The sequence below is a fragment of the Schistocerca serialis genome, chromosome 5, assembly GCF_023864345.2.
Source record: "Schistocerca serialis cubense isolate TAMUIC-IGC-003099 chromosome 5, iqSchSeri2.2, whole genome shotgun sequence".
NCBI classification, from domain to species: domain Eukaryota; kingdom Metazoa; phylum Arthropoda; class Insecta; order Orthoptera; family Acrididae; genus Schistocerca; species Schistocerca serialis.
This window is the reverse complement of record NC_064642.1, coordinates 569,415,882-569,560,060: the sequence shown is the minus strand read 5'-3', so window position 1 is coordinate 569,560,060 and position 144,179 is coordinate 569,415,882. Positions and strand designations below refer to the sequence as shown.

Below are 144,179 nucleotides of genomic sequence, written 5' to 3'. Positions count from 1 at the left end.
GCTATGCCGTCCGGAGAGGCCGAGCGGTTCTAGGCGCTACAGTCTGGAACCGCGCTGCTGATACGGTCGCAGGTTCGAATATTGCCTCGGGTATGGATGTGTGTGATGTCCTTTGGTTAGTTAGGTTTAAGTAGTTCTAAGTTCTAGGGGACTGATGACCTCAGAAGTTAAGTCCCATAGTGCTCAGAGCCATTTGAACCAATATTATGCTATGGCTAAGCACCGACGAGTCACAATTGGAATCGTTAAGCTCACATACACTCCTGGAAATGGAAAAAAGAACACATTGACACCGGTGTGTCAGACCCACCATACTTGCTCCGGACACTGCGAGAGGGCTGTACAAGCAATGATCACACGCACGGCACAGCGGACACACCAGGAACCGCGGTGTTGGCCGTCGAATGGCGCTAGCTGCGCAGCATTTGTGCACCGCCGCCGTCAGTGTCAGCCAGTTTGCCGTGGCATACGGAGCTCCATCGCAGTCTTTAACACTGGTAGCATGCCGCGACAGCGTGGACGTGAACCGTATGTGCAGTTGACGGACTTTGAGCGAGGGCGTAGAGTGGACATGCGGGAGACCGGGTGGACGTACCGCCGAATTGCTCAACACGTGGGGCGTGAGGTCTCCACAGTACATCGATGTTGTCACCAGTGGTCGGCGGAAGGTGCACGTGCCCGTCGACCTGGGACCGGACCGCAGCGTCGCACGGATGCACGCCAAGACCGTAGGATCCTACGCTGTGCCGTAGGGGACCGCACCGCCACTTCCCAGCAAATTAGGGACACTGTTGCTCCTGGGGTATCGGCGAGGACCATTCGCAACCGTCTCCATGAAGCTGGGCTACGGTCCCGCACACCGTTAGGCCGTCTTCCGCTCACGCCCCAACATCATGCAGCCCGCCTCCAGTGGTGTCGCGACAGGCGTGAATGGAGGGACGAATGGAGACGTGTCGTCTTCAGAGATGAGAGTCGCTTCTGCCTTGGTGCCAATGATGGTCGTATGCGTGTTTGGCGCCGTGCAGGTGAGCGCCACAATCAGGACTGCATACGACCGAGGCACACAGGGCCAACACCCGGCATCATGGTGTGGGGAGCGATCTCCTACACTGGCCGTACACCACTGGTGATCGTCGAGGGGACACTGAATAGTGCACGGTACATCCAAACCGTCATCGAACCCATCGTTCTACCATTCCTAGACCGGCAAGGGAACTTGCTGTTCCAACAGGACAATGCACGTCCGCATGTATTCCGTGCCACCCAACGTGCTCTAGAAGGTGTAAGTCAACTACCCTGGACAGCAAGATCTCCGGATCTGTCCCCCATTGAGCATGTTTGGGACTGGATGAAGCGTCGTCTCACGCGGTCTGCACGTCCAGCACGAACGCTGGTCCAACTGAGGCGCCAGGTGGAAATGGCATGGCAAGCCGTTCCACAGGACTACATCCAGCATCTCTACGATCGTCTCCATGGGAGAATAGCAGCCTGCATTGCTGCGAAAGGTGGATATACACTGTACTAGTGCCGACATTGTGAATGCTCTGTTGCCTGTGTCTATGTGCCTGTGGTTCTGTCAGTGTGATCATGTGATGTATCTGACACCAGGAATGTGTCAATAAAGTTTCCCCTTCCTGGGACAATGAATTCACGGTGTTCTTATTTCAATTTCCAGGAGTGTATATCTCGGTGTAACAACGTGTGGGGATATGAAGTAGAAGGATCACATGGCTCAGTCGTAAGAAAAGCAGGTGTCACGCTTCGGTTCATTGGTATAATGCTAAGGAAATGCAATCAAAGGGGATTGATTAAAAAATGCTCGTCAATTACTGAAGTGTGGTAACCTACGCTAAATATAACTAAAAGAGGATATGGGAGGCATACGAAGAGTACAACATGAATGATCACAGGTTTGTTTGACCCGTAAGAGAGTGTCACAGAGACCCTAAAAAAAAAAAAAAAAAAAAAAAAAAAAAAAAAAAAAAAAAAAAAATATTTGGCATAACATGGACACAAACCATTCTGAGAAAGCCTACTTACAGAGTTTCAAGAATCAGCTTTAAATGGAAGAGTAACTCTTGGAATATGTTGCAACCCTTTACGTATCTATCCGGCAAGGATTGTGAAGATAAGATTAGATTAATTACAGTGCTCACCGGTGCACTTAAACATTCTTCCCGCGATGCACACGTGAATGGAACGAGAAGAAGACCAAATAACTGATATAAAGCGAAGTGCCCTCTGCCATCTCAATGGTTTGCAAAGTATGGATGCAGATGTAGCTGCGGCTGCCTCCGTCGGAGGTTCGAGTCCTACCTCGGGCTTGGGTGTGTGTGTTGTCCTTAGCGTGAGTTAGTTTAAGTTAGATTAAATAGTGTGTAAGCCTAGGGACCGATGACCTCAGCAGTTTGGTCCCACAGATGTAGCTGTAAATATAGGTTTGGGGTGGCACAGCCGACTGTGTGGTACTTTATTGTCGCCGCGCGGGATTAGCTAAGCGATATCAGGCGCTGCAGTCATGGACTGTGTGGCTGACACCGGCGGAGGTTCGAGTCCTCCCTCAGGCATGGGTGTGTGTATTTGTCCTTAGGATAATTTAGGTTAAGTAGTGTGTAAGCTTAGGGACTGACAACCTTAGCAATTAATTCCCATAATATTTCACACACATTTGAACATTTAGTACTTGGTTGTCATCTAGTAGCTGTCCCATAAGTTAACGACATTCCAAAATAAGTTCACCGTCAGAGCTTCCTTATATGTCTCTGGTGCAGAGAAATATGTTAACATTTGAGGGGTTGGGAGGAAAGGGAAGGTGAAAGAATAGCCCTGTGATGATCCTGCCTTCATATACTTGTGGGGAAGATGACACCAACTACACTTTCATAGTGGTTATTCTGCAAATAACTAACAACGATATCAGCTAAAATTGCACTGTCCTCTGACGACTGCTATAAAATCGTTACGGACTCTTTTACGCGATTTTAGACAACGTGGAGGGGTGATCCTATACACTGTAGTGTGAAGTTTGTAAGAGCTGTGAACCAACAATTTTAATTTACCAACTAACTAAAGTGCTTATTTTATGGAGGTGGTGTTGAAAAGCTTTAATGAATGTTAAGAACTGAATTATGCAATACACAGCTGCATCAGTATAATTTTTTTTAGAGACGATCGTTTTTTTTCTAGGATCACACCATCGTCGAATCTCAGCCATGATTTGCCTAACTAGAATTACAGTTATCAGATGGACATTGTTCTCTCACTAATGGCAATGCATAGCTGAGGTGATTTTTGGGTCCGATGACGATCTAATCCTAGATCGAAATTGATCGTCTAATAAAATATACTGATACAGTTATGTTTTGCATAATGCAGTTCTTAACATAAACGAAGCGCCACGGGACTCACTGATAACTCCTGATGATGATGACAGAGTAAATCGTTGAAATCTCGAGATTACGTACGAACCTGACGCGGCAATAAATCCGTGAATCGTTCACCTAAGAACATCGCCGCGAGAAACTATATTCTTACATTAATTAACGTCTTAATAAATTGTAACTTCTATATCATGCGACGGACTGCCTCTCACTCTTATTCTCCTTTTTGAAGGCACCGCATAATGAGGACAGAATGTCGCAGTGCCACTTCAGTAGAAATTAGTGCATCTGTGCTATTCTTTACCTTTTTTTACCTCCAGTAATCTAGAAGTATTTTATCTGCCGTCCGCTTCCGTAGTTAAGTGGTCAGTGCGTCAGAGGGCTAAGCGCAGTACCCTTGTTCAGCCTTCACTACCGCTGGTGATTTTTCGTTGTTGATAGGACTCGAATGGATGCGGTCAGCCTCTTAATGCCAACTGAGAAACTACCTGAGTGAGGCGTAGACGCTCCAAGGTCTGGAAAACTGACAGTAATCGGGACAGAGGTATACTGAATCTCCCATACCGCATCCTAACGACGCCATCTGAAGAGAGTGATACGATGGCCAGTCGGTACTGAATGGGCCAGTAGAGGGAGCTGGTGTTGCATTTGCCGCTCGTTGCGATGACATGTGGTTGTGATCTGTTATCAGGTAAAACGTGTAGCAAAGTAAGAAAAAAAAGGTGTAGTTATAATCTGTTACCAGATTACGTTAAAACGCCAATATATGAGTTAAAGAGTTACTAAGTGTTAATTTGAGTGAATTCTGTTATTAGTCATCAATAAAAGAGCACTGGCCATAAGGGACCTTCTCAAATGATAATTTAAAAATATACATATATTCTTCCAATGAGCTGATTAATATGAAAGCAGACGTAGATACTTCAGTTTCCTAACGTTCCCAACAAGAACAGCGTCTTGGGCATTGTAAAACTACATTTGTTTTTGTTATCAGAAATTGTGAAAAACTGTGTACGTGTGGTCTGTATTACTGGACGGATATTAAAACTATAAAAGCTTACCTGCGTTTGGGATGGTTGCTTGCTGCAGCGATGTTTTTGCCCGATGCTGTTCTTGGGCTGCGTATGTCCCATCGTCGAATATTGTGTTTAGTAATTGACACGGACAGTGTGTGTGAGAGCAGATGAAGGCAGTAAAACCTCTCTCACGATATCTTGGCACGTACTGAATGGACGACTCGTATACTATATGCTTTCCAATGTACCCAATTACTTTACAGAAGGCATGGATTAAATCTTTTTCGCTTTATGGAAATCAATGAACATCCGTTAGTCAGCTCTTTCGGCTTTATTCATCAAAATTCATGCAGTATTTTCTCATTTCCTCTGACCCTTGTCGTATGTCTTTTAGAAATTTGACTGGCTTACCTAAACTAACTTTCTGTAACTTCCAGGGAATACGTTTACTGTAAAAGTGCTTCTTTTTAATGAGCTTCCCTGCTATTATCTTCAGTAGAAGAGCTTTAAAATTACTTCGCTGGAAAATCCGAAATGGTTATGTCTTTTAACTTTTCTGTACCCTACTTTTGTCTTATGTGTACCTTAGTTTCATTAGTCATAACATGTAAATAATTGTTAATTTCGAAACTGAAAACTTTTGTTTTTGATCCAGCCTGTCATTCAACACGTACTACTCAGAAGTAGAAATTAAACGCTGTTTCGTTTATCTTTCTTTACCATAGAAAGTTTTAAGGACACTTACCTGAAGATGATAGGATTATTGCAGGATAGATGGTGGTGGTGGTGGGGGGGGGGGGGGGGGGGAAGGGTGATATCATGCTAATCTAGAGACTGACGACTAAGAAAAGCACTGTGTATTAGTGCGTGTAGCACTGAAACAGTGTCATTTCCGATTCAGTGGTATTTTTTTTACTGTGTTATAACTGAGAAGTTTACTAAATCTATACCCCTAGTTTATACTATGTCGTAAAGACTGTTGGTTGTTACTTGCGGATGAGTTTGTAGAAAAACTCATAATATAAATCAGTCGAGCTAGTATTTTCGTAGTGTACACTGTACAAAAACAGTTTATTTTGGAAGATGATATGTATGGTTTAATGTTGTTGTTGTGTTCTTCAGTCCGAAGTTTGGTTTCAGACACCTCTCCACGCTTGTCTGTATTGTGCAAAGCCTCTTCGTCTCCGTTTAACCTTTGTATCCTAAATGCATGTAAGCCTGCTTGCCTAAGTGAAGCCTCAACAATTTTTACTCTCCCCCCACGCTTCCTACCGTTACCAAGCTCACGATTCACTTATGTCTCAGGATTTGTTCTGTTAACCGATCCCTTCTTTTACTCTAGTTCTGCCACAAATTTCTTTTCCCCCTGTTTGATTCGGCTATATTACACTTTTTAATATCAATGTTTATTTTGGCACGAAGCGAATTTTTCAGCATGTTGCCATCATGAGGTGCCCATCTAATAATTATGCGTTATTTTGTCTTATCACATTTGCCACACCTGCGATGTTTATCTTTTTGTTGGGTGTGGCAGTAGGATTAGGTTGCGAAATGTCGTTGCTTGCCTGGTAAGAACATAAATTTCATTCCTGGGTGCCTAATGCCGAAAGCGTCCTGTAGAAACTAAATATTGATATTAATACGTCACTTAATAAGAAAAGTGTGTTTTTCATGCTACGTCTTGCAGGTCTATATATGATGGTTGGATTTTCGTTTGTGTTACACATTCATATTTTATTTTGTTTGGTAATTTGATTATGTGTAATAGAAAGTGACTATAACAAGTCACACTGCAGCAGAGTAACATTAAAGTGTGTAAAATGTGTGCCGGATTGCATCTTGAACACCAACCGTTGCCTTTTGTTTAGCTTGCTTTTAACCAATTGGAATAGCCAACCACAGCCCTGGACTCGATACGTGCTTCAATATAACATGTTACCTCTTACGCTTCCAAACACCACATAGGGTCTCTGCTATAACGCAGATAATGGCTTAACCATAATCTATGAGCCGACTGCTAGTATAACAAGAAAGCCCACGAATAAGATCCCAAACAAGATTTAAGTCATGACAGAAAGCATAACAGCGTCGTTCGTAATGTCATCTGTCTTTTTTATGACGCTGCAAGCCTGGATTTCAACTGACAGTGCATCTATAATCAGTGCTGTCCTTCTTCCTGTTCTAGATTACATCGTAGTCGTAGGGCACCATCATGGTATCGAACATGATGAAGATTTAAGCCAGCAGGTTTCATTACTTACCACTCTACTGAAGAACGAAATTTTTACTTTGGAAACAGTTCTCAGCCTGTGACACGCCTAGCAAACCTTAAGTTAGACTTTGGAAAGTATAAGAGAAATTGTATGTTATTGAAATTTTGGTTCCGCTGTGAGATGTACTAGGGTAGCTTCGTTCATAAAGAGTAGTGTGTAGGGTGGGTTCAAGTACCAGTTTGACAAATTATATCATCTGCCAGGACGTTTCAGCAGTAGATTAAATACGTAACATTAGTGTTCCGACAGATGAAGCTGCGTTTTCAGAATAAAGATTAAATGTAAAATACATTGGAAGAACATTCTTTATTTGTTTCAAATTCACTTACATTGATTGTTGCTCAAGATCACAATCTTGTCACAGAAACACATATTTACATTTAATATTTTATTCATTTTACACATATTGACATTTAATTACACATATATCCAGAAATGCAGCCCTCATAAAGTGAAAAATATTACAGTACAGTTATTTACAGACAACGAGTATGTAACTTTATGTGAGCCAATTTGACATCAACAAGAGCATAACTACGCAGTAACAAGGGCGTCATTTTCAGACGACGAGAAACAATTCACTCAGAAAAAAGTACAGGAGTTCGGTCAACTACAATTATTTCCTATTAGACTAGAAAATTAAGCTTAGCCTGCTTATAACTACTGACTAACCCACAGACAGAGATCAGACTAGGTGAGGAAGACCCTTTCATCAGGTTCGACTGGTGCAACTGACGGTCAGTTTGGCACTGGACTAGCTTCAGCTCTGAGATGAGCCACCTCGTGCACGTCTGTGGTTCACTACGGTTTGACTAGAGGACACTCGTTCGCGCCGATCGCGGCTGCTTAAGGAATGGCTCACGCACTCAGTCACACTCAGTTACGCACTCATCCACACCGATGCGACACCTTCCCTAAACGCAACACTGCAGCTGCCAGTCTCAACTAGGACTTCATTCGCCATTTATCGGCATTAGCTGGTGCAGTTCACACGTAGAAAACGCGTTATAGCAATTAATCATCAACAGCTGTCAGAGTGCTGGTTACTTATCATATTGCGCATTGACTTTACCCATGTGAATATGATTAAATTTTTGCCTCAATGTTGGTCAATTACCTGTGTGTCGTTGAAAACTTATTAACGACAAGATATAAAAATAAGGGACTCAAAATTTAACAAGAACGTAACTTTGCCTGCCACCACCTACTTTATTATACTGTTCTAAATATTACGCTGATTACTACTATTTTTATTACAACATCAACGACTTAGGCTAGGAAGCAGACCTGAAGTACAACCACAATTGAAAGGGAAAACAGCTCGCAGTACGGGAAGAGGTTTTCTTTGATATGGTATTGATACACTTTTTCCTCGAATTACATACCGCATAACATCAATCAATATTCGCTATGTTAACATGAAGTTTTTGTTTAATTATGCCAGAAACATTAAGTCAATGAAGCGTAACAAATTACGAGGCTTTTATTGTCTCCTAACAATGCCTAGGCTTCAGAATTTGGATATTTAGCTTTGCTATAGTGAAGAAGAGTCAGAAGGACTGATGATGTGCAAGCTACAAGAAATCTTCACAGTTGAAAATATTGCGTCATAGGTCTAACATTATTCTAAACGTATCACGCTTGAAGAAAATGACCCGTTGTGCGGCTATATAAGAACATAACCTGTTAGTGTTAACACAGATGTCGTCAGTTTAACTCATATTATGCAATGTTTAACGGAATTTACAGCACTCGTTTCTTCGCGAAGTGTGCAGTAACTGTCCCACACAAAGAGAATGGTTATAGTTGAAGAAAAGACTGACCATAGCCATGTAACTGATCTTGTGACAGCAGGACGGGCGTGGAAGAGAAATACAAGTGAAACTACATTATCACGGACGTTTTATCTGTGTAACGAGATGAAACTCTTTGGTCGTAATAAAGAAAACGAAGCAAATAATCTGTAATGGGTTTCCTCTTAACTGCGTTACTGACAGCAGCAAATGTTGAAGATGGCTGTTGAATCCAAGGTATTCAGTTTTTTTATACTTCCATATTTTTTATAGAGATGTGGTATATTCAATTGCTTCTGGGAGAGTTGGGTTTGTATTTTAAATTTTATGAAGGGAAAGAGAGTCAGTGAAATCCGACGCAATCAATTGTTCTCCAGCAAGAATGTTAATATAAATTTCTTGGAATGAGACACTGGTAAGAGATCGTAAAGAATAAGATACAAATTTTTCAGTATCATGTACGGATATTAATCGTAGAAACATCGTTCAGCAAAAATAACTCTAATTAGTGTTCGCTTTCCATGAAGTATGATCTTTAGTTAAAGAGAAGAGAACACCCCACCCCTCATTCGTTCCGCTGTACAAATAAAATGGTATCAAAAAGTAAAGGACAAAGTAAAAAGGAAGCAGCCCATAATTGTAAAGGTAAAAGTCATTAGCGCGATATGATTTTCGAGAAAAATTTGTGGGGTATGTTTTGTAAAACTAAAATGAGTGGTTGCCTATTTACGAAGAGATGGCACTGTAACTGTCTTTTAGGTGCTGCGTGTGTTGTTTAAACAGATTTTCTGACAGACTCAAACGCGAAAACACGCGGGCTGGTTGCTAAACGCCCTGTGGAGAACGATGCGCGATTTTCACTAGCTGGAATCGAAGAAAAACACAACATTACGTCTTTTTTTTTTTTTTTTTTTTGAAAGAATACACCATAATTTGACTGTATATTACCATATTTTTCTTCTGTGCAGTCTAGATTTCAGTTTTTACGCCATTGTCAAATACAATGTTATTGGACCATTAAGACGTCATATCTGGTAAAGTCAGCCCAAAGACGGTAAACATAAGACTTGTATTTACGCGCATGGGCTGATTTTACCAGATATGACTTGTTAATGATCTAAGAACATTGTACTTGAAAATGGCGTAAAAGCCGAAAACTAGATCGTGCAGAAGAAAAATACAGTAATATACAGTGTAATTGCGGTGTATTCTTTCAAAACATACTGTATGTCTATGGTTCAGCACTATAGAAATCTTTTATCAAGGCAGTATTTTTTTTCGTTGTCAGACGGTATGTCGAGTCTTTCTGCGCGATTCTAAGAAAATGTATGCGCACCTGGGAATACTTTTCGAATTTCAGTACTTCACGTTTCGTATTTGCAAAAGCAACCTTTAAAAATGCCGAGCGAAGTAAAGTAGTGCCTGTATTGAACGCTCGGCTATATGAGAATTCCAACAACGCACGAAGCAGGGTTTATTTGTGTGTGCGGCGGACTTTTGTTGCGTATGTGTGTGTGTGGGGAGGGGGGGGGGGGGGGTCGCGCTGGCAGAGATTCTGCGAAGCCTGCGGGGGTCGTGGGAACCGGCGCCTGGCCGCCGCTCAAAGCCGCTTACCGCCGCATTCCGCGCTGCGCCCTGTGGCCGCTAACCTCCTCGTTCTCCTCAAGAACGCCGAGGCGCCGCGCCGCGCCAATCTTGCTGCGAAGGCGGCTTACCCGGTAATTTCTGAGCGGCTCTCGACGTAATTCCTTCGGAAGGACGAAGCAGAGCCTGCCGCCAAAGGTTGCCGACGAAATTCCCGACTGGCAGGTTCTAACTGGTCTACTGCAGCAGTCTGCTCTTCCCGGGTAATAGCGTTGGCACGCTGAAATTTGTGGCGGCAGACTCGTTATTTCATGCAGAAGATGGGCTTACCAGTCTCAGGCGAGGTGGTAGGGTCGGAAACCCGGCAGGTTCTGGAGATTAAATGGTTCTCGGTGCCTCCTAGACTTTCGAGAATGATTATATCCTACGAGCAGCAAGATAAGATGTTAAGTTAAAACGACAAAGGTTTTCACTGTCGTTGTTTACTTCTGCCAAAACTTATGGGGCTGAGAAGCCGTTGCCAAGGCATGAAAACATTCACTTAAGTTTCGAACACGCCTCTGGAAGATATCTTCAGAGGTTGAACATTACCAACTGCATATAAGCTCAGAGGGAATTTGTACGGAATTTCCTCTCCATGAGCTTTCCTTATTACATGCAGTTTCCAGTATTTCATCTCTGAAGGTGTCCCCCGCAGACAGAAACAAAACGTTTGTGAATAGTTTTATGCCGTGATGACGACTTACTGGCAGGGAAATTTTAACAGAAGATGCCAAGCTGTCTGGTTCGCTTATTGTTCGTAATAGTCCCTCAGTCTAGAGCGCTAATAACCATGGACAAAGGGGGTTGGGGTGGGGCTCGCTCTCAGGAAAAGGAAAAAAGCGTAGGCTCTGGATGAAGCGAAGCTTTATAATTCTAGCTTATGCTGCGATTCTACCACCCGCCAGTGCAATTTTAATATTCGATTCACTCAAAGGCGTCTAGTTTTGAACCGTAACTTAGGGAACATACCGGCCTCGTTCCGTCTCTGATATTGGTATTGCTCGTTGTCCTTATCAATTAGTCAAGGAACTGAAATAAATGTCACAAATTAGTGGGAAAGTCAGCTGTTCTGTACAGTGGGAACGCGCGAAGCTCAGGCTGCGATAGAAGCAGGCGGCATTGGCATGGGCATCGGCACGCCCACTTAACACTCGGCGCGGGTGCGTCCGGCGTGCGTCCCGAGTGCTTGATCGATCAGCGGGTCGCTATCTGGCCCACATTTCGGCCGAGGCCTCGGCACACACCGCGTTAGGCCCGGTCTCATGTCGAGGATTAGCTGCGTCCGGGCCACCTACGACCATCTGGTTTGGCCCTAAATATTTGCGAATAAAATGTGCGAAGTCCCCGAAATAACTCGCTAAATGTCCCTGCACAGGCCGTAGGTTACTTGCCGACGACGCGGTGTAGCGTAAGTCATTTGTGGCTTGTAAACGGACTTTGGAGCGATCCATAGTGTAGGCTTCGTACATGTTATTCGCAGTGTAGAGTATGTCGTACAACGGGAGAACGCTGGAGATTAGAAGGGTAGATCGTACTCTTATTAACGAGGAACTACTGAAACGAATTGGAAAAAAATGAATTTACGGCACAACGTGACTAAAACCAGAGATCGGTTGGTACGACACATCCGGAGACATCAAGTAAAAGTTAATTTGATAATGGAGAGAAGTATGCCGGGTAGAAACTGTACAGGAAGACCAACGATCGAGTACAGCAAGCGGCTCACATCGATTTAAGTATCAGTAGTTATGCAGAGATGAATAAGACTGCACAGGATAGACTAGAGTGGAGAGCTGTATCGGACTGAAGACCAAAACAACAGCAGAGTAAGTTGTGCATGGATATCTCTCTTCTGCGCTCATGACATGGATCAGCATGGCAAAGTTATAATGATTTTTTGGAAACAGCCTTTCTAACCTGGGAACAGTGCGGACTCGTCAGCTTCGAGCCTTTGTCAACGCAGATAAACAGCTGTCTCATTGCTGTGTAATGTTATGTAGAACACAAACTGCATAAAATTGCTTTCCACGTCCTAAGGAACGACAACTTGCTGCATCTGGAGTGTTTACCTAATTTATTTATTTCACATTTGCGATTACGGCGGGTGTGCCATTTGCAAGTGTTAACACGAAGTGAGTCAGTACATGCTCATTAGGTAGAGTGTCGAACACATTTCACATTATCTTCATTGTTGTACTGAAGAAGTGAAATATGTAAATGTGGTTGTACGTGAGGACGAAGTCCTCTTAGTAGCTCAGGACATATACTGACGAACTACTGTTGAATAATCACTCGAAAATAAACATAATAAAAGAGCAGGTGGATTATGTTGTTGTTTTTTAAATAATGAACGTCTATAGACCCAAGTAAACAGCAAAGAAACACATCAAAAGATGATCATTTCGGCATATTGTGGGTTTAGCGAAGGTAAATTTTGGAATGGGCTCAATGGGGTCAATCTAAAAGCATTTTTTTCAGACTGCAGTTTGAGGAAGGCCAGCGGCCATTAGAAAGGTCTGCTCTTCATTGGATGTGATCACTTACCATTTAGCGGCAGTATACACAACATAAGGCCATCTATAACAACCGGTTTATGCCCAGTGCATGTGGTTCGTAATTATGCAGTGCATATTGGAACTACTCTGGTACCACACTCGCGTGTCTACGTCTTGGTAGTTCAAATGCGATGGGGTGTACTGGTGGTACAGGTATTTAAGTGGCACGAAACTGATCAAAAGGTCTGTTACTTCTGAAGTTTTCTTGGCGTTTAACGTGGCTCTTTCCCTTTGAGTGGCATGGTGCAGGAGAAAAGTGCCAGGTCTAGAAGAAAGTCTGTAACTAAAAGACTGAATAACGTACTTCACTGATTGGAGGAAAGGCAGGATATAGGCCTACTATCTCCAGTATTTTTCAGTACGGAAAATCAGCACAATTTATTCCCTTTTTTATTAATTATTACGCCTAAATAGCTGTAATCATTGTTTTACGCTAATACAATCGATATGAAAGCTACGTGGATTCATTCTCAGCCACATGACGATGGATCGGTGTTTATACTTCCGCAAGTATATTACATGAATATTAGGCAGAAACTGTCCGTCAACGACTATGGTACACCTGGACTGATGAAACACTTCCATATCGGCATTGCGAGTTCGAGGAGGAATCTCTGAAGCTTTGAGACGATTACAATTAGAGAACAACAATAAATACTGCATTATGGAGATAAGAAACATAATAGGAAACAGCAGCGCCTGTGTACGATGCAGTGTTTCTTCGGACATTCAGGCATGTCCGAGGGAACGTTGCATCATATTTCTTAATAACGTAGGCACTGCTGTTTCGTATTTATTCACCAATACCAGGCCCTGGCAGCCCAATAAATATGTACTCCCTGTTCGGAAATATACGTAACGTACCAGTGCAGGCTGTGACACATGGACGACATACAGAAGTTTCGGTATGGCCGTGATTCATGCACGGATAGCAGAAGCCAACATGTTTCCATCTGGAACGCCAATGAAAATATTTACCTACAATGGCGATTTCAGCTACTGTGCCACTCCCTTGCAATACGAAATAGCAGTGGCTGTGTTGTACGGAATTTTGGGTCTGGCCGTGATTCGTGCAGGGATAGCAGAAGTGGTTAAGACGACAGCTCGCGTAAAGCGGGAGCCCCGGTCCGGCACAAATTTTCATTGTCGTCATTCAAATACACAGCAGATTGTGGTTCACATTCGCAATTACGAATACGTTTCCTGAAAGTATTTATTTTCCTCGGTGTAAAGTGCAGCAGCTCACGACTCCGTCTCTTTCATTGCTGTGGAAGCGAAAAGACTATTACGTACGTCCATGCCTATCGAAAGTTTATGACTGATTGTCATGGTCTCGAACGAAGAACCTTGAGTTCCACACACGATTTTTTAGCGTCTAAGGGATAAGAAAATGTCGGGACTTAAAAGTTCTATCTTGCCAGTGTTTCTATCATATTTTCCAGTGGGCTGGTTAGGGATGAGAGGTGCGTTCACACTCTTTGTACGGTAAGATGTAGCCCAAGGGAGGCAAAGGTCCGGGTTCTTTTCCCTGCCCAGCACTCAGCTTTAAGCGACAGAGACGTTCTATTCCAGTGAGCAAACGGCTGCGAACCGTAAATTTCGATGTGGAGGCGCTGAGGTGATCAGAACAAGTTGCTCTTCGCTGCCTGCTTTATTTATACCCTCGCACGAATAAGTCGCTGTAGCGCGTGCAGCCGAATATCTCCTTCGCGCCTCGCTTCGCAGTATCACTTGTTGAACCCAGCAAAGAATACTCAACAAGGCGCGAGCGGGCGAGTCGGAAGCGCGCGGGGTTCGCAGTTCCCGCACACCCCACCGTTGTGATTTAGCGGTGCGGGAGGGGAGACTCAATTTGGCGGTCAGCGTGGCACGCGGCCGCGAGGGCGGCGGCGGCGGCGGTGGCAGGAGCGGGGGCGGCGGGGGCGGAGGCAGGCGCCGCACGCGAACCGGCGCCCGCCGTCGCGGCGCCGCCGACGCCGACGCCGCCGGCGATCCGCACAGAGCGCGGGACGTCCACTGATTCACGCGCCGCTGCCGGCCGCCTCCGAATTACTCCGCTCAGCTCTTCACGGCGTCACGCACGTCGGCCGGAGTGGGGCAGTGAGTGCTGTGACCCCTCCACGAATCTTTCTCTGCGCCGTTGGTCTATTCAGCACTCACTGTATATTTAGAAACGCCAACATGCTTCCATCTGGAATGCTACTGAACTTATTCATTACGATCGCGATTTCAGCTATTGTACCACTGCTAATCAATACGAAATTCCTGGGTTAATAAGAAGTACCATGCAGTGTTGCTTTGGAATACATGCATGTCCTAGGGAACATTGCGGCTTACTTTTTAATAAAACTACCACTGCTATTTCGTATTTATTCGCCAATACCAGGTTGTAATACATGGCCGACTACATATGGAAGTTCGGTTCTGACCGTGATTCGTGCACGGGAAGCCAAAGCGGTTAAGGCGACCGTTCGCGTAAAGCAGGAAATCCGGGTTCGAGTCCCGGTCAGGTACAAGTTTTCATTGTCGTTATTCCTGTATACAGCCGACGGTGGTTCATGTTGGAAGTTGTGAATACATTTCCTGTATTCTAACAGCTCACTTTCAGGTGTCCATGCATATTCATTACTGTTAACAGCTGATCGTCTTCACGTCATATACATAAGAAAACAGAATTCCTTGTCATCAATATAAAATGACGTAGCCCTTGCTGTAATAACAGTTATCGCATTCCTGTAAATACCACACTCCTTTTATCACTGCGTATGAAGCATTTGGATCAAATTTATGTGAATTCGATAAGAATTATTATATAAAGTGCTACATCATTTTCTGCAGATGACGAGATTTTTTCGCACACGACTGTAAGATGATCATTGACGAAAGTAAAACAACGGTAATGGATTGTAGTCCAATTCAAGCGATGCTGAGGGAATTACATGATGAAATGAGACACTAAAAGTAGTTGACAGTTTCGCTATTTGGGCAGCGAAATAATTTATCTTGGCCGAAACACATAGGACATAAAATACAGGCTGTTAGTACCAAGAAAAGCGCTCTGAAATGGAGAAATTTCTTGAAATAACATATAAATGTGCCAGGAAATCTTTCTCAAGGTATTTGTATGGAGTACAGCCGTGTACAGAAGTGAAACGTGGATGGTTAGCAGTTCAGTCAAGAAGAGAACAAACGGTTTTGTAATGTAGTCCTGCAGAAGAAATTAGATGGCTAGATCTAATAGCCAATGAGGAGGTACACAAGTGAATTGGGGAAAATAAAAAAAGTTAAGGTACAACTTGACTAAAAGCTTGGATCTGTTGATAGAACAGATGCTAAGGCATCAAGGAATCACGAATTTGGTATTGGATGGAAGTACGGGTGGGGGGTTACAAATTGTAGAGAGAGACCAAGGAATGAATGCAGTTGCTAGGCTGCACTAGCTATGCGTAGATGCAGAGGCTTGCAGAGGATAAATCAGCGCGCAGAGCTGCATCATAGGCCCTACCAGTCTTCAAACTGAAGACCACAAAACACCAACGTGATATCAAGTATGTACACACGGTTGACACTAGGGCAGTGTTCTGTTAACAGTAATTCATTGAAGCACTTTGCAGTGAGCTGTTACTTCAACATGGCAAAATAACAAAAATTGTGATCAGGAAAAAAGTTAATTCAGTAACAGTCATGACGAGAAAAGCTGTCTGTAAAATGCTTCTGAGCCGCGGCGACGAGTAACCCGAAAGTGAACAAATATATTCATTGCTTCTGCTACGTCTGCCGTATCCCAGAAGTAAACTATTTTGAAGGAGCAGAATACGCGTTTTCGGCTTACATCGGCTTCAATTATTCACGTAGCGTTAAACGACAAGAGACGGCTGTTAACACAACAACGATGACGTTTCGGACGTTATTGATGTAAGAATAACCGTAACTTTGAACTTACTGTGTTTTTATTTCCTCTGCTACTGAATGTTCGTCGTGTCCCTCGGTGAAAATTCAGTGTATCTGCACTCACACTTTAACACAACACGAAACCTATTTTTATCAACTGGTTAAAATGTCGATGCAAGAAACAAGTATTCAGTAACAGGAGAAAGTTAAACATCACAAATTTATATTCGCAATTATTCCTACGCTGAACTGCATCCGAGGTGTTATTCTCTCAAAATTAACAGCCATCTCGTTTTATTTGCTGTCACGTTAGAAGCTGATGATGGAAACAGAAAACACGAAATGTTCTGGAGGACATAAGAGTAGTGTTTGAGTAGCATAGAGCCGTCCGTGGTGCCACAGATAGCAGCTGGACGTGATAACTCACAATAATTAGTCACCAGGAAACAATGACGCGAAGTCATTGCGAAACTGTCTAACCTCAGTTTCGCCTCTGTTCTTACTTCTGCCCTTTTGGAAAGGTTCATTCCCGTCCCACTAGGACTGACTTTCAGTAGCCCTGTCGTGAAACGGGTCTGTAAGACGTGGAACTCTGTACACCTTAATTAACTCTTATCGTATGAAACCAATAGTGAACCAATTTCTACGTTGTTTCATGTGTTTCTTGACACGTTTCTTACAGGAGCAGCGACTCACATAGTAGAGTGTGTGTCGATTTTGCTACAGCGCCCAATTACTATTGGGATCGTATGACTCATCTGTGAAAAAGAAAATACTCCGTTATGGACTCTTGTTGGAATTAGCGAGTCTTCATCCACTAAACCTTTGCTCAACGATATGCCCAAGCCGACCACTACAGCTCCATATTTTTTACACGTAGTCTATATCTTACAGCGTCATAATATTCAACTATTTCATCTAGTAACAAACTGATTAGAGACAAACTTATTACAAGAATGTGCAATTCAATCGGTAATTACGATCACGTACGCTTGTCTTTAATTTCATATCTTAAAAGTAGCTTCCTATTTCTATAATGCGTGAATATTTGTTCACGGCTCAGAGAATTTTCCTCAGCTTAATAATACTTCCTAAGTACAAGAATTATGAAGAACGAAGTTCAGCTTACTAGTACAATGGTTTCCGATTATCGAAGGAAAAATGTGCTCTTGCTACCTTGAGAAACTGTTTTGAATCGTTTGTTGCCACGAATGATGACTATCCTGGTAGTGTCACTTCGATTCAGCCCTTTTAATTTCATTGGTTTAGAATAGAAACAAATCTCTGCTGTAGAGCGAATATTTAACTTCGCGTTGTACGACAATCGAGGTGAGTCGGTACACTGTTGTCGAGCGCAAAAAGGGCACGAAAGACAGATTCCAATGCACATTTTTCTAGGAGCAGGCAGAACAGTAAATAGGGGTATCTGTGGTAACATTTAATGGCTCATACCACCTCAGAGGACAGGAGTTAATTCCAGAAACAAAAAAACCGTTGGCTTAATTACTGTTTTCGGCTCTGTTATAATATAAGATCCTAATTCTGTTTAATTATTTCCAACACCCACCCACGTTTGTCAGTTACGTAAAACAAATACATGGAAAGCGGGGGTTAGAACGAGGGATTCCAAACTAAATAACGACACGAGTGTGCGAAAGAGTATAAATGCGTGTCTTAGAAGACTGTTACGATCGATGAGACGTGAAACGCCCAACAAAGTGTGCTGTAAGACTTCAAAAGTGTGAATGAATAAAAACGGTATGGCTCGGTGCGATTTTCTTCTCAATGATGGTGGGGAACGTGGAAATAAATAACAAGTTAAAATGCGCGAAGTAATTTCAAGTTGTATTCTTAGAAAAGAATTTGATGTTGACTGTTTCCGTAAACTTAATGAAAATAGTCAAAAGGTAACGAGTCCACAGGTCTTTCAAAATACCAGGAAAATATGAGTCGAGGAACAGCTGATTTTGCGGGACGGCTGAGAAGAAATATTAGAGACATGCCAAAAATATCGCATATAAATTGCTGAAGTATGAAAACTGGCGCGCTGGGTACTAAAACAACCGTTGGGCGCATCAAAGCTTCTGAAAGAAGTATTGCTGTACTGCCAGAAAGAACATGGTTCATTCCAGCAGTAGCTCACAGTTTTTTAGACAACCTCTTCTATTCCAGATTCATTAAAAATAACTTACAGATAATTTGTACATTAAATGGAAGCTAAAACTGTCTTATTTACAAAAGATACGAGATGAGGTCTACACTGTGAGCAGAATACGATTAGGGCTGAGATCATCGTAAATTTGCCAGTGTTAGAGATTTGAGAGAGGCGAAACGACAATATGCTTAAGATTTGTGAGGTATGTAAAGATAAGGATATGTATAGACAGAGTATGAAACATGCAATTTATGTAACATACATGAAACTCTAAGGAGCGATCAGAACGATATAAAACATCACACCTTTAAATAATACTATGGTGGAAGAGATAGAAGTCTATATTATTAACTACCTTTATATGTTCTTTCTGAAGCCATTCGAATTTCTAGGTTCATATTTTTAAATTGTCGATTTGCTTTTCTTTAGAGGGTGTGTGAATGATCCCTTATTATCCGGAATCTGTCAGATGGCAATCGAAAAGTGTATCAGGAAATCGGTGCAGTGTCAAACAATTTAGCCTCTTGGATTAGTGGCAGAGTAAACAGACATTTCCCTTTCGTGAAAGTGCGTGCAGTGAAGTACGCAGCCCCTGTAGGCTGACTACGCTGTAATAAGCGCGAGTTTTGACGCGCGCCTGCGGGACTACGCCCAAACGACACCACTGTCGTGCCGTGCAGCCGCTCTGCAGGCGCCAGCCGCAAGTGACACACCGCTGACGTCACGCACCGCGAAAATAAACAGCCGCCAGCGCCAGGCAGAAGGGGTCGCTTCGCATTCACTCAGCCACTCACTCACTCACACCGCTACGGGGCGCCCTGCGGCGGCTATATCTATATCTATACCAGCGGCTACTCACTAACAGCGTCCGTTTCGGACGCACGTGTCAATTACCCTGTCGTTCGGCTTAACAGTTTATTACACCGTCGCGTCCAACAAGTATAATACTCGTCAGACACGCGCTAAATTCAGAATCAACATTCATATATTGTTCTTTAAGTTAATCTAATAATTACATACACATATAATAGTTTTCTATTTTAACAATTCCCCGACGGAGAATGTCACATATAAAATTTTATGGAATGGAATAATCGTTTCGATAAATTAACACCGTGTCCACATACTGCTCAAAAGTTCACATAACGATATTCCTTATAGTTCACTTTTGGAAATGGACTGTTGCACTATATATATAATTATCTATTCAAGACAGTAAACGAAAAATATAATATTGCTCTTCTAAATACTATGTAGTTAACTGAGATAAAAATACGATAAATACACACTGATTCGAAGCAGATATGTTTCATAAGGTATCCTGTTCAAGCAAATAACTATTGGAATAAATGGAGGGCAAAAACTTACAAGAAACATGAAATCATTATTCATGCAGAACTTCAAGACAATTACACAACATTATTATACTGAATTATCTAAACCAAAGTTACTCCGAATGGAGTTGGCTAATATTACATCTTACTTACGCAATTTATTTAAAACAAAACTTAACAGTAATTTGTACGTTATAACGTCGCAGAAAGTGCTCGGAGCCTTATCACGGTAAAGGACAAGGGGCGGGCGGTCTCTGTTATGAGCAGAACGCGATTGGAGCTGAGATCGCAACGGAATCGGGGAGTATTTCTCTGCTGTCTAGACACATTCCCACTGGCCAGTTAAACTATGGAAATACGCTCCTGCTATTCCAAGTGAGAACACAAAATATCGCTTCACTCGAGCTAGGAGTGTAAGATAACAGTCACCTCACTGTACAGCATGGAAACACTCTGTTTTCTATCCGCGCACCCACTCACGCTGCAAGTAGCGCTGCACTTGGTAAGACTGCATCATTTGTATTACCGACACGTAACAGTACTTAAGTTTTGTGCGTAACTGAACTCGAAAAATATGCAGGCAGTTTCATCAAAAAATTTGTCACAATTGTCCCAACGATTGTACAGGGGAAAAAATAATTTCTTCTATTGCTTACCACTACGTTGTGCATTTGTGTTACTCCGTCGCACTGTGGCAGAGTGTATTCCTATTTAGATAAATTTTCCAATTAGCATCAATGAAACTTTTAGTTTTATTCGTGCGTATATTGCAATGCTTCCCCAGTGATTTGTAGGCGCTTTTATGATACGCAAATTCTAAGATCCAAATGATTACTCAAATAACTGTAAGAGTTCTGGAGTAGTGGAGCTGGAAAGAATGTGCTGATCTCAAAAACATATCAATTCCTCATTCCTGGAAATTATGCTTCTGTAAATGAACTCGAAATCGAGATTCTAGCGAACTTAATTGAGTGTTTCCATTGATAATGTCGTGTTGTCCGAGCGACCATCAAATGACTGAAATGCGATTTTCTGTCAGGCTTGCCGAAAAAAGAATGACCAACTGCGCTGGGTTAAAATGACAGTGGATACATCTTCCCATTCCCGTGACATAAGCAAAAGCTGCGTTCCAGATATCTACCGAACGTACCGGAACCAGTTTCTTCGAAAACTGCAGATGGCGTCGGTTGAACGGTGTTCGAATGCTGAATAAGACGAGATTGTCATACTTGTTGCTTCTACACAAAAGACTTTTCCGCGTTTTATGAGGGTTCTAAGGTACATAATTGAAGGAATGCCTTGGAAGCATAATCGAAATCGTATGTTTCGTGAACGGCAGAAGACAAAGACATCAAGAGCAAATGGCTAAGCGAAATGAGAACGTCCGGGATGTCTGACAACAGTCCACCAAAGACAGTGAAGACAGAAGACAGAGATGCGTAACTTACGCTGATGCTTTCAGAAACTCTATCAAGCTGTGCTGGTACCTGCAGTGAGCGCCTAAGCTCGCCAAAAACACGATTCTCGTGCGTATTGTAGTGAAAACGGAAAACAAGCTATTGAAATAAAACTTAGCTCTTCTGCTTGTGCTGGTTGCTTCAGCGTCTCAGACAAATATTCACAGAATGCTGTGCTGGTGCAAGCGACGTTGCCACACCGTTACTAGCAAACAGAAACTTCAAGAGAAGTGAGAGCCATGGTTATCATGAACGAAAGAAGAAATTTTGTGAAAAGAATATTTGATTTCACCCTAAGGTAACATTTGCTTTCCTCAAGTACTTTGACTCGCAGTCACTAATGGTAGGCTCAAGCTTTACAATACCGAAGTGGAAAATACGACAAAAGGTCGGTTAGTGTTGATTGTTTTGAAGATAACGAAAGGCGGACAGCGAAAACAAACAGATTTAGAACATTATTAATTTTAGGGTAGAATTTTTGACTTGGCTGAATGGTGTGTGACGATGAGGACATGGCAGCTCAAGATGAAGAAGTTGTACAATATCATCCGACCCAACTGTCCTCGAATAGGGACTTCGTTAGCTTCACGTTTGCACATAGTGCAAAATATTTGCTGACTGTTATTAGAGGTATTTTACGGAAGACAGATTAGCAGGATCATCGGTTCCAATAGTGACCACTTACTCGGGGGACTAACTGTTTGCTGTTAACTGCGTCGTGATATTTCTGCTGGATCAGTCTCTGACTGGAAGGACTGCTTGGTAGTTTCTATCCTGTTCCATTCTCGGATGGGATTTGCGCCTTCAGGACGTAATTCTGGGGACGCATCTTGAGCAAAGTGGCCGTTTGTGGAAGCTCTTGAATGGCTCTACGATACATCTTTGCAGTGTATTTGCCTTGGCTGTTCTATATTCTATGCTACTTATTTGAGCGGATTAGGTAGCGCTCAACAGAAAGCGGAAGGGTTTTATGAAGAGTATCTCTCAAAGAGGGATCTACGAATTTCTCTGCGCTGACGAAGGAGGTAGCAGCACGAGAGTATGGCGTAGAACATGGAAAAAGTTTCTGAGAATGCATGGCTGGAGTACAGCATTGTATGGAATTGAATCACGGACTGCGGAATCAGAGGAAAAAACTAATCGAAGCGTTTGAGATGTGGTGTTACGGAAGGTTGCTGAAAATTCGGTGGACTAGTAAGATAAGAAACGAGGTTGTCCGTAGATTTAGCGGGGAAAGTCGTATTTCGAAAACAGTGAGCAGAAGAAGGAATAAGACGATAACAATTCAGTTAAGGGATCAGGGAATAGATTCCGTGGTACTAGAGGGAGTTGTGAAGGGTAAAAACTAGCGGAAGACAGTGATTGGAATATATCTAACAAATAAGCGAGGACTTTAGGCGTAGGTATCACTCTGAGATGTAGAGGTTAGTAGAGGAGAAGTCATGGTGAACCGCATCGAACCAGTCAGAAGACTGATGACCAGGAAAGAAAGTGGCCAAAAATCTAAAATCTTTCGACATTTATCGCTGATTATGCGCTGTACGCGTACAGATGACAATGACTGAACGTGTTGAAGGTGAATGACGTCAGTCGCTTAAGACTGCAAAGGTGATTGTCACGACGATGACGTAAGTGTCCGTCCGTCTATGGCCAGCAACAAACTAGTACATAAAACTGATAAAAAAAAGGTGAAAAAGGGTGTCTCACGCCATCTCAACAGTCGGGGGATGTTCTGCAGATTTTTCGGAGTATTTTGCATGAAATCGTGACCAAACAACTACCAAGCAAGTTCTACGCTCGGCATATTCCAAATTGTAAGGCAGATGAGTACTACGCAGAGGGCAGTGATCAGCTCGTGACGAGATGGCGATAAATGTTTAAACCTCAATGGTGATTTTGTAGGTACGTAATACAGTTGCGGCATTTTAAGATGTTTCCATTTGCTTCCACTACTCCAGAATTTTATTACCAATCCTTGCATGTCTGTAGGGGAGACGGAACAATGATCCCCGGTATGTCGCCAACACTCGACACAGGTGACTGTCGATAGCGAGGACGTTTTTAATGGGAGAGTAATTGAGGCTAGCGGTTCGCGTGTATCGCGGGAATTGGTTCTGTGCGCGGCAGTGTGTCAGTGGGGAGGGACCCCTGCACCCTTCATCCCTGCCACCACCTGGCCACGCACCCTGACTCACGCTCGCAGCAACCCCCCTGCCGCACCCCCGTCGCGTGTCGCACTAATTTCCATCCTGACAGCAGAGACCGCCACCCGTCCTCACCACAGGCCCGCCGTACCGCACTCGGCGCTCGCGAAAATATTTACAATAGAAGCTCTGCGCTCTACTGGCCGACGTCCCTTTCGGAAAGCGCACGCGTGGGCGGCTCTTTCCTCGCGCCGCTGACAAACGACGCGGCAGCCCGAATCCATCGCGTTCAAGATTTCCGGGAGATGATTCCGTACTCGCGGCTAAAAATATACGTCCACGGACACGCGTTCTATTTACAAACACTTACGTCCCGCCCTTGGAGAAAGTTTCTTCGACGTCCGGTCGAAGCAAAAGGAAGCGAGATCGGACCCCTGCACCCTGCCTCGCGTTGCCAATCAAAATTTTGACAGCAGTTTTACTGATAATTAGGACGATGTGATTACTGACTGTTTGTGGAGATTTAACTATACATGTCACATCAAGTCTCGAGTTACTGATCTCGTGAAACACGTCTTTATAGGCAATGACAAAGTCTCCATATTGGATACCTCTATTTGGAAAACTCAAGATATGACCTGATTTATTCGTGGCCTTATCTTTCTATACTACGTAGTTCATTGCCCGAAACTCCCACTGCTATAAAACTGAAGCTCTCTGGTAATGACTTATTCGGTTTCACTAGAATAACATGAGAGCTGACTATGAAACAATCAGGAATTAACGCAGATCGAAAATAATGTATTGTAAGTTTACTCTTAGCTGCTGTTTCCTGACCTGCCCGTTACACAACGCTCCTGTCATTCCATTCATAGCCCCTATTTCTTCCGAAATTTACTGTAGACATAATTCGTTACCGATGCTGTTTGTTCAGTAGTTTTCTACGCAAAAATTAATGACACTTTTATGTTTTATAAGCAAAAAAAAAAAAATGAGACTTCAACAGAAATTGCACTGTCCCCGGTCTATCGTACGAAAAATAAACGTCAAGCGAATTTATAAAACTATAAATAAACTGAACAAAATGACCTAACAACTGCAAAATTATAAAAATAATTCTGATCTGTCTATGGCAATTGTAATCGACCCTGCCGTGCCTAAAGTCGATTCCATCATGCATATAATCTGAAATGATAATGGTATAACAACTTATAAAAGAGTCAAAACAATGATAACATAATATAAGAAAAATAAAACAGCTATAAAGTAACGAAAACGCGTCACATTATAAATAAAACTGGTCTGCATCGACTCTAACGTAATTCGACTTAAGTACTTAGGACCGAGAGACTATTGCACACTTTGAATTTCGTTTTCGCCACCGTGTTCTACAACTGACGAAGAAAAATACTGATTAATTAACAAGTTCTGTATTTTCAGAGACAGATAGAGCAGCGATAACACCGTCAATTTTCGTTCAGGGTACCTATGGAATTTACACTGGCGGAGATATGTGATGCACTTTTTGACGGCACGCAGAAAATATTACAGATATTTTCATCGACCGGTTGGAAATGGATACGTCTAATATTTCGTGCTAATAGGAGAAGGAACTGCAAGACAACGTATTAACGGTGTTTTCACCTGAACGAACAGCGTAGTTTTCTCTGAAATACTAGTTGCAAACTATCCCTAATAATCAATATTGCACTTAGCGATGAATGAACAGCTAATAGTAACGAAGTTATGCGCAGTGACTTCCGGATAGGTTACATTTTACGTATTAATTTCCTCCACCATTAGCTTTAAAATAATAAATACTGATGTTTTACTTCTAACACAAACAGAAAAACCTTTGTACCGAGATGAGATCAGCGTTATGGGTCAAAATAGACGGTAGCGCGACTAGATAACCACACAGATTGCACGACACGACTAGATACTGAAACCAAACATTGACTGCTTAGTGTGGAACTTCGTAAATGACTAGAACTGAAGGACAGATAACATAGTTTTGCTTCACAGTGGATTACGGTTGTAAAGAGACTTTTAGAGCTAACCTATTTGGATCGTGTGAGGCATTCTAATTTTATGACGATTCGGGAGCATCGATACGTTGCTTCCGGAATCAGAATGCTTAGTTTAAGACTACGTTAAGATTACCAATGGATAACATTAGGTACAATAAATTTGTTACTGAAGCTGAGACATATACTTATTTCTATTGTGAAAGACATTTGGCAAAGTAGCAGTTTTAGAGCATGGATGGAGCTCTGTGTTTCCTAAAATAACAAGCAAAAAATGACTAGAATGAAAGTAATGCACATTATAAAGTTCACCTAGAAAAATATGCGTTTTTAGTAGAGTAACATTTGCAGTTTTTTTATCATATATAGATATACACATTTAACGGGTGTTATGCTTCTAAATGACTAGAAGGGACTAGAAACTATTCGACCAAACAGAATGGACAGGTGTCAAGACAGATGTTCCACTGATTCACACTGAGATCATTATACAGTTCCTGAGTAACTGACGTTACTGCTGGTATTACTGACTAGAAAGAAATACACTGAATGACTAGAACAAAGGACAGTAAAAACTAAGAGAAAGACAGGGTTGGAAATATTTCCTGCATTCTTGACCCTTCGTCAATGACACGAGTAACAATATTATTATGGTACTGACTAGATCGAAATATGTAATACGACTATGTAGTTAAATACAGCGGAAAGTGAGAACTGATGGGAAATGACTCGAGCAGGTCTTGAAGTTGGTCTCACTGACTAGAAGTAAAACATGACAGTTTTCACTAGTGGCTGTTCTGATTACATTATGGAAGATGGCTAACGTCCAGCGCAAATTATAATGAGACAAGAAGCATTTTCGGCAGCCCTGGAGCTAACCTTACTGACTAGATATAAAAGTGGCTACAATGACTAGAATGAAGTTCGTAAAGTGACTAGATTAATACAAAACATAGGCTAGGTTTGGAAGCTCCATGATACTAAGTTTGTTGACTAGAGACAAAGTTACTATATTAGCAAATTCTGCGTGACTGGACACAAAATGTGGATGTTCTAGAGTTTGTGAAACAGTGATTGGTTTTCAGAGTAATTTCAATAATAATTATCGTCATGAAAGGCGATAGGAAGCTGGTGAACGAGATTATGATGGTATTACATACAGGTTTCGTACATCCACAGTTTGCGCTTTTATTGACCATAGTAATGTTAATAATTAAACATTGGGCCTACTGACTAAAATAATAGGCATCTAATGACTAGAATATAATATAGCAAGTATGAGCCGTAGGAACAAAGTTCGCAGGATATATTCTATTAGTACATAAGACCATATGGATAAGACTAGAACATGCGTGACTAGACCGGTTACGAATGTCGCTGAGTTTGTTGACTAGAGAAAAAATTATTACCTTAACAGATTCTGCTTGGCAGAAAACAAAATGTGGATGTTCTGGATTTGTGAAGCAGTTTCGGTTTACAGAGACATTGCAACAATGACTATCGTCATGAAGGGTGACAGAAAGTTGGTGAACGACTTTGTAAGGGTGTTAGAAACGAATTTCGTACATCCACAGTTTGCGTATAAATGGTTACCTTTCGCGTATTCAATTTTATGCATACAATGGAATCAACAACTTGACTGAACACCGGAAAGGACACCATGAATCTGTCAAGTCTAGGAAACATGAGATATCAAACAGTTAATGTTTTCAGTGCGCTTACTAACGTAAAAGGTATCTAATGACTAGAAGAAACACAGCTGAGGATAAGTTATAGAAATAAAGATTTCGGGATAAATTCTTTTCGCGTAAAAGACTATGAGATAAGACTAGAAGGTGCATGACTAGATCGGTTGCGAGCAAGGCAGAGTTCGGGGTCATCTCAAGCAGAGTTCGTTGCGACACGGCCGCATGAGGAAGACGCGGTGGCTCACCTACATCATGTGCAGCCTCCAGAAGGGCGGCGGCGGCGGCAGCGGCACGGGTCGCGGGGGCGGCGGGTGCTGGCGGTACGGCCAGGCGGCCGCCAGCAACAGCGGCTGTCAGTTGACCGCGAACGGGGGAGGCTGCGGAGGCGGAGGCAGCGGCAGCGGCGGCGGCGGCGGCAGCAGGAAGCCCGCCCCCGAGGCCGCCGGGGGCGAGGCGGCCGCCGCCGGCGGCGGAGGCGGCGGGGGCGGCAGGGGCGACGTGGCGGGCTCGCCGAAGGCCGAAGCGGCCTGCGGCGGGGGCGGAGGTGGCGCGGGGGCGGACGCCGTCTGCTCGTGCGTGGCGAGGTGTTTGCGCAGGTAGGCCTGGCGGCGGAAGCGCTTCTGGCAGGCGGGGCACGGGAAGACGTCGCCTCCGTCCTCACCGGCGTCCTCCGAGGAGGCGGGGCCGGGCGCCGGCTTCTTGACCACCAGGTCGAGGGCGCCGCCCGCCGGCCGCGGCTTGTGCCAGCGGCGGTGCGACGCCAGGTTGGCGGGGCAATTGAACACCTTGTCGCACTCGGGGCAGCGGTACTCGACGTGCACGATGCGCGAGCAGCGGTGCTGTGCCAGCCCGAACGCGTCTTCGTACATCTCGCGGCACAGCCGGCAGATGTAGTCGCCGATGCGGTTCTCGATCTTGGCCAGCTCCGCCTTGGCCTCCTCGGTGATCTCGACCACGTTGAAGGCGGGGTCGATGTCGCCCTTGCGCACCACCAACGGCGCCTCGTCGTCGCGCAGCTCGCGGATGATGGTGCCCGACACGGGCGACGTCTTGTCCTCGTCGAAGGTGAGCCGGCGCACCGCCTTGGTCTTCTTCGGCGTGGCCGGCGCGGTCTTGGCCTTGCTCGGCGTCGACTGCTGCTGCTGCTGTTTCGGCGCGTCGTCCGAGTGTAGCCTCTTGCGCACTGGCGAGCTAGGCGACGGAGTGGATGGCGGCGTGATTGGCGTCAGCGCCGGCTTGAGCGAGAGGTCGAGCGGCGTCGGCGTCACGACCAGCGGCTCCGAGTAGGCCGCCAGGTAGTAGGGCGGCGGCCGGTGCTCGAAGCCGAGCCGCTCCACCAACGAACTGAGCGGTGAGAAGCCGTACACGGCGACGTCATCCATGGCCGACGGCCTGTGCGGCTGCAGCTGGCCGTGGTCGTGCCTGCGTACCAGGAAGCCGCGCGGCATGCCCGCGGACGCTGAGCGGCGACTCAGTGCCTCGGGCACCATCCGCTCACGCCGCGGCTCCGACGGCGTCTGACCGGCTATAGCTCGTCGGCAGTCGGGTACTAGGCCGCGGGGGGCGTGGCTTGCCACCAGCCAATTGGCGCGCCCGTGGCGTGCGCGCGCAGTCGGCGGTAGGGCATCGCGTGCGGCTATTGGTGGGCGGAACTCGGGCCCTCGCCTCATTGGGTCGGTCGGCGGCCGCCTCGCGAGGACGCGTGCCGCCGCCGCCGCCGCCGTTCCTCCCGGATGAGACCTGCGGAGCGAGGGCTTTGCCGGACGCTGCTAAATCATGCCGCGCCGTTACGCTCAACGGTCCGCGTTTCGTGTGATTCGAACGCTACGCGTGGTACGAGAGAACACTTCCAACGGACGCTAAATTGACGCATAACGAGCACCCCTCCCCTTTATCCGCAGCAGCTGCCGCTCTAATGGGCGGTCCGACAGTTACCGGTAGGCATGCTGGTACACCCGGCTTCTTATCGTCATCACGGTGGAACCACATTTATCTGTCCTCCGTGGTATCGTAGGCCGCCCGCATCTTCGAAAATCCTAAAATTCATTAAGAAATTGGAATGACACTGGTTAAAAAGCTTGAATAACAGTTTGAATTACTGAAAGCCCGAATAACTAAAATATTTCTCTGATGCTATAATCGACACATATTATAAAAATGTGTGTATGCCTATGTGTAAGTTCCACACCTCCTGCTAAACCACTGGACCGGTTTCAGCCGAACTTGGTATCCATATGCCACATAGCTCAAGAGATTGGCATCATGAACACCGAGATACGTGTAAATATGCCACATCATGTATGAAGTTTTAATACATTTATTCTTTACTGGCAACACTCGTACAGTCGAGTCAAACCAAGGAAATCTCTGACACGTGGCAGCGCTTTTGACAGCTTTTCACTTGCGAAGTGCCAACGAAAGCTATATTTATATAGAGCTACGAAAATATGTAGCCACAGAGAAGTATGTAAAATTGCGTTGTAGAGACGCGAAGCAGCTGAGCCCAGCGTTCAGAAACTGTTCTGGATCATGTTTCTTAATTTGGATACTGTACTGGTACATTTGTAGATTATGTATATTTCTTTGTACGACTGTTTCATAATTTAAAAAGTGTTTTCAGGAATACATGGAAATGGATTTTTTATAGACTATAGAGTTTGTTTTTTGTTTTCGGTTCTAATAGAAAATTCGCAGAATTAACACCTGCGTAATGCCGGGTTTGTCAGTCAGTTACGAGTGTAGCCTCCGGCATATCTATAGCTTAAAAACTACACGAACTCTAACATTATGCATTAGCACAGAAAAGATCAGTGATTCGTTTCTTACTCACCTTACGTCCAGATTTTGAACTAACTTTTCCTGTTAGCCTCTGCGTTGCTAGGTTGATCTTCTGAAACAAGCAAGTTTCATCTGTATTTTATATCTGTGCCGAAGACAAATTTGCCTCTTGTATAACAGTCTTTAATTCTTTACAAAAGTATCCACACTTGCAACGTCCCAAATTAAACGTTCCCCACACACTTTTCTGTTAAAGATAGTCTGCACAGTCATCCAATACTAGCCATAAACCCTGTTCAGCATCATTTAACTACAAATCTTTCCACTGCAGTCTCTAGTTCGACACCTCTTTCAGAAACTCCGACAGGCCATTGTTGTTTCTGCCAGGTGTACGTACACAATAACATTAACGACGGTCTGTTTTGTTTCAGTTGTATCCATCTTCCACCTAATTCGACTTGTTTTATTACCAAGGCCGAAGTTTTATTGCGTTTTTTCCCAAATGTAAAAAGTCGACTTGGGAATCCCTAACTCGGTCGTAATAAGCAGAAGCACCGGCTTCGATTGTAGCCAGGTTTGCACGTCATCTTCCAAACGTAACGATTTGTCAGTTGTTGTTATTTTTTCCGTCTTGAGCTTCCTGTAATTTAACTAACCAGAATTTTACAGCAGATGCGTTTCGCTTTTATTTACAAAACATCTCCTGTAGTTATTCCGCAAACTGGAAATGTTCTTACATTTTTGGTTGTTTTACATAAAAAACAACATTTTGTTTGTAAACTTGGAGTGCAAGTTACTTACGGTGTTTCTCCACATATTCTCGAAACCACTGCTTCTTCCCTCCCTGCTAGCAGCGGTTGATGACGAAAGACTTGGTTTCACATATACACTTGGCAGTTTTTGTCATTCTGCAGTATTTTTTGCGCTGCATTTTGGTTTTTTACACTTCACCTTTGTAAATATAATTGAAATTATGTGTGTTTCTCACTTTGCGCAGTATTTCAGTGTTCGTTCGTTTTCGTGCAGGTTTAGAGCGTTCTCAACGTGTGAAACTACATTTTTTTCATTAATTCGTGTGTGTGTGTGTGTGTGTGTGTGTGTGTGTGTGTGTGTGTATGTGTATGCGTGTGTGTGTACGTTAGCACGGGCGAAGTGAATGGCAAGGGTAGGGATGCGTTCTACACTTTGCATTAGATAATCTCGGCGCGCATTGTGTCAGATAGCGTACGGCAGCGTTCCACTATGCGATAAAAAACCGGTCCGATTTACCGCGAATTCTGAATTAGTGACGATTTTCGGTAACCAGTAAGTTTCTTTAAAGTCATTTTCGTATGCACAATTACGCAGGCGTTTCACCAACAATAATGGTTCGGCTGGTGTATCTTCCGCTTAGCTTTCCGAATAAACTATTATTTTGCACCAGAACCAAATACAGCTAAAATGTTTTTGAAAAGTTTCCTTTATCCAAACTTAAAAACGCTTTGGCTACCATTACAATTACAACAGCATAAAGCTGTCCTCTATCGAAGTGTCGATTTAGTTGCACAGGAGTATTCTGCGTAATCATCATTACTCTCTGGCAGCAGATGTATTTTTCGACTGCAGTCCCAGCTTTAGTGATTCATTTTCTGTACCGGAAACTCTTCCAACGCATAACAGCATATATGTTACAGTAATTATTGGGCTGCCATACAATCTGCTTTGTAGGGTAGACTACATGTCAGGATCAAGAAACAGGTTTCCAGGCTCTGACATGTAGGTTACCTTGCATGACAGACATACGGTACTGGAGTAGAACTGGCCTGATTCATAAACCTGCTTTGCATGGCGGTCTAAACGTCAGGACCAAATAAATAATTTTCAAGCCCGTTATTTGTAGCCTGCATTGCATGACAGGCATGTCGTGGGAGTGGTATCAGCCTTTTTTAGTGAACTGTATTGCAGAAGCTACAAGTGCTGACGAGCATGGCTGGGGACAGGTCAAGATGAATAGAGGAGGAGCAAGAGAGAGGGGGAGGAGGAATGGCCAGAGAAAGGGGAGGAGGGAGAAATTTGTGTGGCAGATGGGAGGTAGAGAGCAGCAGTGTACTGGTTGGAGAGGATGAGGGGGAGGTGGGAAGAGTGAGGTCTAGGAGGATATGCTCAGAGGAGGGGGAGGAAGATGTAAAGATAGGGGATAGGGGAAATGGACAAAGAGAGACGGAGGAGGAGATGAAGAGGCAGAGACAGTCAGGAGGAGGAGGTAGGCAGAGGTGGGAGGATGAGACACAGACAGAAGGAGGTTCAAATGGTTCAAATGGCTCTGAGCACTGTGGGACTTAACATCTGAGGACATCAGTCCCCTAGAACTTAGAACTACTTAAACCTAACTAACCTAAGGACATCACACACATCCATACCCGAGGCAGGATTCGAACCTGCGACCGTAGCAGTCGCGCGGCTCCGGGCCGAAGCGCCTAGAACCGCTCGGCCACAAAGACCGGCACAGAAGGAGGAAGAGGTGGACACAGAGAGGGGCAGGAGGAGGTATGTTTGATATGTGCATTGACTAGCCTACATATGTGGGTGAAACTGCAAAGAAAATGCTAGTTAATATACACTAATAGCCGTTAAAATTGCTACACCAAGAAGAAATGTAGATGATAAACGGGTATTCATTGGACAAATATATTATACTAGAACTGACATGTGATTACATTTTCACGCAATTTGAGTGTATAGATCCTGAGATATCAGTACCCAAAACAACCACCTCTGGCCTTAATAACGGCCTTGATACGCCTGGGCATTGAGTCAAACAGAGCTCGGATGGCGTGTAGAGGTACAGCTGCCGATGCAGCTTCAACAAGATACCACAGTTAATCAAGAGTAGTGACTGGCGTATTGTGACGACCCAGTTGCTCGGCCACCATTGACCAGACGTTTTCAATTGGTGAGATATCTGGAGAATGTGGTGGCCAGGACAGCTGTCGAACATTTTCTGTATCCAGAAAGGCCCTTACAGGACCTGCAACATGCGGTCGTGCATTATCCTGCTGAAATGTAGGGTTTCACAGGGATCGAATGCAGGGTAGAACCACGGGTCGTAACACATCTGAAATGTAACGTCCACTGTTCAAAGTGCCGTCAATGCGAACAAGAGGTGACCGAGACGTGTAACCAATGGCACCCCATACCATCACGCCGGGTGATACGCCAGTATGGCGATGACGGAAACATGCTTCCAATGTGCGTTCAACGCGATGTCACCAAATACGGATGCGACCATCATGATGCTGTAAGCAGAACCTGGATTCATCCGAAAAAATGACGATTTGCCATTGGTGCACCCAGGTTCGTCGTACACCATCGCAGGCGCTCCTGTCTGTGATGCAGCGTCAAGGGTAATCGCAGCCATGGTCCCGGAGCTGATAGTCCATGCTGCTGCAAACGTCGTCGAACTGTTCGTGCAGATGGTTGTTGTCTTGCAAGTGTCCCCATCTGTTGACTCAGAGATCGAGACGTGACTGCACGATCCGTTACAGCCATGCGGGTAAGATGCCTGTCATCTCGACTGCTACTGATACGAGATCGTTGGGATCCAGCACTGTCGCGATACGATAAATCGCAATCGCGATAGGCTACAGTCCGACCTTTATCGAAGTCGGAAACGTGATGGTACGCATTTTTCCTCCTTACACGAGGCATTACAACAACGTTTCACCAGGCAACGCCGGTCAACTGCTGTTTGTGTATGAGATATCGGTTGGAAACTTTCCTCATGTCAGCACGTTGTAGGTGTCGCCACTGGCGCCAACCTTGTGTGAATGCTCTGAAAAGCTAATAATTTGCATATCACAGCATCTTTTTCCTGGCCAGCAGTGTACATACTCTGCAAACAGGTGTGTTATGTGAGAATAGAATTAACCTGCTTTAATGCCCTTCTTGCAGGGCAGCCTACATCTCAGGATCAAGAAACGGTTCTTCAGCCCTCGATATTTATGCTGCCCTGCACGACAGGTGTGTTGTGTGGGGAAAGTATCAAACAGTATTTTCGACCTTCTATGCAGGGCAGGCTGCATGTTAGGTCCCTTTGGGCCGTATGTGGTTGTATTATACAATATGTCATCAAAAGTGTCCAGACAGCCCCAAAAACACACGTTTTTCATATTAGGTGCATTGTGCTGCCACCTACTGCCAGGTGCTCGATATCGGCGACCTCAGTAGGCCTAGTCATTAGACATCGTGAGAGAGCAGAATGGGTCACTCCACGGAACTCACAGACTTCGCATACGGTCAGGTGATTGGGTGCCAGTTGCCATACGTCTGTACGCGAGACTGCCATACTCATAAACGTCCCTAGATCCACTGTCTCCAATGTGATAGTGAAGTGGAAACGTCGAGGAACACATACAGCAGAAAAACGTACAGGCCAACTTTTTCTGTTGACTACCAGAGACTGCCGACAGTTGAAGTGGGTCGTAATGCGTAATAGGCAGAAATCTATCCGCAGGAATTCCAAACTGCGTCCACTGCAAGTACTGTGACAGGTAGGAGGTGAGAAAACTTGGCTTTCATTGTCGAGCGGCTGTTCATAAGCCACACATCACGCCAGTAAATGCCAAATGACGCCTCGCTTGGTGTAAGGAGCGTAAACATTGGACGATTGAACAGTGGAAAAACATTGTGTGTAGTGACGAATCACAGTACACAATGTGGCGATCCAGTGGCAGGGTGTAGGTATGGCGAATGCCCGGTGAATGTCATCTGCCAACGCGTGTAGTGCCAAGAGTAAAATTCGGAGTCGGTGGTGTAATGGTGTGGTCGTATTTTTCATGGAGGGGGTTTGCGTCCCTTGTTGTTTTGCATGGCACCATCACAGCAAAGGCCTACATTGATGTTTTAAGCACCTTATTGCTGCCCACTACTGGGAATGGTGATTGCATCTTTCAACAACCTGTCCATAATTCACGGTCTGTAGCGGAGTGGTTACACGACAATAATATCCCTGTATTGGACTGGCCTGCACAGAGTCCTGACCTGAATGCTACAGAACACCTTTGGGATGTTTTGGAACGCCGACGTCATGCCAGACCACACCGACCGACATCGATACCTCTTCTCAGTGCAGCACTCCGTGAAGAATGGGCTGCCATTCCCCAAGAAACCTTCCAGTGGCTGGCTGAACGCATGTCTGTGCGAGTGGATGCTGTCATCAAGACTAAGGGTGGGTCAACACCATACTGAATTCCATCATTACCGCTGGAGGGCGCCATGAACTTGTCATTTTCAGCCAGGTTTCCGGATACTTTTCATCACATAGTGCATGTAAAGCTGAGTGTACGTGTGAATGTGTAAGAATTCCACCTAGGTCCATGGAATGGAGTGAATGAAATTTGACCCACCAACTCCTTGCCCTTAGAGGACCAATCAGGGGGTTAATAACACTCTAGCTCTAATATTTACAAACATAGAGACATGCTTATTTTTTAAGCCTGCCCTGTATGACAGGGTTCTTATGTGTGAATAGTATTGACTCGTCTTATCCATGTGCTTTGGAGGGCAGCCTACATATCAGGAGCAGGGAACAGTTTTCCTGTCCTGGTTGTGTAGGCTGCCCAGTACAACAGGTGTGTTTTGTTGGAGCAGTATTGGCCCACAGTCTACATGTCTTGGGAAAATAAGGGTTTCCGATCCCTTGGCATATAGACTGTGATGCATGTGAGGCATGTTGCCTTGTCGACCTCTCTGCAGGGGCTACACTTGCAGACGGCAATGCCTGGGGGAAGATTTAGATGGATAGAGGAAGAGACAGGGAGAGAGAGAGAGAGAGAGAGAGAGAGAGAGAGAGCAGGTGGCGACTGATAGGGAGAGGGATGGCAGGAAGGAATGTGCATGGAGAGAGGGGAGAAGAAGGGATGTACAAAGAAGGAGGGGGAGAAGGAAATGGAGAGAGAATGATGGTAGAGGAGATGGACAGAGAAAGAGAGAGGGGAGAACATACATGTCTTCAGGCAAAGCCACAGGGAGAAAGCTAGTACATACTGTATATAAAGCTGAGTGTATCTATGTATGTGTGAGAACACCTCCCAGGCCCTTGGACTGAAGTGGTCCATACTACACACACAGACTCCGTGCTCTAAGAAGACCCACATAAGGGAGTTTATGTAGACCTAATATTTATCGAGATACAGATGAAGTATCATGTGGTTCTACATAGAGCGAAGTTGAGAATACGATCTCAAAACGTGTCACTGTAACGTGGATCCTTCCGTAAAATGACGGAAAGTAGCCTTCCTATTTGTTATTAAGAGTGATTTAAAAATGACATGAAATACGGATGGTACTAATGTGCTTGACAATGACGCTTAGTCGAAATTAGCTAATCACACGATTAAGTAAACATCGTATTACAGTCTACTGCGGACCATGTTACATTTATTAAGCATCTGGAGGTTGTAGATCTCCACAAATACAAATTTTAAGAACACAGCACGTCATTCTCAGCCCAGAGAAGTCTTCGGACGTAAAACCAACTTCGGGTGTGCCGCAAGGGACTTTTATAGGACAGCTACCTTCCAAAAAAAATATGTAAATGATCTAGCAGATGACGTCGGGAGTTCCATGAGACTTTCCGCGGTTGATGTAGTTGTACAGGGTGATTCAAAAGTGTCTGTACACAGTTCGTGGGTGTAATGTATGCATAAAAATAAGCGTAAAACGTTAAATAAAATTTTGTCTGAAATTGATTTATTTCAGAGTTATGCTATAGAGTAGGGATCTCAAGTGCAACACAAACAACACATAACTGATTCATAATTAATACTTCTCAGAAAGCAACGAGACGAAGGGACTGGTAATTGAACTTATCTACGTAGACTACTGTACGTTTACCCCAGGACATGTTAAAAATGAAATGATAATTAAATCAAGACCCTAACCTGTCAACAGGCGTTGAAAATCTGTGCCCCGTCCGGGACTCGAACACGGGATCCCCTGCTTACATGGCAGACGCTCTATCCACCGTTTTTTCTTCATTTTGTTCGGTATTGTTCGTTGCATTTGGTCTGGGCGGATGTCAAGTTGATCGTTGATTCCTTTACTCAGTTTTTTTTTAATTACAGATCGGTCCATCTGAGCCACCGAAGGCACAGAGGATAGTGCGACTGCAGGGATTTCTCCCCTGCACGCTCCCCATCAGACTCACATTCCCAACTTAACGTCTACACACTACATACGTTGTGCCCCTGCCAATTACACTCATTACTCGCGGCAGACCATCTTACCGAGTCCCGCAAGAGTTCGGGCAATGCGCGTGCATCCAGCACAGAAGAAGAAAGCCAATGGCCGATTAGCCTTAACTATATGAAGATGGTGTCTATTCTTTCGGACATGTCCGAAAGAACAGATACCATCTTCATATATGTTCAGAATGATGTCCTTGTAGACGAAGACAGTGACCTGTTCGACTCCTTACTGCTCTCGAAGTTTTGCGAGCTCCGTTCATCCCATTCTGCGCAGGTATTTTCAATTTTCTGCTGTGGTTGTGCTACTTTCTCAATTGTAATTCCATACACGAGATCCCTGAGATCAGGGTTTATGATCCGTAGACTTGGCGGGCCAAGCAACTGACCCTGCACGGTCTGTTCACTTATAGCGGTAAGCAGCTTTGAGATGCACTCTTGCCTCCCGATTGAAACTTGCAGGACACCTTCGAATAAGTAACATTAGTCGATATGCAGGAAAAAACGATACGCCAAAAGCCTGTACTGGCCCATAATGTAATGACTACCACAAGAGACATTATGCATCACGACTCTGAAATAAGTAGTCTCAGACAATATTTAACATTTTACTCTTATTTTGATCCATACATTAGAAACGCGGTGTACACTTACTTTTGAATCAGACTGTATACAGAGAAGTTGCAACGCAAGAAAATCGGAATGAAGGAAGATCTGAACAGGATTGACGCTTGGTACGAGTGGCAACTGACCCTTAAAGTAAACAAATGCAACATATTGCTTATACATAGACAGAATTGTATGATTGCACGATTGATCAATCACTGGAAGCAGTTACTCCCGTAAAACATCCACGAGACTGTGTACGGAGTGATTTAATGTTGAACGCCCGCATCAAACTAATCGCGGTTATGGCAGATGCCAGACTGAAATTCATTGGAGGAACAGTCAGTAAATATAGTCCGTCAATAAAGGAGGTACTTTATAAAACACTCATTCGAACAGTACTCTAATATTGCTCGTCAGTCTGGGATCCGTACCGGATATCGTTGATGGAGTAAATAGAGAAGATCCAAAGAAGAGGAACGCGTTTCGTAACAGGTTCATTTAGTTAGCGACAAAGTGTCACAGATATGCTCAGTCAACTCCAGTGGCAGACAGTGCAGGAGAGGCGTTCTGCATCACTGCGTCTTGACGTTCTGAGATCATACATTTCTAGAACAGTCAACTAACATATCGTTTCCTCCTACGTATGCCTACACCTCGCGAAAAGGCCTTAAAGATAAGATCAGAGAGATTCGAGCCCACGCGTAGGCTTACCAGCTATCGTCCTTCCTGAGAATCAGCCGCACGGGATAGTCTCTCTGTGGGAGGCGTCTTTTCACGGTTCACGCGGCTTCCCCCGGCGGAGGTTCGAGTCCTTCCTCTGGCATGGGTGTGTGTCTTCTCCTTAGTTAAGTTAGATTAAGTAGTGTGTATGCTTAGGGACCGATGACCTCGGAAGTTTGGTCCCATAAGAACTTACCACAAATTTCCAAATTTCCTGCGAATCGTTCGCGACTGAAACAGGAAAATGGGGACGTGATAACGATGCAAGAAGTATCCTCCACCACACAACGTGAGGCGGCTAGTGGAGTATATATGTAGATGTGTCATTGATGGATTCAGGCAACGTTTCTCGCAAGAAAACACAATTACAAATACAGGATAATGTTTGTGCAGTACCAGTAAATGGTTCAAATGGCTCTGAGCACTATGCGACTTAACATCTGATGTCATCAGTCCCCTAGAACTTAGAGCTACTTAAACCTAACTAACCTAAGGACATCACAGACATCCATGCCCGAGGCAGGATTCGAACCTGCAACCGTAGCGGTCGCGTGGTTCCAGACTGAAGCGCCTAGAACCGCTCGGCCACTCCGGCCGGCAGTACCAGTAAGTTAGAGTACTTTTACTTCGTTGTCAGCAGCTGGTGGTCTTGTGGTTAGTGTTACTGACTTCCGGTCAGTATGCCCAGGGTTCGAGTCCCGACCGGGTCGGACGTTTCCTCCGCTTGACACTAAATGAGGCGTCATTAAAAATACTTGCTCGCGGCAGCTGAACACCCCGGAAGGGAACTCTCGGCTACATGTGTTAACACATGTTATATGCACATTCCTGTCAAAAGTGTTATACACACATTTATCTTCTTTTGTTTCTTATTTAAGAAATAGTGCAATTTTATGTATGTTACTGCAAAAGTTAGATCATTGGTAAATCCTAGAATTAACCAGTGAAACCTAAGATTTACCATCGTGGTGTGGTAAAAGTCTGAAATTTCTCATTATATGCATAGATTTCGAACTTCTACCAAGAGACATTCGTAATCTTAGTATTTACTAACGTGAACTGGTAAAAGCAGGATCGAAGGCTCCTGCCTCCGTCGTGCAAGTTCAGACAAGTTTCATTGTTGCCAATTTTGTGTTCAGATAAGTGTCTTTATTAGCAATTATGAGTACTCAGTCTGCTCACCGCTGCGTAGTTTCAGTCAGTCGTCTTTGCGACTCGTTTTAGTGGTGAATCATTGAGTAAGAAGAATGACAACAATTTTTATGTAACTGCTGAGCAATATAATATTCTTTTAAGTGAAGTGAAAAATACAAAAATCTTTTCCAATAAAAAACCTGTTCACTACAGACGTTTGAAGCGGTATGATGTTCTTAACATTGGAGATGAAGATAAACTCATAGCATTGGCGTATGCCGGAAAAGAAGAAATTCGTTATTATATTCGTTTTGATGAACTGTTTAACGTGCTACATGAGCCCCACATTGCTGTAGTCCATGGCGGCCGAACACGGATGATGTGGAACTAAATCGTAAGCACACGATTGTGACTGTTGAATCAACAGTTACTTAATTGAGATACTGTGAACCATGTCGGAAAAAGTAAAAAAACATTGAAAAGGGGTGTTGTAGTGAAACCTATCATACACAGTAACATGAATTCACGATACCAAATTTACTTAATCGACATGCAGGCAAACCTAGACAGTAAGTCGAAGTTAATACTTGTATACCAAGACCATTTAACAATATAAGTTATCCTCCGCGCACTAACTTGTAGTAGCATATCATCTTTTGGACATTTTTACCACCTTTGGTACCCCAAGTATCGCTCATTCTGATAATGGTTTTGTAATCAAGTCATTCAAAGTTCATGTGGGTTGTGGAGTGATATAAGGATAGTCCACGGGAAGCCGAGGCACAGACAGTCTCAGGAATCAGTCGAGTGAGCAAATCAAGATATCGAAAATATGTTATCAACTTGGATGGAAACAATTGAAACTTCAAAATGATCTGAAGGGCTGAGGTTTGTCAAGCAATGAAAAATAGGGCTTATCGTGAAGGGATCAGATGTTCACCATATGAAGCCATGTTTGGGGTTCCAATGAAAATGGGCATTGCGACCTCAGTTGTTCCACGTGATTTAAAAAAAATACAAACACTGAAGAAGACTTGGAAACAAAGTTAAACACCACGTCCACTGACTCACAGGAAATTGAAAATGAGGGCCAATAAATAGATGCCAGTGAACCAAGTACTGGAACAGAAGGCACGGAGGTAGAAAGTGTGGCTGCAGCAGGTGAGGAAGTACCAGAGACACAGGATTTGATGACAGTTAACAATGAGAAACCAGCACCAGCTGATGGTCGTGACGAGACGCTGACAACTTCCAAAAGTGTTAATAAAGTGAAACGGGTCCGAGAAGCTGCCCTAGAAGGTCTTGAATTGCAGGCAAAGAAAATGAAAGCACCTCATGCAACAAAATTCCAAAATCTTCAGTTCGACAGAAGAGCGGATGTAGACGGGGCAAAAATTGACGCAAAATCTATAATAGCAGTACTGATAAATATTGTACGCTAGGAACCAATTTACATTGTGCAAGTAAAATTTTATCAACGCCGTAGATGTAGCAAGAGAAGAAATTAGTCTACGGGAAGTGGTTGCCTAACAATATTTTGTTGGTTTTACAAGGGTTCAAAAAGTGCAATTGCTTAAAAAAGTGCTCAACTGAAAAATGCTTGTGTAAATCGCTTCCCATATTATGTAATTCTAAATGCCACAATAGTTAGCCTTGTTGTAACACAAATTATTGATCACAGGGTCACATTTTTCACTAATATGGAATATTGCTCATTATAATCACATTGGAATTCAAGAATATTTAAAATACATAAATTTACAATAAATACATACTATTTCAATAAATAGCTAAGTTGATTTTTTAGTGACTATAGTTTTACCAGTTGGTATGGGTACATCCTAAGTTTTCCCAACATCTCTTGGTAAAAGTTCGAAATCTATGCATATAATAAGAAATTTTGGAAATTTACCACATCGTGATGGTAAGACTTAGGTTTCAGCAGTTAATTTTAGGATATACCAATCATCTTACTTTTACAGTGAAAGATACAGATATGGGCAGAGTGCTGATTATGGTACGTTGACAATATCAGAACTCTTATTCAAAATCCTAAGAGTCCTTTAACAAAATAACAACGTAAGAGATATGATTGCATGTCAGAAATGTCAAAGACCTGCGTAGGTAAAAATGGATGCTGCCATCAGTACATCACAACTACTGTTTGCAGAATTAATACATAATAAGTACTTGTCACATTATGCCAGCGTCATTTTGCTACTGAAGACACTAGTGAATTGCTGGCATTAAGCATCAAAAAGCCTTAAGCCTCACCAATCTTTGGTTGACAGGTCATGGACATTCAGACTTCACTTAAAGATAAATGTTTAATTGTATAATAACAATTAATTAAAGAGATATTATATGATAAATAAGTAAAATAACACCTATCGTAAGCCATCAATTGAAGGTTTCACATGTATTTGGGAATTTTTCAGGAAAAGAAAACATTTCATAGGCGCGAATTTTGGACTAGTTGTTGTTTATGTTATCATGTACTGAAAATTAAATGAATATTTCAATAAATTACAGCTTGTATAGTTGGTATATTCTTACACACAATCCATTTGATTCTCTGGTAAGTAGCCAAAGTGAAAAGCTCGAAAATAAGTGAAAAGTTCATATAGTGTAGGTTCACTTCTTTGTTTACTTTTGTTTCATCACGTAAACGAGATAGATTTAGTCGAATTTTTGAATTAGTATCCAGACTTCAGGCATTAACTTTCTAAGAAATTTTATGTATTAACTGAGTAGTGTAGGAAGTTATTTTTGTTTAATTTAGACTAAAGCTAAAATTTGTTTGGCATGATTGAGAAGAGTATGACTTGCCAAAGGATTGTTAGTTCTGGACTGTGGTGTGAGAGTTGTTGTGGGTGACTGTAGCGGCGTGGGAACTGGGGAAATAAACAATGTTCATTGGTTGTGTACGATTTGCTGTAGAGGTAGGGAGATAGTGGAACAGGAGGAAAAGATTGCTGTCTTTCGGCTAGAACCAGGTAAGGCAAAACAAGATCTGGAAAGGTTAAGGGGGGAAAGGGGAAAAGAGAGATGCGAAGTGACAACAGGCTATAGAAAAAATAGGAATAGAACTTTCTCAGACAGCTTTGTTGTCAATGAGGCAAACAGGTTTGTTCTGTTGTCACAGCTGGAAACCGACGAGGGAAAAGTAGATGTAAGAGTTGACAGGATAAAACAAACTTTCAAAAAGTGTTTCAGGAGTAAGAAATATGCTGAAGTTAAGCCTCTTTAAAACAAGGGGGATAGAGAGATACCATCAAACAATCGATCAATTTCATTTTTGCCAGCTTTTTCAAAAATATCTGAAAATATATCAAAATATCTTAAGCATCCAACTGCAAATAATATATTGTCCAAGTCACAGTTTGCATTTCTTAAGAGTTCCAATATACATAGATATGTTTACACATAGAATGACAATGTCCTTAATTCGTTAGATAACAAATTAGAAACTACTGGCATTTTATGTGCCCTGTCAAAGACATTTAAGTGTGTGAATCACAGCATTCTAGTAAATATATTATAATATTATGGTGTCACTGGCAGTGCTGTGAAATAGTTGAAGTCTTACCTAACTAACAGGATAAAAAGAGTGTTGTTGCAAAACACCTGTGCAGTAAGCAGTCAGTCGTCATCTGTTTGGGAATTAACGAATTAACGTGTAGTGTTTCTCAAGGTTTCATCTAGGGTCCATTGTTTTTTCTTTTGTACAATAATGACCTCTCATCTGTTCCACGGCAGGTGCTAAGCTTCTTTTTTTTTTATAGATGATACTAAGATTGCAATAAGTAGCAAGTACAGATTTAGAAAGGGCTCTAATCAAATTTTCACTGATATTAATGAATGATTTAAAGCTAATTCATAGTCATTAAACTTTGAAAAACCCTCTACGTGCAGTTCAGAATCTATAAGAGATTTCTTCCAGCATGTGTATAGCATATGAAGTCATGCAGGTCGAAGAGGCTGACAGTGTTAAATTTCTGGGATTACAACTTGATGATGAATTAAATTGGGAAGGGCATACAGCAGAATTGTTGATGTGCCTAAACAAGTCTGTATTTGTAGTGAGAATGATGACAGATGTAGAAGATATTAATATTTTAAAAAAACATGCATACTTTATTTTAATTCTGTTATGTCATACAGGATAGTATTGTGAGGTAACTCATCAAAGTGAGAAACAGTTTCTAGTGTGCAAAAGCGTGTGATAAGACCCATTTGGGGTGTATTTTCAGTAACATCACGTAGAAACCTCTTCAAGGAACTTTCTATTCTAACCACTGCTTCTCAGTGTATTTATTCCGTCATGATATTTGTTGAAAGTAATATATCTCTGTTTCCAACTAGTAGCTCAATAGATTTCAATATTAGGAATAAGAACAATCTACATAAAGACCTAAAATCACTTACATTGGTCCAAAAAGGGATCCAATATTCAGGAACATACATTTTCAATAAATTGCCAGCAACCATTAAAAACTTAGATTCAGGCAAAGCACAGTTTAAACAGAGCCTGAAAGACTTTTTTGTCAGACAACTCTATAGGAAAATATATTAACAGAGACTGTTAGACCAACTTAAGTAAAAATGGCCTTAGATTTCAGATTTGAGATCACTTTGTCACAACAGTCAAGATTAGGTATTTTGTGTATAATAAATTTATTAAAACTGCATTACTATGTATTAATTCTGTAAATATTAGCTGTTCCACTTTACTGTAATGTATTCATCTATTTTGACACTCTCATCGCAAATGAACAGGGTAATGAGCATTTTATGTTATACTTTCTGACTTGTTCCACATCCATGAGAATCATCTCATATTTGGATCTATGGAACGAAAACTGAATGTAATCTAATCTCCGTAGTGCCTTACGAAGTCAATGGGAAGACTCTTCCACCCACATTAGTTAGTGTAATACTCATAGGCAATCTTCCAGTACTGTACAATGCGCACAAACCTTTGCAGAACATATGAAATCCTTATTAGCACCGTAGAAAATACAAAAAACAATTAGCAATGTGGCAATTGCTGTAACTACAGTTACAGTTGTTAAAGTCAAAGACGTATAACGTGGGTCCCAAATTACAGACGCCAGTAATAATTTAAGATCGTAGTCGTAGCTGTATCGACAGATCTCTGACATTCCGTAATGCTTCCATATCTTTTACGTTGGTATTATGCTTTTGAACGCTTTGGATTTTAAGAAGAGCACTAACGATGGTCATTGCACTGAAACTCGGTACCTTTAAATGAAAAAGAACTCGTTGACACTCCAAAGCTTCCCTTGCCTTTTTCATCTTGCATCTTAAATCTTTTATATTTTATTTTCTGAAGTAATTTCTCAGTTCACTGGTACACCTCTTTAATTATGCTGTCAGTGTCAAATGCCAACCTCCTCATTTACAATATGTCATCTACCTCCTCAGTTATTCCTCCTATTTTATGACGATTCAGTAGTTGTTTCTTCTATTGTCTTTAGCTAATTTTTAACATTCTTTTTTGTACGTTATTTTTATTTTCTTTAATGTGACAAACTGAAGTACGTACTAGCACGCCTCTGCACCCTTTAGCGGATAGGCTTCTGTTAGATGGACGTTGGTTTCTGTATAAAAAGTAGTATCACAGAACGCAGAGCAGTTTTAATGACGTAGTGCGTTCTTGCATCGCGTTTGACGTGTTACTCCTTGTAACAAGGTTTCAGTAGTATCTCTCCACTAATTTTTATGAACAGTTCGTGTTGGAAGTAACTAGAATGTTGACTTACAATGCTTCTTTCTGTCTCTTTTAGACACCGGTCATCCTGGGTAATTTTACATTCAAGACGAAATAAATTTTATCTTGACAAAGAAGTGTCATAAGGACTTTTGCTTTATTTCCATTTTGATTTCAGTTGCACCTTCCACTAAACAGTGTGTCACAATTTATAGAATCAGACGGAATTTTTGTCCTGAGTACTAAGAATGTTGGGTGCATGAAACGTTGAGCTTGGTCGAAAAGCTTACCACTCAAGATGTGGGGCTAAGGCGCGGCTGGCAGTAGAGACTGGAGCAGAATTTTTCCTCCAGGAAAAAGCAGCAGTATCAAGCAACCCAGGACTAGCTCCTCACCAGCCGGAACTGAAATCAGTCGTCCGAGAACGAACAGTGTAGAGAGAAATGAAATATAAAGTGTTGTTTTACAGTTGCGGAAAAGAGGTTTCAACAGACTTTCGACCATGTAACGAATCGGCAGTTCGAGGCGAGAGATCTGTGGCGTGAAATGAAACTGCTGTTGATGCTGAGCTGAATGGACTGAGGTCTTCGTCATATGGCCTACTACGACCGACAAGTTCACATTATATATTTTGTTAATGAGAAACAAATTACTAAATGCAAAATCTACAAAAATTGTAACTCAGAATTTTTACAAAAATTACAAATTATAGATTCTATCTAAAGAATTAATAAGCACAAATTCTACAAAACATCACTACTCACAATTTCTAGGAAAGTTACAAACCACAAATTCTACCAAATAAACAAAAACCAAAATCTATATAAAACAAATACAAGCTACAAAATTCTACAAAAAATTAGAGACCACAAATTCTAGAATAAAAGTGATAACTTAGATGCAACATATGACTTTCACAAATCTACATCAGTATTAGAGGTCCATTTAACAGCGCCTAGCATTAGCTTCCAGGGTGTCATTACATATCTAATAGTATCTTCTCTTGAAGCACTGTGGGAAGTGAGGTCTGTGGTCACATTAATGGCTCTCGATCACCTATGGTGTATCTTATCCCTAGTTCTGGCATGGCCTGTTTGGATCCTACGTAGGCAGCACCAAATCTTGGTTGGTAGTTCATAGTATAGTTCTAGTGTAGTTGGGTCTTGCTAGCCTTTACTATGGGAACCTTTGTTAGACTTTCGTCTTTTTTACCACATTTCGGCCAGGAGGAATGGTTGACACTCCAATAGGACATTACCTACTGAAGCAGGTCTATGGTACTTTGAGACGGAGTGTCAACAAGTACTGTGTGGATTTAAAATGTTGCTTCCAATACAGGGGCGACTACAACTGCAGACCGACAGGAAGTCTACAGGTATACCACCAGTAGGTACAGGCTAGTTCAAGTATAGGCTGCATTGTTGCCAGAATTTTCTCTCCCTCCCATTATGACATCAGTTTCAACACTACACATTGTTGCTGGGTTTCCTCCCCCATTCCTGCATGCTCATTGGCAAGTTACTCTATGTGTAAAATTGCAGAAAAATCGTGAGAAATTAAAAATCCAATGCAGGCCATAGTCAGACAACAACTGTGCTAGGAGGAGGGATGAGAACTAAGACCATTGGCCAGAGCACTTCATCTTTTATACTGAAAATTGAGAACATATGAAATTTACTGTCAGTTCTTGAAAATCGGAATGGTTGCTGAGTAACGCATCAGTATACATGGAAGTGTACTGACTATGTCTACCAAGTTCACCTGATGAGTGGATGGTGCAGGGGAGTGGTGGGGGATAAGCAACTACAGTGCCCCAAAAATTGGACGAAGTATTATGGGCTGCCTCGAATCCCCAGGTCCATCATCTTAAATTGCCATCAATGAAATCCTGGATTGACGTCTTGGATTGTGATATCATAGGACCATCATCTTGGATGTTAAACATAGTGACCATTTTGGATTGTAGACATAGCACATGTGACCTACTTCCATTTTGACGTTGTGGGAAAACCCAAGAGGAGAAGTGAATCTGACAAGTATAGAGAGCGCATCAGCATATGGAATGTTTGTGGATGCATGTCTGTGGTATGGGTGCAAGTGGAACTTGCGGCACACTTTGTGTGGAAAAGTATCAAAAATTCAAGTAACGATACTTTAGTGAGGGACAACGAGTGTGTACGAGTTCTGATTTTTCGTGTGTTCGAGATCTTTAGGTGGGATATACGATTGTGGTTGTAAATCGTTCTGCTGCCTGTTGTAACAGTATGTTCTATAAACTTTCATAATAATATTTCGCAAAATGAAAATACACGTGCCTCTGAGTTGCTTCGATGACTTCTTTTTGTCCGATTATCTCAGACCTCTAAATTGCTTTGATGTCTTCCTTTCGTCCTATAGTCTCTTTACAAAGTCCATGAAACTGTATTTACATTGCAGCAGACGTAGAAATTGTTGTCTTCATCGTTACATTTTAGTCACTTTCCGAAAATTATCATTACAAAAACATTAAAAAGCTGTTACATCCCTGCACTGGTGTAAAATTTTACAAGGGTGATAGCTACTATACATTTTCAGGGAATGTTGCCAACTGCATAAGTAATAACACAACGTCTAGAGAGATTGTGAGTATTGTCATCACACTGCTATGTGTGTATTTTGTGTGTGTGTGTGTGTGTGTGAGTGTGTGTGTGTGTGTGTGTGTGTGTGTGTAATGTGTTGGGTGACCCCCACGATGAGCTCCTGTGGTGCAACACTTGGAATTACCGCCAACTACTGACAGGATGAGGTGGCGCACCATGCCGAATTGATAAATTGCTAAAGAATTCAACCGCATGTGTAGACGGAACATGCCTTTCTGGCACTCTCGTCTGCATTGTTCATCTCCCCTTCCCTAGGAGGCACTAGGGTGTAACGTTTACAGCTGCTGTTAATTTTCATTCCAAAATGTACTGTTCTACTAGACTAGTGACCATTACTCCCATAACATGATGTTGTTTCTGTGCCATGCATCTGCTGCATTTTTTGACGGTTAAGATCTGCTTATCACATCATATAAGGATGACATGCTCAAACTGTGCTTGATACTTGTTTGGTGTATATAATTTGAGACGATTTTGGAGAAACTGGGATGGTTGTCTATGCACCAGACAGGTTGTTCAGTAGCTGCAGTTCATACCACATACTAATTCTTTATGGTGAATTTTAAAACATCGTACTTGAATCTTTTTTGGCTCCACATCTAATGCACGAATCCTTACAAGAGAATGCATGTATATCTGTGAATTTTTGAATTTCCCTGCAGAATTTATTTGTGAGTTACTGGTCATTTTAATTTCCTACGATTTTTTTGCGTGAGATAAAGCATATGTGTGCTGCTTGCATTTTAAAATTTCCTCGACATTTTAACTCTGGTCAAAGCGAATGTGCTGTCAAATGGTTTGTAGCGCTGAGTGAAACACCTTTGCAAAAAGCATACTAGTGCTGAGAATCGGAATTACCATCCTGCACTTCGCATTAGGTGCTCGAATCGACAGTAGGCTTTCTCTGCCCCAATACACAGAACTGTCACGGGCTGTGACTCCCGGGTGAATGAGACTCAGTGCCTGAGGCTCTAACCGTCTGGTGGTGACATTAGTACAGTTGAGTGATTGGACAGAGCTTTTTGTGTCAGTTTGGTAGCTTATGTGAAGACATAAACGTTCATGTACTATTCCACATAGTTCGATAACTTAGGGCAAGTCAGCTCTTGGGTTCGAAATTTAGCGTGAGAATTGATTAAACTGTGATGTGAGATGGGAAATTATTTAAACCGTGATGTCTGAAAGGGAACCTTTTAAACTTTGGACAGCTGGGATAGCTACATTTTAAACTTAGGGTAAGTGATTCATATTTTAAACTACGCTTAGCACAATGGAACTGGTAACCCTGCAGCCCTGCATCCTTCAAGTCCATAACGTTGGAATCTGATGTCACAGGGGCGGAAAAGTTGACGAACATTGCGGCTACGCCCTTATTCACAGGTCTTCCATCTTGGATCACCACCTTCGATTATGACAGCATACAGTTGTAGACATATTTCCCTGTGCTCCATATTGTGTCACCATCTTCGATTTTTTTGAATTGCACACAAATAGCACTATTAATTTTTTAATTTCCCGCCACTTTACACTTAGATGACCACCTTACTTTGACAGTGACATCACAGGAGTGGGGAAAATCTATATAGCACAAATGGAGTATTTTAAATGTTGTGTTTTTGGACACACAGCAGTCATAAAGGCGGGGGTGGCAATTTGACAAAAATACCTGATGTCCTTGATAATGTCATGGGGAATGGGGAGAGAGGAAATCTGACAACAATGCAGAACTGGCCTAGTTCTACTACTAATATTCATGCAGTGACTGCACTGGCTCTAAGGCCTCTCACAAGGGTAACGATCGACACAATATTGGACCCAGGACTGGTGAGTGTGGTCGAGGAACCATGAGCCTACTTTGAGGGAGAAGATAGTAAGACCAAACAAAGAGTCATATATATTTCAGTCAAAAGATTGTGTTTACTATAGATTTAGTGAAATGGAGGTAAAAATTCCATTTAGACTAAACTGCAAATTCTTTCTGTTGGTACTCAGTCTATACCACTAAGTGCAAGTCGCAAAAGTTTCCTGCTGTCATACGAGTGTCCAGTGAACGAACTAAGGAGAATCTTTAGATAATCCTTATGTAGGACCAAATTATGATTGAGTTACGTTATTTACGTTATCACACATGGATTTCAGTGGGGCTGGGAATCCTTTAATATTATTCGCTAATGTAGTGAGCATCTGTGGAAAGTGGTTGAAGGACAGTGAAGTCATGAGTAGGTGAAATTGATGTTGTTCATCCATGTCTGATCAAAGAAATTAGAGCTCTGTAAAGCAGGATAGGTGGGAATCTGTGGTAGATATGACGATATAACACAGTGCTGGAGCAAGCAGCAGTGCTTGAGAACACACCGTTTAGCGCACAATGTTGAACATGGGCTGCCGCAGCAAACGACCCCTACCTATTCCGATATTGACCTCGCAACATCGTCAGCCACAGTTGCATTGGGTGTGGGATAATCGGGATTGGACCAAAGATCAATGGAAATGTGTCATCTGGCAGGATGAACCATGTCTCTTGGAACATCAGGTCGATCGTTGTGTCTGGATAATCAGCTATCCAGGTGAAGCACTGCTCAATACACGAAACACGCCATGGACTCAGATCTGTAGGAGCAGTATTGTTCTATGGCAGACATTCACCTGAACTTTCATGGGACCTGTGGAAGTAATCAAAGGACCATCACAGCTGTGGACTATGTGGACATTATTGCGGACCATCTACATCCTTATGTGTCTGATGGATTTTTCGATAGCGATCCAGCAGTATAACAGTCTGTATGACAAGGACAGAATCACGCTACAGTGGTTTGAGGAACTTGATAGTGAGCTAATGTTGATATCTCAGCCAACAAATTTGCCTAATCTTATCCTGATTAAAAACGTGTGGGTCACTATCGAGTGCAGGGCAGATCCTACAGCTACCACAGCACAGATAAGAGGGCCTGTGAGCCCTATCAACACAAACTGTTTCTAACTGGTTATTAACAGTGGAACTATGGACACACACACATCTCTAGCCCATTTCCCACTCACGCCACAACATCGATGTGCACGGCTCGAATGGTGACGTCAGAGAATCACTTGAAAGATGGAACGGCGCGCCGTGGGCTTCAGCAATGAAAGTACATTCTTCCTACATGCTAATGATAGTCATTTGTGCGTACGACGTAGACATGGTGAGTGCTGTCTCGGAGGGTGCATTCGTCGAAGACACAATGGCTCTGCCCCAAGCCTTGAGGTCTGGTTTGCGACAAGCTACAACTCTCGTTCAGCTTTCGTGTTTCTGGAGTAGACGCTAACCAGCGCATGATAGGTGCAGAAGGCTGTTAGATCCGTTCTTTTTGCGTTCTTGCAACAGGAAGGTGATGTGTTCTTATATACTCGCCCACACACTGCCGTGAAATTCAACGTGCACTGCAAGATGTGTAGCAACATCCATGACCAGCATGATTCCAAAATTTTCTCCAGTCGAACATGTGTGGGATATGACGGGACAAGAAATGACTCATCAACCAAAAGTTCTTACAGAACTACGTGAACAGGTGGAGCAGGCGTGGCATAATGCATCGCCATCTGTAAGATCGACTGGATGCCAGAAACAACGTCTATATTGCCGCCGCCTATGGAGGCTGCACCACCTGCTAATATTGATATTTCAGCGTGTGTCTATACTTGGTACTTCAGAATCGCTTGTGCTACTGATCTGCAAATGCAATCATTTCGCGTATTCCATATGCGCTTTTGCAGGAATAAATCTTGAGTGAATTGGGAACTTCTAAAAGGTGGTACTAACTTTTCTCCTACAGTGTATTTAGGCTCTCACACCGGCTCCAGAAGTGAGTTCTAGGGCAGCGAGCAGCCCCAAAAAGACTTCACCAGGACATCATTCGCTACAACGCAGACGCTCTCCAGTCTGCACATCACCGAGGGACCACACTTCGTCAATGTAATGGTGGTGAGCTAGGATGCCTGGATATACTCTACTTCTTCACCGCCTTGACAACGCCGGACTCAGTGCTGGCAATATTTGCGTAGCCTTACACATTTTCTCTGGTCCTCTCGTCAGAACAGTCTAGTACGTCGCCAAAAAATTGCCGTTGTTGTGATTCCATTACATTTTTTGTACTCTAACGTCTGTCTAAGAGGCCAGGACTTAAACTTTTGGTTCCTACCTCAGAACTTAACATTGTTCAAGTAACTTTACATTACACTTCAGAATTTAATTTGATCAATCTTATAAACTATAACTGTGTGGAATTCTGAAACTGTTTTTGTTGTTGACATCTTCAACTTTTATAGTCCTGTCTTCCTCAGTTGCGTGTAATATTACGGTATATTAATAATTTTTACCTATGGACCGTCTGACAGCAACTGAATAAAACACAATTTTAGTGCCATACGCGTTTCGCCTTTATTTACTGCAAGGCATCATCAGTGACCTGGAATATGTACATATGTCAGCTATTTCATTTACATTTTTGTCATTGTGCCTATAGGTTATAAACAGTTCTGGTGGTTGGTATTTCCTATTAAGTAGTAATGTTTTGAACTGTACTTACAGGTTGTGTGGACAATTTCCTACACATTACGCTCCTGTTGCATTTTTGGTGTTGTTCTTCTTCTTACGAACGCCAATTTGCGGTTTTTTTCCCCATTCCACAACACTATGCACTGAATGCTTGTTTTAAAGCAATGTTTTGGTTTCTGTTGCCGACTGTCAAATGTTTTTGCCAAAGATCGAATGTTATTGCCAAACTTATGAGTGTAACTATTGAAGTATCTGTGGTCTGTTCGTGTATGCATTTGTGTGTGCGTTTGTGTATGTGTGTGTGTCTGTGTTTTTTTTTATTGTGATATATATTTTTTGTGCTGTGTGTGTGTGTGTATTTTGGTGTTTATATATTTCTGTGTGTGTGTGTGTCTCCAGACGATGTGGGGAAGAGTTTTCTTTTTTTTATTATTATTTTTTGTTTTATATTATCATTTCCTTTACTAAGTGTAGTAGGGAGCCTGTGCTGATGTGTGTTTGTTCATTTATCACATGTTTGTTTTCTGCTATGGCTTTCTGGATGTGGAAGTTTTCTTGCATTTGTATAAGATGTTTGTCATGGTTGCTTATTCTCATTATTTTCATTTCTTGTTCCATGTTTGTAGGATGATGGTTGTAGTGTTTTAAATGCTCTGCAAATGTGGAATGGTTTGTTTCATACTTCCAACATCTGATATGTTCTTTGTATCTTGTTTGAAAATTCCTGCATGTCATGCCTATGTATACTGCATCACAACTTTGACATTCAAGTTTATGTATTCCTGATTGTTGGAATTTGTCTCTCTTGGTAGCTGGCTGGCTTAGGTGTGATTGAAGGGTTTGCCCAGGCTTATATGCTATTTTGTTTGTCTTTTATTCAGTTGCTGTCAGACGGTCCATAAGTAAAAATTATTAATATACCGCAATGTTTTTGTTGTTGTTCACTCAGTTCAAGAAGACCCAAGTTTGTTTCCTTGGAAGTTACTGATTGTGTTACAATAGCGCCAGTGGCATTATCTGTGAGACATATTCTTTGTTTACAATAAAAATTTTTAATGATGTGTCTGTTACATTTCTGTGTGATATTTCCGTTGGTACGAGACATATCAGATATAATATGTGGATGGTTGGTGAACTGGTACGTTGGTTGTCGTGTGCAGTTTGTTGTAAAGATTTTCATCCATGGAGTGAATCTTTTGTGCGACGATCTTCATTTTTAGGTCATTATACGTTGTTCAGTTTTTAATAAACAATGCAAAATTTAAAATTATTTATAATGTTTTGTTTTGGATAGTCTAGGGCTTTTGTAATGTGTATAGGGGCAGCGTACATCGATATAAAGCACGCAACCGACATTATTTGTTTTAACTGTTTTGTAAAATAGGAGATTGTTTTTGCCGTTGCTGTTGAAATTGTTTTCATTAATGAGTATTGTGCGCCAAATGCACTTTTTAGGTTTATTGCTGTTCCCTTTCTATCGAAGTGAACTCTCTCCATTCCATTCGGTTACCTTTCACGTGAAGAATAACTCTGAGAGTGATGTAACTACTTTTATCTTCGCTGTCCCAACGGGACTGATAATGAGGAAGTTGTAATATATTCCAAGAATTCTCCCTTAATACAGGTTTTTCAATTTTTGTAATTAGGTTTTCGTGGGTGCCTGTATTCAGGTTCTTGCCACTTCAGGTTTTTCCGCTTTTCAGCGACATTCTCATGTGAGACGGACAAATGTGTCCATTCCTGTTGTCCTTAATCGAATGTGTTTAGTAATCACTGTTAGTCCTGTGTAGCATTGGTTCCCAATGCTTAAGTAATACTCCCCGATAGGACACACAAATGTTTTGTAAGTAGTCTTTTTTGCAGGTTGATTGCATTCTCCAACCAGTGAACCCACAACTGAAAGGTGATGGTTCCATTTCGTGCCCTCACAGACTGTTACACGCAGGTATTTGCGTGTGTTGACTGCTTCCAGTTGTGAGTCATTGATATTGCAGCTGTCGGATGTAACTTTTCTGCGGTTTCTGAAGTATACAGTTTTACATGTCTGTACATTTAAGACAATTTGCCAATCCTTGCACCAGGATTATCGAGACTTGACAGAATATATCTACACAGATGGCTTGATTGATAACTGCATCATCTGCATAAAGATTCAGGTTACAAAAAGGTGCTCGACGTTAATGCTCGTTTCTTTGATTCTTCAGTCCTTTGGCGAATTGTGCCTTTCTCGAAAAACTGCCTCGAAATTCTGTTTTAGGCGAGTAACTTTCTGGTTAAAATAGGCCTCTCGTTGTGAGTGCGCGTGTAAATCAGTCAAAAACTATGCCGCGAGTGGATCGGTGACGTCGGTGGTCAGTTGACTGTTCCGAGTGTGGAGCTCTCAAATATTAAGTATGCTTGCAGGTTATGCATGAGTAAAAGGGGACTGTCACGTCTCGTCTGTTAACATAAGAAGTTAACTTATTTTCGCCGAGTTCAGTGCTTTTAGTAAAGGATTTCGTGTTTTGTATCGCCTTTTTTCCGTAGTTTCCTTTGTTTCGTGACACATTGTAAACATTTCCTGGGAGGCTGGCATTCTTACTAATACTGTTTTCCCACACAAGAGGCGGAATATCTGAAAGCAAAAGGGTACTGACGTTTTATAATGCATGTACAAAGAAAAATGTACACTATGCATAAACAAACAAACAAACAAAAAAGTGTAAAAATAATCATTGTTTAACAAAAATTGTTTCAGCAGTGAATAAGTCAGATCTATTGATAGAGAAAAATAAATTTCGATGTTATTTCGCTATTTACTGCGTTCTAAATACTGATGATTTGTTTGTAATCATATATTTTCTCGAGGAAATAAATTTAATTGTGTAGAAATGTTTGGAGGAAATTTTTTCTATTTTTTTCCTTTCTGAAGAATTTGGGGATTAATTCGTATGAGGAAACTGACTAGAAATTTTGCTTTGGTCGTTCATAAACATTATCATCACTCGGTGGTATATTCGGCAACTACATTTTGATTTTTTCGAAAAAGGGTAGTCCTTCATAACCACACTTTTACCGTTCAGACGTCATCCTATACAGCAGACAGCTCTCAGAACACACACAATTTTGTTGCTGTTGTGTAAACAAAACCGACCACAAGTAAAAGGCGAGAATGAATACAGCAATATTCATAATACGCTAAGTGCGCTGCAGTAGACTCACTTACCAAGAGCACTCGACTGAGACTAAGTAGTTCGTATAAAAGGGGTATAAGTTCTTCCGATCCGACTCTTGTTCCAGACCGAGTTATGTGGTGCAATAGTTACCACACTGGACTCGCATTCGGGAGGCCAGTGGTTCAAATCCGGGTCAGGACATATTGATTTAGGTTTGCCATGATTTCGATTCAGGCAAATGCCCAGATGGTTCCTTGAAAGGAGACGGTCGATTTCCATCCACATCCTTGAAACATTTCAAATTTTTGTTCCGTCTCTAATGACCTCAGTGTCAATGGGACATTTAACCCTAATATTCCTTCCTTCCTTTATCTTGCCCCACGACTAATCTCTACCGTCCGGTACACGTAGAAGTTATGTTTAACCAAAAACCAAACAACAAGTGGATTAAACATCTGCCAAAGATAATGGAACCGGATATTGATCGACCAATTCTTCTCTACCGGGTTCGATTAGCCTTAGCTAAAGCCACTGAATTACGTAAAAAGAAATATGACAAAAAACTAATAAGAGTATGTACTTACAACATCCAGCGAACACATCCTGGTCCCTTAGTTTGTTTCTCCCCCAGCTGGTAGCATTAAATACTCAGCACCAGACAGCAGTCTGGCAGCTTTTAATCGCTCCTCTAAGACCTATGCTTCATTAGAACAAATGCACTTGCGATTCCCTCTCACTATTTGTCTGGGCGTCCTCTTCCTCTCGGAGAGTTGCATTTCCGAAATACATCTACTTCTGTACTCCACAATCCACCTTACGGTATTTGGCGCAGTACACGTTTGGAGTCACCACCATTTCTATAGTAACCGGAATTGTGTCACGGGTGACCGATCGAGGGAGTCGACAGTGAGTCGTCGAAAAGCAAGAAAGGCAAAAACAGCAATGGGCGAAGGACAAGACAACACGACAGAATGACAAGTCCGGAGTGGAAACCAAATCGGGAGCCTTAGACGTAGCAGTATCAAGAACCGAACAACGCTGCGTATAATGAACAAACGAGAGCTTAGTCGGTACACTGTAGTCCAGTTTTTTTTTAAAAGGGTGGAACCCCTCCACACCGACATTGTGACCATCTCAAAAGATCTACTGTCACCTCCGAATTTGTTAGTTCCTAGTCGAGGACTTTTACGGGACATGGGACCTTGATATTATCCGCGCATCTGGGTAGGACTACGCACTAACACGGTTGCATCGAGAAGATAGTGGATGAAAAGCGAACGAAGGGTAGCGGTTTCAATCACAGAAGGGAGGGGGGGAGGGGAGCGAATGCCAAGGCAAGACCCAAGGGGAAAAAAAACTGCGATAGTCCGGTCGAGTAGTAGGAGCAGTAGCGGTTTTCTTGCGTTCTGGAAAGATTATACAAGGGTAGGGTGGTTGTTAGTTTTGAATATCGCTCAATGGTCGCTACCGTTGTCATAGGTCGTCATAAAGAATGCCAGTCCTTTGAAGGAGAGGTACTTTTTAGCTGGACACCTGCGAAGACGCCTGGGCCAGCTGCAGCGTCTGTAAGTGTAACATGCCAAGATTGTCATATAAGTGGTCGATTGGTCATAAATCAGTTGCTGTGTAAGGCTTTTGCTTGGGTTTGTTTGCCTCTAGTGTGCAGTACGGCTTCCCTGCGTTGCCGGTTGGTCGGCTAGTTTACACCTGGCAGTGCCAGTTAATTTTGCTATGCTGCAGGGCTTCACCAGTAACTGTCACGCTTGTGTAACACTGAAGACCAGGTCCCTTCACTGAGAGCTTCATAGAACGGCCTCGGGCGCCTATAGGCTGGCGTGTGGGGCATGTCCCGCTTCTAGCGCTGAAGTGGCGACAGCAACGCTCGCAAATATGAGAGCCGCCTAGCGACTGTCCTCTTGGTCCACGCGTTCTGGCGAGCTTTCGACCACATCGGGCCAGCATACCGGAAATTCCCCCCTTTCTGCCCTATCGTGAATAATGGATAGAGAGAAGTCTCAGTAAGTCTCCGTATGAACGCCAGTTCCTCTGATTCCCCCGTCGTGGTCACTTCGCAGTATACATGGTGAAGGAAGTAATATGTTGCTCATCTCTTCTTGGAACATAGTCTCTTGGAATTTCAACAACAAACCTCTCCCTGATGCAAAACACCTCTTTTGTAGTGTTTGACATTGGAGATGGATAGCATATTTGTAACAAGAACTTAAAATAATCCAACGGACAATTGTCACTCCCACAGGAACGGCATCAGCTCCTGTAGCTCAAATAACAAATGCTGAAACAGTACAAGCCATACTGAAAGGGAAGAAAAGTGCACCAGGAACAGACAGTATAGCCGGCCGCGGTGGTCTAGCGGTTCTAGGCGTTCAGTCCGGAACGGAGGAACTGCTACGGTCGCAGGTTCGAATCCTGCCTCGGGTATGGATGTGTGTGATGTCCTTAGGTTAGTTAGGTTTAAGTAGTTCTAAGTTCTAGGGGACTGATGACCACAGATGTTAGTCTCATAGTGCTCAGAGCCATTTGAACAGACAGTATAAATCGAAACCCAGTCCACCTAGAACCCAAGAAAAAATGATCACAAGCCTTGAAACACTATACAACGCAGCCATGACATTAAGCAAAGTCACAGCACAATGGAAGCAGGCTAAAATTGTAATGTTATCATAACTAGCCACCTAATGGCCCACGATAATATCAGCCCTTCGCTCTGCTCCCTGTTATAGGGAAATACTTTGAGACAATCATCAACAACAGGTTCATTACATTCGCCGAAAAACTAACATCATGCCAGACTGCCAAGCGGATTTCTGAAAGCACCGCTCCGGTATCGACCCAGAGTGCAGTTATGTAGCGGTGTCATTGGAGGTCTCAACATTCAGGACGGCGATTCTGCACTGTGTTCAAGCAGAGAAAGAGGGTTCGACAATATGGGGGATGAGGGACAGTATTACAAAGTACTTAAAGTAGACGTTCCATCACAACTTACAACACTTTTGTCGAATATAATAGACAACCGCCCCTCCAGAAGAGTCTTTAATGAGGCCGGATCTAAACCATTCATATTAGAACGAGGGGTACCACATAGGCTTATCATGCTTTATAGCCTTTACATATCAAACGTTCCACACCCAAATAAGTGGAATGACGACTAACACTTTACACTAAGAACATGCCTTATTGGTGCGACGCATCAGTGGCACATGAAACCAACCAGCAGACTCAGGATTACTTGAACGAACTTGAACAATAATTCAGCTAATGGGAAGTTGAGCCTAGTGCAGCTGAAACGCAGTTAACAATGGTTGAACACGAAATATCACGAAATATGATACAGAAACCAGAAGGCGCAAAGGAAAAACTATGTCAGAAAGTCACTGCAAAAGACACTACGAAATATCTGGGGGTCATCTTAGACAACCATGTGTCTTGGAATCAGCACACCAAAGACTAAATCTGCTTCAAATGCTAAGATACAGAATAAAAGGGCAAATAAAGACACGATTGCGTACACATAAAAAACATTTCTCTGTTCCATCTTAAAATATGACAAAATGACTGGAATTAACAGCGAAAATGGGAGACACCAGATGCCACAGACAGACAGTTATAATTAAACCACTCGAGTGGCAATATACAAAATTTATGTACCCTAAAGCTAAATATCCTTACCGCAAAATCATCAAAACCTGCATGAAAGACTACAGCCACGATAAATGCTACAGACGTAGACGTAGGCGAGGACAAAACAAAACACCTACTTGAAAATCAAACAAAAGGTGACGTAAATAACTAGAAATAATTAGCAAAGTACAAAATAGGATGAATAACAGAATAACACACAAGATGAAGAAATTTACGTGAAACAGGATACAAGCAAGGCCAGAGCTGAGAGATCATTTCTGAAGTTGTAGGGAGGTTTCTCTCGGCAACTGGGTAAATGCCAGGATCAGCAACACATCCTCCCACACGAAAAGAAGAGCTAACTAAATCTACTCAGAAAATCAGTATGAAAGTCACATTAAAAAGATAAAATGTGACACCGCATGATAACAATATATTCTATTAATCAAACCTCGGCTGCAAAACTGCTGACAAGCAGTATTCAAAAGTGGGCCGGACGAGTGCTTGTAAGCCATTTCCTTCGCAAATGAATCACATTTCCTTAACATCCTCAGTCCTTGTGTAGCATTTTGTAGCATATATGTCACATCCAACGTTTATTTTTTTTTCTATCTGAGGGAATGGACTACATTTACGGTGCCTGGCTGTAGCATGTACTTTACACTACGCCCTTTCTGTGCATCACTTGCTTCCGTTTCTCAATAGGTGGCAATGTTTGCTTAAAGAAAGTAGTTTTTCTCGATGTCAGCATGGCTTCGAGAAATAAGTCTGATTTATGTTTGTTTTTAGTAATTTTTGAACCCGACTGTCTTTATAATACGGTGTAATATGCTAACACATCCTTCACTAACGAATAAGTGATTGTTTACTTAATCGTAACAACATGGCGATATGATTTTTTTCCAATATAGTGCTGTATCTACACTCGGCAATGGCCTATACTTTCACATTCACAGGATAGAATGCAAGAGGAAGAAGAGAATGTAGAAGGAAAGGAGAACTGTATGGCAAAGATGCTGCAGCTGGTACGACGAAGCACCCCGGAGCACCAAAAGCCCGTGCCATTACCAACATCAATGAAGTTCCACGCGTTGCATCTAGCTGAGATTATGACTAAAACTCGGAACAATTAGTGCAGATGTAGATTGTCGGGATGTAACGGTTTTGTATTTGTCCAGTGCACTAAATGCAAAATAAATTTTTGTTTCACAGAAAAGGACTGTTTCTAATGCAATTCCACATAAAAAGCAGAATTATGAAAAACTTTCTGATTGTATTTTCACGTATAACAATAAAATAACATTTTGTAGCATTTACAGAAACATATTTTTTACCTATTTCGATTGTCATTTTGTAAATAAAACTCATAAAGTCAATCCCTGAAAGCATTTTTATAAATACGGAAGAAAACTATTTGAGTCTACATGTAGCACATATGATACATATTTTGGTGAATCATAACAATTTTTTAAATTTAGTATTTTAATCTCACTTTGTTCCAAAATGCATTGATCACAAATATAAACTTTTCATTCATAAAATCTAAGCTCAGGAATGATGAGGTTAAGATTGTTCCAACCAATCGCAGCCTGGCATATGCTATTCCTACAGTTAGTTTTATATGTAAATTCAACTCTGGGTCGTTCCGGATGATTACACCTAGATATTTTAAGGTTATCACTGTTGTCGCAGATTTATCAACAACAGCGTAATCGAAAAATGATGGATCTTTCCACCTGTTTAGGAGCAATATATTAATTTTTTTGTTTAAATTTAACTGACGGACCATGCTGCAGTTGTCGTGCCTAGGCAAGTCTTGCTGAATTTCGCTACAGTTTTTTTTCCCTATTCAAAACAGCCTTACGAAGTTTCCATCGCGATCAGTGACGGCTCTACTACATTCTCTCGGATATCCCCGAGTTACTTTTCCGTCAGTCAGCTCCGTTCCGTTAAAAATTTCGTGTTGAGTCTTGTCTGTTAGAAGTCCCTGAGTCCAATCAGAAGTCTGTCCCGATATTCGGTGAGCGCTTAGTTTGTATATTATATGACTGTACAGGGAACACGGCATCAACCTGGGCGACTTTGTCTTCGATGCCCTGGATCTGAAGAACGAACAGAGCGGGCACAGTTTCGTAAGATTCCATGTCGATTCATTTAGAAGAGATTTTCATTCGTCAAAAAGCTCTTAATACGTGATCATAAAACATGTTCCATAATTATAGAACAGATTAACATTAATTCCAGACATGTCCAGCTATGTGAACAACATAACCGCCCAAGACAATCATATTTTCTGACACAACTGATATTGTCTTCCAGATTATTACTGATTATTATTGATTATTTTGTCGGATACATGGCAAATATAATCGTAAAAGTATTTAATTTTAGATCGTAACTTAAAAAATGTGTGACATTCATACTCATTTTAATCGTACACGCGCACTAAGGGTTCCGTACAAACTTAATTACAATAGTTCATCCATCTTGGGAATCGAGAATCTCAACCAGTTTTGCCTGTTATCGATATCGATACTGGCCAGATATAAGTCCCGGGAATTCCAAGACTGTATCAAAATCTCTACTGTAGTTCCTCAGACTAACCCGGACATACTAAAAGAAGTGAGCAGGATATTGTTTATGTACGTAGAGGGAGAAGATTGATTGGAACATTTTTATTAACTTTATAAACCAGGACTACAGCTTACATTTTATGATTTGCATGCAGTAATGTTCGTCTATTACGATTCTGACGAACGATGAAAGCAATGTATCTCCGTATGGCAAAAGATTATTTTTGTTGTGATATAATTTTAATTTAGTAAGTTTCAGACTTTTTACGTCGCATGTTCTGTGAGTCCTTGCTTCTTGCCGAATTTCATGATTCTAGGTCAACGGAAAGTTCCCTTATAAGTTTTCATGAATGAGTTTGCGAATATCAAAATATGTGACATTAATGACAGAATATTTTGATTGCATTATATTAGAAAATTAAATCTTTTACATCTCCAAGGGACCATAAACTTTAGTATGTCACATAAATTTGAGCTTGATACGACAACCTGATGCAGAGAAAAATGGTTCTTAAAAGATACACAGACGGATAAAAAATAACAAAAAATATTTTTTCGTGTTATATAATTACAAATTAATTTTTGGGTTTTTTCCTTATACTGTAAAACTTTTCTTCTTCCCTAATTTCATGATCCTAGGTCATCGAGAAATACTCATAGGTTTTGATGAGTGAGTTTTCGCGTACCAAAATACGTGACGTAAATGGCCGTATCTTCTGATTTAAGTGACTTAAAAGCTTACAATTTTTACACCAAGAAGGGACCATAGATCTTTATATGACGTGATATAAATTTAAACCTCATACTTCTACCAGTTCCTGAGAAAAATGATACTTAACAGTCTGACAAACAGATAGAGAGATGGACAACGAAGTGATACTACAAGGGTTCTGTTTTTACAGATGGAGGCACGGAACCGTAAAAAGGTTTACTTCGAACGTAATCACAAGTCATGTTTACCTTTTAAGTGTCAAAGTTCAAATGGTACAAATGGCTCTGAGCACTATGGGACTTAACATCTATTGTCATCAGTCCCCTAGAACTGAGAACTACTTAAACTTAACTAACCTAAGGACATGACACTACACTCAGTCATCACGAAGCAGAGAAAATCCCTGGCCCCACCGGGAATCGAACCCGGGAACCCGGGCGCGGGAAGCGAGAACGCTACCGCACGACCACGAGCTGTGGACTGTCAAAGTAATTCATCTATAACAAACATAAATACTGAGTAGATAACCATCAACCCTTTGGATTATAATAAATTTTTTGTGTTAGCTACAAAATTTAGTTCTTACGGCATGACACCTCTCAAAGGTGATCAAGCAATTTATACAAAAAATGGATATTGTCGAGTCTTACCCCCCCCCCCCTCCCCTCTGTGAAATTTTTTTTCGGACGCCTATAGACCACTATTAATTAATAAAGCATTTAGGGATGAATAACGATGAAGATATTCCTAGCCCATCGGAGTCACCTGCGATTACGTCTTCCCGAAGAGTTGACATGGGACACAGTGTTAGATGTTTAGTAAACGCTTTAAATGCCATTTACCTTCTACTGATTGAGTTGTGTTTCAAGTGGATGATCTAAGTTCATGTTCATTACCATAAATAAGCAACAGATCTGAACACGTACGTCACTATAATACGTCGCCATTGTCACGTTCACTGGTGCCAGCGCAGCGACAAAATATAGTTACGTCACCATTTAATAGACGTGTCCTGCTTTAAGTTCCCGGTGCCGACTGGTTTCACTGCGTTAAAAAAAAACCCTGGTAGGTGTCGGAACGTCTTTCCCGAGGGTTCTGGCCGAAGCTAACGTAGTCACTGAAGAAGTTTGCCTAGAAGTGGAATCTGGAAAAGTTAGAGTCGCTCGTGACGAGTACTCATTCACGTGCGTAAACATTATCATATGCACACAACACAGTCGTAGAAGAAGAAATAGAGTTGTATGAAAACGCGATAGTCATCTCAGAAGAAAAAAGGACGGAAATGGACAACAGAAAAAAATTAGGAGGCCTCGGTAGGCAAGGACGAACTAGAAGATCAAGGAGAGCGTGGATAAAAGCTCTACAAGTATCTATGAAAAGTGACATTTGAAATACACACTCCTGACGTACCGAATGTGGAAAATAATAAGTAACGTAAACGACGCTACAACAATCGTAGGTAAGCGATCGAAAAACACCTAACATGAGTTACATTTCACTCATTTTTTAATTTTTCACTTTGTTTATTATATTTTATAGTTGTCATAGACAGAAACTGCCACAATATGTGGAAAGTGGTCTACTCGAGGACAGTACGAGAACTTTCTTTCCGGGCATGTTGGCGAGTTTGTTCCTGTTTGCTGTTTAGGGTGATCATATGTCTGGAACAAGAAAATTTTTGTCAATGAAACAAGGGACAAAAGAAAATGCGTAAAATTGTTTCGTCATAAATACGAAGGCTTCGAAACTAATAATAAATAAATAAGTAACGTGTAACCTACACATACCTCTGAATTCACGCAAACAATCGGGTAGAATTATTAGTGCAGGATTCAGCTCTCATTGACATTTTTCTGGTGAATGGATCTTCTTTAGTAAGTCCACATTACTACACAACACTTTGTTAAAATTTACGCGTGTGTGATTAAAGTCCGTACTGAAAAAACGTTCTTGTCATTTGCACGCAAACCATTCATATGAGGAAAGACTCGTTCTCTGGCAGGGTTCAGGTAAAAAACAAGAAATTATACTATTTTAAGAAAGTTGGTATAAGGCACAGTGTAAATATTACAATGTGAAATAATTTCTGCGCAACTATCGCTAGATGATGTTTCCATTTTTCTGATATTTTCGGTGATATATATTGTTTAATGTACACATACTCATCCTAAAGATCATTAGAAGCCAATTCACGAATGAAGCAGTCAGTTTTTTTGTTTATCCTTTCGTTGGGATACTCCTGCCTTGAAGTGTTACCCAGCTGCAGTCCCACAAATTCTCAATGGGTTGAAGTCACTTATTTCAATATTCAGCTGTACTATGATAAAGTATATGGACACACTTTTCAAATTTTGCAATATCTGGTGATAAACCGTCATTTTCCAATATAACATGAATTAATCTGACAGCTGATGTTATGAAACGATCTTCACTCTTGGAAACTACATTAGATTTTAAATAATTTTTCATAGAAATTACTTCAACAACTATAATTGTTTCACTCTTTACTTTTTGAACTGCAGTGTGAAAAGTTGATGTTTGGTTGTGAAGAAAGTAGGGCTCACTGTCAAAAACCACATTCTTTTCGAAAGTGGCGTATTATTAATTTGAAGTGTTTTAGCGCCCGCAGTTAACAGAAGTTCACTTTATATTTTTATTTTACAAAAATAGAACACAGTTCAGTCTTCTATCAAAGTCACAACTGTAATGAATTTGTTTTGACTGACTCTGAAGCATATGCTTTTACAGTTTTCGATATTGATGGCAGCATTCACATCAGACACAAGTGATCACGATCTGTCAGCTTATAGCACAGGTAGTCACAGTCCAACTCTCGTCCGCAACTGTACTTTTCCAGCAAAGTCACCACACCGTTTCAGATGTGTATTTATTGTAGCCCCACAGTATAAACAGCACTTTCTTTTGTTAGTTGTTAGTATCTTTAAATTTTTTATCAAAGTGATGGAAAACAGGACATTTGAATTCTTGAGAGCTATAGTTAATGACCCTTTACGCAGATAAGTCATTGCCACAAAAAAGGGACATTTTGGCGTCCCGTTCTACCTTAAAACAAGACGGGACAGAGACTAAAAAGAACAGACCTTACGGCCAATACGGGACGTTTGCTCGCCTTACTGCAATTGCACTCCCAAATACGGTTTTAAGGAAGCTACGGAGTCATCATAGGTAATTACTTTAGAATATCATATATTATATTTGCTATCGATATTAATAGCAGAACAAAAGAATTGATACCAAGACTGGGGTAGAATTATTGATTTCCTTTTCGTATTTTTCAGATTTTATTTAACACAAAAGGACTTATTTAGAATAGAAGGCGAAATATGAAAGTTATGATCACTGTGTTAGGTTTCAATATTCAGTCGAAGGAAGGTTTTGCAAGCTACCTCCTTCGTGAGAGGACTACACTTCCTGGGGATGAATCTCAATACGGCATATCCCTTACCTGCAATTAGTTTTTAATGAAATCTGTCAGAAAATCCAAAGAGATCCTGGTCGTACTTAAATTGCATCAGCGTCAAGACATAATCAATACCTGCACTGCAAATGATACGAATGGTAATAATACCGATGATAGCACCAGTAAAGCGGAGTTATTAAACACAATTTCCCGAAATGCCTTCACCAGAGAAGACAAAGTAACTGTTTCCGAATTCGAATCAAGAACAGCTGCCAAGATAAGTAACTTAGAAGTAGATATCCCTAGTATAATGAACGAGCTTAAATCACTTAATAAAGGCAAGTCTTCCTGTCCAGGTCACATCAGTACTCGAGAAAGGAAATAGGAGTAATCCGATGAATTACAGATCCATATCACTGACGCCAGTTTGCAGCAGAACTTTGGAACATATAATGTGTTCTAACTTGATGAAATACCTCGAAGAAAATGGCCAATTGACACATAGTCAACATACATTGAGACAGTTTCCTGAAACACAACTAGCTCTTTATTCGCACAAAGTAATAACTGCTATTGACAAGGGATCTCAAACTGATTCCATATTTCTACATGTTTCCTCACAAGAAACTTATAACAAATAGGGCGCCTATGGATTGTCACCTCAGTTATGCAACTAGATTAACGATTTCCTGTCGTGGTATTCGTCGGAAAGTCACCGAGTAAAACAGAAATGACATCCGGCGTTCCCTGAGGAATTGCTATAGGCCCTCCGCTGTTCCTAATCTATAAAGCGTGATTCAGCTGCCCCTACCTGTTGGTTTTATGGAACCTGCAGTGCCTTGAAAAAGCACGCATGAGATATTCATATTCTCTTGCTCGCTACTCGCAGAAAAAATTAACCTGACATTCTTGTAGGAAATTTAATGTAGTTAAACTTTGTACTGGGATGCGTTTTCGCTGGAGGCCACAGTTTTGGAGTTATTCAAGAAAAATGCGTCTGAAGGTCACTTTCATACATTTTCCTTGAATGGCATACAGCAAGGTAAAAAAAAAAGGACTGCTTTACTTTCATTAGACCTAATAGTGAGGTAACATAATGCAAAGAATTTTGTTAAAATGTAAAATTAGTTCGTTTTGTGCTATGGCCATTTAAAATCTTGCTTGACTGTAGTCAACTTTTTTATTTTTTGTGAGAAAATAAATCTGGTATATGATCTGTCCCTGACAGAGCAGGCCAGAGACTGATGAACAGACAGTAACGCGTTAACTGTAGACATGACAAATCTGTAACGACTGTCACTCTGTTACTTCCCCGCCAGCACGGTATCGCGGTGTCGGTGGCTTCTCGAGACGGGGTAGGAGCAGAGCTGTACGAAGGGCGGTGCCTCAGTGTCGTCAACGTCTGCGTCTGCTGCGCTGGCGGCGGCGCAGCGGAAGACCGCGACCATTATGGGAAATGAGCCAGCAACAGCGTCGGCACACATCCCTTGCCGTTTTGGCTAATGAGCAGTTTGCGGGCGAACGTTCATCGGCATAATGAGGCGCGATTAGCGGAACCAGCGCCATGGCGCTTAGGTACGTAGCAGGCGCAGCCGCCCGGGAACACGTACCATGTGGGCAGTCTGAACGGTTCACACGGCTTCTGCTGGGGTGGGTCCACTAAAACTGATCGTGGGCATGTCCTACTTAGTGGCGACGTCTCCAACATTTCAAATACTGTAAAATGGATTGGTAATCAGGGGCTGTTTAGCCCCCCTCCGCCCCCCCCCCCCCCCCAAAAAAAGTCAGCAGATTGTAATAATACTTGGAAAGTGTATTTTTTGTGCGTATTAAATTGAACAATAGCTATTGACATTAACAAACTAAAAGTAAGTTAAATTATATGTCAGTGGTCTTTGTTGCAGGATTCTAGTGCGAGTTGTTTACGAGATATCGTATTTTGAAAAGTTTCCACACCGGCACATGTGCATGTTTGCTTAAGAGTGCTTGTGTGTCTCGTGAATCCATTGCGACCTGCTAGTCAGTTAGTGCTTGACAGTCCAAGCAGTAGGTCGTGAGTGGACGATGGGATTTACCAATGCAGAAAAAGCCGACATGCTCATCGAGTATGGAGAGTGTAAGACGCAAATGGTTCAAATGGCTCTGAGCACTATGGGGCTTAACATCTGAGGTCATCAGTGCCTAGAACTCAGAACTACTTAAACCTAACTAACCGATGGACATTCCGGGCGGGAAGGAGCGCTTGGTCCCCGGCACGAATCCGCCCGGCGGATTTGTGTCGAGGTCCGGTGAATCGGCCAGTCTGGGGATGGTTTTTAGGCGGTTTTCCATCTGCCTCGGCGAATGCGGGCTGGTTCCCCTTATTCCGCCTCAGTTACACTATGTCGACGATTGCTGCGAAAACAAGTTCTCCACGTACGTGTACACCACCATTACTGTACCACGCAAACATAAGGGTTACACTCGTCTGGTGTGAGACGTTCCCCCGGGGAGGGGGGGGGGGGGTGTCCACCGAGGGCCGAACCGCACAATAACACTGGGTTCGGTGTTCGGTGTGGGGCGGCGGGGGGTGAAGTGGACTGCGGTAGTCGTCGTTGGGTTGTGGACCACTGCGGCTGCGGCGGGGACAGAGCCTCTTCGTCGTTTCTAGGTCCCCAGTTAACATACAGTACAATACAATACAACCTAATGACATCACACACATCCATGCCCGAGGCAGGATTCGAACCTGCGACCGTAGCGGTCTCGCCGTTCCAGACTGAAGCGCCTAGAACCGCTCGTCCACTCAGGCCGGCTGGAAGAAGCATGCAGTTCGCTCTTGCACGGTGCATGCGGCAAGATATCTCAATAAATGAAAAAAGAGACAGCATTGGTCGTATATTTTTTACTATTGCAAAATCGATTTTCTGTCACTGAGTGACCAGCTTCAGTGCTATATTGTATAACTTAAATTGGGATGCACTGTTGTCACTAAGCTTACGGCAATCATATAGTAAAAAATATACCACCAATGCTGTCTCTTTTTTCAAGTATACCTGTTATCTGGTCGTAGTGCACAAGACAACATGGAGTCGCCAATCAATATCTCAATAAACGTCATCCATCTCAGCAGTAATTTATCAACTTCTTCAGCTCCTTGAAAGTGGTAGTGTAACAACTATACAATGTAACAGAGAGAAACAAGTGACGACAGAGGAGGAGGCTCAAAATGGTTCAAATCGCTCTGAGCACTATGAGGCTTAACATCTGCGGTCTAACCTAAGGGCATCAGACACATCCATGCCCGAGGCAGGATTCGAACCTGCGACCGTAGCAGTCGCGCGGTTCCGGACTGAAGCGCGTAGAACCGCTCGGCCACCGCGGCCGGCAGAGGAGGGGGAAATTAATAGTCTTGCTGCTGTTGCAATTGATTCGCACCTTAGCTCTGTAATCGCCCTGTTAAATTGTTGGAAGCTTAGTCATCCGGTGTCGTAATTTTGAAATGAGAATTGTTATGGTGGTCGTTGCGACACAGGCAAAGGTCAGTTGTGGAAACTAAGCCAATGGATATTACAAGTAACGTTGTTACAGAATACGCCCGACTGACTCCACAAAATAAGAGGGCACGTACATTCGCGGGTGAGTGGTTCAAAATAAGAATTAATACCGTAAAGGAAATGGGTCATAAACATAGTTCCGCCGGTACACACTCAGTTGTACGCGAACGTACGATCGTGATAGGGGCACGTACGTTCTATCATTCCCCGTGGCCTAGATAAAAAGAATTGCGATTAAATTGCACTTATTCATCTAAGAAGGAAAATTATCGGACTTCCAAATTAAATGAAAAGAAAGACTGCAGGTTCTTAATGTCGCGGCAAATACACCGAAATTGACATTGACGGCCACGAAGGGAAAAGAGATGAACACATTCACGTACCTCTATTGTTGAACAGCGCCGTCGTGAATATCGTCACCTCCATCTAAATTCTCCATATGAAATTATACTAATAATAGTCTCCCAGAGTTACAGGAGCTGGTATTCGTGGTATAGTAAATCAGAAAATCATATTGACCAAGAATTGCTTTCATTGTATAACACCATTTTACTTTAAAATTACGCAACAAGTCTTAGCACCAGGTCAGAAGAACAATGAAAGGTCACTAATACTATGGTAAAATTAATAAACGAAGAGCGTAAAGCTTCTTTTGTCCATCAGTATTAGATACTTTTCACATTAATCTTTGGTATGAGAGCCGAATAACTATCTATCTATTTATCAATAAGAAAAAAATATTAAGTTCCTTTACAACTCCAAGGCAACAGCACAAGAAAGTGGCATGACTCAGGCAAGTGTCCTACGCATTCTACATCGAGCAGGATCCATCCCCATCACATCTATCTCCATGAAGACCTGCATAGAAACTATTTTGAGATCTTGTTAACTTCTGTACGTGGGCATTAAGACAGGATACTCCAGATGTACCATGTATCTTGTTGCAGCCACATTTACCAATCATGGCCAGATAAACCGCCGAAACACGCACTATTGGTCTATTGACAATCCCCGTTGGCACTGTTAGATGCAACGTCAGTGTCCATGGAGTGTAAACGTGTGGTGTAGGATAGTGAAACATCAGCTCACAGGACCGTTATCAAAGGCGGAACATTGAACGCGATCAAGTATAGCAACATCGTAACAGATCATCCTCCACGGATAATACGTTCCTCTGCAGACTAGGAAAATGGAAATGAGCGTTTGGCGTCATTGGGCGGGAGGCCCCTTGCGGGGCAGATCCGGCCGCTTTGGTGCAGGTCTTTGGTCATTCAACGCCACATTGGGCGACCTGCGCTCCGGATGGGGACGAAATGATGATGAAGACAACACAACACCCAGTTCCTGAGCGAAGAAAATCTCCGACCCAGCCTGCAATCGGACCCGGGCCCGTAGGACGGCAATCCATCACGCTGACCTCCCACTCAGCTATCGGGGCGGACTGCAGACCAGGACAGTCTTGTGGTACCAATATAGTGGCTGTCCAGCTCATACTGCGCATGGTCTCACGAATTGTTTCCAAATCGTTGGATGCGGTAGACCTGTACCTTGTCCTGCCCGTTCCTCAAATTTGACGCTTGTAGACTTTTTTCTGTGGGAAAGCTGAAAGACGCTGTCTAAATACCAACTACACTGAATGACGCTGTCTAAATACCAACTACACCCGATGATATGCAACGACGTGTTACTGCAGCCTGCTCGGACATCTCCGTGGAAATGCCAGCACGTGTGCAGCACTCGTTCTCCACCAGACTGGACGCCTGTGTTGCCGCTGCCGGTGGTCATTTTGAACACAACCTGTGGTGGTCAGTTCACTCATTACTGGTCGGAGTGCACATATCTAGGGTGTACACTTGTGTTATTCTTTAGAGTGTGCTACAACAGGTATTGTATAAGTGTCTGTGTGGTACGATATCTTGTAAACGACTCGCACTAGAATCCTGCTATGAAAACTACTGAAATTTTAGTTTATCCTACTTTTAGTTTGTTAATGTCAACAGGCATTTTTCCATTTTAAAACGGTATATTTTCACGAAAATACACTTTTTAAGCATTATTACAATCTGTTGACTGTCTAACAATACGAGCCCCTGACCACCAACCGATTCTGTGAAAATAGCACATCAATAGCACTTTCCATTTCCCCAATAGTTGCTGTGCAAGTTTTGGTGATTCATCCTGCATATATTTCAACCACATGAAACACACAAATGGTATCATGACCAGTTTCGACCGCTTAGTAAATCACCGGCAAAACCTCCATTCTTTAAAAAATCGAACCCCGTGCATAAACCAGAGCTTCTGATTTCTTTACAGAAGTTAACAAGGTCTCAAAATAGTTTCTATGCAGTTCTTTATGGAGATAGAATATGTTAAATATTTACGTTGACCATGTAAGCGATTTTTCACTCTGAAGAGAATCCTCGTTAGTCGATAGGGGTTGTTTATTGATCAGTATCGGGCGTTCTGGAAGTTCACATGTCTTGTCACATGGAGCCAGGATTCAACATTCATGCAATACAGCAGCAGATCCAACATTCCAGTCTCAGTTTTTGACACAGCAATGTACAGTAATTCACACATTTTGCCTTATCTTCCTCCTTCAGTTCTTGGACACATTTAGGTTGTAGAGATTCATCCCTATAAAATGTAAAACATGTTGACAGGACATACGTGAAAAGTTCACTTGATGCGACAGTTAACGCGTCGACTTCTTTGTACTCTGGATCAGGCGTGCTCAGCAGATGTACAAACGGACGGGGCTCGATTCTTTCTTGCGTTTGCAACTGACCCTGTAATACGCCACTTTATCACCAAATCCTGTATACGGCTCTTTACTGGTATGGAACCACCAGAGAGCTTCTTTGCAAAAATGCTCCGCGTTTCCTTAAACGAACCGGTAGATACGACCGCCTCCACTACTGCAATTCTTTCTTGAAAAAGAAAATTTGTGATACTTAAGTAAGTGTGTGTGAGCACGAATATATGCATTATCTTATCTACAATGCGGCAACGGTGGAACGCGGTATATTGTGGTCTCTCATAAAAAAAATATGAATGCTAGCCACAGGCTTAGCAGTATGCAATGCTGGCTGGCTATGTACTTGAAATGCACATGAAATTCTTTTGGCTGATAAGCGAGAACATTTAAGAAAATCCAATCTCATTGCAAAATGTATGACTTGGACATGGAGGCGGTACTGATTGTGGTGAATTACTAACACTGACTTTTTTGTGAAATTACATTGCAAGTTAAGTTTGATTGTTCAAAAACATTTGACAAATGAAGTTATTACATTGGTCAAAAAAAGAATGTATCATATTTACTAACTGACCCACAAACAATTGCGTCTCTATACATGAATGCATGATAATACGATGTCTGAGTTATAAAGCTCATCTCACTGAATCTTTTGCCGTTCTTAAATATTTATTAATCTCCTTGGTGGGTCTAAAGATGTATGGTACCCCATGGCTACCAACTGTAGTATAAAATGTTCCGTGCAGTTGCCGACAAGTGTGTATCGCATTTACGAAAAAAAGTGTCAACACTCGCATAGCCGAACACAGAAGGAACTGTCGACTGGGACATACCGAAAAATCGCCCGGAGCAGGTCATGTTTTTCGAGATGGGAATCAAAAATGGTTCAAATGGCTCTGAGCTCTATGGGACTTAACTTCTGTGGTCATCAGTCCCCTAGAACTTAGAACTACTTAAACTTAACTAACCCAAGGACAACACACACGTCCATGCCCGAGGCAGAATTCGAACCTGCGACCGTAGCGGTCGCACGGTTCCAGACTGCAGCGCCTAGAACCGCTTGGCCACTTCGGCCGGCCAGATGGGAATCGTGAAGTAAAATTCAGTGAGACGATCGTTTTAACAACGACATCGCATTATCATGCACCCATGTATAGAAAAGCAGTTGAGATTCATAAACACCATAATCAGTTTAATAGGAAAGAAGGAGATTTGAAGTTAGACAAAATATGAATGTCGACTTTGCGCCAACAGAATGAGCATCGATTATTTTTAGTCGTGAATGACAACGCCATCCAGAGATAGTCATACAGTCGGCATCACGTATCGTGGTGCCCTCTATATACTCTATAAAAGCGACAGCCCTCAAGCCATAGTGGCAGTAACCGCTTTATCTAGGAAGGTGTCTCCCACAATTGGAGACGAAACGTTAGGAAGCAGTTTTATACCTCTACCACGTCTGGCCCGGAAATTTTAACTGAAGAAGACGCCGACCGTGAAAGCCTACATTGTATGATTAATTAAATTTCGTACTGGGAACGTTTTCATTGGCGGCCACGGTTTTCTAGTTATTCAAGAAAAACGTACAAAAATGACCTTCAAATGCACTTCCACCCTACGCTCATCCCTCACCAGCCAGGATTTCTAATATGTTGTTCGGGCACTCCCTCCTACCACTGCGCAAAAATTTCCGACTATACGAACTATTCCCGATATTGGACCTCGGTTGGTCTCTGCTGACTGTGCTATTACGCCTCCAGCACAGTCAGATACTTCGTTAATTTATTAATTTGAACCTGCCTGTGTGGATAATGGACGAAAAATTTCTTTTGTAAACCTTACATTAAAACTAATTACGTTCTCAATTCGATGCGAACTTAACCCTTTATGAGCACCGCAGATTCGTACTCAGAGGGCCTGACGAATACGGCGACGAAGTTGTCTATTTGATGCAGTAAAAATTCAGAAAACTGTTAGGTAAAATTTAGACAAACGTCAATTTTACAATTTGCGAGTGCTTGATTAAGTCGGTGGCGTAATAAGAACTGTCAAGGAAGACCAAAATGTGGGAAATAATTTGCGCAGTCGCAGATATTTGTACAGCGGTAAGACAGACTGTCATGAACAACGTACAAAAAATCCTGACCGGGTGGGTGGGGGCGCGGGGGGAGCTGAGAGTGGGAATAGGGTTACGTTTGAAGGTCACTTTTGTACGTTTTTCTTCAATAACTCGAAAACTACTGCCTCTAACGAAAGCTCATCCCGGTGCAAAATTTAACTACATTAAATTTGTTGTGTTGGCTCAAGATCCACACCGTGTTACTAGAGGAGGCCGAAATGCAAGCGTTTTAGCTCACGCAGGCTGGCGTGAGGAGGGAAGGACTATACTGCCGTGAGATCTGGAACATAACAAGGAATTAGAATTCAGAAAGCGGACGTAAGTAGTTTGATACTTAACTTTAATCCATTAATGATGAATGTCGCTCTTGGCGGAACATGATTTACGATATTATCTGTTAGTAACTGGTAATGGCGCCTTGCTAGGTCGTAGCAAGTGACGTAGCTGAAGGCGATGCCAAACTGTCGTCTCTGCAAATGAGAGCGTAATTTGTCAGTGAGCCATCGCTAGCAAAGTCGGCTGTACAACTGGGGCGAGTGCTAGGGAGTCTCTCTAGACTAGACCTGCCGTGTGGCGGCGCTCGGTCTGCAATCACTGATAGTGGCGACACGCGGGTCCGACGTATACTAACGGACCGCGGCCGATTTAAAGGCTACCACCTAGCAAATGTGGTGTCTGGCAGTGACGCCACAAAATTTTCTACAAAAAGGTTTGGTTGATCTTTTTTCTGTAGAATCAATAGTTTGCGCGTGCCAAAGTCGGGAATATGAATATCTCGTGTGCATTTTAAGAAGGCTGGATATAACATTGCGGATTGCACAAAAAGATAGCAGTACGGACAGGTGAATCACCCTGTGTAAACAGTGTGCTACAATGGGAAAATTTTTCTTATATCGGCTGTCATTGTAGGTGTAATACGATCGATCTTTGTATCTGTCTTGGGTCATACATTACGTTTTCTCACAAAAGGGTTGTAAATTACAGATTATCTTATGGGAATTTATCGTCTGTTACTAACGCCACACTATCCCATTTAGCAATAGAACGATAGTGTTGATTTCGCCCGTGTCTCAATAACACAAGTGCAAGATATAAAAGGCACACACCTGAAATGGTTCGTGAAGGCAGTAAGTATTTAACAATGGTGATTGAAGAAGAATTTAGGTCATTTATGAAATACTCTCGAAGTAAGAGACGTATTGGAGTAAATTTCGTTAAGTTAGCGTATCTAAAGTGGGCAGCACGAAATTGCAAGTAATCACGACCTTTGTGTCCGAAATGTTCACTGCGAACTCCTCTGACAAATATTTGATAAGAAATTCAGTGCTTTCCTTCCTGAACGCTTATGGTAAGGTCATTCCAGAACGCGGTAAGTGGTATCCAAATGATCTGCGTATTCCGGTGACATAAGCCAAAAAGATTCCTCGAATTGCCCGTAAATCCTAAAACGACTTCTACCGGACTTCTCTCACGCAAATAACACGAAATTTTGTCCCACATCAAGCAATATCGCTTTGGTCGAGATTTCAAAGTAGAAAATGAGGCGAGCGGACGCAGGTACTGTGGCCCACTGTGAAATGCACAAAAGTGGACTGCAGCAAGAGCCGCGCGATAACGTGTGGAGTCCGCCGACGCGGCCCTTCCTGCGCTCTCCATTTGAGTCAATTTCAATCGCCGGCTCAGCTGCCGTTTACCGACAGATTTCCTGACAAAGCGGAGTTTAAGAACTGCTGTTCCCCTTTGTAAGAACAACAGCAAAGAAACCAGCCATCGGCTCTAAACTCAGGAATGCAAATTTCCTTTCCTTCTTAATAAATTTTCAATGCGTCTCTCTCAGCGCTGATCGAAAACAGTACTTCAGCCTGTGTATTGCAAGGTCTCAGAAACTCCGATAGAAAATGCCTATTTTGTTAATTATGAACTAACATTGTGATTCTTGAAACTTTCGAGGCGTAAAGAGTATTCCGTGAAGACTTCGAGAGGAGGGCACTTGAGTCGGCAGAACTTAAACTGAAAGTTTTCTGGCGATCTGCAGTTCATACCTAATCGTGGTATTGGGGTAGCGTCTTTGAATCATAATCGAAACGTCTTCGGGTTCGAATCGCGCCGCTGCTTGAATTTTGATTAATAATCAGTATTGGCGGCCGAAGACTTCCGGCATAAGAAGTCAGCCTCATTCTGCCAACGGCCTTGTCAAAGAGGGCGGAGGAGCGGATAGAGGTTCAGGGTACTCTCTTGTCCTAGGGGTGGGAAACTGCCCCTGAAGGCGGAAGAATCAACCAAGATTAACGGCATGAGGATGCAGAAGGCAATGGAAAGCACTGCCTTAAAGACATGTAACGTGTATCCACAGGACATATGGCCTGTAATTGAAGAAGTGACATGATGATCTCTCCACTGGCAAAAGATTCCGGAACAGTCCCAGATTCGGATCTCCGGGAGGGGACTGCCAAGGGGGAGGTGACCATGAGAAAAAAATTGAATAATCAACGAAATAATAAAATTCTACGAGTCGGGGAGTGGAATGTCAGAAGCTTGAACGTGGTAGGGAAATTAGAAAATCTGGAAAGGGAAATGCAAAGGCTCAATCTGGATATAGTAGGGGTCAGTGAAAAAAAGTGGAAATAAGACAAGCATTGCCGGCCGTGGTGGTCTCGCGGTTCTAGGCGCTCTGTCCGGAACCGCGCGACTGCTACGGTCGCAGGTTCGAATCCTGCCTCGGGCATGGACGTATGTGATGTCCTTAGGTTAGTTAGGTTTAAGTAGTTCTAAGTTCTAGGGGACTGATGACCACAGATGTTAAGTCCCATAGTGCTCAGAGCCAATTGAACCAAGACAAGCATTTTTGGTCAGATAAGTGTAGGGTAATATTAACAGCAGCACAAAATGGTATAACGGAAGTAGGATTCGTTATGAATAGGAAGGTAGGGCAGAGAGTGTGTTATTGTGAACAGATCAGTGATACGGTTATTCTTATTAGAATCGACAGCAAACCAACGCCGCAACGATAGTTCAGGTATACATACCGACGTCGCAAGCTGGAGATGACGAGATAGAGAAAGTGCATGAGGATATTCAAAGGGTAATGCAGTATGTAAAGGGAGATGAAAATCGAATAGTCGTGATGGACTGGAATGTAGTTGTAGGGCTATGAGTAGAAGAAAGGGTTACAGGAGTATATGGGCTTGGGATAAAGAATGAGAGAGGAGAAACTTCAGCTAGTAATATGGTATACTCTTTTCAAGAATCACAGGAGGAAAAGGTACACTTGGACAAGGCCGGGTGATACAGGAAGATATCAGTTAGATTACATCATGTTCAGACAGAGATTCCGAAATCAGATACTGGATTTAAGGCGTACCCAGGAGCAGATATAGACTCAAATCACAACTTAGTAGTGATGAAGAGTAGACCGAAGTTTAAGTTATTAGTCAGGGAGAAACAAACACAAAGAAGTGGGAAACGGAAATACTAAGGAGTGAAGAGATACGCTTGAAGTTGTCTAACGCTATAGATACAGCAATAAGGAATAGCTCAGTATGCAGTACAGTTGAAGAGGTATGGCCATCCCTAAAAAGGGAGATAACAGAAGTTGGGAAGGAAAACATAGGTACAAAGAAGGTAACTGCGAAGAAACCATGGGTAACAGAAGAGATACTTCAATTGATCGATGAAAGGAGGAAGTACAAAAATGTTCCGGGAGACTCAGGAATACAGAAAAACAAGTCGCTGAGGAATGAAATAAATAGGGAGTGCAGGGAAGCTAAGACGAAATGCCTGCAGGAAAAATGTGAAGACATCGAAAAAGAAATGATTGTCGGAAGGACAGACTCAGCATACAGGAAAGTAAAAACAACCTTCGGTGCCATTAAAAGTAAGAGTGATAACATTAAGAGTGCAACGGGAATTCCACTGTTAAGTGCAAACAAGATAGCGGATAGGTGGAAAGAATACATTGAAAGCCTCTACGAGGGGGAAGATTTGTATGATTTGATAGAAGAAAAAACAGGAGTCGATTTAGAAGAGATAGGGGACCCGGTATTAGAATAAGAATTTAAAAGACCTTTGGAGGAATTGATATCAAATAAGGCGAAGGGGTGGATAACATTCTATCAGAATTTCTAAAATCGTTGGGGAAGTGGCAACAAAATGCCTATTCACGTTGGTGTGTAGAATGTATGAGTCTGGCGACATACCATCTGACTTTCGGAAAAGCATCATCCACACCATTCCGAAGACGGCAAGAGCTGACAAGTGCGATAATTACCGCACAATCAGCTTAACAGTTCATCCATCTAAGTTGCTGACAAGAATAATTTACAGAAAAATGGAAAAGAAAATTGAGGATGCGCTAGATGACGATCAGTTTGGCTTTAGGAGAGGTAAAGCCACGATGTGAGCGTGTGGGTGCTATTCTGTCATTCTGCGCAACGGATTAATCTGAGATGTACCCTTTTCCCTGAGGCTCCTGAAAGATGCTATTTCCACCCCCACACTACTACAGAAGTAAGACAGACGCTCCTAACGTTCTAAAGAGAAATGCCTGAAAAACTTTCGGCAATAAATATCTTCTGGAGTCGTCCGCTGTAAGGAAATGACACAAAAATTCGCAAAATTTCTTACGTAACTAGTGGGATACTTGGGTACTGGAGTAGTGCTAGTTAGTGTAAGAAAAACATGAAACTAACGAAAATTGTTATTTATTTTGCAAAAATTCTGAGAAAATCACAATGGCACATTTAATTATGAACCGAACACGTTATTTCCGGGTTCTTTTCGGAATGTGAAGTTACCTCTTAAGGATAAGATACGCTAATGAAATTTCTATACAAAGTTTAAGATTGTTATTGACTTGGCAGAATGGCTGAGAGCCGCGCCTACTCAATTTGAATAATTATCCGTTAAAATGTTACTAGGTACAGTCGAGGCTGTTGCGTGTGAAATGCATTGAAGTGTACTGTTGTGGAGGAAATATGGGGCTCGCAAGAGCTGTAGCGCACAATACCGTAAGCTGCGAGGACTGCTGTCTGCGCCACTCACTGCTGACAAATAAGGTAATTCTCGTTCTATCTGGATTGACCTTCGCCAAATCAAACTCTCCCTACTCCTTGATGAAGTCAAGGACTCTTATTTGCCCCTAGTCTAACTATTGGCGTGGTACAATGGTCAGATAACCAGTCCACTGCGATGCCACTCAAAAATTCGCTCGCAGGCGTTTAACTGTAACTCTGTCCATTCACACCTCACAATAAGTGTGGGGGCCAAAGTGAACAACGCTTAATCGCGACTCAATATAGAGTCGCACTTCGATTCGCTCTCGACAGAGGTGCTCTCCCAGTGAAATACTGAGGAGAGACTTGTTCCTCACTCTTTGAGTACACGTACGAGCGCACACGCTGTCGTTACGTGTTCTCGATCCAAGAGCGACAACGGAACGCCCCTCTCCACGCCAGACGTGAAGGGGTATATCTTTCGGTCTCTTCCATTACTCCTTCAGCTCAAGGCGTCAGAAATATCGTCTGCCAATCAGCATTGCTCTTCTAAAACGGGAGAATGACGTTTCGTTTAAGGCGACCAATCCGGAAATATGTAGCATTGGCGTTTGGCGTTTGCTGTCTCCCTGTGAAAATCTCTGAAACTGCGTGCTATATTTGTAAAGAATGCGTAGGCTGGGCGCTCCCACACAATGTAGCGGAATTTGCTTTTAAGCTGAACACGGGGCTGGAGTGCGGTTGCTCTTCCGAACTAAAAGCTCCTGTGAGCGTTGTGTCTGGAATGTGTGTGTGTACGCCAACCTCGATTATTTCAACCATGGTGCGCTTACTTGTTATTTGCATATCGTTTACATGAATTCATACAACACTGACTTTATCTTATCGAGTTTGGGCTCGAATGAAGCGTCTTGATGTGCGGAATATGATTGTCAGGGCGGAGTATGTAAGCAATTAAGGTCAGGAGACCACGACGTCTTACAACGAGAGAGACAATTCTGACGTTGTGGTTAATAATGGAAACAAGACTAAAGAAAAATCAAGACACGTTCATAGGATTTGTCGACCTGGAAAAAGTGTTCGACAATGTGAAACGGTGCAAGATGTTCGGAACTCTGATAAAAATAGGGGTAAGCTATAGGGAGAGACGGGTGATATACAATATGTACAACAACCAAGAGGGAATAACAAGAGTGGAGGAAAAATAACGAAGTGCTCGTATTAAAAATAGTGTAAGAGAAGGATGTAGTCTTTTGCCCCTACTGTTTAACCTGTAGATCGAGAAAGCAATGATAAAAATAAAAGAAAGGTTCAGGATTGGAATTAAAATTCAAGGTGAAAGAATAACGATGATACGATTCGTGATGACATTTCTATCCTGAGTGAAAGTGAAGAAGAATTACGTGTTTTGTTGACCGGAATGAACAGTCTAATGAGCACAGATTATCGATTGAGAGTAAATAGAAGAAAGACGAAGGTAATGAAAAGTAGTACAATTGAGAACAGCGAGAAACATAATATTAGGTTCGATGGACACGAAGTAGATGAAGTTAAGGAATTCTGCTACCCAGAAAGTGAAACAACGAGTAACGGACTGAGCAAGAAGGACATCAAAAGCAGACTAGCAATGGTAAAAAGGGCATTCCTGGCCAAGAGAAGTCTGCTAATATCAAATATCGGCCTTGATTTGAGGAAGAAATTTCTGAGAATATACGTCTGGAGAACAGGATTGTATGGTAGTGAAACATGGACTGTGAGAAAACCGGAACAGAAGAGAATCAAAGCATTTGAGATGTGGTGCTATAGACGAATGTTGAAAATTAGGTAGACTGACAAGGTAAGGAATGAGGAGGTTCTGTGCAGAATCGGAGAGGAAAGGAATATGTGGAAAACACTAATAACGAGAAGGGCAGGATGATAGGACATCTGTTAAGACATGAGGGAATGACTTCCATGGTACTAGAGGGAGCTGTAGAGGGCAAAAACTGTAGAGGAAGACAGAGTTGGAATACATCCAGCAAATAATAGAGGGCGTAGGTTGCAAGTGCTACTCTGAGATGAAGAGGTTAGCACAGGAGAGGAATTCTGGCGGGCAGCATCAAACCAGTCAGAAGACTAACGACCCAAAAAGAAAAAAATTGTAGTGTGGCCCCACGGTGAAGAATAACTGTCACCCGTCTTGCAGTATCTGAATTCCATCGACGATAATATCAAATTTACTATGGAAGTGTAGAAGGGCAGCTATCTGCCATTTCTGGACGTCTTGGCCAGTCGGAAGTGGATGGATTATTGGGGCATTCCGTTTACGGTAAGTCCACACTTTTACAGACGTATTTGCAGGCGTGTAGCAGCCACCCCCCCCCCCCCCCCCCCCAAATCACAAACTGTGTGCGCCCACCGAACTTTGATGCACCGGGTGCATGTTGTGTCTGATGGAGACACCCTTCCAAAAGAGCTGGAACATCCACAATCGGATATTCCCCACATCACAACAGCTCAGTTTTAATGAAGAAGATCAAGAGGAGAAGGAGCGTTTCAAGACCAGGGCCGTCCTCCCGTACTTCAGCAATATGTCGTCGAAATTAGGCAGAATCTTAAGGAAACATCATATCAAAGTAACCTTTCGCTCACCCACATAGACTTGTGCTCTTTTCGGTTCGGCGAAGGACGAGCTGGGATTGCGGAAGGCTCGAATCTGTAGAATACCTTGCCAGTGTGGCAAAGCCTACGTTTTTCAGATAACGCGCAAGTGTGTCAAAGATGCACAGGGCACGATCGCCGCACTCACATTTCGGTCTCAGTCCAGTAAGCCAGCCATAGCCGAGCATTTTATCTCCACAGGATGTTCGATGGATTACTGTGCCACAAAAATCTTTGGCTCTACGAGATCCTTCTCGGATTCAATTATTAACGAATCGGTGGAAACACGTTTAGCGCAAGATCTTCTTAATCGTGTCCGCCCCGATAGCTGAGTGGTCAGCGTGACGGATTGCCGTCCTACGGGCATAGGTTCGTTTCCCGGCTGGGTTGGGGATTTTCTCCGCTCAGGGATTGGGTGTTGTGCTGTCTTCATCATCATATCATCCCCATCTGGAGCGCAGGTCGCCCAATGTGGCGTCGAATGTAATAAGACCAGCGCCAGGGCGGCCGGACCTGCCCCGTAAGAGGCCTCCCGCCCAATGACGGCAAACGCTCATTTCCACTTTTTTTTTTATTAATCGTAATGGCAGCTTTCAACAGGATAAGGCGATGGACCCGGTGATTTCTTTAATTGTTTCTAGACTTGACCACTGTATCTGCGTTTCAGTCCACGTGTTCCTGGAGCAGACTGTGTGTATCGAAACACTGATGTTTCATTCTCCTTTGTCTCGGACGAGATTCGAGCTCGGCACAGATACTGAAACACATTTAACATACCACTTCATGAAACAGTTTCAAGAGTGTTGAAATCTTTTTGACACACAACTTCATGAAGCTTAAGATTACCGACAGTAAAGATTCGTTTCTAAGTGACTGCCCTATTCCGAAATGGCGTAATATCGGCTTTATAAACGCTGACAAACAGTAAAATAACGCACACTATTCGCATTAAAAATAACAAAAGTGTGAAAAATATTTGGTTAAATTACGCATCTATTGCATCACACGCTGCTTTGTTCATGGACGGTAATCATCTTAGAAAATGATTTAAAAAAGGCGTGGAGTGACAGTTTTTAGAAATATAGGTAAAATGGATGGAAGTGTAATTGCAAGTACTCCGGTTGGTGGCTCGCTGGTGGTGCAACGGTCAACGTGAAGGCTGGGAAAGATGATGAGTATGTAGTGGTGGTTCCAAACAAAATGGGAGGACAAACATTTTTCTCTCATATTTTGTTATTTATTGGAATTACGTGGCGTTATTTGTGACTCTATTGTGAATATGCCTATTATCCACAATAATTCCTTTTGTATGCATGGAAATTAGCATTCATGATTCCTCGTTGGTGTATTACTAATATTAACGGAATGGGGGCTCCCAGTAGCGTATCTGTTGTTAGTGCAGTTTGTTCCAGCCTCTAGTTTCGTTAGTGTTGGTTCTCTGTCTTCAGGTATGGCGTTACGAGGTTCAGTGTGGGAGTGTTTCTTGAAGATAACTCTTGAGAAATTTAAGTGTAATTTGTGCTCGGCAGTGTTGTCGTTTATAAGTAGTTCCACCTCTTGCTTAAACAGACTGTTTGACATACGCATCCAACAGTTAATGTAAGTAAAAATAGTTCGAAACCAATTTTCATGAATCTGGGCAGTGAAGAAGCCAGTTCAACTTCCACAGCAAGTGTTCAGGAATCTGCCATTTCAGTGCCTGTGCGTCAAGATGAACAATCTGTGCTAGAAATACCCAGCACGTCTACCAGTTCAATTCTGGGTGAATGTGGTGGACAAACAAAGATTACAGGATTTGCATCAAGACCAGTATCTTCATCCAAACGAGCCAAAACAGACGAACAGATTTTAAGACTTGTTGTCAAAGAATATTTTCAGTTTAATGTAGCTGAGAGTGTAGTGTTTATAAAAATGACTTATTTATTAAGTGAAAGTATGTACCTTCCAGTACAAAAACGCTCTCCAACAGTTTACTCTCTAAAGTGTTCGACAACGCCCCTAGTGCAAGTAAGATCTGCAATTCAAGCTGCATTCTACATCTACACTGTGTCTGTGAAAAATGAGAATTATATTGCAGTGACTGCACACTTCATTGATGAAAACTGCAATCTGAAACTATGTTTATTATCAAGTTTTCAATTCCATTGAATTAAAAAATGTGACTTCAGCTTGGGCCATTACCAACAAAATTGTAGCATGCACTACAGATAATGCACCTAATATGGTGAAGACAGTGATGGTGTGCAAATGGTAGCATGTACTTTGATTTGCACATGCACAGAATTTAACTGTGCAAGAAAGTCTTGAACCAATTACACACACAATGGCAAAAGTGAAGTCAGTAGTGAAATTTTTCAAAAGAAGTCCTCAGGCACTTGAGAAGTTACACAACATTCAGAAGCAAATGCCCTTCTCCATTTTAACACCGAAACAAGATTGCAATACGAGATGTAATTCCACGTATGAAATGTTTGACAGGTTTTTGGGCCCGCATCTCGTGGTCGTGCGGTAGCGTTCTCGCTTCCTACGCCCGGGTTCCCGGGCTCGATTCCCGGCGGGGTCAGGGATTTTCTCTGCCTCGTGATGGCTGGGTGTTGTGTGATGTCCTTAGGTTAGTTAGGTTTAAGTAGTTCTAAGTTCTAGGGGACTGATGACCATAGATGTTAAGCCCCATAGCGCTCAGAGCCATTTGAACAGGTTTTTGAAAATCGAGGACTGTACAAAGTCCTCTCGCCACCCTTAGTGTGGATTCACAAACAATACTGTCCAATGAAGACTGGTCACTTATTGAAAAATCTTGTGAAATACTATCTGCTTTTGAGCAACTGAAAACAAAAATTAGCAGTGAAAGAAATGTAACATTATCAGAAGTCTTATTAAGCAAATGTTTACAAGGTCATTGTCTGAGACTGAAAAACTCCGATTACAGCAATGAAGCCATTAATACAGCAATTGCTGAACTTGAGGATAGAGTCTGTACCCGCCTCGTTCAAAAGTCTGCAGATAAAGCAGTTGCTTGGGAAGCAACATCATTGGATCCTCGCTTCAGGGAGTGTGGATTTCCAAAAACTGGGCATCGATGGAAAGAAACAAAATCTGCCATAATTAACAAGTGCTGAGCCATAGACAGAAACCCACTCACTGTTTTCACACAATCCACCAACAGCCCAACTAGTTATGGTGAGTAAATTGAACATTAGCAGTGGTAACATCTGGCAAGATTTTGACCAAGCTGTAGTAGGGTCGATCCAAAGCGGAGACAGTGCGTGCTGCAAGTATAGTCGAGCTTGATACATTATGAAGATACCACTGATACACAGCTCACAAGATCCATCGCTGTGGTGGAAAGAAAATGATGCGTTGTTTCCTATGCTGTTTGAAATAATGGAACGACGTCTTTGCACTATGATCATCTCTGTTCCATATGAGCGTATATTTTCGAAGCAGAGGAAACAATAACAGACAGAAGATCCCGACTTTCAAGTGAAAAAGTATCGAAAATGATATTTCTAAACCATAGAATAGGTACATCAGATCTACTGAGAATGAAACAGTAAAATCACAGTTGGTTTTGTGCTTCTCTCGACAATGTGCACTGAATTTGTAATTGATTGTATTTTGTTTAGTCCACTAAATATTACCTGTTGCTTCCTTGCAAGAAAATGTTTCTTGAATTTGTTGCACAGAGAACTACACTCATATTTTTGCTCAAAATTCAGTGTCTTTGATTTTTTTGACTATGTTTATTTATTTATGCGTTTGAGGATAATTATCTGATTTATGTATGTATATCTTTATTTGTGTGTTTATTTTTGTAAATATACTATGTTTGGTTACTAGACAATGTAGGCATCTTAATACTGTTTACCATAAATAATTCTAAGACAAATCAACAATAGTACTTTGATACTTTCTTTGACCTTCAGATACTGTGATAAAAATTGCATTGCAACAGCAACTTCATCTCTGATTTCTTATAGAAGTTTATTATAAAATAATAATATTTCTGCTTGCTGTAAGTACTTGAGGGAACTCCATATACTTGTACATCAAAAAAACTTCTTTAGCAAGGATTGTGAGTGGCGTAGAGACAGATCTGCCAGGCACATCATCATGATATAGGTGTCACAAAGGCACTACCCTGTATGCATTGTTTCAAATTTTAGTTTGGATTTTATACTTCAAGGTGACATACCCATCTCCGCATTTCAGTTACCTTGAAATGTTTTAACATAATTTTCAGTTCAATCAATTGTACATATTACGAGCTGTATCAGTTGACTTTCGAATGTTTGATGAAAAACTGCTATACTTGACAGTTGTACTATATGCTCCAATCTATTATGGTAATTTTTTGATCTGTGTGCATCAGTTTATCACTTTGCAGACCAGCCCTGTGTGACAAACAATGGAAAATTTAACTGCGAGTGAGAAAAGTGTGAGTGGCACACTCATAAATGTGTCGTCTAGAAGGAGTACTATACTTCAAGGACCACAAGGGTCTAATTGAAAAAAGTTAAGTAACAGCGATTCATCTTCCGACTTATGAGGTGAGACAAGGTTACCGACAGGTATCCTTCAAGTGTGCAATGTGTTCATTGTGTTGTTACTGATTGGCGAACATATTCCAAACAAATAACATATCTTCTGACCACTGTCTAGAGTGATACCAGATACATCAAAATAGTTGTGAAAAAAGGTAAGTCAAAATTGAAGCACTTTGAAGGTTCTACAGTTGTATGCTTAAAATTAATACAATATAAGCTTCATACAAAATCTGTTAGTTTGTAATCAACACTATAAACAAAAATCTTACTCCAACTGGTTTAGAGCTACAATTATTGTTCTAATTCTTTTGGATTCGCCTCCAAATATTTCTCCACAATGAAGGAAACTGCTGTGTTCATGTACTCTCAAAGTTTTCTTTTGAAGATTGGTAGGGCTTCCACATACTTCATACTCTTAGGTAGACTGTTGAATAATCAGCATAATACCCTTGTGGCATCTTCATCAGCAAGTGTGTGTCCTGAAATGCTGATATAATAATTATTTTTGTCTCTTGTGTGATAACTGTGCCCTTCTTTTACTTTTAAAAACGTTGTTCTTCCATGTAGGGGACATGTGGGGACCCGTTAGTATTCAGTATTCATTGAAATTATTCTTGCAAGACTGTCTGGGTAACAACCATCCAAGGCATCTAACAGATTTCTTCTGAAGCTTTTGTGGCCTGTTTATACTTGTGTATTTGTTGCACTGGTCCATATTAGTATGCAGTGTAACAAATGTGACTGAATTAAGCCCACTGGACTGACACCAAAATTTTTCAGTTTTCTGTCATTTAATCCCAAAGAAAGCACCTGTTGACAGATGTTATCAGTTTAATAAGTCACGGCTGCAAAATACTAACGCGAATTCTTTACAGACGAATGGAATAACTGGTAGAAGCCGACCTCGTGGAAGATCAGTTTGGATTCTGTAGAAATATTGGAACACGTGAGGCAATACTGACCCTACGACTTATCTTAGAAGATAGATTAAGGAAAAGCATACCTACGTTTCTAGCATTTGTAGACTTAGAGAAAGCTTTTGACAATGTTGACTGGAATACTCTCAAATTCTAAAGGTGGCAGGGGTAAAATGCAGGGAGCGAAAGGCTATTTACAATTTGTACAGAAACCAGATTGCAGTTATAAGAGTCGCGGGGCATGAAAGGGAAGCAGTGGTTGAAAAGGGAGTGAGACAGGGTTGTAGCCTATCCCCGATGTTATTCAATCTGTATATTGAGCAAGCAGTAAAGGAAACAAAAGAAAAATTCAGAGTAGGTATTAAAATCCATGGAGAAGAAATAAAAACTTTAAGGTTCGCTGATGACATTGTAATTCTGTCAGAGTCAGCAAAGGACTTGGAAGAGCAGTTGAACGGAATGGACAGTGTCTTGAAAGGAGGATATGAGATGAACATCAACAAAAGCAAAACGAGGATAGTGGAATGTAGTCGAGTTAACTCGGGTGATGCTGAGGGAATTAGGGGAGCAAAATAACTGATGATGGTCGAAGTAGAGAGGATATAAAATGTCGACTGGCAATGGCAAGGAAAACGTTTCTGAAGAATGGAAATTTGTTAACATAGTGTATATATTTAAGTGTCAGGAAGTCGTTTCTGAAAGTATTTGTATGGAGTGTAGCCATGTATGGAAGTGAAACATGGACGATAAAAAGTTAGGACAAGAAGAGAAAAGAAGCTTTCGAAATGTGGTGCTACAGAAGAATGCTGAAGATTAGATGGGTAGATCACATATTTAATGAGGAGGTATTGAACAGAATTGGGAGAAGAGAAATTTGTGGCATAACTTGACTAGAAGAAGGGATCGGTTGGTAGGGCATGTTCTGAGGCATCAAGGGATCACCAATTTAGTACTGGAGGGCAACGTGGACGGTAAATATCGTAAAGGGAGACCAAGAGATGAGTACACTAAGCAGATTCAGAAGGATGTAGGTTGCATTAGGTACTGGGAGATGAAGAAGCTTGCACAGGATAGGGTAGCATGGAGAGCTGCATCAAACCAGTCTCTGGACTGAAGACCACAACAACAACAACAATTCCTGGTTTACAAGAACCCATAGCTTCTGGCTGGTGCCAATAGGAAGAATTTTTAAAACACATTTTTTGCTATAATTCTTGCTTACAGAATGGTGGAAACAGATACGTCTTCCTATTATTATGTTACCATCCAGGCACTACGTAAATTATGGATATAGTACTTCAAGTGCAGGTGGGTGAATGTGAGTATGTTTGTGTGCATGTTTCTCCTACAACTAGAAACAAGGAAATGCATTACGAAAGCTATACAACCTCTTACCTTTTGTTTGTGTGTCTATCGAAGACTTAGCGCTTCCCCCTTTATTCCAAAATAATGCGTAATTTTGAATCAGTACTTTCCGTTCATTATTAAGGGAAATAATTTGTAATTTTCCTGCTCATCTTCCCTTAACTTGTTCTATTTGCAAAGCTCTTTGTCTTGAACAAGTCATCCATTTGTTTTTTTTTTTGAAATGGTAATCATTTGTTTGTCAACAACGCGTTGGTCCACTTCTGGCCCTTATGCAAGCAGTTATTCGGCCTGGCACTGACTGGAAGAACTGTTGGATGTCCTCCTGAGCGATATCGCGCTAAACTCCGTCCAATTGGCGAGTCAGATCATCAGAATCCCGAGTTGGTTGGAGGGCTCTGCACATAATATTTCAAACGTTCCCACTTGAGGAGAGATTCTGTAGGACATCTTTCACTGTTCCTCGTCCTTTCTGAACAAATTTCTGTCTTCAGCAAACAGAAATATTTTAGAATCGTCTATTTGATATGATAGACGATTCTAAAATATTTCTATTTGCTGATGACACTAGCTTGATTGTCAAGGATTTTGACTGCAGCATAGGAAACGTATCAAATAATTCAGTTAAAAACATAATTTCATGGTTTGTAGTAACTAAATTGATTCTAAATCACAATAAGATTAAGTTTTTACAATTTATAACATATAATTTAACTAAAACTGACGTTTTGATTACACAGAAGGGGCATATGATTAGTGAGTCTGAACAATCCCAATTCCTAAGTTTCAGAAAGATGGTAAAGGTCATGGAAAGCTCATGTTCAGGATCTTGTTAACAAACGGAATGCTGCTGTATTTGCCATTAGAACAATATTTGTAGTAAGTGACAGCCCAACACGAAAATTAGTCTTCTTTGCTTGTGACATCCGGCATTGTTTTTTGGGGTAACTGTCCCCTGTCTCAAAGGGTGTTTTTGACTCAGAAACTGGCTGCTCGAGCAGTATGTGGTGTAACGCAACGAGCCTCCTGACGAACCCTTTTCAGGAGCCTGGAAAATCTGGCATTGGCCTCTCAATATTTGCTTTATTTTCACAAGTTGTGTCGTTTGTTGTTAACAATGTCAGCTTATTCACAAGAATTACCGGCTTTGACTAAAAATTTTCCTCGTGGCTTATTCCTGCTGAGCTGTCGCGAAGATGCGGATAAAGAAAACTAGTTCCTGAGTTATAATGTTGATTGTGCTAATATGTACTTATCAGCTTGTCGTATGAACAGAATTTGTGTAAATTTTGTTTAGTCTATTATTAATTTTTTCTATGTTAATTTTATGTACTGACTCATCCCATGAACATGGTGATTTGCTCCTCACTTTGGTCCTATGGAACTAGACGGGTGAAATAAAAAATAGACATCAGTTTGAAATTAACATGTAGTGCTGGTTTTCATTCTTTGAAGTTTATTTATTTATCGTCTTCAAACGTTGTTACTGTGATTTGTGCTTTAGGGCAACTAATATTTTCCACTGCTCGCTGTGGGCGTGGGAAGAGAAAGGAGATTTCTTGGGTGACTGTTATTGTGTGAGCTACGCGGCATCGCTTTACAGTCGCCATGCCTACAAATAGCACGAGGGTGACTGTCGTGAGAGCCGGCAGTATAATTAGCAAGTCTGATTGCTTCAGGAGATTGCTCGTCGTCATCTCGGACTGCGCTATACTGATATCATTGCGTGCTTTTGTTACGACTAACCTGGATCATTTTTCCCCTATTTGCGGACTGTAGATAAGGAGGACTTTCTCTGAAAGTGCACAAAAACTGCCAAACAAAGTTATAAGCAGATTAACAGCGTTTAGGAGACAGCTATTTTTTAATGTTACTTTTTCTGTTTCTTTCTCTTTTGATGTCTATGTTTATGGCGGTTGAGACTTACATAGCGAGAACCACTTATTGCTGCAGCATGTAACGAAAGAACCGCTTCCGTGATTTTTTTTTCTAGTTGCGTGTGACCAAGCGAGGTGACGCAGTGCTAACACACTGGACCCGCATTCAGGAAGAGCGTGTTTCAAATCTCCATTCGGCCTCGCAGATTTAGGTTATCCAGGGTTTCCCCAGATCGTTAAAGGCAAATGTCGAGATGGTTTCTATTCAAAGGATACAGCGATATTCCTTCTCCATCCTCCCCCAATCCGGGCTTTTGCTCAGCCTCTAATGACCTCGTCGTTGACAGAACGTTAACCCCTAATTTTCCATTCTTCTTTCATTTTGTGCTTGAGTGAAGAGAGTAGCGTTCTGAACTCTACGTTGCCAGCAATGTGAGAGCATAATTTGTTTATGATTCGAACTGAGCGTTCTAACAAAAGAGGAAGACCTGCAATTGTTTGTGATCGAATGCCGTCAAATGTTTACTTCAACTAAGGAATCAAATTTGAGCCAGAGGAATTTTTGTCCGAAGAGCACGGTATATTGTAGAACATTTTGTGAAACAAAAATACAGTTTTTGGTACTGTAACGCAGCATTACTATTGAAAAATTTTGTTTTATTCTTGAAGATATCTCGCCCTGTTCAGATCATTTAGACCTCGCAAGAAATGGCAATTTCCTGGCAAGATTATTCACGTAGATACAGTCTCTTCCCCCATGTTCAGCAGTATCAGTAGACAGTAGAAATCTTATAATGCGGAACGTAAGATCTAGTACGCAAGGAATCGAAAACAAAAATATTGTTAAACAAGATTAATACTCAGAACTTTACAATTGATTAAAGTAACGATATACAGAATGGGTCGCAGTAATATGTGACACAATAAGAATGACGTAGCGTAACCTCGCTGTAATCTATACTATAGGACTTCTGATAGACAAAATGTTCCAAATACGTAAAATTCGCACTCGGCGCTATTTCACTAAATCATTAATCACTTTAGAGAAACACTAAAACACTATGACAACGCTGGAATAGGACAGCCAATACATTGATACAGACAGGTACCAAAAATAGAAAATTAATTAATATAGTTACACAAAACTGCTCCGCAGGAGATTTTTCTGCAGAATCCAAAGTAGACTGCCTTTATAGATTTCGATGCGCTGAATACGAATAACATGGTTAAAATTGTCCCCCAGCTCAGAGTTACAAGAAAACTGGGACTTTACGTTTCACGTATATTGCGAATATAATCAGCAGGATAATACATTAACAAAACTTCTAGTTTATTCGAACAGTTTCTTTGCCTTCTCTTGTGGGTGGTGTCGGGAGCATCTCTCTGTAGCATCAAGCAGATATCAGCCAACGTAGCAGTAGACGGCTATGTGTACGCTGTTCCATGACAGAGATGTGCAGGTGGGGCCGCTCGCCGTTCTCATCATTGAATACACAGCTGTTATCTGGGAACACATCGTGGTGGGAGTAAAGGAAGTGCATCTTCAAGGTCTTGTTGCAGCTAGTGATCTTTAAGCACGAATGAGTTCGTCCACAAGGTACCTGCAATTTTCGGCCCACCTGTTTTCCAAGAACAGTGTTAACATGTTATGAAAGCAATGCCACGCATGCAGCTGATCAGGGATTAGAGTGGATTCAAAGTGTGTGTCCTCCAACAGGTGGCCTGCCTATTTTCCAATGAATATCCCCTTTCCGATCCTCTCTATTCTGAGTCATGGGAATGTCTTACACCAATACTGAAATGCTGCTTAATTCTTCTGCACAACGTGACAAATGCTGTCCTTAGTCCTGACTTAATATGTAGTAGCGGAAGAATTATTTTGTTCGGATTCATTAGATGTTTTTCGGCAATATTTTTTGATCCGGGTACCAGAGCTGTTCGTGGAGGCCATTCTCTCTCTGTGTAGTTCTTTTCTCTTGCCCAACTGTCCCATCCACACTAGCATCAGCAATATTTAATGTAACCCCTTGCAAACACAACAGTATCGAAATGACTTTGAAATCTCCGCATGACAGCCGCTCATGCCTATTCTAACTTGCACATTTTACAATGTATTTCAGCACGGTACAACTTTCTTTAGCTAAGGCAGCATATGCGAGAGAAATGGATGGCCTTTCATTACTATTGTGTAACAGCACTGCCTTCAGGATTGTTTTTAAGTCACATATAACGAGGTTCCACCCGTCTGGTTCGTATGTGATGTTCAAGTCCCCCAAAAAGTTGTCAATGTAACTGCAGAATGTAATGTTTCCTTCTGTACTGAAATGACACTAAAGATTTTTTCTGTTGCTCCCGAAACACAGACACATGTCCCGCGTCATCGAGTAGATCCTACTGCTGGAATCGCGAGGCCAAGAGTTTCGCTTTACGCTTTGGAAGATCTAACTCCCTAATCGGATCAGTAAGTCCACACTGTGTGATTTTGTGTAGTTCTCCTGATGACGATAATGGAGTAAATATAGGGTCAGTGTCACTGGCAGTGATTGCACTTTTTGGGCTGTAAGTATCGATTCAGCGTCATCGCTATCATTACTTGATGGTGGTACCCGGGGGGTGGGTGGGGGTGGGGGTGGGGGGAGGAACAACCAATCCTTTGCCATGAACCACAGAGCGAATGAGATGGGATGTGAGAGTACTGAATATTCCTCTTCTTCTTAGTATTGACTCCGTTCTTCAAGAGGGGTACCGTACAAAAACAACTATCTAATGTGTGATTTGTGCGTTCACACGAAATAGCAGGCACACGAAAGTTCAAGAAGACGCTTTTACCAGGCATTCAGCCAGTCACTGTAGACGAACATCAGGTTCAAGACGCATGTGGAGTCCATGATTTCTCTTGGCCTTCAACTCGACAACCAAAATACAAAGCACTTTCTTGTTTCACTGCTTCAGTCAGTGGTGGACTTCTTAAAACACAAGTAACATCTGCACAAATGTAACAAAAGTTATCAGGTTTGTTATTGCAAGTGTGGGGTACTTTTGTGAAAATGTACGTGCGCACAATAACACAGTTCTTCAGTTTCATCACTTCACCTCACGTATTTTCACTGCCAACCGCCACGACACTCGTTCCAATTACAAGTGAAAATGCTACGCAAAAGCACATACCGCGTCTGGTTTCTACGTTCGACAATGCTCACGTGACTGGATGTGCACACGTGAGTCACGATATAAAGCAGTGATGCCAAACTGTACTAGTGGCGTCCACCTTACTCATTTACTCACTGACGGCAGAGGAACTTTCTTACAATGCCTTTGCATGTAGCTCTTATAACTTCCCATAAGAGCGACTGTGATACGTAAACGCCTTATTTGCCTGTAACCCTGGGCTATGAGACAATTTTAATCTTGATACTCGTCCTCAGCCCATCTAAATCTATAAAGTATGGTTACTTTCGTTTCTGTAAAAAATAGTTAAGTTAAAATTTGTAAGAAGTAAAATTACTATGTTTTGTCAGATTCAGTGGTTTCAATAATTCTTTTAAATGTTAACTTCAATCAAAAATATGCTCTGTCAAACCTAGACACCAGTTTATTTTACTTTCTGAAAAAGTTATTGTCGTCAAGTTTAGCTTTCCTAACGCGACACTCAGAATATAAGACTACAGGACATGGCTCTTGTTTCACGTTAATAGTGACACTGGATTACTGTAATGACTATGAAATTAAAATTAGAGCTCACACGAAAATTATATAAATCAAATCACTGATGCTACTGAACTACACCAAACGTTGAAGGAAAACTATTAGTTTATACGGTCTTACTGTTTACCACATATTAAAGTACAGCAGTTATATTGTATTGTCGAATAAATCAGCAAACACAACATTAATAGAATTGAACCCTAAGTTTTACAGTAAAGTGCACAACGGGAATTGTAACTATCAGATTTCAGGAAGGCCGATCATGAGATAAAATGCCATCATGTTCCTTCTCATATATTTTCATTAAAGAAGAGTTGGAATTAGTGAGCTCAGGAATACTGCATTATGTGCAGGAATGCACATTAGGGTGACGTTTACTGTAGGAAGTTGGTTCGAAGTTGTATTTATTCATAAAATAGGACAAACTTGTCAACTTCAGTAAATGTTTAATATGTACAAAATCCTACCATTATGGTTCCCTAAGGGGTATGTTTTGTGCACAAAATTAGTCATCCGTATTCAAAGAGGGTTGGGTTAAGTGAAGAATGCAACCTGCACACTGAAGTGCTACAGAAATTCAGAATCTGAAAGATGACTGAAGGCAAAGTTCACCATCTATAGCGCAGTTCGAGTTGTGAAAACTGGCCTGCGACCCACAGCGGAAAGACATGACAATGCGTGAAGTGAATCGTTACCGGATAAGAAACAAAGTCGGCCCCGACTGAATCTAGTTAAGCGAGAGGGAAGTTATGTCTTGAGATTCCAGTAAAAGTGGTTCCCACATATGAATTAACAAATATAGATACTTCCTAACATGAAAAAAATTAACTCCCATCCAAAATCACATTCCAAGTGGACACACGACTGGTATTTAACAATGAAATCCGCCAAACAGCCGTGGAATTGAGATGTTATTTTATCTTATTTTCGCTAGCAGTGTCGGCAATTCATTATGCCAACTTGAGGGACCACATGCACCTCTCAAAAATAATCTATATTAGCATACAGGGGCCGTATGTTTCTAGATGTCATGAATTCGTGGTTCAAGTGCTTCTTCTGAAGACTTGACTGCAACGTCAGTACACCTATAATCTATAAGTCCGCAGGACGCCAGTATCGATTATTTTTGAGAGTTGCATGTGGGGCCTGAAGATGGCATAATGAACTGCCGACTCTGCTAGCGAAAATAAGATAAAATAATATCTCAACTGCACGGCTGTTTGGCGGGTTTCAATGTTAAATATTTGACCAACCGCTGTCCCACATCCACAATGGATCAACAGAGACGGCACTGCTAAGTCATACTCCCAAGGTCGCAGAACAGCGACTGCTAACTGTGAACAGAGTTCAATATGCGCCAACTCTTTTGACAAGAACGGCAGAAAAATTTGGCGGTGGATATCTGCCCAATCGACAAAGCGAGTTTGCAGTGGAACGAGGCAGAAGAAAGCACACACAACGCCTGGCTCCTCTGCTCAGAATTTTCCATCGACTCAACGCCTGAAATTTCAACAACCGGTTTCCGTGTGCATGCGCCTGAAGAAAACAATCGCGAGGCCACATGTTTAGAAAGAGCGAGCAGACATAAACGCTCAGCCAGACTGGGAGACTTGAACCCAATGACCTTTCCCAAAAGCTGCTACAACACGAAACAGAAAAAGTCCACCTGAATGTACCAATGTGGTTGCGTTTGAAATTACACTCACATTTATACAATCGAGCAATCACCCGTGTTTAGGGTAGGTGTGTAAAGGTACATGGGATGCACAATATCAAGCATAATGAAAATGAGAATAAAAATCATATCAGATCCCGGTATGACAAAAAAAAAGAAAAAATCTGAGAAAGCACAGGCAGATGAAAGACACTCTGCAGAACTTAATAAAATTACAAAATCAAATGAATACGTGGATTGATTGACGCCTTTCAGTATGATAAAGCTGGTATCCGCGAAATTCAGTGTGAATTACATTTATTAGACTGGTAAGACCTCCTAGTTCACGCATAAGAAATACGACATGCTTTTCCACTTTATAATTTCTGAAAGTCGGCCATAGCCCTGCCCATTCGTGAAACAGACCACCCTTTGTTGGGTACTCAAGAAGATCTCACAAATTTGCACGTAAGGGATAAGGGTACAGGCCAACAACTTTTGTAATAACTTTATAGATCTGTTATAAGATCAGTTTTTGATTAGCTACCTTATTTACAGTAGTACTGTTGACATTCTACACGTGACGAGATTCAGTCTCCCGAACATCTCCGTAAGGGTATATTATCTTTGATCATTGGTATCTCATTTGTGCACAGGAAGTGCTCAGTCACGCTACTTATTTGATGTATTTCTAATCTGTACACGGCCGTGCAAGGGGATAGCTGTTGCTGTGATGTGACTGCCGGTAATCTTAGGATATTTTATCGACCAGACAAATGATGATGTATCACATTTTAGGAAGACAAATTTACAAGGGAAGTGACCCTGAATTTTTATTATTTTTATTAATATCTTTATCGCTATTAATAAGATTGATGTAGAATATTTCTGATGATGAAGGCTTACTACTTCGAAACGCATCATTTTAGTGCCTTTACATTGTGAAAGATGGTTGAGCCTACATTTTAACATAGTTTTTAACCACAACCTCGTATCCCTCGGGGATAAAATCCTGCCCCTACGATGTTTTGGGGGTATCTTTTGTACCTACTCATTTAGGCTACCTAGAAAGTGAAGCAGAATATCCATTTCTTCTCTAAGAGCAGGTATTGCCTTTGTTTCACAACTACGTGGTGAGTTTGCTGTGGTCGCACCCTCGACTGGCAAACTAAATCACCCCACAGAAAATTTCTGGGCCTGTTTGGAAGTGTGGGTGAGACGTAGCAATCAACATCGCCGCAATCTGGATAGCCTTACAGGATTTAATCATCAATGAGTGGTTTCACCTGGATATGGCACATCTGAAGCAACTTGTGGACTCCCTTCCTCTCCTAATTAAAGCTGTAATCAAAGGCTAGGGTCGGTCTTACATGGTATTAGCGTGAAGACTAATTTTTTGTGGGTTGTGCTTACGTTACAAGGTAGTTAGACATTCGAGAGCAGTTAATCGAAGGAAATAGTAGGAGATAAAAGAGGATACAGACTGCAACAGATAGCACAGGTTAATGACGACATTCAAAGTAAGTTTTATCAATAACACAATCTACATCACAATTTGATTAATTTTCGTTTATCGGTTTCAGCTCGTATCAGTCGAGGCAATTGTCGCGCGTCCTGGAATTTAATACCAGTGCCATCCTGAAGTGAAAAGACAGAAGAAGTTGGGAAAAAAGATAATTCTAAGCTCGTTATGAGATTGAGGGGACGCCACCAGACTGCCTGGTCGGCAGCACGGGATGGCTTGTGGCTAGTATGATTGCTCCTCCTTCCAATTCAGTAATGTTTACGGAACTAGATCCAATACGTCTCCTTCACTTACCTCAGTTGACATTAGAAGAATCTCCTGCCAAGGAGCACTACTTGATAGTACGGTTGACTCAACAGCTTCTCCATACATACTCCGCAAGCCAGTGTGTGGTGCGTGGCAGTGGTACCTTGTACCAATTACAGTCATTTCCTTTCCTGTTCCACTCGCAAACAGAGCGAGGGAGAAAGATTGTCTTAATGCTTCCGCACGACCCCTAATTCCTCTTATTTTATCTGCATGGTCCATACGCGAAATGTGCATTGATGACAGTAAAATAATTCTACAGTCAGCTTCGAATGCCGGTTCTCTAAAATTTCTCAATGGTGTTCCTCGAATTTACCGTCACCTTCCTCCTAGGGATTCCTGTTTGCGTTCGTGAACCATCTCCGTGATACTTGCGTCTTCTTCGAACCTGCCTGTAACAAACCTAGCAGCTCGCTTCTGAACTTCAATCTGACCTGGTGGGGAGTCCAAACACTCGAGCAGTACTTAAAAATGGGTCGCACTGGTGTTCTTTTCGCAGTGTCCTTTTCAGACGAACCAGATCTCCCTAAAATTCTCCCAATAAACCGAAGTCGACAATTCACTTTCCCCTAAGTGCTCGTTCCATTTCACATCGCTTAGCTACGTTTCGCCTAGATATTTAATCGACATAATTGCGTGAAGCAGCATACTGCTAATGCTGTATTCTGACACTTCGGATTTACTTTTGATACTCATCTGCATTAACTTATATTTTTCTACATTTGCAGCAAGCTGCCATTCATCACTCCAATTAGAAATGTTGTCTAAGTCATCTTGTATCCTCCTGCAATCACTCGACGAAGACATCTTCCTGATCACCACAGCATTATCAGCAAACCACCACAGATTGCTGCTCACACTGTCCGCCAATCATTTATGTGTAAGTATAGAGAATAATAGCGTTCCTATCACACTTTTTTTCCCTGGGGCGCTCCTGACCATACCCTTGTCTCTGATGAACATTCGGCATCGAGGACAAAGTAGTGGGTTCTGTAACTTAAGAAGTCTTTGAGCCACTCATATACCCGGGAATCTATTCAGTATGCTCGTACCTTCTTTAACAGTGTGCAACGGAGCACCGTGTCAAACGCTTTCTGGAAGTGCAGAAATATGGTATCTACCTGTTGCCTTTCATGCATAGTTCGCAATACATCAAGTGAGAAAAGTACAAACTGAGTTTCCCACGGCCTATGCTTTCTAAAACCATGCTGATTCATGGACATAAGTTTCTCGGTCTCAAGAAAATTTATTACATTCGAACTGAGAGTACATTCAAGGGTTCTGCAACAAATCGATGTTAGGGATATAGGTTTGTAATTCTGCGGATCCATTCCCTTGCTTTTCTTATGAACAGGAATCACCTGCGCTTTTTTCGAGGCGCTAGGGACTTTGTGCCGGGCGAGAGATTAGCTATAAAAGCAAGCTAAGTAAGCGTCTAGTGCCGCAGAATTTGTAAAACCGAATTTGGGTTCCATCCCGACTTGGTGACTTATTTATTTTCAACTCTGAATTGTTCCTCTACGCCAGGGAAGTCTGTTACTGTGCGATGTTTAAGCGACGGTATGTTTGTACGATACTGCTGCATGAACGATTTCTTAAAGGCAAAATATGAAACATCGAATTTCCTTTTCCCATCGTCTACTTGTTGGACGCTTGTGGTACGGATTTCAGGCTGGCACGTAGATCGCTCAATTACGGAAGTGAAATGGAGGCAGATACGTCACGCCACGTCTCGCCGCTGCGAGGCGGCAGGTTTCGTGGTAGGAGGAGGACGGCTGCCTCCGCCCCGGCGGTGGCGGTGACAGGCGCCGTCGTTAGCCGCGTCATCAGGCCTCACCTGCCGGTCCCCAGGGCGGCCGCCGCCTAATAGCCTCCGATGGCGCGTCTAACGCCTCCTCGTCACGGCAGGCTCCGTCGTCCTCATAACGAGCAGCGAGCGGCTCATCCTCCGCGTTTCCAGTTCTTCTTTCACAGAGCTGTTCGATCGATCTGAGATAGAGACTGCAAGATAACTGTGGTTTAATATGAAGACTAAAAGCTTACGTGCCATCACCACTTGTACAGCATCTCTTTCATATTGACTTGCCAATACCCTGTCTGAATTCTGCTTGCTTTCGGAAACTCAGTTCTTCTTCATATATCTATCGAGACATGTTTCTTCAACTCTGTTCATTATCAGTAGAGCTTTAAATCTAAATTTTTAGCGGCAGGTAAGAAAGAGTGGTCTGAAGGCCACGTAATTAAAACATTCTGGGTGCGCGCCTTGACGCCAGCCACACATTAAGTTTTGAATAAAACTCATCAGCAATGGGGGCCAATGACTTTCGGTATAAGGAGTTATCTATCTGCTAGCGGCATTGTCAAAGAGGGCGAAGGATTGTATAGAGAGTTCAGGGGAACTTCTTGCACTTAGGTTGGAAACTGCCCATAAAAGGGGGAAGAATCGGCAGTAGCCAACTGCCTGAGGATACTATGGAAACCGTTGCATTCAAGGCACGTGGTGTGTATCTGTAGGGCGTGTGTCGTTATAATCTCTCTGTTGCCAAAAGATTCCGGACAAGCGCTCCATTCGTATTTTCGGGCGGGTATTGCTTAAAAGGAGGTAGCCATGGCAAAAACATGGAATAACCAAAGAAAAGGTAACATTCTACGAGTGGGAGCGTGGAAGTTTGAACATCGCAGGGAAGGTAGAAAATCTGAAAAGGGTAATGCAAAGGCCCAATCTAGATAGAATCGAGTCAGTGCAGCGAGATGCAAAGAAGATAAGAATTACTTATCAGAAAAATATAGGGTATTGTAAACATCAGAAGAAAACAGAATAACGGGAGTAGGGTTCGTTGTGGTACGCCCTCCGCCACGCACCGTATGGTGGATTGCGGAGTATGTATGTAGCTGTAGATAAATAGAAAAGTACAGCAGGGAGTGAGTTACTGAGAACAATTCAATGAAAGGGTTGATCTTATCAGAATCGACAGCAAACCAACGTTCATAACTATAGTTTAGTTATAAATGACGACTAAACAAGGAGAAGATGGAGAAAGTATATGAGGACACTGAAAAGATAAGTCAGTATCTAAAGGGAGATGATAATCTATAAAACATGGGGGGTTGCAACACTGTAGTTCAAAAAATGTTCAAATGTGTGTGAAATCTTATGGGACTTAACTGCTAAGGTAATCAGTCCCTAAGCTTACAAACTACTTAACCTAAATTATCCTAAGGACTAACACACACACCCATGCCCGAGGGAGGACTCGAACCTCCGCCGGGACCAGCCGCAAAGAACACTGCACTAGGGGATGCAATAGAAGACGGGGTTGCGGGAGGATATCATCTCGGTAGTAGGAATGAGACAAAATAAAGACTAATTGAATTCTACAGTAAATCGCAGCTAGTAATAGAAGTAGACGGTGGTGTAATATCAGTCTGGCTTCAGCGGCTGCCCGAAGAGGACGTGCCGTACTTGCCCCTGCGGAGTGACCTCGTGTTTGTTTACACTGCGACTTAGCCTACTCACGGGCTTCGCGCATTGAGATCAATGCAAATAAGTTCAGGAGCCGGCCGCGGTGGCCGAGCGGTTCTAGGCTCTTCAGTCCGGAACCGCGCGACTGCTACAGTCGCAGGTTCGAATCCTGCCTAGGGCATGGATGTGTGTAATGTCCTTAGGTTATATAGGTTCAAGTAGTTCTAAGTTCTAGGGGACTGATGACCTCAGATATTAAGTTCCATGGTCCTCAGAGCCATTTGAACCATTTTTAAGTTCAGGAAATCACATAACGTTTCAAGTCATGTCCGGAATACTCACGACCATAAACCTTAAATGTGGAACGCTACCAAACACGGAGTATATTTCTTTCACGCTGACGGTAACGTCGAATATGAGGGATTAGGCATTGCAACTATTCGCGTGTTGACGTCATAGTGGCTCTCCGGCCATACGGTGCTGTTCATAATCATAAGGCAGAACCCTGTGCCCATTTCCTCACATAGCCTTTTCTTAACGGGGTGTGGCAGTTCACAATTGATCTGGGTGACTGTATTCCGTTTTATCTCACCATCAGCAGATGTCAAGCCGTAATCATCTATGACGGACAGCCGCGTACTAGTTCAGGGTGTGGATAAGAGGGTCGTATCAAATCTGAATGTCTGCAGCGACGGATAGCGGGCCGCGCGGAGTGGCCGCGCGGTTTAAGGCGCCATGTCACGGATTGCGCGGCCCCTCCCGCCGCAGGTTCGAGTCCTACCTCTGGCATGGGTGTGTGTGTTGTTCTTAGCATAAGTTAAGTTAAGTCAGTATAAGTAGTGTGTAAGTCTGGGGACCGATGACCTCAGCAGTATGATCCCTAAGGGATTCACACACATTTCAACTTTTTTTTCTTTTTGACGGATAGCGCAGCAACCAACCGTAGGTGTGGTATTTCCCTCGTCGGGTACGGTATTTCCGATCAAATACACGACCGCGTTTAAGTCGCCGACGGCCGACAGGCAGCTCTCGGAATCATGTGAACAGCTGATGGATCCTTCCTAAATCGGTTGTGGACGAGGTGACTGACACTGTGACTTCCGCCATGTCCTCAGTTCCGCTGATTACTCCAGCTACGCCCATGACCGACGCTGATGTCGAACGTGACTCCTTGGTCGACTATCTGGTCGTCACGACGTCCGCCTTTCTGCCTGACGGACTCGATAGAAGAACGATTGCGGAAACAACGCTCCCCTAAACGAGGCACGAGGTCGATGCGGCATTCTTCTCCCTGTCCAGATGATATACTCCCTGTTGAGCAAATCGACGTTTCAGCGTCTGAGACCGTGGACGACAGCTTCGTCAGTGCATTTGTGGCTCTCGCCTCGACGGGACGGAATCTTTCTGCCTCTGAAATTCCTAGCGAAGAAGGATCGATACCATCCGATCTGGCAGTGTCGCCAGGTGTTGAACTTATGGAAAACAAGGTGACGGAGTCCCTGCTGGTGTGAAGATTTTTAAGAAACAGAAAAATCCCGTAAAGGAGTCCGCGCCGTTAATTCAAGCGACCTGCTGATGTCAAGTGATAGGGGACCCTGCAGGTGCCCCGCACCTTCACAGCAGCGATCTTTAGCCCACTACCCAGGTAGGGCGCGATTCCGCGAGTACTGTATCACGCGCGCGTCAACATCAGTCTCCAGAAAGAAATGATATGGACATCGGAGAGGTGCATTTAGCAGCTCTACCACGGATAGCAGGATATGATTTCCATGAGTCTAATGGCGATCACCTTGACCGTAGAGTGGCGGTGTGTGTACGCAAAGATATCCTGGTTAACGACATCACGTATCTCCCCTCTGCCAGGAATATGGCGTTCACGATTCGGTCCACGCGTGCCACTAATGTCTATACGCCGTCTCGTACCGGGCGTTGGCCTGAATGAGCACGATTTCATGCGGAGGACACACTGTTCTTTGGTCGACACGAACATCTTCTCTTTGGATGGGGGTTTAGCTGTGTACTCGGCCTCAAAGATCAATACCTGAATTTTAGAATGCGCCAGGAGCTGCGTCTCACTGTTTGCGATTCAGCCCTGCGAGACACGTGTGAGGTACGGCACGCAGACGACACGGGATTCACGTTTCACACAAGCCATTCGGCAAGTCGGTTAGACCGCATTTATGTCTCCCTTGGGCTGGTTGATGCAGTGCTCGATTTAGAGCACTGGCCGTTGCTGTTCTCTGACCACTATGTCCACTGCTCTTTCCCCGCCATGGGGTCTGGAGGAGTCGGGCACTATGGAAACCCAACACTCAGCATCTACATGCTTCTGATTGTCGCCAGTGTAACACTGAGGCGTAGAAAAAGTGTAAACGGCGTCTCCGATAATACTCATCAAACTCGTGGCTGTAATGTGCGAAACCAAATCCGTCGCACTTTATCATTTACAGCAGGGAAGTGGCGCTTGGCACAGGCACACTATAGACATACTTCAGCACCCTCCGCCACCTTGATGGCCAGCCACCTCCCTGGAAGTGCAAACTGAACGCAGCATAATTAAGGCGAAGCTACTAGCGATTATTCGCCGGAAACTACAGGGGCTGTGGAGCGTGTCCGCAGGCCTGATGTGGATTGGCGGGAGAATTCCAACATGCATCACATTGTACACGATCACAGACACTCCAGACAAAACTTAGTCATCGAATTCGTAGATCACCGTGCGCAGCGTGTCACCAGCCAAGCGGACATAGCTGATAGCTTCGTCGAACGTTATCACCGAGTCTGCCGTGCCGATGATAGGGCCGTCTTGGACTTTCCACGCGCGTTCACGCTTGAGGAGAGGGTTACGTTACTGGGACTTTTGACCTCCAAGGTGTCACGACCGCTGTCCCCGGGGATGCTCTGTGTAAGTCACCAGGCATCGACGGACTTCCTATTGAATTTTATCGCACCTTTCGTGGTCTCGTGTATACACGACGGACGGAGGCGTGTGATGAACTGATCACGTCTGCAGCTGCGACGCCGCAAGCTTTTGTCGAGGGTATTATTATTCCCGTACATGAACCGAACCCTTGAATTACTATGGCCCACTACCGCCCTATCACACTGTTAAATATTTCTTACAAGATTTTTGTGTGGTTATTGGTGCCGAGCTGCAGACAGCTCTTACCACGTGTCCTCTCCACCGAGCAAACTATGCCAGGTGGTACAGCTAACGTCCAGACAGACACTGGAAACTGTCGTGACGTGATTGCACTGGCAGAGGCGTGCAGACATCGTGCGGCTACCGTACTTGTAGTTTTTGAGAGCTCGTATGTTCTCGTATTTCTATATTCGGTCTTAGAACGAAAGGGCTTCCATGACCGATTCATCAGCGTCCCTCAGCGGTTCTTGACAGTACTTGCAGAATGCACACGCAGGGATGCGCTCTGTTCACGTCATTGCGCGTCTATATCACGCTCCCAACTATGCTGGCGTGTTCCCGGAGCGATTCGGAACGAAACATGACGCGCCTACACCTTGCCCGCAAACATCCTTTATCAGCTTGCGAGGTTCCAAGGTTCTGGATGGGTGAACTAGTTTTAATTTGTTTCTTCCTCATATATATGTAAAAACATTAGTAATATAATGATGAGCAGTGTGTGGATGCAGCAGAGCGATGGGAGGGGGAAGCCATCGTGGCCAGGCCTCATAATTCGACCACTGCCCACCTTGTCCCTCCAGCCTGTAGCCGGCTAGGACACTAATAAAAAATTAAAAAAAACAATAAAAATGCGTGAAAATGGAAAATAATAAATAAGAATTAAAAACAAAAAAGTTTAAAAATAATTAATTATAACGAGAAACGTTTTACTTGTTTCAAAGCGCTGAAAATTGTAATTAGTTTATCACTTGAAAAACCCTCTTGGATACAAAATTTAAAAAAACAGAGGGAAAAGAGCAGGTAGTGTGCTGGTTCCAGGTTTGATGGCGGGTGGGACTGAGGATATTTCCTGGTTCTACTGCGTCCATGACGCGCGTATTTGAAAAAAAGAGAAAGGGGAGCGTCTTTGATTAGTAATCAAACGTCAACGGTCCTGGGTTCGAAACACGTCACCGCTTGAATTTTGAATAAAAATCATCAGCAGTGGCGGTCGAATACTTCTGGCTTACGAAGCCACCCCTCATTCAGCCAACTGCATCGTCAAAAAGAGAGGAGCGGACAGTGATTCAGGGCACTTCTTGCCCTTGGAGTGCGAAACTGCGCCTAAAGGCGAAAGAATTAGCAATGATCAACGGCATGAGGATGCTGAAGGCAATGGAAATCACTGCATTGAAGACACATAATGTGCATCCGCAGGACTTGAGGCCTGTAATTAAAAGGTGTCTTGAAGATCTCTCCATCGGCAAAAGATTCCGGTCTAGTCCCCATTCGGATCTCCGGGAGACGACTGCGAAGTGGAACGTCAGAAGTTTGAACGTGGTAGGGAAGCTAGAAAATCTGGAAATGGAAATGCTAAGGCTCAGTCTAGGTATAGTGGGTCGGTAAAGTGAAATGGGAAGAAGATGAGGATCTCTGGTCAGATGTGTATATGGTAATATTAATAGCGGCAGGAAATGATGTAACGGGAGTAGTATTCTTTGTGCATAGGAAGGTATAGCAGAGAGTGAGTTACTATGGACAGCTCAGTGATGCGGTGGTTCTCACCATAATTTACAGAAAACTAACACCGACAGGTACACATGCCGACATCGCGAGCCGGATAGAGAAAGAATATGACCATATCGAACGGGTAGTTCAGAACATAAAGGGAGATGAAAATCTAATATTCACGGGGAAATGGAATGCGGTTGTAGGAGAAGGAATACAAGAAAGGGCCGGCCGGAGTGGCAGAGCGGTTCCAAGCGCTACAGTCTGGAACCGCGCGACCGCTACGGTCGCAGGTTCGAATCCTGCCTCGGGCATGGAAGTGTGTGGTGTCCTTAGGTTAGTTAGTTTTAAGTAGTTCTAAGTTCTAGGGGACTGATGACCTCAGAAGTTAAGTCCCATAGTGCTCAGAGCCATTTGAGCCAATACAAGAAAGGTTTACGGAAGAATATGGGCTTGGTACTAGGAATGAGAGAGGAGAAAGATTGATTGATTTCTGCAGTATATTTAAGTTAGTAGTAGCGAAAATTCTGTTCAAGAATCACAAAAGGAGGATGTATACTTGGAAAAGGCCGGGAGATTCGGGAATATTTCAGTTAGATTACACCATGGTCAGGCAGAGATTCCAAAATCAGATATTGGATTGTTTGGTGTAGCAGGAGCAGATATAGACTCGGATTACAATTTAGTAATGATGATGAAGGGGCTAGTCGGGAAGAATCAATGAGCAAAGAAGTGGGATACGGAAGTACTAAGGAATGAAGAGATACGCTTGAAGTTCTCTGAGACTATAGATACTGCAATAAGGAATAGCTCAGCAGGTAATTCAGTTGAAGAGGAAAGGCGTCTCTAAAACGGGCAGTCATAAAAGTTGAAAAAATAACCCTCGTTACAAGGAATGTAAGTGCGAGGAAATTATGGGTAACACAAGAAATACTTTAGTCGATCGGTGAAAGAAGGAAGTTCAAAAATGTTCAAGTAAATTCGGAAATACATAAATACAAGTCAGTTAGGAATGGAATAAATAGGAAGTGGAGGGAAACTAAAGTGAAATTGCTGCATGAAAAATGTGAAGAAATCGAAAACGAAATGATTGTCGTGCGAATTGACTCCGCACGTAGGAAAGTCAAAATAAGCTTCTCTGAAACTAGAAAAAAAGACAGTAACATTAAGATGCAGCGGATAAACAGAGGAGAAAGTGGATAGGTGGAAAGAATACATTGAAGGCCTCTATGAGGGGGAAGAAACAAGACTCGATATAGAAGAGATTGGGGATCCAGTACTAAAATCAGAATTTAAAAGAGCTCTGGAGGACTTAAAATCAAGTAAGGCAGAAGGAGAAGTAATAGATATCAATCCATCAGAATTTCTAAAATCATTAGAGTAAGTGGCAACAAAACGACTATTTACGTTGGTGTATAGAATGCTTGAATCTGACAATGTGCCATCTGATTTTCGGAAAAATATCGTCCACACAATTCCGAAGATCGAAAGAGCGGACAAGTGCGAGAACTATCGCACAGTCAGCTTAAGAATTCATGCATCCAAGTTGCTGACAAGATTAGTATACAGAAGAATGGAAAAGATGACGAACAGCTTGGCTTTAGGAAAGATAAAGGCACCAGAGAGGCAATTCTGACGTTGAGGTTGATAATGGAAGCAAGACTAAAGAAAAATCTAGGCACGTTAATAAGATTTGTTGAAATGGAAAAAGCGTTCGACAATGTAAAATAGTGCAAGACTTTCGAAATTCTGAGAAAAATAGGAATAAGATACAGGGCAAGACAGGCAATGTATAACTTGTACAAGAGCCAAGAGGGAATAATAAGATCAGAAAGGGTGTAAGACAGGAATATTGTCTTACGTCTCTACTTTTCGATCTATAAATCGAAGAAGCAATGACGGAAATAAAGTAAGGGTTCAAGAGTGGAATTAGAATTCAACGTGAAACGATATCAATGATAAGATTCGCTGATGACGTTATTATCCTCAGTGAAAGTAAAGAAGAATTACAGGATGTGTTGAGTAGTCGAAGAACGAAAAAAATAATGAGAAGTAGCAGTAATTAGGAGAGTGAGAAAGTAAACATCAGTGTCGGTGATAATGAAGCAGATGAAGTCAAGGAATTATGCCACCTAAGCAGGACCCCACGACGGGTGGAGCAAGGAGGACTATCACTAGCAGATACAGCATTCCTGGCCAAAGGAAGTCTACTAGTATTAAACATAGACCTTAATTTGAGGAAGCAGTTTCTGACAGTATACGTTTGGAGCACAGAATTGTATGTTAGTGAAACGGGCTGTGGGAAAACCGGTAAAGAAGAGATTCGAAGCAATTGAGATGTGGTGCTACTGAATAAATGTTGAAATTTAGGTGGAATGAGGAGGTTCTCCCTTAGAGTCGCCGAGGAAAAGAATATATGGAAAACACTGAGAAGAAGAAGAAGGGCAGGATGGTAAGACTTCAGTTAAGACATCAGGGAGTAACTTCCGTGGCACTAGAGGGAACTGTAGAGGGTAAAACGACAGACATTGGAATACATCCAGCTAATAACTGACGACGTAGGTTGCAAGAGCTACTCCGATATGAAGAGGTTGGCAGGCCGCATCAAACAAGTCAGAAAACTGATGACTCAAAAATAAAAAAAAATAAAGAAAACGTGGGTACAAGAAAGCTAACTGCGGAGAAACCAAGAAACCATGGGTAACGGGAAAAAAATTCAACTGATCTACGAAAGAAACAAATACAAAAATGTTCATGGAAATCCAGGAATACAAAAATACTAGTCACGAATGAGATAAACAGGACGCGCAGGGACGCTAAGGTGTAATGTTTTCACAAAAAAGTGAAGAAATCGGAAACAAAATGATTGTCTGAAGGACATCTACGAATGCGTCCTGAAAAGCAGTGCCACAGAATTTTTATATGAAAACTCCTTAAGCTTTTTCTTTTTTTTTTTTTTTAATACGTTGTTAACAGTCTTCTTCTTTTTTTTTGGTGTTTACATAGATCCAGATTGTAACTACAGGGTGACAATTATTGAAGTATATGAAAAATTAGTTACAAACTATGGCGTGCACATATTTTATTCAACATGTAAACGTCGCCAAAAATATTAGGATTTAGGTTATGACATGTTCGATATGCCTTCTTTCATTGGCGATGATACGGCGCAGACGAACAGCGAAATTCTGCATGATCCGTTGAAGTGTCAGAACATCGATTCTCTCGATGACCTCCTGAGCGGCTGTTTTCAGCCCAGCAATGGTTTTGGGGTTATTGCTGTCCACCTTGTCTTTAACTTAGTCCTGCAAAAAGAAGTTGAATGTGTTCAGATCCGGAGAATATGGCGACCAATGGCCTCTGGGTACACTAGAGCCAGAAAGCGGTCTCCAAAGTGCTCCTCCAGAACATCAGACACTCTCCTCCTTGGATGGGGTCGAGCTCCGTCTTGTAAGAACCACTTTTTTCTCGAAATCAGGGTCATTTTGAATACTGGTGATGCAACCACCTTCCAAAGCCTTCTCGTACCGTTCTGTAGTTACCGTGCCATCAAAGAATATCGCATCGGCTATTCTGTGACTGGACATTGCACACCACAGTTACCCATTGAGGGTGAAGAGACTTGTCGATCGCGAAATGCGGATTCTCATTCTCCCAAATGCGCCAATTTTGCTTATTGACGAACCCATCCAAATGAAAGTAGGCTTCGTCACTAAACCAAACCATGCTTGCTCATATTAATTCCCATAATGTCCGGCGGCCAACCGTGCAGTTTCAACGTTCTAACGCAAACCATTGAGAAGTTATGACGAATTTATTTCATTTAGTTCAATAATTGTCACCATGTACGTCGGTGCGTGTAAACCGTGTTTCAGTCGAGTTTCGAATTCGCAGAGTTTATCCACACACAGAGTACTCTCTCCTTTAGCATAACAACGCCAAACCACACACGAGCGCTGCGGCATATAAAACAATTCGACGCCTTTGGTTCACTGTCGTCAGTCATATGCCATACAGTTCTGACCTGGCCCCAGCCGATTTTCCTTTGTTTCCAAAACAAAGAACACCTTCGAGAACTTCATTTTGATAGTAACGGAGCGGCACAAGCAGAGGACAGGGTTTGGGTCCGTCAACAAACATCTACAGTGACAGTATCACAAACTGGCCTCGCTGGGAGAACTGTGACCATCGCCAGGGTGACTATGTGGAGGAATAATTATGTAGACATGAAGAATGAGGATGTAGGTTATTAATAACGTTTGTTTTGTTTAAAAAGATTTAAGAGCTTTAACATAAAAAATACGGGGCTTTACTTTTCAGTGCGCCCTCTGGAAAAAGTCAGTACAACTTTCGATGAGATTAAAAGCAAGGGCGTCTACATTAAAAGTGCAGTGGAAATTTCACTGTTACACGGACAAGAGAGAGCGGATAGGTGGGAAGAGTACATTAAAAGCCTGTACGGGAGGTAAGGTTTGTCTGGTGACGTGCTAGAAGAAGAAATGGAATTCGATAGGGAAAAAAATAGAGCATCCCAAATTACAGTCGGAGTTAAACAGAGCTTTGAATGACGTGGTATCAAATTAAGGCAGAAGGGGTAGATAACATTATATCGGAATTTTTAAAATCATCGAGGGAAGTGACAACCAAACGACTATTCAACCCGATGTGTAGAATTTTTGAGACTGGAGACATGCCATCTGGCTTTCGGGAAAATATCATCGACACAATCCTACATCTACATCTACATCTACATCTACATCCATAGATAGCAAGGGTGAATAAATGCGAGAATTATCGCGCACTCTATTTAACATCTCATGCGTCTAAGCTGCTGGCAAGACTGGTATACAGAAGAATGGAAAAGATGTTTACTATCTGTTAGTTAACGATCAGTTCTACTTTCAGGAAGGTAAAGACTGCAGAGAGGCACTTCTGACAATGTGGCTGATAATGAACGAAAAGCCAAGACACGGTCATAGGAGCTGTCAATCTAAAAAAAGTTCGACGACGAAAACTGGTGGAAGATGTTCGAAATTCTGAGAAAAGCATAAGTAAGCTATAAGGAAAACGGGTAATATACGATATGTACAAGAACCAAGACGTAACAATAGCCGGCCGAAGTGGCCGTGCGGTTAAAGGCGCTGCAGTCTGGAACCGCAAGACCGCTACGGTCGCAGGTTCGAATCCTGCCTCGGGCATGGATGTTTGTGATGTCCTTAGGTTAGTTAGGTTTAACTAATTCTAAGTTCTAGGGGACTAATGACCTCAGCAGTTGAGTCCCATAGTGCTCAGAGCCATTTGAACGTAACAATAAGACTGGAAAAAGCAATAACTAAGCTTTCAGATTAAAAAGGATATAAGGCCTTGCCTAACATCTGCCTCCCAATACCACGACAACACTACTTCGGCTACGCAACCTTCGCCGAGCACTCTGTTGGCCTCGCCTCAGGACCACGGACCGCCGCTGAGAGCTCCCGACTCGCTGCCGCACAGTCAGCTAGAAGGCGACACGCGTGTTCGGTTAGAGGGATATCTGCCCTCGACTGAGTGAACCAGATCGACGATGAACTAGAATGGGCGTCATAGAACTTCCGCCCTGAACAAATGCAACGAACATTGACGAACAAAATGGGATTTACAAAAAAAGTTGGTCATGGTGTTGGGCTGGTAGCTGGACGAGCTTGTTCAAAACTGTCTGCTGCCATTTATTTATTTCACAATTTAATGAACTGTCCGTTCGGTCATTGAAATGTTTGTTCCCTTTCTCCAGTCTTGACAGCTGTCACACTACACATTGGTTATAGAATATGACTCGTCTCGTAAGAATACGTTACCGTCGCAAGTAAATGTGATGAGTAGTGAAAGCAGGAGAGATGCCACATAGACGCCTCACGCAAATGAAAACAACAAATAAACAGGTGTGAACTATGTTACAACAAAATATATCTAGAGGCAAGACTTTCAAAACGGAACGCAACTTCAGAAACGTCAAAACCTAATGTTTTGACCGAGCACAAAGAAACCGTATGATTGTGTAATTGTTGCGTTCATTTGTTGCAGCTTACGTGACGAACTATTCTGTTTTCATCATTTCCTTGGGTTCAAAATGGTTCAAATGGCTCTGAGCACTATGTGACTTAACTTCTGAGGTCATCAGTCGCCTAGAACTTAGAACTAATGAAACCTAACTAACCTAAGGACATCACACACATCCATGCCCGAGGCAGGATTCGAACCTGCGACCGTAGCGGTCGCTCGGCCCCAGACTGTAGCGCCTAGAACCGCACGGCCACTCCGGCCGACTTTCCTTGGGAGTGATCACATTCACATTCATACGGACACCAGCATCGGGAAAGGATGCATATCTTACTCACTTAGCAGTCGTACAGATTAGGCGTGTCGAAAAGAGATTCTTATCATGCAAGACACGTGCTGTCACTAATGCCGTGTATGACACACCAGGCGTGTTTTCCGGTGGAAGATTCCGTTAACTTGTCACCTTGTCATCAAACATTTGCGGTTCCCATTCGAAAGCCACTTCCTTTCGGCTGCTAATAGAGTGTCTGTGCATAACCAAGCGAACAGCGAAAAAAAAAAATGTTGGTACGGCTCACTCGCTTGACAGTACAACGTCGTAACCACTTACCCACGATGCCGTTCCTATTTCCGCCTGCTTCTTATTGCACTTCTTGTGCTCGCATCGTTAGCTGTTTCTATTTTGCTTTTCTTTGACAGTCCGGAACACCTTCTTCCAGTTTTCATGTTTGATCTGTGTTCAGTTTTTGACGGGCTGACCACTGAGCTCCGTTACCATTAAATCTGAAGGGGATACAATGGGGAGCTTCCCTTGTAAGATAAGTCTAGGGCCAGTGTTGCCTCAAGCGTTCCAACATTTCTCCGGAATCCAACTGATCTTGCCCGAGATCGGCTTCTACAAATTATTTTATTCTTCTCTAAAGAATTCGTGTTGTTATTTTGCAGCCATGACTTATTAAACTGATAGCTCAGTCATTTTCACACCTGTCAGCAACTGCTGTCTTTGCAAAAGAACTTATTGATCGCCCTGGAGCGCTGCAGATGGTTTAGAACTGGTACGAGGCTGTCATGTACCCCTCCACCAGTGAGGTTAGCCGTGGAAGAGAAGTGTTGTGTACGAGCCAGTCGCTTGCATGGAATCAGCATAGTAAAAAGCGTCGATATGGGCACTTGAAAGAATTGCATAACGGAACTATTGTGTTTGGATGTGCCTATGAGCACACCGAGAATGAAATTTCCGTTTTGCTGGTACATCAGTGTGGACTGGCCACCATGTCTTCAAGGACAGGTGTATCATTTGCAGTCATGTAATATGGCTTAAGAACGGTGGTCGTATAAACACCCCCACTGACAAAAGCCGGAGACGAGTGTCACGCTTTCTCAATGACAACTGGTTTCAAACACAGAAACCACATGGGAGCTGACTGGAGGCTCTTAGTGTTGTCAGAAGAGTAGCGGTTTTGCCTTTTTTTAAATGACGGAAGGTGTTAAGGGCACTGGTGGCCTAATGGGGTGTAGTTCAGTCCTGAGGTGGTTACGTGTCGTTTTTGTGGTGTTTTTCGTACCATGATTTCTTTCCACTCATTCAGGTTACCGTCAAGTTGAACCAGTATATTTGTTTAAAGATTCTCGGTGACCAATTGTTGCCTTTTCTTCTATATCTTCATGATGAGTACGCTATGGACACCTCCGTCTCCCAAGATGACAATGCCAGTGTTGACAGAACTGTACGCAATACGTTATCGTTTTGACTAACATTCAGTCACCACTCCGCAAATAAATTGGGCCGCTGAGTGACCCAATATTAGTACAATCATGTTAAGAAGAAACAAAAGACTTCGAACGACCAGAGACAGGCCGTTCATACTCACAGTACATGTACTGTACATTAGCATATTCTACAGAAATGATTAGCGTTTCAGTTACCTAACTTCAGCATGTGTACTGTTGCCTAGTAGGCACAGGGGTCTGCTGTGCACCCTGATAACTTGTTCCGTGAATGATGGCATCGACTCGTACAAGGCGCGTATGGCGTCCTGTGTTATACCAATGCTGCATTCGCCTTGTTCCAAAGTTCATTGTGGTTGTTGGCACTGGGTCACAGCACTGCACCCATCGTTTCACCACAGCTCACACATTTTCGATTGGCGACAAGTCTGGTGACCTGGAGGGCTATGGCAAAAGGCTGACATCCTGTGACACCAAGAAGGCAAGGGTGCGTGGAGCAACACATCTACATCTACATCTACATTTATACTCCGCAAGCCACCAAACGGTGTGTGGCGGAGGGCACTTTACGTGCCACTGTCATTACCTCCCTTTCCTGTTCCAGTCGCGTATGGTTCGCGGGAAGAACGACTGTCTGAAAGCCTCCGTGCGCGCTCTAATCTATCTAATTTTACATTCGTGATCTCCTCGGGAGGTATAAGTAGGGGGAAGCAATATATTCGATACCTCATCCAAAACGCATCCTCTCGAAACCTGGCGAGCAAGCTACACCGCGATGCAGAGCGCCTCTCTTGCAGAGTCTGCCACTTGAGTTTATTAAACATCTCCGTAACGCTATCACGGTTACCAAATAACCCTGTGACGAAACGCGCCGCTCTTCTTTGGATCTCCTCTATCTCCTCCGTCAGACCGATCTGGTACGGATCCCACATTGATGAGCAATACTCACGTATAGGTCGAACGAGTGTTTTGTAAGCCACCTCCTTTGTTGATGGACTACATTTTCTAAGCACTCTCCCAATGAATCTCAACCTGGTACCCGCCTTACCAACAATTAATTTTATATGATCATTCCACTTCAAGTCGTTCCGCACGCATACTCCCAGATATTTTACAGAAGTAACTGCTACCAGTGTTTGTTCCGCTATCATGTAATCATACAATAAAGGATCCTTCTTTCTATGTATTCGCAATACATTACATTTGTCTATGTTAAGGGTCAGTTGCCACTCCCTGCACCAAGTGCCTATCCGCTGCAGATCTTCCTGCATTTCGCTACAATTTTCTAATGCTGCAACTTCTCTGTATACTACAGCATCATCCGCGAAAAGCCGCATGGAACTTCCGACACTATCTACTAGGTCATTTATATATATTGTGAAAAGCAATGGTCCCATAACACTCTCCTGTGGCACTCCAGAGGTTACTTTAACGTCTGTAGACGTCTCTCCATTGATGACACATGGTCGTGCATTGTCTTGCTGAAAAATGACGTCTGGGACGCCGTGTAGAAAGGGTGTGGCTATGGGTCGCAAGGAGTCATTCACATGGTCACACTGATCACAGTGCCCTGGACACGCACCACCTATGATTCTGCGTTGGCGCTATATATCCTGTGCGAATGTAGTCACTCTGATGCCGATCCCCCTGTCTGCGGCGAATCAAAATGCGGCCATCATTTTCAAACAAACAGAACGTGGAGTCGTCAGAAAACACTATCGGATGCCATTACTGCCTCCAGTGACGTCGTTCCACACACCATTGCCGTGTAGCATGTTTCTACACATTCGTCAAAGGTAGGCAGACAAGCGGATGGCGCGCGCGTAACCCATGCCGTAATAAACGGTGACGAACTGCCACCCCTGATAGTTTACGGTGTGCTACACTATTGCGCCAGAGCCGAGGAGGACGCAGATCTGTCTTACAATGCCATTCGGATGAGATGTCAGTCATCGGGGGAGTAGTGTGACCTGGCCCAGCTCGTCGTGTTCTACGGTCTTCGGTGAACCGTTCTGCACGCACCCGTTGCAGTGCCGAAACACTTCGTCCCATACGATCAGCTATATCCCGAATGGATGCATCACATTTTCTCATGCCAATAATGCGTCCTCTTTCAAACTAACTGATATGACGGTACGGTTCGCGCCTACGTCTGCGAGGCATGCTGCGGGTCTACTCAAGTCTGATCCTTTACCTTCCGTTTTCAGCGACAACGAGAGCCGCAGACACATTTCATCGGTAGGTGATGTTGCGCCCCAATATCGATGTCGACCTTGAAACCGCAGGACAACGTAATTCAAACGCTAATCATTTGTGCAGAACAGACTAAAATGTACATGTCCTGTGAAGGTGAGCGTCCGATCTCTAGTCGTTCAAGGTGTTCTGTTTTTTCTGAACTTGAGTGTATTATATAATACGGCTGGAACTATTTGGAATAGTGAGTGAAGTACACCAACCAAAGTCCCCACGGCTAGGTAGCTCTACGGGATATTATCACAAACGATTGGTTTCATCTAGATACGACATACCTGAAGACGGTGGTCTCTCTTCTCGCCAAATGGAGAGTTATTGTCAAGTCCAGAGGCGTTCCTCGGTGTTGCTGACGTTCCTGGGTCACTAAATTTTTCGTCCAGTGTGCTTGATTGTGCCCACGAGTGACCGAGCGAAGGGTCTCGCGTGCCGGATTCCTGCCTCCCCTCTCCCGCCCCGCTGGAGCTATTACGCCAGATTTTTGCGAAGTACCGAGCTGTCGCGAGAGGGGACGCCCTGAGAGAGAGACGTTCCTGCAGCGTGCCTACGTGGCCGGCAGGAATGGGGGGCGCTGTTGATTTAGGCGCTCCCTGGCGTGGCGTGGCCCGCGCTGCGTGTTTTATGGCCCGGCGGCAATTACGGGAATTGTCGGCCGCGCGGCGACATCATCATCGCGCCGGAGGGGACCTGATAGCCGCCGCTGCCCCCACCCCCTCCCGCAGCAGCTCCGCTGCTGCCTGCCGCTTTGTGTAGCGTCGGCCGCACCCAGTAAGCACCATATCAGCTTTATTCAGCTACAGGGCAAAGTGTTCGTGTTAACGTTCACACTAAATTAGCGCTCATGGAAGTGCAGCCGTGAACCAGCAAAAATTAGAGAATTGAAATGTTGTTGTCTGTATTTACGAGGGGCGTTTAATAAGTAATGCAGTGTCGGTTGAAAAAATTTGGAATTTGCTGTGGGATGTCTCGGAATATTTCCGCATCAGCCCCTATAGCTTCATGAATTTCAGATAGGTAGCGGCGTCTGTAAGGGATTCAAAATGGTTCAAATGGCTCTGAGCACTATGGGACTTAACATCTATGGTCATTAGTCCCGTAGAACTTAGAACTACTTAAACCTAACTAACCTAAGGACATCGCACAACACCCAGTCATCACGAGGCAGAGAAAATCCATGACTCCGCCGGGAATCGAACCCGGGAACCCGGGCGGGCTAAGCGAGAACGCTACCGCACGACCACTTTTTTTTAAAATCTTATTTTGTTCGCTTTTGTTCGTTGCATCTGCTCTGGGCGGACATCGTAAGACATCCAGTGAAGTTCGCTGTTGATCGATTAACTCAGTTTTTTTTATTACAGAGGGCACGTAACCCTCTGACCGAACACGCTGAGCTATCGTGCCGGCAACCACGATCTGCGGACGTCTGTAAGGGAAGCGCGTTGCTAACATATAGTTGTCACAGTGCTTCCTTTGTCGGAAAAACAGCGCATAGGAGATATTCGTAGAAGCTTGAAAAATGTCTACGGGGACCTAGTAGTGAACAAAAGCACAATGAGTCGTTGGACCAGGCGTTTGTCATCTTCACAGCAAGGTCGCACAAACCTGTCCCGTCTCCCAGTCGGACACAGCTGTGACGCCTGCTATATTGTAACGTGCAGACACTCTCATTCGACGGATCACAGTTAATCCTCGCTGCTCAGCTGGTAGTGCTGACACACTCGTCAACCAGTTGGGGTACTCAAACGTTTGTGTCCTCTGGGTTCCTCACAGCCTAACAGAAAACAATAAATAGCAACGAAGAATCATTCGTACGGAGTTGCTTGCGCGTTACTCGACTGATCGTGACAATTTTTTGTCGAACATCGTCACAGGCGATGAAACACGGGTTCATCACGTCGAACCGGAAACAAAACGGCAATTCATGGGGAGGTGACACACCACGTCTGCTCCGTCAGCCGGCAAAGTCATGACGACGGTTTTCTGTGACTCTGAAGGGTTTGCTCTGTTTGATGATCTCCCCATGGTGCAACGATCAGCTCTGAAGTTTTTTGTGCTACCCTTAGGAAACTGAAGAAACGACTCGGCGTACTTGTTGTCACAAAACTGAAAACGAATTTCTGCTTCTCCATAAAAGTATTGGAAGCTCACGAAACTTCATTGGACTGTTCTTCCTCGTCCACCCTCAGACTGGATCTCCCACCTTCCGACTTCCATCTGCTTGGTTCAATGAAGGGTACACTCAACGGAAAACAGTACGTGGTTCTTGGGGTGTTTATTGATTTACGAGTAGCAAGACGTTGGCTGCAATGTCGGCCATTAGAGTGGCACTATGCGGGCATACGGGCCCTGCCAATAATGTGGTGTAACGCAATCGCATTATAAGGAGATTACTTTGAAAAATAGGGTCTTGTAGCCAAAAGTGTGCGGAATAATATAGTGTTCTGGAATCTTGATTAAAACCAACTTTCTGTCAGACAAAAATATGTTGCGTTAGTGAATGAAGGCCCTTCGCACATCTATATTCTACGTCTACGTTATGCACCTACCCATATAGCCCGCAAACCACAGCGAAATGTAACTAACTGGGTAGTTCCCATTCTATCATTTAGCCTCCTGTGTCCTTTTGTACCGTATAAACCACGTCCAACTTTGACTTGAAGTTAAAGGAATAATCTAAACTTGCTGTGCCTGATTGTCGCATACATTTTGCACCGTGTGCATTCTGTTCTGAAGTTACTCTCACAACGTGGCGTTACTGTCACTTATCGCTGTGCTTTGAGCGGCTATTTCGCAGTTGTCTAGTGACTGTACTTGAGGAGGCAGGCCCGCGCTCGCCAATGTGGGTGGTGTGCCGCTGGAAGGGACTCTATAGCCTCCTTTATCGGCAGAAAGACAGTCGCTAAATCTCACTGCTTCGAGGGGTCTACGTTGGAGGGGAACGGGCAGTTCGCGAAACTCGGGCAGCGAGCCAGGCCGCAGCTGCTGAATGCCGGGCCGGCGCCTGCACCCCTGGCATTAGTGTATGCCACGGGCGCCCAACAACCCCCAGACAATAAATGAGCGTGGCATTGCTTCTTTTCTGTGTAACTAAAGAGGTTCAGACTCTGTGGCACCTTCTCGTCAGCGTGGGAGAATCTATAGCGTTCGCTCTTACAAAATTTGGTTCATCCAATTGTGTTGCGTCGCTATGGACAGAGTTCGTAGCCGTAAGGTTGACAAATGATGCAGACACTGCCCCAGTTGAGTGCCCCCGTGTTCCAATATGTGCGTCTTGTGTACAAAAAGAGAGAAGTCACATAGGCTTTTCCCAACTTTTTCATAAACTTAACAACAATTCTCGTCCGTCACACTGGCAACAACATCTCCTCCATGCATCAGTATAACGTACTCTAAAGCGTTGTGTGAAAGCAACGAACACTGCACGTGCTCGAATTGTATCACAGGCATTCAGAGCTAACAATTCACTGTGCATCAATAGTTTTCGTTTCGCATGCTCCCAGCATCTAGCAGCAACTTCTTAAAGAAAGCTGTTTATCACAGTGTCGGGAAGACTTCTAAAACTAAAGGTAATTTCTGTAATTTTTAACTAGAATATGTTGATAATATGTTTTAATATGCTAATATGACGTAGACAAACACTCATTATTGTATATTTCATCACAATAGTAAAGGGATACATTTTCGTCGATGTAGCGCTGAGTCTCCATTCGGCAACGAGCTAGGCTTCCACACTCACAAGACAGAATTCAATAGGACGAAGAGAGTGGAGAAGAAGGAGAGAAGGAGGAATTCACCACAAAGATTCAATTCCAGAACTGAAGCGGCCACAAAACACTACAGCTTGTGCCATCACCAACAGAAAGAAAGTTTCATGCCATGCACCTCCATTACATAATGAATAAATCCAATAAAAGTCCTCTCAGATATAAGTTGCCTGGATGAAACGCTCTCACATTTGTGCAGTACGTAATATACGAAATATATCTCCTTCACAGAAGAAAAACAAATGGTTCTTTCCAATTCCATTAAAAAATAACAGAATTAGAAAAACTTTTATGAACGTATTTTCATATATAATATTGAAATAACATTTTGTGCCAGTTACATAAATTAATAGTTTATAAATAAAATCCATCAAAGCAAAACATAAAAAAATTTATTTCTATGATAAAAACGCGTTTGAGTCCTGATATAGCCTACACTCTAGGAAAAAAATAAAATTCGCTCCACAAAGGAATTATCTCAATGGAACGTAAGTCGTAGAAGCGATGTGCATGTACAGACAAGGAAATGATTACAGTTTCTTCATCAAAAGGAGCACCACAAATTGAGGAAGTGAACAATTCGTTGTACTACCTCTAGCCCTTATGAAAGCTGTTATTCGCTGTGGCATTGATTTATAGAGTTGTTGGATGTCATCCTGAGGTATATCGTTCCAGATTCAGTCCAACTGACGCGTTACATCGTCATAAAATGCCACCCCAGACATCACTCCGGGTTGTCGGGTCGCATGGAAGGCAACAGTCAGGTTGATATCCCACCGCCGTCGGGGGCCTCTCCAGACGCGTCTTCGCTGGTCATCGGAGCTCAGTTCAAAGTGGGGCTCATCACTGAAGACAATTCTACTCCACTCAGTGAGCCTCTAGGATGAAAATGTATCTGGAGACTCCCTGGACAGTGGTGGGATACCAAACTGTCGCCCGCCACACGACCCTACAACTAGGAGTGATGGTCTGGGGCGAGATTTCGTTTCATGGCAGAATTCCTTTGCTTGTCATCGGCGTCACTCTTACAGCCTAGCGGTACGGTATTCTACGCCCCGTTCGGTTGCCCTTCATGGCAAGTAAGCCGTACACTTCAGCAAGATAATGCCCGCCCTCACATGGCGAGAGTTTCTACTGCTTGCCTTCATGTTTGCCAATCCCTACCTTGGCCAGCAAGGATGCCAGATTTCTCCGCATTGGAGCATTATGGACAGTGCCCTCCAACCAGCTCGGGATTCTGATGAACTGACGCGCTAATTGGACAGAATTTGGCACGTTATCCCCAGAAGGACATCCAGTAACTATATCAATCAAAACCAGCCGAATAGCGGCTTGCATAAGGGCCACAGGTGGACTAAAGCGTTATTGACTCCCTCGATTTGTGAAGCTTTTTCTCTTGAATAAATTACACTTTTTTTTAAAATTGTAATCATTTGTTTGCCTGTAGATGTACATCACATCTACCGATTTCCGTCCGATTCGGATAATTCCTTTGTGGTGTATCCTTTTTTGTGTATAATCTGCATGTCCCAGCCGTCCGCTTGGCCGAGCGGTTCTAGGCGCTTCAGTCCGGAACCGAGCTGCTGCTACGGTCGCAAGTTCGAATCCTGCCTCGGGCATGGATGTGTGTGATGTCCGTAGGTTAGTTAGGTTCAAGTGGTTCTAAGTCCAGGGGACTGATGACCTCAGATGTTAAGTCCCATATTGCTTAGAGCCATTTGAACCATTTTTTCATGTCCCAAAATTTTGGCGAATCATACCATTTTTAAAAAAATTGGTATTTTAGTCTCATTTTGTCCCTGACTAATGCACTGATCACCAGTGTAAAGTTTGCTTCATAGCATCCTGCAGACTGTGGAGGACAGATAGGAGGATGTATTCCCGTATGGCGATCGGGAAGAATAACTGCGTAAATGCCGCTGTGTACGCTGTAATCCGTTTAATTTTGTCTTCCGACTCTCTACGGGAGCGAGGCGTTTTGGCCTGTAATAGTATTTGCAGATGCCCCGCTTGATACTGGTTCTTTAAACTTTTCACGCATGCTTTCTGAGGATAGGTTGCGTCTATCTGGAGGAGTCTGTCATTTGGTGGTTTTCAGCATTTGCGTGACGCTCTCACTCTTCCTTTTCTTACTCTGTATTTTCCCAATACAATGTTTTACTTTTCGTATTGAAATGCTAATTTTTGCCACGGACATGAATCTCAACTTTTTGTTAGTATTTTAAAAAAGTTATTGTTCGTAAATCGTGTTAAGTATCTTAATGAGTTCAATTCTCTTCGTTTTTCCCAACATCAGTTCATTAGATCATAAACTGTACAGCAATATTTTGTACAGTTAAAGAATAAATCGGGACTAAAATAACAAAAAATGTGCTAAGCATCGAAGTCCCCCAAGACGGCGGAAGATAGGAACACATAATAAACTTCGTCATTAGTTTCTCGCCACAAACGATGACCTATAATTGTTCACTTGCGCTGCATTTGCTTCATTTGTCAACCATTTCAACACGTTCTCGCAGGAAAACAAATATTTAAATGCAGTTACACCTTGCATTAAGATGGCTGTATTAAACTTCCTCACCTCGTAAAAATTTGTTTATTTCTCAACAAAATCCCGTCTTTGCAGAATACAATTAGTTTGACAGATTTCCACGTTACTTAATAACTGGATCTAGCTGGTATATCCGTCGAATAGCTTAACTGCCTGATTACCTGATTACTAGCTCGGTGAAAATGCTAATCTGGAAAGTAACCCAATATTTCAATAAAGCTTTTACACCACCGTCGCGACTTGAATAGTATGTTCCATTTATTACTTTTTTATAATCAGAAAGTTCATTCTCGGTTGCATCTAACCGCGGGAAATTGCCGTAGGTATACGGAAGGGTACAAGGTGCAAAATACATTTTGTGAGGAGGGCGAAATTTCTGATGTGTCTTTCATATGGCTGCTCCATTACGTAATATTAGCAACCCGCCCGACTTCTCAATGGTGGCACCAAGTATTTGCAACCGAACGACTGGTCTGGTAATAGACTATACTCCTACACAGAAACTTTCTCCGTGAATCAGTCTACTTATTAGTGATAACGTACTGAAATCTCTACTGTAGTTCCTGAGATTTGCTTTCATATAGAGAAGGAAAAACTGGCTAGTGGATTTAAATTCATTACGGTACAACCAAGCCGACGGTTGATCGAGCGGTTCTAGGCGCAACAGTCTGGGTGTGTGTGATGTTCTTAGGTTAGTTAGGTTTAAGTAATTCTAAGTTCTAGGGGAGTGATGACCTCAGAAGTTAAGTCTCATAGCGCTCAGATCCATTTGAACCATTTAGTTCAGCCAATTTAGACAATTTATATATTAAATGCACAAACCTTCTTTATCAGTCAGGCTGTCTATTAGTAAAAACCATATGAAAATCGCTACAGTAGTTCCTGAGATTAGTCTTCACATACCGGCAAATAAGGAGGCACGGTGACATTAATTTAGTAATATGTATATAGAAACTGTTCAAAAAAAGGTTTAGCACCACTTCCTTTCAGTCTTTTCACTGGAAACGTCTTTCTCAACATTGTTTTGATCGCTGGAAACAGTAACAACCTGTGTGATGGAGCTGAAAGCAAACCTTAATTCCCAGTGAGCGCTGCGTGTCTCCATTATTTAACGACACAGTGCGCCTAACTGCTCTGTTTCGTGTTCAGGCAGTCGTCAACACGCTTCGAAGACACAAAACACTGAAGATCTCCCACTTGGTGGTCGCCTGTCTTGTGGGAGCTCTCCTCCTCTCTATTTAACCTGGGACCAGTGATTCTACATTGCGCAGTAACTCAGTAATAAAGTGGAAATTGTAAACTCCTTGTCCTGGACAGGGCCGCAGATGACACATCAAAACAGGGTAACTCTGTGGTTCGGCGCTGGCGACGACCAACAGGTTCAAAAATGGTTCAAATGGCTCTGAGTACTATAGGACTTAACTTCTGAGGTCATCGGTCCCCTAGAACTTAGAATTACTTAAACCTAACTAACCTAAGGACATCACACACATCCATGCCCGAGGCAGGATTCGAACCTGCGACCGTGCGGTCGCGCGGTTCCAGACTGTAGCGCCTAGAACCGCTCGGCCAACCCGGCCGGCCGACCAACAGGAACTGATGCTATATGCATGGATGGTGTGTGTTCTTTCGGACATTTCCAAAAGAACAGACACCACGCATTCGTATAACTGATCCGCCTAGGTGGGCAATGAGTCCACCTTCTTCAGTGTGGATACACAAATACATCCGATCTTCTGCGGGAATCCCAGAGTAGCGAGCATGGAGGAACTGAATAGGGACTGCGGATAGGTGACTCTAGGTGAGAATGTGGGTTTGCCGTGAGGCATGTCGAGATAACGCGAAGTTCCGATGACCGCCGTGTCACGAGTGGTGCAGTGGATAACGCATCTACCTAGTAAGCGGAAGACTCCAGGTTCGAATCTCGGTCCAGCACACTTTTTCACTCGTAGCCACTTATTCCATGTAATGTCCCGATGCAACTTTCCTTGTCCCCCCTCCATTTTCAATTAACATATAAAGAAATGGTTCACGCCAGAGACTAAAACTTGAGGATCTTGTGTATATCAGGACTACTATTGTATTACTCACTTTTATCCTGTTCCTTCCTGTAAGCTTGGACAAGAAAATTAATTCCAAACCATCGGTTGTAAAATCATTTGCTGCAAATAGTAACCGAGAGCCTTCACAGGTAACAAGAGACTCAACTTACGGGGACGCAGATTATGTTAGAAGCATATGTCTAGCAGCAGTCCGCCTGTGAATCGTGCAGGGAAGAATCGCTATCAGTTGCAGCTCAGTTCGTTTCCGTGAGGCGCGCTGATACCAACTGAAGAGCTGCCAGTGACAGGTCGCCATCGTGCTCAGGGCGGGCTCTCGGCGGTCAGCCAAAGGCTCGGGACTGACCGGATATTGGCGCCGCCTCTGTCTCTTTGAGCGCCCTCCTCCCACCGAGAACATCCTTTTACCAACGGGAAACGTCAGATCTGATATCTGATCGCTTGCTCAGCTGCCCTGGAGACCTCAGACCGGAACGTTGTGTAAAAATGGAAATGTCGTGTGGCTAGGCCTCCCGTCACGTAGACCTATCGCCTGGTGCAAGTCTTTTGAGTTGACGCCACTTCGGCGACTTTCGCGTCGATGGGAATGAGATGATGATGATAGAGACAACATAAGAGCCACTCGCTGAGCAGAGAAAATCTCCAACCCAGCCGGGAATGGAGCCCGGGCCTTTTGGCATGACAGTCGGTCGGGCTGACCACTCAGCTATCGAGGTGGACGGAACGTTCTGTAATAAGACTCAGTACCGCGTTTCGCAATGAATCAGACGAACTCTTGTGGACCATCGCCAGGTGGAGTCACTATACAAAGACAGGATCAACCAAATTCATAACTCATACTTTCCAGCAATATCCCATTCACTACTAAATTTGAAAAGGGTTTTTACCAACTTAAGAGCTCAATAATCCGCGTCTGCCGACAGGAAGTCGAAAAATTTATGTTCTCCGATCAGGATTAAACGAAGTATGGCAGAAATTGGGCTTCCGCGAAATCGAACTCACTTCAAATTGTCAAAATTCAGTTAACCGTTCTATTGAAAGTCTTTAGGATATTGTCACCTGAACTGTCACGCGTTTAACCGGGCTTCACTGGATATTTGACATGAGGGATCGCAGTATTTGAGGGCTGAATTAATACCAGCTGTACACTGGAAACCTTGACTGCATAAGCCCATATAAAATTATTACTGTTGTATTCACCACACGTACGTCGCCCCAAGAAAGTATCTGACGACTTGCATTCGGGAGGCCGACGATTCAAATCCCCATCCGGACATCGACATTTAGATTTTCCATGATTGCCCTAAATAGCTCTAGGCAAATGCCTGGAACGTTCCTGTGAAACGCCTTTGCCGATTTCCTTCCCCGTCCTTTCGTAATCGGTGCTTGTGCTCCGTCTCTAATGACAGCGCTGTCGACCGGATGTTAAATTCTAAACTTCCTTCCTTCTTTTCCATCGGACAGAAAGAGAATCTCCTACCACAAAAGTACTGCTACTGATATAGCTTGCTTGCACGCAGTAACTATACAGCTTCGTCAGACGGACAAATAGCTAGTAAGTAGGCTGTTTAGGTTTTTATGTTGGTAACGCCACGTAGCGCTCTGTATGAAAATCACTGACTGTGCTGTGTGCAGTCTGTGGCTGGTTGGACTCATTGTTGGAATATTCGCTTCTGTAGTGTTGGGCAGCTGGATGTGAATAGCTCGTAGCGTTGTGCAGTTGGGGGTGAGTCGCCAGCAGTGGTGGATGTGGGGACAGAGATGCCAGAGTTTTGAGAGCGGACGGTATGGACGTGTGTCCGTCAGAAAGAGGAAATTTGTAAGACTGGATGTCTTGAACTGATATACATATTATGACTTTTGAACACTATTAAGGTAAATATATTATTTGTTCTCTATCAAAATCTATCATTTGCTAACTACGCCTATCAGTAGTTAGTGCCTTACGTAGTTAGAATCTTTTATTTAGCTGCCAGTATTGGCGCTCGCTGTATTGCAGTAGTTCGAGTAACGAAGATTTTTGTGAAGTGAGTGATTCATAAAGGTATACGTTAGTGTTAGTCAGGGCCATTCTTTTGTGGGGATTATTGAAAATCAGATTGCGTTGCGCTAAAAATGTTATGTGTCAGTTAAGTGATGATCAGAATAAGCAAAGAGAGAAATGTCTGAGTACGTTCACTTTTGCTCAGCTGTTTGAAAATCAAATAACGTAGAAGTTTAACAGCACAGTAATTTATAATTTTTCTAAGGGGAAGTTTCAACGTTTAGACAGGCAACACAGATTGGCAACTATTTACAACAATTTAGTAAAAGAAATTGTGTACTACATATCTCAAGTGTGAGAAGGATGTGTGGCTTGTATACAATGTTCACTTGCACTGCTCTGTCTTAGAGCACATGTTCAATGATCAATGACTAACATAACTCGCAGAGTGTCCAGCTGGACTCCTTTGAGCGGTGACTGTAATAGTCCTGATGCTGTCTGGGGGCAAGGTGTTGATACTGTCCAACTAACTGTTGATAGACTCTGTTTAAGTGGAACCGTGCGGCCGCTTATATTTGCGTTTTGTGGATGAATATCCATGTGGGAAGTATTTGGATAGGGGCACACGAGAAGTACTAGCCTCACAACTACATCTACATCTACATCTACATGACTACTCTGCAATTCACATTTAAGTGCTTGGCAGAGGGTTCGTCGAACCACAATCATACTATCTCTCTACCATTCCACTCCCGAACAGCGCGCGGGAAAAACGAACATCTAAACCTTTCTGTTCGAGCTCTGATTTCTCTTATTTTATTTTGATGATCATTTCTACCTATGTAGGTTGGGCTCAACAAAATATTTTCGCATTCGGAAGAGAAAGTTGGTGACTGAAATTTCGTAAATATGTCTCGCCCCGATGAAAAACGTCTTTGCTGTAATGACTTCCATCCCAATTCGCGTATCATATCTGCCACACTCTCTCCCCTACTACGTGATAATACAAAACGAGCTGCCCTTTTTTGCTCCCTTTCGATGTCCTCCGTCAATCCCACCTGGTAAGGATCCCACACCGCGCAGCAATATTCTAACATAGGACGAACGAGTGTAGTGTAAGCTGTCTCTTTAATGGACTTGTTGCATCTTCTAAGTGATCTGCCAATGAAACGCAACCTTTGGCTCGCGTTCCCCACAATATTATCTATGTGATCTTTCCAACTGAAGCTGTTCGTAATTTTAACACCCAGGTGCTTAGTTGAATTGGGAGCCATCGAATTCCAACGGATTTCTTTTGGAACTCGTGTGGATCACCTCACACTTTTCGTTATTTAGCGTCAACTGCCACCTGCCACACCATACAGCAATCTTTTCTGAATCGCTTTGCAACTGATACTGGTCTTCGGATGACCTTACTAGACGGTAAATTACAGCATCATCTGCGAACAACCTAAGAGAACTGATCAGATTGTCACCCAGGTCATTTATATAGATCAGGAACAGCAGAGGTCCCAGGACGCCTCCCTGGGGAACACCTGATATCACTTCAGTTTTACTCGATGATTTGCCGTCTATTACTACGAACTGCGACCTTCCTGACAGGAAATCACGAATCCAGTCGCACAACTGAGACGATACATCATAGGCCCGCAGCTTGATTAGAAGTCGCTTGTGACGAACGGTGTCAAAAGCTTTCCGGAAATCTAGAAATACGGTTTCAACTTGAGATCCCCTGTCGATTGCGGCCATTACTTCGTGCGAGTAAAGAGCTAGCTGCGTTGCAGAAGAACGATGTTTTCTGAAACCATGCTGATTACGTATCAATAGATCGTTCCCTTCGAGGTGATTCATAATGTTTGAATACAGTATATGCTCCAAAACCCTACTGCAAACCGACGTCAATGATATAGGTCTGTAGTTAGATGGATTACTCCTACTACCCTTCTTAAACACTGGTGCGACCTGCGCAATTTTCCAATCTGTAGGTACAGATCTATCGGTGAGCGAGTGGTTGTATATGAGTGCTAAGTAGGGAGCTATTGTATCAGCGTAATCTGAAAGGAACCCAACTTGTGACGTCACACTAGTCGCCTTGTCCGCCACAATTCGCGAATGCTTGCCTCATTGCGGTGCCCACGGGGAATCAGTATGTCAATAACAAGTTACCTACTAACGGTCTTAGCTTTGTCGTGTGCTATCGAGAGCTTGCGTGCATTTAAACGCGCAGTTAAGAATTATTAAACTCGTCTGAAATGGTTACTTGTTCCTCGCCGGAGACGTGTGCTGGCTCTCGTAAGACTTGCGGTGCCACGGGCCGTGACGTACGGACCACGGCCTACCTTTCTGTTGGGCTTCGATTTGCGTGACGTGAGGTGGAAGCGTGACACATTCCGTGTTGTGTGCACCCTCTTTCGCGTCCAAGCACTACCGTGTTTCGCCTCTGAGTGTGTCGTCCTCTCTTTGTCTGTGTGTGTCTCATATTTTCTGGCGGATAGAAATACATTTACGTCTTTTACGAGACTATCACCACAGTAGTGAAAATAAAACTTTTATTAGTTTAAAAGTTTTAGTGCGTTGCTCTCAGACTTAAAACTAGTCTGCGCATAAATATGGCCCTGGCAAGGGATATTAAACAACGGGGAACAGCAACATCCGTTAAATAATTCAGCTCATATGGATTAAAGCGTTACCTAGTGCTTGCAGTGTACTGGCTGTCCGCTTTTCGCTCGTGGTTCGTTCTCCTGAACCAGACTCATTCTACACTCGGTGGTAGCGTCGCGCTTCATCCTCTACGTACGGCGGTTGCCAGCGGGATACGATACAACATCACATCAGCAAGGACTAACTTGTTTCCACTTATCAAGCTTATGGTGCTGGAAAAAATACAGACTGAAAGTTCTCCGTCGTTCGTTAACCTAGTCTTCTTTTCCAATTTGATGAGGAGGAGATGTATCATCGCTTCTGCGCCCTGAGCACCTTCAAACTATTGAACAACGTTGTGCTGTTGTTGCCATGAATATATCATTCTCAGAATTCAAAGACCAATAGCAGTTTTTCTTTGGACACCGACTGAGTGACTCTGGATAAAAGTTATTTGGTTGTCTAACATAAATTTTCACATATTAATATTTCGTTCTGATGCGATATAGCACTTTCGAATATTAAGATCTGATTTCCCGAAATTCCCAATTTCTTTTTTTAACACTCTGTTTACATGTATGTGGTCGTTAGATCTTTCATATTTTCGCTTTTGGTTTCTATTTCAGAAAGTAAATATAAGAATGTTAGCATTTATTGAAAGCCTTTCGTATCTCAGTGAAATAATTGTTTTTGTTTTTTCGGAAGATTTCATATGTCTGAACATTTTCAGCTTTAATGGATATGAATGATGGCTGAGATTGGTTGGGTGGGGAGGGGTCAGGTCTGAAAACACCGCAGCACTGGGTTTAAGACACTTCTTAAAGAAAAAGCTATTTGAAATAAATGAATTGTCTCAATGACAGAAGAAGTCTCAATATCTCGTTTCTGAAACCTAGTTTTGCACACAAGATCATATTTAAATTAATGCGAATTAATGAAAATAATAGGATAAAATGGACATTACACTGCATGGAGAAAACCTAGTTCAAAATTCATATTTAGTACATGTCGTTGTTGTGGTCTTCAGTCGTGAGACTGGTTTGATGCAGCTCTCCATGCTACTCTATCCTGTGCAAGCTTCTTCATCTCCCAGTACCTACTGCAGCCTACATCCTTCTGAATCTGCTTAGTGTATTCATCTTTTCGTCTCCCTCTACGATTTTTACCCTCCACGCTACCCTCCAGTGCTAAACTGGTGATCCCTTGACGCCTCAGAACATGTCCTACCAACCGATCCCTTCTTCTTGTCAAGTTGCGCCACAAACTCCTCTTCGTTATATGATCTACCCATCTAATCTTCAGCATTCTTCTGTAGCGCCACATTTCGAAAGCTTCTATTCTCTTCTTGTCTAAACTATTTATCGTCCATGTTTTACTTCCATACAGGGCTACACTCCATACAAATACTTTCAGAAACGACTTCCTGACACTTTAATCTATACTCGATGTTAACAAATTTCTCTTCTTCAGAAACGCTTTCCTTGCCATTGCCAGTCTACATTTTATATCCTCTCTACTTCGACCATCATCAGTTATTTTGCTCCCCAAATAGCAAAACTCCTTTACTACTTTAAGTGTCTCATTTCCTAATCTGATTCCCTCAGCACCACCCGACTTAATTCGCCTACATTCCATTATTCTCGTTTTGCTTTTGTTGATGTTCATCTTATACCCTCCTTTCAAGACACTGTCCAACTGCTCTTCTAAGTCCTTTGCCGTCTCTGACAGATTTGCAATGTCATCGGCGAACCTCAATGTTTTTATTTCTTTTCCATGGATTTTAATACCCACTCCGAACTTTTCTTTTGTTTTCTTTACTGCTTGCTCAATATACAGATTGAATAGCATCGGAGATAGGCTACAACCCTGTCTCACTCCCTTCCCAACCACTGCTTCCCTTTCATGTCCCTCGACTCTTATAACTGCCATCTGCTTTCTCTACAAATTGTAAATAGCCTTTCGCTCCCTGTATTTTACCCCTGCCACCTTCAGAATTTGAAAGAGAGTATTTCAGTCAACATTGTCAAAAGCTTTCTCTATGTCTACAAATGCTAGAAACGTAGGTTTGCATTTCCTTAATCTACCTTGTAAGATAAGTCGGAGGGTCAGTATTGCCTAACGTGTTCCAGTGTTTCTACGGAATCCAAACTGATCTTCCCCGAGGTTGGCTTCTACCAGTTTTTCATTTGTCTGTAAAGAATTCGTGTTAGTGTTTTGCAGCTGTGAGTTATTAAACTGATAGTTCGGTAATTTTCACATCTGTCAACACCTGCTTTCTTTGGAATTGGAAGTATTATATTCTTTGTGAAGTCTGATGGAATTTCGCCTGTCTCATACATCTTGCTCACCAGATGGTAGAGTTTTGTCAGGACTGGCTCTCTCAAGGCTGTCAGTAGTTCTAATGGAATGTTGTCTACTCCCGGGCCCTTGTTTTGACTTAGGTTTTTCAGTGCTCTGTCAAACTCTTCACGCAGTATCATATTTCCCATTTCATCTTCATCTACATCCTCTTCCATTTCCATAATATTGTCCTCAAGAACATCGCTGCTGTATAGACCCTCTATATACTCCTTACACCTTTCTGCTTTCCCTTCTTTGCTTAGAACTGGGTTTCCATCTGAGCTCTTGATATTCATACAAGTGGTTCTCTTTTCTCCAAAGGTCTCTTTAATTTTCCTGTAGGCAGTATCTATCTTATCCTTCGTGAGATAAGCCTCTACATCCTTACATTTGTCCTCTAGCCATCCCTGCTTAGCTATTTTGCACTTCCTGTCGATCTCATTTTTGAGACGTTTATATTCCTTTTTGCCTGCTTCACTTACTGCATTTTCATATTTTCTCCTTTCATCAATTAAATTCAGTATCTCTTCTGTTACCCAAGGATTTCTACTAGCCCTTTTTTTTTACCTACTTGATACTCTGCTGCCTTCACTATTTCACTCCTCAAAGCTACCCTAGAACTAGGAACTACTTAAACCTAACTAACCTAAGGACATCACACACATTCATGCCCGAGACAGGATTCGAACCTGCGACCGTAGCGGTCGCGTGGTTCCAGACTGAAGCGCCTAGAACCGCTCGGCTACACCGGCCGGCAGTGTCATCTGTCATCAAAGCGTTGCCCCTACAGGCAGGTTTATGCACTGCGACTTTTATTATAGGTTCGTACTGATAACACCAAGTCTCGTCACCCAAGATATTTTTTTCCAGAAAACAATATTGTCCTCATTTTGCATGTTAGTCTAGTCAAGGCAAGCGTCCACGCGTTGTTGTTTTTTCTTGGAGTACACTATCAGTTTCTGGCACGAACAAGACGGCTTTCTGAGGCAATTACTTAAATCTGGAGATCATCCAGAGAGATCGAAACATGTGATGTAATTAAAAATGTTCAACTTAGACTGTGGAGTAAATGGGAATTATTTTATATAATTTCTTGCACATTCTTGGACATTATGCTAAAGTGTGTTATGTATCTCCTGAGGTGGTCATGAACTTGAAGTGCTTAACTGTCATGTATCGATAATCATTATTGTATGAATAGCTGGAGAAGCATGCCAGCGAGTAAACAAATGAATTATATAGCAATTCCATGGACATCCGAGGTTCTGTGTCTGAACTCTCTATTCTTTTGTCGTCTTCTTCTGTTACTGGACTTGAAGAGAAAAGAACGATTGTCTGAAGTTCATCTTCCTGTAATAGTCTAAGTAAGTTGAAAACGAAGAAAAAAATATAGTTGTTCATAACTTAAAATTTGTGTACAGTATTCAATAATGCATATTCTTCAACCTTACTTTTCCTGAGTAGACGTGGCCTTAACGGAATATTGACGATTGTTAAGCGCCATACTAGAAAATAATCAGTAATTTTCTTTCAGCTCATCTTCAAAAATGGTTCAAATGGCTCTAAGCCCTATGGGACTTAACATGTATATATACATATATGTTGGAGAATATCTAATCACGCTGAGTACTTAGCTAGTTTGCCGACTGCTGATCCGCGTCGGGCTAAATTAAATTACATTGCACTGTTCATAGTATTATTAGGGTTACTTCTCTTTTGTTTTGACGTCACTTTATTAAAAGCTATCAAAGCAGATATAATAAATTTAAAATTTTATTGAATTACAAGTCCTGTATTTAATAATGTTGTATACACATTATTGCTTTGCATTACAACGTTTTATTTCTTTTATGGTAATTAAACTATTTACTATTATTGTAAAAAAGCAATTTCGTGTAATTATTATAACTGGACAGATGTGTTACATTTTAAAAGCGGAACGTGACGGAAGTTGTATTTGAGGGAGACCGTGACAGTAACAGCGTATGGTATGTATGACCTATCATGAAACGAATCCTGGTCGCCCCCCCCCCCCCCCCCGTCCCTTCTGTCTGCCACAAAGCACTCATTCTTTCTATTATTTTAATAAATACAGCAACCGCCAATTTTTATGTATTTTTATTTATGCCGAAACGCGTTTCGAGCTTACACCCACTTTCAGTTAGCGTAATACTTATTTCAGTCCTCAGTTAATACGTAGTTGAAACATCGACTGCAATATGGATGCTGCAGCTGTCCTGTTCAAAATGCCGATTCATCCTTTGTCTGAGGTATAGCAACTATATCAGCGCACATCCGCTGGCGGTGACGCCGTGGCACAGAGCAGACCGTTAAAAACGCCCGGGCAGCGTGATTCTGGGCGCCGGGGCGGCTACAGCAGCTGCCGGAAGGCGGCGCAGGTGTCGCCTGTGTCTGCGCCCGCGGCCGTGACGCCGCAGCTTCCGGGCCGCCACCTGTGATCAGCTCTCTGCATGGGAATGCCAGCACAATATCGCACGGTGCGGCCAACCATGTGGGCAGGGGGATCCGACCACACCTGCGCCGGAGTTCCCGCGCACCAGACTGATAATTAGTGGCGTATCGTGAGAACACTGCTGCCAGCCCCCTCGTCTTCTACTGCCACTCCTACACACGGCTGTCAAATGACACAATACAATACCAAAAGCGTTCCAGTCAGCAAATTGGAATTCCGTGGGTCCCGTACATCTGCCTAAAGTCGTTTAGGGCCCCCGCGAGCACGCAGAACTGCCCAACACGATGTGACAGGTACTCGACTAACGTCTGCAGTAATGTTGGAAAGAATTGACACCATGAATCCTGCAGGGCTGTCCACAAACCCGAAAGAATACGAGGGAGTGGAGATCTCTTCTGAATAGCAGGTCGCAGGGCATCCCAGATATGCTCAATAATGTTCATGAGTTTGGTGGCCATCAGAAGTTTCTGGAGCCACTCTGCAGCAATTCTGGACGTGTGGGGCGTCGCATTGTCATGCTGGATTTGCTCAAGTCCGTCGGAATGCACAATGGACTTGAATGGATGTAGGTGATCAGACAAGATGCTTACGTACGCGTCACCTGTCAGAGTAGACATATCAGGGTCCCATGTCACTCCAACTGCACACGCCCCACACCATTACAGACCCTCCACTAGCCTGAACACTTCCCTACTGATAAGCAGCGTCCATAGATTCATGAGGTTGTCTCCATATCGGTACACGTCCATACAATTTGAAACGAGACTCGTCCGACCGTACAACATGTTTCCAGTCAACAACAGTCCAATGTCGGTGTTGACGGGCCCAGGGTACACGAGTGGGTCTTCGGCTCCTAAAGCCCATATCGATGACGTTTCGTTAAATGTTTCGCACGCTGACACTTTTTGATGGCCCAGCATTGAAATCTGCAGCAGTTTTCGAAAGAGCTGCACTTCTGTCACGTTCAACAATTCTCTTCAGTCGTCGTTGCTCCCATTCTTCCAGTATATTTATGGGTGCAGCAATGTCGCAAGTTTGTTGTTTTACCGGATTCCTGATACGGTACACTCGTGACATGGTCGAACGGGAAAATCCCCACTTCACGCTATCTCGGTATCTCGGAGATGGTGTGTCCCATCTCTCGTGCGCCGACTACAACACCACATTCAAAGTCACTTAAATCTTGATAAGCTGCCATTGTAACAACAGTAAACGATCAAACAACTGCGCCACATACTTTCTATCTTATATAGGCGTTGCCGGGCGCAGCACCCTGTTCTGCCTGTTTACATATTTGTGTATTTGAATACGCATACCCATAGCAGTTTCTTTGGCGCTTCTGTGTATATAATAGGTACAAGAAGTAAGAGAGACCAATAAGAGTGGGAGACGAAGAATTAAATGCTCGGATTAAAAAGCGTGTAAGACAAAGATACAATCTTTCTTTCTCCCTTGCTATTTAATTTATACATTGAAGAAACAATGACGGAAATAAAAGAAAGTTTCAGGAGTGAAACTTCTTGTGACGAATTGTCACAAGTGAATTTGGTTCCAGACAGATGATAAATTACATGATTAAGCACGTGTAAAATGTAACAACTGAAATATATTTACAGTAAAAGTTAACATTTACCGTTTGTCAGTCAACTTCTTCTTTGCTATGACTATAGATCAGAGCGTAGGTACAATTACACTATGTCATCAAAAGTATCCGGACCCACTCAAAAACATACGTTTCTCATATTACACTACTGGCCATTAAAATTGCTACACCACGAAGATGACGTGCTACAGACGCGAAATTTAACCGACAGGAAGAAGATGCTGTTGATATGCATATGATTAGCTTTTCAGAGCATTCACACTAGGTTGGCGCCGGTAGCGACACCTACAACGTGCTGACATGAGGAAAGTTTCCAACCGATTTCTTATACACAAACAGCAGTTGACCGGCATTGCCTGGTGAAACGATGCTGTGATGCCTCGTGTAAGAAGGAGAAATGCGTACCATCACGTTTCCGATTTGATAAAGGTCGGATTGTAACCTATCGCGATTGAGATTTATCGTATCGTGACATTGCTGCTGGCGTTGGTCGAGATCCAATGGCTGTTAGCAGAATATGGAATCGATGGGTCCAGGAGGGTAATATGGAACGCCGTGCTGGATCCCAACGGCCTCGTATCACTAGCAGCCACGTTTCGATCCCCGAGACAATAGATGGGGACGTTTGCAAGACAACAACCATCTGCACGAACAGTTCGACGACGTTTGCAGCAGCATGGACAATCAGCTCTGAGACCAAGGCTGCGGTTATCCTTGACGCTGCACCACAGACAGGAGCGCCTGCGATGGTGTACTCAACGACGAACCTGGGTGCACCAATGGCAAAACGACATCGAGTTGCACGCACATTGAAAGCGTGTATTCGTCATCGCCATACTGGCGTATCATCCGGCGTAATGGTACGGGGTGCCATTGGTTACACGTCTCGGTCACCTCTTGTTCGCATTGACGGCACTTTGAACAGTGGACGTTACATTTCAGATGTGTTACGACCTGTGGCTCTACCCTTCATTCGATCCCTGCGAAACCCTTCATTTCAGCATGATAATGCACGACCGCATGTTGCAGGTCCTGTACTGGCCTTTCTGGATACAGAAAATGTTCGACTGCTGCCATGGCCAGCACATTCTCCAGATCTCTCACCAACTGAAAACGTCTGGTCAATGGTGGCCGAGCAACTGGCTTGTCACAATGCGCCAGTCACTACTCTTGATGAACTGTGGTATTGTGTTAAAGCTGCATGGGCAGCTGTACCTGTACACGCCATCCAAGCTCTGTTTGACTCAATGCCCAATCGTATCAAGACCATTATTACGGCCGGAGGTGGTTGTTCTGGGTACTGATTTCTCAGGATCTATGCACCCAAATTGCGTAAAAATGTAATCACATGTCACTTCTGGTATAATATATTTGTCCAATGAATACCAGTTTATCATCTGCATTTCTTCTTGGTGTATCATTTTTAATGGCCAGTAGTGTAGGTACATTGTGCTGCCACCTACTGCCAGGTACTCTATATCAGCGACCTCAGTTGTCATTAGTCATCGTGAAAGAGCAGAATGGGGCGCTCCGCGGAACTCACGGACTTCGAACGTGGTCAAGTGATTGGGTTTCACTTGTGTCATACGTCTTTACGCTAGATTTCCACACTCCTAAACATCCCCAGGTCCACTGTTTCCGCTGTGGTAGTGAAGTGGAAACATGAAGGGACACGTACAGAACAAAAGCCTACAGGCCGATCTCGTCTGTTGACTCACAAGAGATCGCCGACAGCTGAAGAGGGTCGTAATGTGTAATAGGTAGACATCTATCCAGACCATAACGCAGGAATTCCAAACTGTCTCAGGATTCACTGCAAGCACTGTGACTGTTAGGCGGGAGGTGAGAAAACTTGGACTTCATGGTCGAGCGGCTGCTCGTAAGCTACGCATCACGCCGGTAAATGCCACACGACGCCTCGCTTGGTGTAAGGAGCTTAAACATTGGACGATTACACTGTGGAAAAACGTTGTGTGGAGTAACGAATCACGGTACACAATGTGGCAATACGATGGCAGCATGTGGGTATGGCCAATGTCCGGTGAACGTCATCTGCCAGCGTGTGTAGTGCCAACAGTGAAATTCGGAGGCGGTGATGTTATGGTGTGGTCGTGTTTTTCATGGAGGGGGCTTGCACCCCTTGTTGTTTTCCATGGCACCATCACAGCACAGGACTACATCGATGTTTTTAGCACCTATTTGCTTTCCACTGTTGATGAGCAATTCGGGGATGGTGATTGCATCTTTCAACACGATAGAGCACCTGTTCATAATGCACGGCCTGTGGCGCAGTGGTTACGCGACAATAACATCCCTGTAATGGACTGGCCTGCACAGAGTCCTGAGCTGAATCCTACAGAACACCTTTGGGATGTTTTGGAACGCCGACTACGTGCCAGGCCTCAATGACCGACATCGATACCTCTCCTCAGTGCAGCACTCCGTGAAGAATGGGCTACCACTCCCCAAGAAACCTTCCACCACCTGATTGAATGTATGCCTGCGAGAGTGGAACCTGTCTACATCTACATCTATATCTACATGGATACTCTGCAAATCACATTTAAGTGCCTGGGAGAGGGTTCATCGAACCACCTCCACAATTCTTTGTTATACCAATCTCGTATAGCGCGCGGAAAGAATGAACACCTATATCCTTTCCTACGAGCTCTGATTCCCTTATTTTATCGTGATGATCGTTCCACCCTATGTAGGTCGGTGTCAACAAAATATTTTCGCGTTCGGAGGAGAGTGTTGGTGATTGGAATTTCGTGAGAAGATTCCATCGCAACGAAAACCGCCTTTCTTTTAATGATTTCCAGCCCAAATCCTGTATCATTTCTGTGACACTCTCTCCCATATTTCGCGATAATACAAAACGTGCTGCCTTTCTTTGAACTTTTTCGATGTATTCCGTCAGTCCTACCTGGTAAGGATCCCACACTCCGCAGCAGTATTCTAAAAAAGGACGGACAAGGGTTGTGTAGGCAGTCTCCTTAGTAGGTCTGTAACATTTTCTAAGTGTCCTGCCAATAAAACGCAGCCCTTGGTTAGCCTTCCCCACAACGTTTTCTATATGTTCTTTCCAACTTAAGTTGTCCGCAATTGTAATACCTAGGTATTTAGTTGAATTTACGGCTTTTATATTAGACTGATTTATCGTGTATCCGAAGTTTAACGAGTTCCTTTTAGCACTCATGTGGATGACCTCACACTTTTCGTTATTTAGGATCAACTGCCACTTTTCGCACCATTCAGATATTTTTTTCTAAATCGGTTTGCAGTTTATTTTTATCTTCTGATGACTTTATTAGTCGATAAACGGCAGTGTCATCTGCAAACAACCAAATGCGGCTGTTCAGATTGTCTCCCAAATCGTTTATATAGATAAGGAACAGCAAAGGGCCTACAACACTACCTTGTGGAACACCTGAAATCACTTCTGTTTTACTCGACGACTTTCCGGCAGTTACTACGAACTGTGACCTCTCTGACAGGAAATCGCAAATCCAGTCACATAACTGAGACGATATTCCATAAGCACGCAATTTTACTACTAACCGCTTGTGTGGTACAGTGTCAAAAGCCTTCACGAAATCCAGGAATACGGAATCGATCTGAAATCCCTTGTCAATAGCACTCAGAACTTCATGTGAATAAAGAGCTAGTTGTGTTTCACAGGAACGATGTTTTCTAAATCCATGTTGACTGTGTGTCAATATACCGTTTCCTTCCAGGTAATTCGTCAATGCTAAGGGTGGGCCAAAACCGTACTGAATTCCATCATTACCGATGGAGAGCGCCACGAACTTGTAAGTCATTTTGAGTCAGGTGTCCGGATGCTTTTGATCAAACAGTGTATATACACTGGCAGAATCAAACACTTGCGATGCAACAGATTGTCGTTGGTAACACAACTCGAAACACTGTTCAACAGAAACTCTTTCTCGTAGCACTGTTCAAAGACAACGTTCACAATCGTATGCAAGAACTTGCGAATTAACTTGAAGAACCCGACTGGCTGTTTCCAACTCCGTTGTCGCTGGACACGGTACTTTTCTCGCTTCTTGCTGTGGACTAGGCGGTAACTGGAACATAGCCTGGCCTAGAACTGTTTCGAGGCAGGCCACCGACGTTGGCGCGGAGAACTTCTGTGGCCGTGTCTTGCCTCTCGTCTCTTTGTTGTGGCCTGCGATGCTCCTCTAGCAAGGAGCATCTATGTGGTGCGGCTATGGGTTGCATCACAGGATTATAATTCAGGACGGAAGGATGTCAATGATAAGATTCGTAGATGATATTACCATCTTCAGTAACAGTTAAGGATAAATGCAGTTGAATAAGATGAACAGTCTAATGAGCACACATCATGTAACGAGAGTAAACTGAAGAAACACGGAAGTAATGAGTAGTTGCACGAGTGTGACTAGCGATAAACTTTGCATCAAAATTTAGGACCACGAAGTAGAGGAAGATAAGGAATTTTGCCATGGAAGCAAAATAGCAGGCGGCAGAAGAAGCAAAGAGGACATAAAAAGCAGGTTACACAGACAACGAAGGCATAGCAAGCCAAAAGAAATCTACTAGTATCAAACATCGGTCTTAAATTGTGGGAGAAGTTTGTGGCAATGTACGTTTGGAGCACGGCATTGGGAGGAAGTGTCTCATAGACTAGGATAAAATGGGAAAAGAAGAGCATCGACGCATTTTGTGGTGTGGTGCTACAGAAGGATGTTGAGGATTAACTGCACTGATATGCGGAGGTTCTCTGCAAAATCGGTAAGGAGAGAAAATGTGTATATTAGTGACAAGAAGAAGGGGTAGGACGATAGGAAACGTGCTAATACATCAAGGATTAACGAAAAATAAGGAATAAGGAAAAATAACATTCATTATCCACATTAAGGTTGTCTTTAGCACGAAAAGGTGCGCGTAACACTCAAACAAAAAATTTTAATCGCTTAGCCAGTGATATAAAATGGCTGACAGACACCAGAGAAAAATTTGAAAACCAATTAAAAAAGTTTCTTCTTGACAACTCTTTCTAATCCGTAGAACTTCTTTTACTGTAATGTGTAAAAGGCCATGGGCAGAAATTACTAACATCTGTTTATCTTTTTTCTTTTTGTAAAAAGACAAACGAGAACTTAGAAATATTCAGAATATAGCCATATGTACAAATCATTTTGAGATACGAATGTGAAATGACTCGTTCCACATTATTACGAATATCGTGTAAAATGATCTATGGAACATGTGACTAACACCCTCGTACTTGAGGGAGCTGTAGAGGGCAAAAACAGTAAGGGAAGACAGAGACTGAAATTTATCCAACAGGTAATAGGCGTGTGCAACTCTGAGATGAAGAGGTTGCCCGAAGAGAGGAAGTAGCGACAGGCCATATCAAACCAGCAGAAGATTGATGACCCCAAAACAAGCCTTGTTGTTGAACAGTATGACTTTGTATTCGTCCCTGAAGTGAAAAAGAATCAACTTGCAACTGGGAATTCTGTAAAAGTTTTGTTATTGACTGATAACCCCCTAGTCATCCTTTATATCTTTGACATTTAAGAAACAACTGAAATAGTTTTTATTTTATTTTATGTTTATTTCTATCTTCTCAGCGTACTTCAGTCTTCCAACCGACGGACCATGGTGTCACCGAAAGATTCAAACGGTACTACGGGAAGGCTTTGCTGCATATTGTCCTAATTGAGGGAGAATATGAAAAAAAAACAACTCAGCAATTGCACAAAGAAACTAAATTGAAGGATGTATATACGGCAGCAGAAGCTTAGGCTACTGTCAAGCAAACTATTCTGGGAAAAACACGGAATACGCTCATTCCTATATATGAATCTACTGCTGGACCTGAGGGACCATGAAGTAACCAGTTCGCATTGGTACTGCCTGGGATGATTAAAGAATTTTCAGAATTTGAAGAATGCGATCAGGAAAATATTTAAGACTAACTCGAATGTGATGTTGATAACCCAGGTGTTGACGGAAGACGAAATAATTGTCAGCGTAACTGACGACGAAGACTGTTGTGACAATACAGAAGATCCTAGCGACAAAGACCTTGTACAGTCCATTACATTTTCGAATATTTTGGAAAACGAGGTCACAAAGGAAGCTGGACGATAATTACATCGAAGTTAAAATCTTTTGGGTTGTTAGACCGCGTCATATTTCTCCCAAACGATCGACATTTTGATCCCTCTGCTGGGGTCTTCTTCTGGATTTTGTGGTGTCCACTGTTGATTGAACTCTAAAGCCTGTAGACATACATAGATAATTACACTATCGGACAAAAAAGTGAAACACCCAGAAGACACGGTAACGTAGCTTCGTACAGGTACACGCTATTGTCAGATGCATATTGATTTAGAGTTGCAGTGCTCTGCGACAGGTAGAACGGTCACCAGAGTGGATTGCTGTTCGTGTTCAGTGTTGTTACCAGGCTTGGTGGAGTGTTTAAAGGGTATAAACAGCGTCAGTTGTTGAGTGATCACTGTGAAGGACGCGGAAATGCCTTGTAGCGTGTGAGACAACTGTATCAGTAACTGTTTGAAAGAAGCCGCATTGTGGGTCTCCATTTGGCTATCTGGTCGAACCGTGTAATATCCAGGTTTGTGAGGCATTCTGATGCGACAGTGGCCCAAAGCAGGACTGCATGGGAACGGGAGGGCATGCATACACGTAGTCCAGGTTCTGATCAACCACGTGTAAGCACCACAAGGGAGAATCACCGAATTGTGTACCAAACACTTCGTACATCCTTCGTGTCTGCAACTCCCATTCGAGAGCACGCGCTGGACTCCCTGTAACATTCTGTGTCATCGCAAACCATAGGTCAGGAATAAGCTGCATTCAAACTAGGTAATTACCATACCTTGCATAGGCTACGTTAACACGACACGGATGTCTTTATTTGGATTGGTGCCTTGACCGTGAAGCATGGACTGCTGATAAAATATTTTGTGTTATGGTCAACGATGAATTTTGGTTCTGCAATATCACGGGTGAACATCGTCGGTTAGTACGGCGGCTACCTGGCGAGAGGTCTCATTCTTCCGACGTTTTGGAGAGGCACAGAGGTGTTACATCTGGCATCATGGCAGGTCTCGGCTTGTGGTGATTGACGGAACTCTTACTTCCAGAGGCACAGTGGTGTTACTTCTGGCGGCATGGCTTGGGGAGCCATCGGGTAAGACTTCAGATCTCGGCTGGTAGGGACTGAGGAAAGTGCCGCCAGAGGAGAACATCACGGACATCCTGTGTCCTCATGTGCTACTTCTCATGCGGCAGTATCGTGGTGCCATTTTTCAACGGGAGAATGCTCCTCCATACATGGCACGAACCTCTATGAACTGCCTGAGTGGTGTTGAGGTGCTCTGGTGTGTACAACAAGATCCCCAGATCTGTAGCTGATAGAGCATGTGTACGACCAGATTGGACGTCAGCTCTGCCAGTGCCAGGATATAAAGGAGAAGTCACGACAGCTGTGGGTTATCTTGCCTCAGAGAAGGATACAACGGCTTTATGGTTCCGCCTCCAACCGAATCAGTGCATGTATTTGGGCCATTACGGGTGCAACGTCATACTGATAAGTTGCCTGTTATTGCCAAGTTCTTTGTAACTGTCGCACTAGCATGTAACCTCTGAAACACACTCAGGGGAAAAATCCATGCACCACAAAGGAATTCTCTGAATGCGACGGCAGTCGGTAAATGTGATGTACATGTACAGACAAACAAATGAAAACAATTTCAAAAAATTTGGATGATTTATTCAGGAAAAACAGCTTCACAAATTAAGCAAGTTAATAACGCGTTGGTCCACCTCTGTCCCCTATGCAAGCAGTGTTCGGCTTGGAATTGATTGAAAGAGTTGTTGGACGTCCATCTGAGGTACGACAAACCAAATTCTGACCAGTTGGCGTGTTATTGTTGTTGTTGGTGTGGTCTTCAGTCCTGAGACTGGTTTGATGCAGCTCTCCATCAGAATATGTCCTACCAACTGGTCCCTTCTTCTTGTCAAGTTGTGCCACAAACTCCTCTTCTCCCCAATTCCATCCAATACCTCCTCATTAGTTATGTGATCTACCCATCTAATCTTCAGCATTCTTCTGTTGCGCCACAACCGACCGGAGTGGCCGTGAGGTTCTAGGCGCCACAGTCTGGAGCCACGTGACCGCTACGGTCGTAGGTTCGAATCCTGCCTCGGGCATGGATGTGTGTGATGCCCTTAGGTTAGTTTGGTTTAAGTAGTTCTAAGTTCTAGGGGACTGATGAACACAGCAGTTAAGTCCCGAGCCTTTTTTCTTTTTTTTGTAGATACACATTTCGAAAGCTTCTGTTCTCTTCTTGTGCAAACTATTTATCGTCCATGTTTCACTTCCATACATGGCTACACTCCATACGAATACTTTCAGAAACGACTTCCCGACACTTAAATCTATACTCGATGTTAACAAATTTCTCTTCTTCAGAAACGCTTTCCTT

At 42.9% G+C, this 144,179-nt stretch overlaps 1 protein-coding gene across 1 annotated transcript; it reads right to left on the bottom strand.

Annotated features, from left to right (window-relative positions):
- Positions 1-25,959: 25,959 nt before the first annotated feature.
- Positions 25,960-134,111, bottom strand: LOC126482088 (insulinoma-associated protein 1a-like). The gene is made up of 3 exons (XM_050106064.1): positions 133,975-134,111; positions 27,874-29,079; positions 25,960-25,963 (listed from the first exon to the last, which is right to left on the bottom strand). The coding sequence occupies exons 1-3, from the start codon at positions 134,109-134,111 to the stop codon at positions 25,960-25,962; spliced, it is 1,347 nt and encodes a 448-aa protein (XP_049962021.1).
- Between the last annotated feature and the right edge of the window lie 10,068 nt (positions 134,112-144,179).

What these genes read in the sequence shown, in the direction of transcription:
- LOC126482088 (XM_050106064.1), bottom strand. Translation starts at nt 134,111, where the DNA reads ATGGTTGGCCGCACCGTGCGATATTGTGCTGGCATTCCCATGCAGAGA. An exon ending in GCCGCCTTCCGGCAGCTGCT is followed by an intron (nt 29,080 to 133,974) that starts GTAGCCGCCCCG and finishes CTCGCTCCGCAG; the next exon opens with GTCTCATCCGGGAGGAACGG.